This window comes from Stegostoma tigrinum, chromosome 14 (assembly GCF_030684315.1).
Source record: "Stegostoma tigrinum isolate sSteTig4 chromosome 14, sSteTig4.hap1, whole genome shotgun sequence".
Lineage (NCBI taxonomy): Eukaryota > Metazoa > Chordata > Chondrichthyes > Orectolobiformes > Stegostomatidae > Stegostoma > Stegostoma tigrinum.
This window is the reverse complement of record NC_081367.1, coordinates 23,504,670-23,620,009: the sequence shown is the minus strand read 5'-3', so window position 1 is coordinate 23,620,009 and position 115,340 is coordinate 23,504,670. Positions and strand designations below refer to the sequence as shown.

Genomic DNA, 115,340 nt, shown 5'->3' with positions numbered 1-115,340 from the left:
TTTTCTTCTTCAGGTAAGAGATTTGGCACTTCTGTGTGACTAATCTCTTTTCACCTGAATGGACCACCTCAGAATTTAAGTTTATGTTCCTTTGTCCTAGATTCCTCACAACAGTGGAAACCAATCTTTCTTTCTAATTTGTTAATTCCTTTCAAACTCCTAAGAATCTAAATTAAATCACTCCTTCCTTGACTTTCTATATGGTAAAGAAAGATACACCTAGTTTAGGTAATCTCTCTTTATAATCTAACCCTTGGATCCCTTTTAAAATTCTGATTTATATGCATTGCATTCCTTCCAAGGACAATATCCCTTTTCTAAAACTGGGTTGAGTAGTCCAGATGTTTGTCATTTATTGAAACAATTTGAATGACAATATAGAAGGTGTGGTTAATAAATTTGCAGATGATATCAAAATTGGTGGCATAGTAGACAGTGAAGAATGTTTCGTAAGATTACAAAGGATCTTGATCAAGTAGGTCAATGGACTGAAAAATGGCAGATGGAGTTCAATCTGGAACATAGAAAAGAACCATAGAATCCCTACAGTGTGGAAACAAGTCCTTCAGCCCAACAAGTTCACACCAACCCTTGGTGCATCCCACTCAGAACCATCCCCCGTAACCCACCTTGGCTACACACCCCTGAACACTACAGGCAATTTAGCATGACCAATCCACCTAACCTGCACATCTTTGGACTGTGGGAGGAAACTGGCATAGCCAGAGGAAACCCACACAGACACAGGGAGAGCATACAAACTCCACACAGACAACTGCCCAAGGGTGGACTTGAACCCAGGTCCCTGGTGCTGTGAGGCAGCAGTGCTAACCACTGAGCCACCGTGCAGCCCATGGTAATGGATAAATACTAGGTATTGCATTTTATTATAACAAACCGGGGTAAGGCTTATACAAGTAATGGTAGGGCCTTGGGTAGTGTTGTACAACAGAGGGACCTAGGGGTTCAGGTGCATAATCGTTTGTCTACCTGTGATGCAAACTTCAAAGTAGTTAAGACACTTAGCATACTCGCCTTCATTACTCAGACCTTAGATTGTAGGAGTTGGGAAGTCATGTTGAGGTTGTACAGCATATTGGTGAGGCCTCTTCTGGAACACTGTATCCAGTTCTGGTCACCCAGTTATAGGAAGGATATTACCAAGCTGGAGAGGGTTCAAAAGAGATTTACCAGGATGCTGCTGGGTATGGAAGGTTTGAGTTATAAAGAAAAGCTGGATAGGGTGGGACTTCTTTCATTGGAGTGTAGACGGTTGAGAGGCAACCTTACAGAGGTATATAAAATAATGAAAGATGTAGATAGAGTTAATGGTCATTGTCTTTTCCCTAGGATGGGGGTTTCGAGATGGGGGACACACTTTTAGGGTAAGAGGAGAAAGATTAAAAAAACGTGATTTTTTTTCCACAGAGGGTGGATTACATGTAGAATGAACTTCCTGAGGAAGTGGTGGATATGGGTACAATTGCAACATTTAAAAGACATTTGGATAAGTACATGAATAGGAAATGTTTGGAGGGATATACCAGCAGCAGATGGGTGGGACTAGTTTGGAATTGTGTTCCACGTGGATTGGTTGGACTGAAGGGTCTGTTTCTCTGCTCTATGACTGTATGTATACGAACCAAGGGTGTGCATAGATGTTGCAGAAGTTCACTTTTTTTGTATTAATTCCATTTTACACTTTTCTGTTAGTGATCTATGTACATGAATGCTCTAAATCTGTTGAAACCCCTAGTGTTCCTAGCCTTCTCCTATTTCAGAAAAACATTGATTTATCCTGTTTTTGTGAATGTGGACAACAGACACTTGCCTGTGTTGATATTCTTCTGCCACTGTTTTCCTCCTAATAGACTATGTCACACAATTTCCTTTACAACCAATCTTTGTCATTTGCGAACTACATCTAATTTGTTGATTACATTATTGATAAACAAAGTGAATAGTTGAGGTACCATTAGGCATAGACACCATTAATCATTTCCTTCACTATCAAGTATTTACTCATTATTCATGCTCTTTGTTTATTACCCCTAACCAAGTCAGTCATTTTCCCTCTGTAGTGATTGTAGAATATGAGCTCCCTGATTGGACCAGATTAAGATCCCCAATCAGGGAGCCCTGACTGACAGATAAGAACAAGAGTGTCAGATATCCTATACACGAAGAGCTGGATCAGTGTCAAGGGCTCGCCATGTACAAATAAAGTGTGACTTAATGACAGGAGTCTGGCCTGTCTGGAGTCATTTTAGTGGTGATGAAAGAGAAGCAAACTCGTGAAGAAATTTGTCTTTGAGTTGGGGTAGTCGTTCCTGGCAGCCTGCCTTTATTCGGGAAGCTTGACTCATTTGATCCTGCTTTTGAACACTAGCCCCAGTATGTTCAAAGAATGCATTATTTTTTACAGGCAAATGACATTGGGATAGATGAAAAACAACATCCTGCCAGCTTGTGGGCTTCCAGTTTTTTTTTGATTATTAGGAGCCTAGGTTTCCTTGAGGCACCAGATACTAAAAGCTTTCAAGATTTGATGGATTTAAGGAAAGAATATTACAACCCCAAGATGCCTCTAATACTGCAATGCAACTCAAGAATTGGAGAATCTGCATCAAGATTTTTGACAAGGTTAAAATGTGACTTTGGCTTAACCCTTAATTAGATGCTGAGGCATGTTTGGTATGTAGGGTTAATGTAGTCATGCAAAAATACCTACTAGCTGAAGCCCACCTGGACTTCAGATAGGCACTACAACTGACTTTGTCATTGGAAAATGTAGCAAGTGGAGCGTATGAGTTTGCAAGGTATTTCAATGGAAGTGGACACCCATGCCAGTGTGACTGAGCTTAAAGAACACAACTTGCATGAAGACAATTGCATATCCTCAGTCAGAACATATCCTAAACAGAGGGACCCTAGGTCAGCCCACAACAAAGCCAATCCTCAGCCAAACACTTAAAATTTTCTTCAGGATTTGGCCAGCAAGCCATTATAATTGCTGCCAGTATGCACAGTCAAGACAGCAAAAGAGTCCTACTAAACTGAATAAGAGAACTCAATGGCTCATATCCAGGTGGGTGCACACCTTGGAAAGTCCACCTACACCTGGTTGGAACACTTAAATTGTTGAGCAACATCCAAAACAGAACGAATCAAAATACCATCTTGCATTTTGACCAGGAAGCAAGTCCACGATTCTAATGCCCACCCATTGCTATTTGCTTTACGGGTAAAAGTAGAGACAGAAATTAGAAGCCTGGAAAGTGAAGGAATCATCAAACCAGTGCAGTTTGCAGAATGGGCAGCACTGGTTGTATCTTCAGGTAGTTCTCCTATAACAGGATAGTTACGTTCTTGTGTGACCTCGTGCTATAGAAAATCATGTTATGGGGAAATGGCTATGGAAAATTACTATACCTGTTATTTGTGTTGTCCAAACAGCATCCACTATTCATCAATCATGTTACAGCCAATTTGCGTTAATGGAACACATGTTATAGTAGAAATACCTGTATAGCGAAGCCCAACAGGACAGTTCGCTCTTTTTGGAGATTTTAAACAAACAGTAAACCAGCTGGATAAATACCCAATCCCTTGCATAAAGGATTTATATACAAAGATAGTAGGGGGTGCTGACCTTTACGAGGCTGGGTATGAGCCATGTGTACCTGCAATTGCAGTTGGATGAGGATTCCCAGAAATATGATACAATTAATATCCATCAGAGTTTGTTCCAATATGAGATTGCCATTTGGGGCATTGTTGGCCTTAGCTTTGTCAGCCTTATTTTTCAATAAGGAGCATTTACAGAATTTGGACATAGTCCTTAGACAGTTCTCCCAGGCAGGTGTACACTTTAGAAGGGAAAACCTGTGTTCCAGGTACACCAAGTGACCAACTCAGGCTTCAGTTAGCAAGACCAGTTATACCTGTTGGAAGTTAAAGTGAGGACAATCAGAGGTTCCTTGGCTCCCATGTCTGAACTGGAGCTTAAGTCTTTATTTGGGCTGGTGAAATATTACAGAAAGTTCATACATGATGTGATGTCCATCCTGGCGCCTTTGCATCAACTCTTAAAGAAGGGTCACCCTTGGAAATAGTCACGGAACCAAGCTATAGTGAAGAAACAGTTATCATCATCTAGGGTGTTGGCATACTATGATCCCATGTGAGACCTGGTATTGAAATGCAATGCCTCCCATACAGCATCAAGGTCATATTAGGTCATAGATGTCCCAGTGGAGAGGATTGCCCAAAGGTGTGTGCCAGGATTTTGGCTAATGCAGAGCGTAAATATGCCCAGATAGAGAAGGAAGGTTTGACAGTCATGTTTGGAGTCAGGAAGTTCCACCAGTACCTTTATGGACATAAATATCTAATAATAATGGACCACAAACTTCTGCTGGGTCTACTTAATGAGGACAAGACATTGCTGGCCATAGCTTCAGGCTGAATTCAGCAGTGGGTTCTAATACTAGGTGTGTATAACTACAAGGTAGAACGCCATCCGGGAGTCCATTTGGCAAATGCGGATGCATTGAACCACCTCCTGCTGGCAGATACACCACTAGTGGTACCACCACTCAAAGAGCATCTGTAATAGTTTTAAATTTTCTGGACAGACTTCCAGTCACAGCTGAAAATATCGAACTTCGGATGCAGAAAGAGCCAGTCCTGGCAAAACTGGAATAGTTGGTGGTGATGGGGGATTCAAAGGCCCATCACATTGAGAATTGAAACTTTTCTGGATCTGGCAAGACAGATCACTGCAGAGGACAGCATCTTGTTATGGGGACCATGAGTGATTGTCCCAAGCAAAGGTTACTGACAGATACTGGCTGAACTCCATCAGGGTCATCCATGGGTTTCCAAAATGAAGATGTTGGTGAGAAGTTATGCCTGGTGGCCAGGATTGGATGCAGACATGGCCACACTGGTGGGGTTGTGCCCAGAATGCCAACAAGGACAAAAACTACTGCGAGCAGCTCTCCCACACTTGTGCGAATGCCCGGGTGAAGCCTGGACTTGGTTGCATGTTGTCAATGCAGGTCTTTTCATGAGCTCAGTGTCCATAGTCATTGTGGACACCTGCTCAAAGTTGCTGGATGAGTATTCAGTTAATTTGTCAAACGCGGGGATAGAAAAATTGTGTGCATCTTTTGCAATTCATGGATTTCCAAATGTTGGTCACAGATAATGGGCCATTGTTTACCAGCAGAGAATTTGAGTATTTCCTAAAGTCAACATAAAAGTACAGCTCTACACCATCAATCATCCAATGGTCTGGTGTTAAGAAAGGTCCAAACATTGAAGGCAGGCTTAAATAAACAGCCTACAGCTTCATTAGATACCAAGCTGTCCTGGTTCCTATTTGATTACTGGACCATCCTTCATGCAACTATGGGGATAGCTCTAGCAGAGTTGCTAACTGGGGGGAGTCTCTGCACCATGTTAATCTGATCTTCCTGGACCCGGGATGGGGAGGTAGGTTGGAGAAGGTGAAATGGTATCAGGAACACCAATGTCAGACACAAGACTCCACTAAGCAAGAGAGACAGTTTACTTTAGGAGACAAAGATTAGTGTAGGAACCACAGGAATGGCCCTGATTGGGTAAGAGGCATGGTCGATGCAAAATCAGGTCCAGTGACACATAAAGTTCAGGTAAGTGCGACAGTCCTGAAAAAAGCATATGGACCATATAAAAGCTGTAAACTCACAAATGGTGGGGCATGGGCAAAATATTCCTGGATCCGTGGGTTCTCCATCTTCCTCATGTGTTGAAGATATCTCAGAGTCTGAGATGAACACAACAGATATCGCCACTTCGATGCCACTGCTACCTGACTCTGAGAAGCGTCAGGCACAAGATGTGAGTGACTGTACATTACACACCACCTATATCAGAGGCAGAGTTGGAGGAACCTGAACTGTAGCTAAAAAGCCCCAGTAAGAACTGCAAAAAGAAGAGTACCAGCCTATGTCCTTGGACTCAGAGGGGGAGGGATGTAGTGATTACAATGACGTTAGTTGCTGGGCCTCATAGGATTTAAATTCCCTGATTGGAGCTATTAATCTGATTCAATCAGGGAGTCCTAGCTGACAGATAAAAACAGGAGTGCCAGGCATCCTGTTCACTCTGAGAGCTGGCTCTGAGGGAGTGGATCAGTGTCAAGGACTGTCCATGTGTAAATAAAGGGTGATTTGATAATAAGATACTGGCCCCTGTGGAGGCATTTCATTTTGAACTTCTTGAGATTTAATTTTAGCTAATGGTCTCTTAATGTACTGCCTTATCAATTGCCTTACAAGGACATATAATCCAATGTATAGGCTTAGGGACAGGCTAATAACAATTCAGGGGAACCACTCATGATTTGTTGCAGTAAAGTTGGTAGGTTTGTTGATTCCTTGAAAAGCAGGGTGAAAAGCTTACCAATGTCTTCCTCTCAAATTACCACTTGGGCTTGCTAATTCTGTAGGGTGAAATGGAGAATGTGGCAAACCAAAATGAATCTAAACATCTCCATGCCCTAATGAAAGGTGTATCTATATCTCCCTTGAAATGGAGCGCCATTTAAAAAAATACTGACAATGTTATCTCAGACAGATATGAGTGAGATACGGCATTGATTATGGCAATGTTCAAACTAATTTGTTTTTGTGTTTCCTACCAGCGTCAAAAGCCAGTGTTATCCATTGCTCTTCACCAGTAATCTTAATGTGTTTGAAGAATCATTGGACTTGAAACTCTGTCTTCTGACCACACTTGCTGCCAGACCTGCTGAGTTTCTCCAGCTGTTTCGGTTTCAGATCCCCAATATGCACAGTTCTTTCATTTATCTTAATGAATTTGTTTGATGGGGGAGGGATTAGGGACTGGCAAAGGAGAAATGCTTCACAACAATTGTGTGTAATCGGTAATGTCTTTGACCTGTGTGAAGTCTACAATTCTGGTAGGCCCATAGCTCTCTCTTTTTATTTAAACTGTAATCATAAGAAATTATTGTACTTCCTGAAAAGAGCAACCTTGTCTTCATCATGCACCAAAGCAATTGCTCAGTTAATTGGAAAATTTGCATTGTCCCAGCCATGTAGAAAGTGAGGTCACATTGACCTTTGCATATCATGCCGTGGCTGGAATGACCTGTTACTATGCAACAGCACATGACTTGCCTGCTGTCAGCCACACACTGTCATTTCAGTTGAAGTAGAAGGTTCTATTGTCAACAGGTTGCATGGTATAAGATCTGCTCTCCTTTGACCTCTTCTGCTATCCCAGCACTCATCAGATATCTCTCACCACAGTAAGCAATATTTCACCAAACTGCAACGAAACAATGCTGACACTCCTAAAAGTCAGTTGATTCCAATTTGTGGCAGGCAACACAGCCATGAAGACCTACAGACCCACCAGTCATGTAAAAGCATTCACTCCACGCTTTATTCAATGCAGATTAGTTCTGATGGAACATTATGGATACTGAGTTTTAAGAATCCATGGGGTGAATTTTATGTTTATGAATGTGTGTGCTGTGTGACTGCACCTCTCCACCCACACCAACCCTCAGCAGCCAAACCGCCATTTTTTAAATAAAACTAAAAGCCAATTCAAATTGTTAACAAGTCCTTGTATTTTATATTGACCATGCCATATTTCACAAGGCGCACGTGAAAAGTGTACGCTGTGAGATACACCGGGTATGAAGAGATGGTGCAAGTGTCATAAAAATGTTATCAGTGGTAATGGTTGAACTCATTGAGAAAGTCTGCTGGTGAAGGTGACAGCACTTAAGTACAGTTACTTATCTATTTCAACCTACAGAAGGAGACACTAATAGCGAAGAGGTGTGACTGACAGCTCAAAACTGAAGTTTATAGGCTCCAGTATCAGACCTGGAAAACACTATGTCCTGTGACTATAGCTCACTTTCCCAGAGATTCATCCCCCATAAGAAGCATAGAAGAATATGATAGCTGGCCAGGGAAGGGTGTGTTGTATGATCAGCAAGATAAGGAATCCGTTATGCAAAGGACTGCAGGGAAGAAGAATTTGCAGCAGGCAGCCAGAGGTAGAGAGCACTATCCTGCCAACAGAGTATACAGGGTAAGGATGACTTACCTAGAGATATCAACGCTCTAGTAGGCAATGCCTGTTTTGCATACTGGCTGGCAGGATAGCTTGTTTTAGTAGACACTCTATACCCATGACTTTGATGCTTATAGTGGTCTTGAAACCTTTTGCATCTGATTCTTTGGGCACCAACTAGATATAAGGAAGTCACAGTTTGATACGGACAGAGGGCAGATGGAATATAAGGGGGAAAATGTTGTTCAGTTTGGCAGGAAAAATCAGAGTCTCACTGAAATGGAAAATGACTGTGGAATCCCAATGTGCAGAGGGACGTGTTATGAAGTGTACTTATGCATGAGTGATCACTAGCTGATATACCAGGACAGCATGTAATCAAAAAGGTTAATGGGGTGCAATCCTTTATTAACTATAATGGTACATAAGAGAATGCGATCATTCAGAGCTTCAGATTTTATGCACCTCAAGAATCTTGACACCATCTAGGACAATGCAGCCACCTGATTAGCCCCTCACCCACAAACATCCACTCCCTCCACCACCAATGTTCAGGAGCAATAGTGTGCACATTCCGCACTGGTAGATGCACTGCAGAAATTCCTCCAGGCTCTTTAGACAACACATTCCAAACCCACAACCAATGCCATCAATAATGACAAGGACAGAAGATACTTGGGAACACTGTAAGTTCCCGTCCATGCCTTCCATCATCCAGACTTGGAAATATATTACTTCTCCTTCAGTGTCGTTAAGTCAAAATCCTGGAACTCCTTCCCTCATGGCACTGTGGCTCTATTTGCACAAAATGCACTGCAGCAGTTCAAGAGGCAGCTCATCATCTTCTCAAAGGCAGATAGGGATAGGCAATAAATACAAGCCGAGCCAGTGATGCCCACATCACATGAATGAATAAAAACAGAAGTTATATGGGGCATTAGTCAGACAACATCTCGCATAGTGTGTACCATTTTGGTTGTCTTACTTACAATGGGTGTAAATGCATTGAAAGCAGTTCAAAGGAGTTTTTCTTGATTGGGGTATCTGAAATAAGTGAGTCATATTATGACGGTAGGTTGGACAGGCTGGCTTTGTTTCCACAGTAATTTGAAAGAGCAAGAGGTGACTTGATTGAAGTTTGCTTGAATGGTCTAGACAAGGTAGATGTGGAAATGATGGATAACAAAGTGTGAGGCTGGACGAACACAGCAGGCCAAGCAGCATCTCAGGAGCACAAAAGCTGACGTTTCGGGCCTAGACCCTTCATCAGAGAGGTGATGTTGTCTTTATGGGTGAGATCAGTACTAGAATGCCAGCTGCAGAAGTTGGTGCCAGTGAGGTTTTATAAGAGAGATGGGGTTCACTACTTATGTAAAGATTAACCTATTGGTGTGTAATTTACTCAATGAGATCCCCTTTGCAAGAATATCGGGAATGTAGAGCAAATCTGAAAAAAGAGATTAAGAGGGCTAAGAGAGGACATGAGATATTGCTGGCAAACATGGTTAAGGAAAATCCCAAAGCCTTTTATTCATATATAAAGAGCAAGAGGGTAACTAGAGAAAGGATTGGCCTACTTAAGGACAAAGAAGGAAAGTTATGCGCTGAGTCAGAGAAAATGGGTGACATTCTTAACGAGAACTTTGCATCGGTATTCACCAAGGAGAGGGACATGATGGATGTTGAGGTTAGGGATAGATGTTTGCTTAGTCTAGATCAAGTTGACATAAGGAAGGAGGAAGTGTTAGGTATCCTAAAAGACATTAAGGTGGACAAGTCCCCAGGTCCGGATGGGATCTATCCCAGGTTACTGAGGGAAGCGAGAGAGGAAATAGCTGGGGCCCTAACAGATATGTTTGCAGTGTCCTTACACACAGGTGAGGTCCCAGAGGACTGGAGACTTGCTAATGTTGTCCCCTTGTTTAAAAAGGGCAGGAAGGATAATCCAGGTAATTATCAACCGGTGAGCCTGATGTCAGTGGTAGGGAAGCTACTGGAGAAGATATTGAGGGATAGGATCTATTCCCATTTGGAAGAAAATGGGCTTATCAGTGATAGACAACATGGTTTTGTACAGGGAAGGTCATGTCTTACCAACTTAATAGAATTATTTGAAGATGTGACAAAGTTGATTGATGAGGGGAAAGGCTGTAGATGTCATATACATAGACTTCAGTAAGGCGTTTGATAAAGTTCCCCATGGCAGGGTGATGGAGAAAGTGAAGTCACATGGGGTCCAGGGTATGCTAGCTAGATGGATAAAAAGACCGGCTGGGCAACAGGAGACAGAGGGCAGTAGTAGAAGGGAGTTTCTCAAATTGGACACCTGTAACCAGTGGTGTTCCACAGGGGTCTGTGCTGGACCACTGTTGTTTGTGATATATGTAAATGATCGGGAGGAAGGTGTAGGTGATCTGATCAACAAGTTTGCTGATGACACTAAGATTGGTGGAGTAGCTGATAGTGAAGGGGACTGTCAGAAATTACAGCAGAATATAGATAGACTGGAGAGTTGGGCAGATAAATGGCAGATGGAGTTCAATCTGGGCAAATGCGAGGTGATACATTTTGGAAGATCAAATTCGAGGGCGAACTATACAGTAAATGGAAAAGTCCTAGGGAAAATTGATGAACAGCGAGATCTGGGTGTTCAGGTCCATTGTTCCCTGAAGGTGACAACGCAGGTCAATAGGGTGGTCAAGAAGGCATACGGCATGCTTTCCTTCATTGGACAGGGTATTGAGTACAAGAGTTGACAGGTCATGTTGCAGTTATATAGGACTTTGGTTCGGCCACATTTGGAGTATTGTGTATATTTCTGGTCACCACATTACCAAAAGGATGTGGATGCTTTGGAGAGGGTGCAGAGGAGGTTCACCAGGATGTTGCCTGGTATGGAGGGTGCTAGCTATGAAGAGAGGTTGAATAGATTAGGATTATTTTCATTGGAAAGACGGAGATTGAGGGGGGACCTGATTGAGGTCTACAAAATCATGAGGGGTATAGACAGGGTGGATAGCAAAAAGCTTTTTCCCAGAATGGGGTCTCAATTACTAGGGGTCATGAGTTCAAAGTGAGCGGAGGAAAGTTTAAGGGAGATATGCGTGGAAAGTTCTTTACAGAGAGGGTGGTGGGTGCCTGGAACACGTTGCCAGCGGAGGTGGTAGATGCAGACACGTTAGCGTCTTTTAAGATATATTTGGACAGGTACATGGATGGGCAGGGAGCAAATGGACACAGACCGTTAGAAAATAGATGACAGGTTAGACAGAGGATCTTGATCAGCACAGGCTTGGAGGGCCGAAGAGCCTGTTCGTGTGCTGTAATTTTCTTTGTTTCTTTTGTTTGTTTCTTGCCATAATCAGCTGTTCTTCATCCCTTCCAAGCAGCAACACCAGGCCTGGCTGGTGAGGGATAAAATGAGGCTGTTCAGAGGAGTGCATGTGAATGCACATTTCCTGATAGCATTTAATCAATCCAAAGCCAAATGAGCACATCATATGCATAACACACTGATGAAGCAAGTACAACAGGTAATTAAGAAGGCAAATGGAAGTTTGCCCTTCATTGCTAGAGAGATTGAGTTTAAAAGCAGGGGGATTATGTTGTAGCTGTATAGGGTGTTGGTGAGGCTACACCTGAAGCACAGTGCGTAGTTTTGGTCTCCTTACTTGAGAAAGAATGTACTGGCATTGGAAGGGGTGCAGAGGAGATTCACTAAGTTGATTCCAGAGTTAAGAGGGTTGGCTTATGAGGAGAGGCTGAATAGACTGTAATTAAATTCATTTGGAATTAAGAAGAATAAAGTGGGTGGGAATCATATAGAAACATATAAAATTATGAAGGGAATAGATAAGATAGAAACAGGGAGGCTTTTTTTTCCCTGGCGGGTGAAACTAGAACAAGAGGGTATACCCTCAAAATTCGGGGAACCAGATTTAGGACTAAATTGAGGAGGAACTTCTTCACCCAAAGGATTGTGAATCTGTGGGATTCCTTGACCAGTGAAGTAGTTCGGGAACTTCCTCATTGAATGTTTTTAAAGCTAAGATAAATAAATTTTTGGACAGTAAAAGAATTAAAGGTTATGATGACAGGGTGTGTGGGTGGACTTGAGGCCATGAAAAGATCAACCATGTTCTTATTGAATGGGGGAGCAGGCTTGAAGGGCCAGATGGCCTATTCCAGCTCCTGGTTCTTGTGTTCTTTATGTAATAAGCAAATGCAAACAACAGTAACTGAACACAAAATTGAAACAACAATTTTCAGAACTAACTAACTACCCTTACAAAATAGTGTGTGATTAATGTAATTCTGGTGCTGCAGCTCCCTTCTTACCATCTGCTGTGCTGCTGACACTTTCGGCCCTCTGTCTGTCACAAATTTCCTGGCACTGCTGGGACTGTGAGGGACCCAGAATCTTGGGAGTCTCCTGTACAGTGACAGGAGTCTGATCTGTCACTGTAGGAGTCAATAGCAGATCAGCAGAGGTAATGCTGTCCCAGTCAAAAGCAGCCTGAGAAGTGCATTTTAACAGCAATAGCTGCTGGCCATTCACCCACTTGAGTTTAACATGGCTCTACTTGTTCCCTGGGAATAGCTAGGATCTAACTTCTAATCCAGGCTCCTCATCTGCCTCCTGGCTCTGACTCTGGAGCTCAGAGATAAGACAATGGTACATGAAACACCTGAAAATCCTGTACTCCATCAAAGAGCTCAGGGTTTGCCCTTCCAGAGCAGTTGTTAATGTCTCAATGGAAGGAGACATGCGTTCTGATGAGTGTCTGATCATAACACTCGTGGCATAGATAACTACTCCAATATTGGTGACAGTAAGCATAATGTTTCTGGAATCACCGTTACATCTCCGTCTGCCTGTCATAGCTTGCACCATGCATCCAGCATCTTTCACCTGGTGAAGATTCCACAGGGTCATCATCAGCCTGAGGCTCTGAATCTAGGTCACTTCCAGAAATCCCCTGAATGCCAGAGGCCTACACTAACTTGGTCTCTGACAACTGGTCATGTGGTTGTGATGTGCTTGCATCAGTGTCTCGATCTCTTTCAGCTGAGTTACAAATATCCATCAATATATGTATTTCCTCACTGGAACTAATTGCTGTCCAAGGATATGACAGTGGCCGTCTGAGGCTGACTCCTCAACCTCAGAAGTTAACTGGACTGGTGGATAAAACTTCAGAGGTTTCACCTGTGGGGAAAACAAACAATTATGAAGGTCACCATTTTAATTTGATCGAATCAGTGTTATACATTTCCCACATAAGAACTTGGAGCAAGAACAGGTCATTCAGACTTCAAGTATTCTCTGCCATTCTATAACATCCTACCTGATCTACCCCAGGCATCAACATTTTTTTTGTGTCAGCTCCTCATAACCCTCAATTCCTCGTGAGTTTGATAATCTATCTACCTCCTCTTTAAAAGCTTTCAGTGATGTAGCTTCAACAATTCTCTGGGATAAAGGTTAATAGACATTCACTACCCTCTGGGAAAAAAAATTCCCTTGGATCTCTGTTAGAAATAAGTGCTCCCTTATTCTGTAACTACGTCTCCTAGTCTGAGATTCACTCCTAGTGGAAACAGCTTCTCAATATCCAACCTCAAGATGCTCCGGAATTTCAATAAGATCAAGCCTCCTTTCTCGAAACTTGCAATGCAAGAAGGCCTGGATAATGAAATGTGAGGCTGGATGAACACAGCAGGCCCAGCAGCATCTCAGGAGCACAAAAGCTGACGTTTCGGGCCTAGACCCTTCATCAGAGAGGGCCTGTTTAGCAAACTTTTGATAAATTAATCTCTTCATCAGGAATCAGCCTAGCTAATCTTTTTTGAGCTGCCTCCCAAAGCCACACACACACACTTTCTCCATTTTGACATGATGCCTTTATAATTAATTTTTAAGGACTTGAATTTAGAAGGATTGTGGGAAAATGGGATGGTTCCAAATTCTGCGTTTAGCTGGGTTTTTTTACAGATCACTTTGGCCCTTGGAACTTTTCTTTTAAGAAGGCATAACTTGTGAAACCACATGGTTTCTGCTAATTGCTAGCCTTGTTTGCTGAAGATCATTTATCTCAGTATTCATGAATGCCAGAGAGCTAGTTTCTGTTTGAACACTATTTTGATGCATGGGAGTTGGTGTCCTTCCTGCTGAAGGAAAGGGGTATCCCAGCACATGTTTCCTGAGAAACCCATGAATTGCATTGAGTGTGGTACCTGAAACACTGATTGAACTGCCCTCTTGAGAAGCCTCTATTGGAATTTGCCTCAATATTTACTGAACAATTGCATCTGAAAAAATTCCAGGGACAACTGTATATGTCAAGTCACCTAACCACATGTACCAGAACACCAGATTGAACCAAATCAAAAAGTAAAAGTTATAGGCAGAAAGTGTTAACTTTTCCAAAGTGAATCTCTGCAGAGAAATCCATTTTCTTGCTTTCTTTTGTTTGGTGCTTATGTCTGTGTGGTTAGTTAGGGAGGTAAATATACTTTCATACTAGGGGCAGGTATCTTTAATTAGTTGGTATCTACATTGAGTAAGTTCTGTTTTCTAAGAAACCAACAATTGTTTTTATCAAAATATCATGATGGATCTGTCTGTTTATTATAAATCAATCTGAATAAAGTATGTTTGGCCATCTAAGTAACTAGGTAAAACATTCAAACTTATGTTGTGACCAGTGAAGCAGTGGACCTAGAGAGGTACAGAAAGTGCGCTCCTCCGATCTTGGTCTAAACAACTGGGAAATGGTAACCAGGGCTGAAACTTTAATACCTTCAAAATTGAGACATCGCTCCCCAAATGCTGCAAACTTCCTAAGTCATCCCCCTCAATTCTTCATTCCTTCCACCTGCCTCAGCTTCTTCTGACCCTTTGCACCACCCCCTCTCAGTACTTTCTGTGCAGGCTTAGCAGGGCAGAGCTGTGGGCTTTGGAAGCTGATGCCCCTTCAACGTCCTCCTCAGACATCCTCCAAATTGACAGGGCAACTGCCTTGATTTGGTGCCAACTTCAGCACCTCCTCTAGTTCAAGGTTAGGCACTCCGCTTACATCCTTGACTTTTTGTGGGCATTATGCGCCCACTTCTCCTGCAAAGAAAGAGGAAAATTGCAATGTAACTTCTGTGGAAACATCATGCTTTTATTTGTATGGTCAACATGTCCACTGCAGGCAATCAACACTCTTTGATGACCCTTGTCAGCTAACAAGTGATGCACTTCAGAATGCACCCCCCATCAGACTTTACCAGTCCCTATGCAGAGTAGTATGTATGCTTTATGTACATGGCCAAGACACTAGGCAATCCTACAATTGACATACATCACACTCTTCCATATCGATACATCTGCATAATGATTACTCCCTTACTCCAGCAGAACATTAGCAGTTATACAACTTCTTACAGCACTGCAACTATGTCTATCAGATGACCTCATGACTGCTGACCTCCCATGTGACTTGAATCGTGGCTTATTTGATCTAGCTGGTGAGGGGGTTCTCCTGTTCCCATTAGATTGCATGAGGAAACCCCACACCAATTACTGAAGGAGGACTCACAAGGAGCCATTGTCAACCTATAGATCTGCACTTGGTCTGTGACCTTCTATCTGCCCTCCATTCTTCATTGTAAACTGAATGTGGAAATAATTGAGTTTCCACTTTAGTAGAGAGATAAAGCTTAAGGGTGAAAAATTTCTTTGGACACTTCTTACTCAGAAGTGGAATGGGACAGGTGTGTTCAGGTTTTTTTTTGTCCCTGGCCAGCATCCTGAACAAAACATTGTTGGTACAACAGTCACCAAAACAGAAAGACATGTTCCAACATCTTGCTTCTCCAATACTTCAATGGCTTCTGAACAGTTCTTTGTCACACACTTATTCCTGCACAGGTGGATTACTCCTACAGCTGCCACCAACTTGTTCCAGGATGCCTTGAAATAGGTAGCGCCCATGACTGACATCCAGTTCACAATTGGATCCAACTCCCATTAGATATTTCTGACTAGAGACCCAATGGGCACCCTCCCCTCACCTAGTTCACCAGCTGGGTGGCATTAAATTGGCTGCCGAATTCTTCATTCTGTCTGTATAAAGGGTCGGGGAGAGGGGGGAAATGGCAGACTATGCACTTCTTGGCTGAACTCTTGTAAAGCAGCACAAAATGTCAAATGTAGCCCCATTAGGTCGGCACTCCAACTAATTAATAAGCAATGTACCCTTATTTTAATAAAGGTCCCGGTGCTTACAGGCAGATATGTAAATGCCCACAAGTATTCTGATCAGATATGATACGCAGCAGAGTTTGGGCATAGACATCATAATTGCTGTTTGACTCCTATAATGATAAATTTTAGACCAAAAAAAAGGCAGTATGAAGTTGAATTACTCCTTTGTAATTCTCAATTTTGATTCCATTTTGCATTCTTATAGGATGAAGTTATACAGCAGACCCACTTCAAATGGTTAAAATTAGTATCAATCAACACCATAAAAAGGATTTAATTGCTTCGATATTGTTCCTACATTACAAACCTAATTTATGAAAAGATATAATCGGTTATAACTTACAGAAGTTGACATGGACGTTCACTGTGTAGCATTATAAATCATAAATACACTTCATTTTAGATACATTTCATTTGCACATTATCTGAATATAGATTCATTGCCTAAGAAAATCACAAGCATTTCACTGATCTGTTGCATGTAAAGATAAAATAGAATGCAAAAAGCAATTGTAAATAATTTGAGAAACATTTGTAGGTCATAATTTCAGTGATTGGAGCAGGAATGATGAATAATATAATCAAGGTTCTAATTCACTGTAGAATTGTTGTGGATTTGTTACGCACATTCTTTGTATCATTCATTTCAGCAACATCAGCAGCAGAAGTCCTTGTTGATAATCTTACATTGGAATACCTGCCATTTAAAAAGGGTCTGCAATAACAACAATTACATATATTTATGCAGCAATTTGAATGAAATAAAATGTCCCAAGACACTTCACAGAGACAGTATAAAACAAAATATGACTCTGAAGAAGGGTCCTGACCCAAAACATCAGCTTAGCTGCTCCTCTGAAGCTGCCTGGCCTGCTGTGTTCCTCCAGCTCCACACTTTGTTATCTCTAAGTCACGTCACGCTTTATTAGAGCAGTTGTCCAAAAGCTTGGCAAAAGAAGTAGCTTTTAAGGATTATCTTAAAGGAGGAAAGTGAGGTGGAGAGGCAGAGAAGTGTGGCAAGGAAACCCAGAGTGCAGAACTAAGGCAGTTTAAGATAAGGTCCTAACAGTAGAGCAATTAAAATTGGGTAATGTTCAAGAGCCAAAATCAGAGATGTTCAGAGACCTCAGAGAACTGTGAGGCTGGAAAGGTCAGGTCAAGCAGGGGTTGGAAAAAAAAATGAGAATTTTAACATCTCTTTGTTGCTTAACCTGAGTTGATTCAAAAGAAAGGCATGGTGTCATTGGCTAGGGGGCAAAATTTGTGACAGGAGTCAAAGACAGTGGCCTCTCACTTCCCAATATTTAGTTGGTGGAAACCTCTGCTTGTCCTGTATTAGATACAATGCAACTATAGAGAAGCAACTGTGAGGTAGCACTGAGTGACATCAATTTACCATGTGTTCTGATAAAGTGGCCGAGGAATAGCATATAAATAAGAGAAGATGCCAAAGACAGATTCTGGTGGAGACCGTCTTGGTCTACGGGGGACTAAGGAGAGAAGTCATTGTACCTGTTTCTTTGGTTTATAATCAGATAAATAAGAATGGAGCCAGTTGAATGCAGTCTAACCCAGCTAGATGAAAAATGGCAAGGATAATGTGGTCAAATATGTTAAAAAGTTTAAGACAGACTGATAAAAATGAGGTGGGATAATAGTTTTGGTTACCATTAAGTGCAATGTCATTTGTGACCTGACCTGACTGGAGGATGTAAATAGGAGTTCTGGGAAAGATGAGCATAAGTATTTGAGAAGTGACATCATGATCAATGACTTTAAAGTGGAAAGGGAGCATGGAGAGAGTTTTACAAATTTGTTTAAATGGATTTTTCCAGAACAAAATATGCACATAATTGCTTCACCTTTGCTTGGACTAAAAGGATCATAAGGAGATGATTATTTCCCTGTCCAATAATATACATTTTTCCTTTGTGACTAAAACACTATGGAACATTGTTTTCAATGTTGAAGGTGTTATTTTACTGTTATAGCTAAATTATTAGGACAATGCATATCCAGAACATATTCAAAACTCAAAATATATTATTTGTGTAAGAAACGATCTTACTTTTATTTATTCCATGAGTTATTGGTATCACTGGGAAGGCCCACCCCAAATATTTCTGAGAAGGTAAATCAATTTCTTGAATTGCTGGAGTCTGTGTAGGTTTACCCAAAGGGCTGCAGGGTAAGGTGTTCTTGGTTTGTCACCCGACAACAACAAAGAAACAGCAATATATTTCCAAGTCGAAGTGGTGTATGGCTTGAAGGGGAATGAATGTACTTTTTTTTCCTAGGTTTTGGAGGTTGCAGATTTGGAAGGTTTTGTTAAAGAAGCATTGGAGAGTACCAACAGTGCATCTTGTATATGGTACACACTGCAGCCACTGTGTGTCATTGATGGATACAGTGAATATTTAAGGTCACTGGTAAATTGTTTATGTTTCATGTTTAGAAACAATTACCATAATCTATCTGTAGCTGCTGGCATGTTAAAGAACTGCAGTAAAGGTGCCAATGGTACTATATCACAAGTGCACCATTAGTTAATCACATTGAACTTTGTTCCAGAAGAAAGATTAACCTATTCAAATTTGAATCCAACAATCAAATAAAGCTCTATTTCAAAAAATCAAATGCTTTTCAGTAAGGTAATTACCTAGCAACAATAACTGCCATTGGCTTTTCATCTGAAATTGACGTAAAAATATTAAAAGTTTGTTTAAACGTATTTTCCCTAATGCAAAGAAATTGCTGACCCAATGATCTCGTTAAAAGGCCATATTCATTAAGATTCACTTCTTGATTGCAGTATATTTATATTTGGAAAACTGTTATAAAGTTTTCTTCACTGTCCTGAAGCACACTGAAGCAGCAGTATGTAGCACTGAAGTGTGAGTGGTGAAATGTGGGTTCATTCCTGTGGTCTTTCAAGCAAACATAGAACAGTTGAGAAATGGAAAGAGGAGACCAAAAAAAAGGAATGCAAGAGTCAATGACTTTAGGCTTCCTTTGCACATTTAAATATTTGTTTCATCGCATTGTTGCTTTGAGGTTAGATCACCCACATACAATCTTGGCTAGCAATGGGAATTACCAGGACACTAGGAAAGTAACTAAAGTATGAAATGATTTCACATACACACGAATAATATTTAACTGAAAGGTTGTGCTATGATAGTGCAGGAAATATCTTTTATGTGGGTCTTCATCAATGCATTTAATGCACCTCAGTCCACATAAGAAATTACAACAAAACTCCATCCATTAGCTGTCCTCACAGTAGTTTAAGGAATTGATACAGCAAAGGAACTACAGCTGTTGCATTGAAGCCAATGGATGAATATGTTACGAACTTATATGGTACTTCAATTTCCAGTCTTTTCCTAGCTTCCTTATCATGTTCTCCAACATTAAACCATGCACACAGTGCTTTGAGGGAGAATGTTTTAACAACTTGGCGAGTAGCAACAAGAACAATAATTCCGACGAGAAAGCGTGCAATGGCTAGTGATGCAACTTCCAGTGTTATAGGAGGTAGTTCAAATGGGAGAGGTCCTGTGGGCTCATATGTCCGACCATACTGATAGTTCATCCAAAAGCCAATTGTACATCCTGATGCAACACCCAGGATAATCGTGGTGTCCCCTCTGGTTGGGCTGTAATGATCTAATGCTGGATAGGTATAACTCATGAGAAAGGGTATAACTATTGCAATGATGGGGGTTAAAGGACTGGTTAACTGGAAATTGTCAATAATGTTCCAGAAAGGATATGTAAGAGCCATAAACACTGCAGTAACAAGGATTCCACAGATCACATCCTGAAAATTGATATGAACAGAATTAGAATACATTGACATTGTTAACAATACATTATTGTTAAAATTACTTCAGTGGTATATTTTTGACAAACCCAATAGTAAAGTTCACAATCTTTCTTCCAAGTTGTTTGATATAGACTGCAATTAAATCTTGACACTGAAGATTTAAATTTATTTTCTGAATTTAGTCCCTCTTGTCTGTTAAAGATGCTGACACTTCTTGGGTCATAACTTCATGATTGCAAACCTGTTAAACTGCCTAATCTTCATGTGTGTTCTCAGATGTTACGTGTTTTGTGCACTATTTGACAGCAGATGGCAACACAAAGTCCAGCTAATGCATGGAATTTAATACCCTCCTTGAGGCAAGTTTGGAAATGGGAGTATTTATTTGGTTGGGGGATATTGGGTGGAGTCAGAGCCACCTCCCTGCCTTGATTTTGTCAGGGATAGGAAGGCATCTACATGGTCTTCCTGCACTGATGGTCACTGAAGAGTTAAATAGACAATTAATCATAGAAATCATAGAAACCCTACAGTGTGGAAACAGGCCCTTTGGCCCAACAAGTCCTCACTGACCCTCAGAGACCACCCAGACCCATCCCCGTGTAACCCACCTGATCTACGCATCCTTGAACACTATGGGCAATTTAGCCAATTCATCTAGCCTGCAAATCTTTGGACTGTGGCAAGAAACCGGAGTACCTGGAGGAATTAATATAAATACCTAAAATTAATACCTACTTAAGAGCCTCATGTTGTTACTGCTGGTATGCAACTAGTGGCAGACAAAGCAGTCACCATGTGGAAAGCCAGAAAAGCAAATTCTGCTCAATTTGCTTTTAGAATTCCATTGCATTCCCCATTCAAAGGCATTCAATGTCTGATCAAAGGATTTGCTATCGGGAAGTGGATTTGGGATAGTGGGACCCACCTCTTGCCCTTTTGTCCCATTGCCCTTGCCTAGTCAATAACTTTCACCCCGTGATACCCATCCTGTCCTCATTCATCTGTGGCCTGGGTCTTTCATTGATACTGGGCCTCTGGTGGCTGCACTTCTAAAAGCTGCTGCTATCCCACTGGTGGCGCTGATGCCAATGCATTGCTGTTGGTTTCTGATTAGCCAGAAGCTCTTAGGTATCATATTTCCACCCTTGAACTCTTGATCCCAGGGAAGCCTAATTGACATTTAATATGGCAGGTTTTCCCCAAAGGAAGTGACATAGTGTTCTGCAGCTGGTAGCCAAGGCACCTATCACCTGGATTAAATTCTGCTCTGTTGTGCATTTTCCAGCACTATTAATTGGTAAGTAATCATGAGTGATAACTCAAGAAACTTTTCCCCTACCTAGATTAGGAACATAGAGGTCAATTGCCATTCTGCCTGAAATCAGCTAATTGAATACAGATTGGGATCCAAATTCCTTTGACCTAGTCTCTCTGGCTTAGTGATATACCGAGCACTAATGTTATCCCAATAGGTTGCTGCATAGTTAAAATCATTTATTTCTGACATAACAATGAGATAGCTGACTCAGAACGCTTTTTAATAGGGAATATGATAAAAGCGCATTAAAGTTACAAATTGGATACTGAGTACAGGCCACTTGGCCCAACTAATCCATGCCAGTGTCAGGGCGACCGACTTATGCATTTTAAGGATTTGGTCCTCATTTTGACTGTATGCCTCAGGTTCAACATTGGTTACCTGTTGTCCTGTATATTTGGGCGGCATGGTGGCTCAGTGGTTAGCACTGCAGCCTCACAGTGCCAGGGACCCGGGTTCAATTCCAATCTCAGGTGACTGTCTGTGTGGAGTTTGCACATTCTCCCTGAGTCTGCGTGGGTTTCCTCCAGGTGCTCCAGTTTCCTCCCACAGTCCATAGATGTGCAGGCTAGGTGGATTGGCCATGCTAAATTGCCCGTAGTGTTCAGGGGTGTGTGGTTTATAGGGGGGATGGGTCTGGGTGGGATGCTTCAAGGGGCGGTGTGGACTTGTTGGGCCGAAGAGCCTGTTTCCACACTGTAGGGAATCTAATCTAATCTATATCTATGATGGTATGTGAGAGATTGAGCCTGGGAATCTCAGTTTAATGATTTGAGTGGGATTGCAGGTCCATAAATTGACTAGCAGAGAGATGATAATGTTAGGAGTCTAAGGTTTGGTTGCTTTAAACTAACTCCTTAACTCAGCTCTTACTGTTACCAGGAACACCCCACAATCAAATTTACACTCACCAGCAGCCCTCCCATTGTCATATTAATCAGAAATATCCTGTGCTCTTACGGTCAACAGCATTCACTCCTCACACTCCACTACATTCCTCCCACTGTTGAATTATGCCTTATTTTATTTCATGAGCATTGGCCATGCTGCCTGGTTTTTATGCCTCATTTGAACATATGTCCATCTTTCCTCATTTAAGTCTGTAATCATAAACCTCAGCTTACTTCTCCCTCACAAGCTTTCCTTAGCTTCATCAATTAATCACTTTAACCACTTCTTGTGGGAGGCTGTTCTACATTCTTACCGTTCATTTTGCCACTAAGCAATTTCTTCTGGATTCCTATTGGATTTCATGGTGACTATCTTACATTAATGGCCACTTGTTCCTTTTTCTGTTCCCACTCTATGAAAACCTTTCATAATTTAAATGCCTCAGCTTTCTTTCTTCAAGAGGAAAGAGACCCTGCCTGCCAATCCTCTCTTGATATTGATGACAGAGTGTGCCGAGACTTGAAAAGGTTCAATTTCAAGTTTAATTACTGTGCCAGTTGAAAAAATAATTATCTTATTTTCAATTTGTTTTTAGTCCTTTGACATATAATATCATCTTTTTGTCCTCTGTGATTTTGTTAGTTATTTTTCATAATACAAGAGCTACCATGGCAATAAAGGGAATTTGTGTCTTACCAGCACAGTGTGCATTCCTGTGTAGAGCCTGCTGAGTGAGACCAGCGCAGACAGCACCGTAGATGCCATTAGTCCTAATGCAACTGAATACTGTAAATCAGGCACATCAAATCTCTATTAATGGATAGATTAATTATTCAGAACAGCATGTTTCACAGAGAGGATTCATTAAAATATAGGCGTGCTCTTCCAGTTTTACAGAAGTATTGTATTGTTAATAACTGTATGTCAGGTCCAATGTATTTAAAAGACAGTCCCTAATGTTATTAAATTACTGCAAAATAAAAATTTAAGTGTAAAAACAAATTAACGTGTCTTGACAACATAAATTAATACATACAATGTCAGTTTTTAACTGTCTGTAAAGGAAACGAGAACATAGCTGTTGGAATTACAATGGGCAGAAAATTGTTGATTTTAAAAAAAGTGTCATTTAGATAATTGAAGTTTTTTGAATAACGGAAGTAAGCACTATGCCATAGATTAATAAGAATCGGACATACAACTGAATTTGACAAATACGGAAGACATCCTTTGCAAAAATTTCTCAATAAGTGAATGAAGCTGTATGGGTGACGCTAGCAGTTGGCCATTTCAAGAACCTCATAGGGAATGGCTTGGGAACTTTATCCAAGGAGAACAAAAATGGAATAAAAATATTTATACAATTATTTTGGTCCCTGAGTGGCATATACACACTATTTTTGTGTTGAGTCCCAGCATGACATAACCAATAAATTCCCCATATGATTCTGCTTCTTCTGACAAAGTGTTGCTTCTTTTGTTGTTATTTCCACAGATAGAGCGATCTTAAATTTTCTGCAAATATACCCAGCACAGACAATAAATAACTTATGGTGAGTATTTAATTGGATTAATCTCATAACTGTGCAAACTTGGCACTCAACTGCCATCAGATACTGAGTTAGAAAACAACTATTTGGCACATTCATGTGGTTAAACAAAACAAGTTGATTAAATTGACTGCTTATCTGTTTCTTAAGTACTGATAAAGATATTGGGTACAGATTTATTGGACTAGGTTCAAGAAGATTGACTTGTGTTTTAACGTGAGCAAAGAATAATATTATATGGTTTCTTCATGAAGTTTCAGTATTGTTTTATGCGACTCTCTAATGATCATATGCTGATGGAGACATTGTAATGCTATTACTACATTTTCTTGTTGTTTTTATTCAGCAGGCACAATTAACAAGAATGAACTACAGGGCTTTAAATCCATCTTAGCTGCTTATAAATATTTACAAAATTACTGTAATGGAATTAAGAAATAAAACAACTAAAGTGGCAATTCTGCTATTAAATGCATATATTTTCTGTCTGGAAGTTGTAATAAAGCAATATGTTAAATTCTAATGTACAGACAATGAATCATCATTCTGAGTTTCTAGTTCTTTAATAAGAACTATTTTCAAGTTATCTTTCCAACTAGTCATAGGGTCACACAGCACGGAAACCAAGACTGTGGAAACTCATCAGCAAAAACCAATCTGAAATAGTCGCATTTGCCAGCATTTGGCCCATATCCCTGTCAACCCTTGCTATTCGTCTAACCCATCTAGATACCTTTTAAATTTTGCAATTGCACTTGCCCCAAAACTTCTTCTAGTAGCTTGTTCCATATGCGTACCACCCTCTGTGTGAAAAAGTTACCCCTCAGGTCCTTACTAAATCTTTCCCCACTCACTTCAAACCTTCCTTTTCCAATTTTGGATTCCTCATCCAAGGGAAAAAAGAACTTAGTTATTCACCCTATTCATGCCTGCGGTGATTTTATAAACCTCCATCAGGTCACCCCTCAGTTTCTGACGTTCCAGGGAAAAAAATCTCCGGCATGTTCAGTTCCCCTATAGCTCAAACTCTCCAATTCCAGCAACATACTTGTAAATCTTTTCTGAATCCTCTCAAGTTTAACAATAGCTTTCCTATAGAAGGGCGATCAGAATTGTACGCAATATTGTAAAAGTGGCCTCTCCAATGTCCTGTACAAACTAATTCTTATACTCAATGTTCTGACCAATGAAGGCAAGTGTGCCAAACACCTTCTTCATCATCCTGTCTACCCGCAACTCAGCTTTCATGGAACTATGCACCTGCACCCCTCGGTCTCTGTGTTCAACATCATGCCCCAGGGCTCTACCATTAACTGTATAAGTTCTGCCTTGGTTTGCCTAGCCAAAATGCAACATCTCACATTTATTGAAATTAAGCTCCATCTGCCACCTCTTGACCCATTGGCCCATGCGGTCAAGATCCTATTATACCATGAGATAATTGTCTTCACTACACCTCCAATTTTGGTGTCATCTGCAAATTTTTAACCATACCTCCTAAATTCACATCCAAATCATTTAAATAAATGACCAAAAGTAGTGGAATCAGAACTGATCCTTCATGTTCATTACATTTACATTTTGAGATCATAGAGTAAACACTGCCACAAAGTAGTCTTATTGCAGATGTGGATGTGAATAAATTGATGAATGACCTTAGAACGTGCGAGTCATTGTTTAAGTCCCGTGCCAATTTTCACAAATTTCCACATGTTACAATGATGTGTCAAAGGACGAATGCAATCAATTCTATTTTACTTAGAAAATTGATTGACAGTTGCTGCTTTTCATTTAGACACAATTTCATGATTAAGTTTGGGATAGGTGTTTTATATATAGCGCAACTCAGAAATATTGTAGTTTTGAAAAAAATCTAGATAAAATTGACTAATTCAGCATACAATGGCTGTGTTATCTTTTCATTATCTTTTCAGAAGACTGGCATTTATATATTGCTATTCATGACCAGCAGACATTTCATTTTTACCACCAAAGGGGACTTCTGAAATGTAATTGCTATTTGATGGAAACATTGCAGCCAATTTACACAAAGCGAAATTCCACAAAAAAATGCAATGATGATTTGTTTTTGTGAATTAACGATGAATTTTAAGACACTTGGAAGAATTTCTTTGACATAGTGTTAGATGGAACTCAATTTAATATCTTGTCTCAAGATAATGCCTCTGAACACCTTCAGGTCTGCAATGGACTGGATGTAAGCTTTGATTTTGTGTTCAAATTCAGACGCGACACTTGAAACTGGAAGTTTGTGACTCAGAGAAAAAAGTGCTACACACAAAGCAAAAACTGCCATTGTTACATGATATGCAAAGCGTCTATACCAAGAATCATATTTTGCCCAAAGTCTAATTAGATTTAGTGTAATAAGTAATAGTCAGCGGGCTGAATCTTACTTTGTTTTGGCTAAATTCAAGCTGTGTTGAGTTTTTTGGAAGGCTTCGTGGCCACGATGTCTAGTGAGTTTTCTTGGCCTGTCTTACCAAACTTGCCTCACCCTATGGGGCATGTCACATCCAATATTTGCCCAATCTTACCACATGACCTTCCTGCAATAATTCCTCGCTCTACAGATACCTGCAAAAAGAAAGCTATCACCCGCATCTGCACCGAAACTCAATACTGCACCTGGATATGCACTGGCATTCCGAAGCTGCCCTGATCAATGGCCGATGTGCCCAGAAGATGTTGGACAAGGGGAAGACAGCATCATAAATCTTCAAAAGGGACCTGAAGATCCTGCTGGTGCAGAAGAGGGCTGTCCTCTTCTCACAGGAGGCTGCACCACTAGACCCTTCCAGCCAGGTACAGGGTCACTGCCTGGGGCAGTGCTGTCTCCAGCTAACAAAAGTCTTTCTGCTCATCCACAGTAAGTGCCACAATCTCTCTGCTACTTCACACTCACTCTATCAATGCCTGTGCACATAGCTCCAAGCAAGGGTAATGCTCTACCACTCTTGCTATTGCCCACAACAACTTCCCTCACATGGTCTCCCCTCTCAGTTTCCCACACTATATTCATGTTCTCTATGATGTCTCCAGTACTTCAGGGCTGTAACATCTTTCCTCTACAAGCACCAGCACTGATTGCCATGCCACCCAGTGTCATCTCAATCATCCCACCCTGTTTTTCATTGAGAAAGAAGGCAGGGGGTACCAAGTCAGTGAGAGTCAGGATGGGTGGAGGCATGCTGGGCATTAGGCTCCTCACCGACTTCAAGGAGATAATTTACTATTCTGAATGTCACTACTGATCTCCTTATCACTGTCAATCATTGGAAGCTCTTTTAACCATTGGCCATAATACTTTCGCTCCTATCTAGTAGGTTCTGAATGCCTGACCTCAACCTCATCATCAAAACATTTGACTCTGCCAGAAGCCCCATTCCTCAATCTTTGAAGACAAGATTAAAAATGATGCAAAGGAAGTATTAGCAAGGCTGCTCCCTGTACAGATCTTAACAACGTGGGGGAACTGGCATGGTAAAGCATGAGGTGGCACAATCTGGTGAAGGCCCCACTGAGGTAGTTGTACAGCTGGCCAAGGCAGAAACAACCCAGGCTATTGGCACAGAGAGGATTTATACATTTAATGGTAAGGTCCTTAGGAGTGTTGCTGAACAAGGAGGCCTTAGGATGCAGCTTCATGGTTTCTTGAAACTGGAGTCGCAGGTACACAGAGTGGTGAAGAAGATGTTTGGTATGCTCGCCTTCATTGGTCAGTGCATTGAGTATAGGAGTTGAGAAGTCATGTTGCAGCTGTAAGGACATTGGTTAGGCCACTTTTGGAAACCGACATGCAATTCTGGTCTCCTTGCTAGGAAAGATATTGTTATACTTGAAAGGGTTCAGAAAAGATTTACAAGAATGTTGCCAGGATTTGAGGGTTTGAGCTATAGGGAGAAGCTGAATAGTCTGGGGCTATTTTCCCTGGAGCATCAGAAGCTGAGGGGTGATCTTAAAGAGGTTTATAAATCATGAGGTGCATGGATTGGGTGAATAGTTAAGGTCTTTTCCCCAGGGCACTGAAGTCCAAACGTAGACTGAATAGGTTTAATGTGAGAGGGGAAAGATTTAGAAGGGACCTGTGGGGCAAGATTTTCATCCACAGGGCAGTGTGTGTATGGAATGAACTGCCAGAGGAAGTGGTGGAGACTGGTACAGTTACAAAATTTAAAAGGTATCTGGATGGGTTTACGAATAGGAAGGGTTTAGCAAGATATGGGCCAAATGCTGGCAAATGGGACTAGATGAATTTAGGATAACTAATTGGAATGGACGAGTTGGACTAAAAGGTCTGTTTCCATGCTGTACATCTCTATGACTGTATAATTGACTGGGCTAAACAGCAAGATTTAGTTTTAAAACTATTACAATAACATACAGTGTCCAAATAACATTGATTACAACTACTTTTATAGCCAGTGTAACCACTAGACTCAGAAATGAGTCCACAATTTAATTTTTAAAATGACCAAAGATCCCTAGTTAAGCTTATGCTATACTTTGTCCCTCAGTGAACACTTGTTCTCCTGGAAATAATTCAAAACTATTTTTTGATCCTAATGACTTGCTTCTTTTTTCTTTTCTAGCCAGATAGCTTCCAAACCCCAAAATGATTTTCCTGGTGAGTGTTACCATGGAGATTCTTCTCTCTAGCCAAAGTTAACTTTATTCTTCCAGTCTTCTTTAAATTCTCATAAACGTTATATTTTCAAATTCATATGAACTCCCACTTGCATTCTATAGGGTGGATAATAGACTGGCTAACTTTATCCCTATTCTGTTTCTCAGATGTTTTCAGGCTGCCCTGTCTGTGAAATATAGGGACATCTAAAGAGGAAGCTCTGTAAGTTGATCCTACAATGATTTTGCATTGCCTGTTCTCCTTTCAAAGATTACCTCCAGGACAATGTGAATCCCAAGTACCTTACATCCAGGTAGAAATGCTGATTCATTATCCTCTGGATTTGTAATATAATTCTATTTTTAAATTAAGTAAACAGTTTGAAATGTAACAATGTGTAAAATTTGACACGCCTAACATCTCCCTGTGAAACTTGGAGTCGAATGGCTTCTCTACAAGGTTATCAGCTCATTTGCCCTGGTCATTATTTCAAACTACGAACATCTTTCAACATTTTACCAGTAAGACAACCTGGCCACACAGCCTTGTATTCGCGCCCCCTTGAAACTTTCACAACTAAGATTCCAAAACTTGTTGTTGGACAGAATTCAGAAAGCAAAATACCGTGGATGCTGGGGATCTGAAATAAACACAGAAGGTGTTGCAGAAATGAAGCAAGCGTCGCAGCATTTGTGGACAAAGAATGAGAGTTCATGTCTTGAGTCCAATATTATTTCTCTTCAGGATTGCTGTTATATTTGTAACAAAAAGGTGAAAAGTTGTGTGGTGTTGAACATGGAATATGAAAGCAACCCAATAAGGAGGGAAAAAGAAGAATCTGGTGCAATATTATAAGGGAAGAAAGACAACATGGTAAAACAAAGTGGAAATTGTTCTTAGATACCAGAAATACATATTTAAATGGTTGAGTCCAAGGAAAATGATATTATAGGAACAGAAACAGAAGACATGAGCAGGCACTAAATTTCTACCTTCTTTTCCTCAATGAAACTTTCCTCCCACAGAGTTACTGAGGGAGATGAGAAGAGAAAATCAGCAAAAATATGTTAGGTAACATCAACTAAAACTTTTTGAAAGAATATTAGGTGAAGAAAGTTTAGTTGGGTGCAGGGTTACTAATTTAAAAAGTACAAGATAGAAATGATTAGTAAAAACAATATCTGCGCTGATTCAGATTATTTTGTCACTTATTAATAATTCTTGAGTGCCATTGTAACTGTTCTAGAGCCTGCTGTTCCTGTTATGAAATCGTCTCAAAGGCTGAGAAACGATCCCACTATGTCTGTTTGACGACAAATGTCAGTACATGCTGTGAATTGAAAGCTGCTAACTTTTGTGAAATTCAGAATGTATTTCTGCAATCTATCCATATTTCATGAGTAAGTTATTGAAGTAGATAGGCATTAACAATTTGGGCAGAAATCTTTTTAATGTGGAAGGATACCTGTAACTGATTTCAAAGCTGCACATTGTGGTTTTACATTTGGGAGCCCCTGTCAAGAAGAGAATATAAAATTCCTACCTTGTATCTGTACATTGTAGCGACAAGGAATGTAAAGGAGATAGCAGTTGCTGCCATGGCATGTGTTGATGGCATACCATACTCTGCATCAACTCTTGTTTCCAACTTTACAACTGGTGGGGATAATGGACGAGGCCACTTAATGATGTCTTTGGAGGCTTGCCCCAAATACATAACAATCTGTCAAAACAATTACAAAATGGTTAGAGACAGTTGTTGACGGAGGTACATTGCACAATTCCATTATTTTCTGAATATTTCTTCCTGCTTTACTTCATTTTAGAACTTATTAATTTTTAATTTTGTATAATTATTTATTAAAAGATATCTGACAGGAAGAAATTGTGTTCATATAATGCCTTTCTTAACCTCAGGACATAAGAAAATACGAACTGGTGTACATACAGCCCCTTGAGCTTACCCTGTCATTTAATAAGATCATAGCTAATATTTGGCCTCAATTCTACTCTCGATCTAATTCCCAAATCCCTTAAATCCCTTGGAGTTCAAAACCTCTCAACTTCAACTTTGAATGTGCTCAATGATTAAGTATCCTCAGTATTCTGGGCTATAGAATTCAAAAAATTCACAACCATGTGAGTGAGGAAACTTTTTTTCACCTCAGTTTTAAATGACTGACCGTTTATCATAAAACTATACTTCTTAGTTCCAAACTCACCAGCCAAAGGAAATACCCTCACAATATATACTCTGTAAAACTCTCTCAGAGTCATTTAGAATCATAGGTGACTACAACACAAGAGGCTATTGGGCCCACCATGCTGGTGCTAGCCCTCTAAAGAAGCAATTTACTAAAGCTCACTGTTTTGTTTTTCACCTGCAGCCTTGCGTTTTCTTTTTCTTTCCTGAGAATGAACCAAATTTCTTTGAAAAGGCTCAATAAATCCTACCTCTACCACACTATTGGGCAGCACATTCCAGATCCTAACGATTCACTGTACTATGAATTTTTTTTCCGCTTATCATCATTGCTTCTTTTACTTATGGTTGTGCCCTCAGATTTTCGATCCTTTCACTGATGGGAACAGTTTCTCCTTGTCTATTCTGTTATGGTTCCTCATGATTTTAAATTTTCTCTTGGCTTACTCTTCTACAGGGAGAACAATCCCAGCTTCTCCAGTCTTTCTACATAACTGAAGTTTCTTGTTCCTGGAAACATTTTTGTGAATTTGGTTTTATTTTTTCTAATATGTTAACATTCATTCTAAAATGTATTGTTCAGAACTGTACATAATACTCCCGTTAAGATTGGACCAGTGTTCTGTACAGGTTTATTTAAGTACATATGTACTTAATGCCCCTATTGATAAGACTCAATTTACCATATCTTTTATTAATTGCCCTCTCAATCTACCTTACCGTCTTCCATGATGTATGCATATGTGCGTCCAATCCTTCTACTCCTGCAAATTTTTCAAAGTTGTACCCCTTATTTTGTGTTATCCTTCTATGTCCTTCATACCAAAATGAACCACTTCACAGTTTTCTTCATTAAATTTAAACTGGCAATTGTCTGCTCACTGTTGTCCCCATGCTTTGCAATACTTCAAAGCTTTGCATCATCCATAAACTTTGAAATATATCAGGAAGATCAGGAGTTCTGACACTGATTACTGTGAGGAACACTGCTATAAACCATCCTCCATTCTGAAAAACAAATGTTAACCATTGATGTTACCCCGAAGGTTGCAGGAACAGCAACTCATATTCCGCTTGGGAACCCTGCTGCCAAATGGTATCAATGTGGACTTCACCAGCTTTAAAATCTCCCCTCCCCCTACCGCATCCCAAAGCCAGTCCAGCTCATCTCCGCCTCCCTAACCTGTCCTTCCTCCCACCTATCTCCTCCTCTCACCTCAAGCCTCGCCCCCATCTTCTACCTACTAATCTCATCCTGCCCCCTTGACCTGTCCGTCCTCCCTGGATTGACTTATCTCCTCCCTACCTCCCCACCTACACTCACCTTTACTGGCTGCAGCCCCGCCTCTTTGACCAGTCTGTCTCCTCTCCACCTATCTTCTCCTCTATGCATCTTCTATCCACCTCCCCCCCTCCCTATTTATTTCAGATCCCCCTTCCCCTCCCCCATTTCTGAAGAAGGGTCTAGGCCTGAAACGTCAGCTTGCCTGCTCCACTGATGCTGCTTGGCCTGCTACGTTCATCCAGTTCTACACCTTGTTAACCATTACTATTTGTTTTCTATGGGCCAACCAGTTTTGTATCTGTTATAACTTGACTGTCCTTCCACCAGTTCTAACTTTGCTTACAAGTCTGTTGTATGGCACTTTGTTAAATCTGTTTTGGAAGTTTACATACAGCACATCAACTGGCATATTTCAATGAGACTATTGCAGGAAGTGTTGGCTCGTTCTACTCCATCTCTCCTCATTGGACAACCCTCTGCTTCTCAGGCATCCCAAAGCTCTTGGCATCCAGTAAAGTACTTTGAAATTGTTGAAGCAGTTGTAATGTAAGAAATGCAACAGGCAGTTTGAACAGAACATTGCTCTGCAGGCATCAAGGTGATATTATAAACATAAATACTTTTAGTTGATTGATGGATAAATATTGGTCAGGAAGCTATTATTTGAGTTATTTTGGTGACTCACTGGTAAAATAAGACCCCATATAGCCCTGAGGTTTAAATATTGGAAAGATTTCATATTTGATCATGGATTTAAGTTGGAATGTGTGAGGGATACCAGAATTATTCTCGCTGGCTCAGGCTAGAATGGGAAATAAAATGCTACAATTTCCACCATTGAGAAATTAAGGAATTGAAGTCTAACAGTCCCCAGGACATGAAACCACACTTCATGGGATTCTAAAAGAGAAAGCTGCTGAGATAGTGAATGTACTGGTTACAATCTTCCAAAATTCCTTACATTCTGAATGGTTCCAGCAGATTAGTGGTTAGCAAATGAACCACTGCTACTCAAGAAAAAAGACAGCGATGAATCAGGAAACTAAAGGAGTTAGTGGAAAATGTTGGAATTCATTATTAAGAAGTCTTAACAATTCATATTTTCCCATATTATATTCCATCTGCCAGATTTTTGCCCAATCACTCAACCTATCTATGTCAGTCTACAACTTCCGTATGTCTTCTTAACCAAAACCCTTTCCTACCTTTCGTGGCGTCATCAGCAAATTTAGCCACCCTGCCTTTGCTGCCCTAAGTCATTGATCTAAATTGCATTTGTTGAGGCCCAGCCGATCCCTATGGGACTTTACTTATCTCATCCTGCCTATCAAAGACCCATTTATGAATGCTGTATTTTCTGCCAGCCATTCAGCCATCTAATCTTCTATTTTGGCTGATATGTAATTTGTTACACCATGAATCTTTTCTTTCTGCAGTAGCCTGGGGCCTTATCAAATATGTCCCAAAGTCCAAGCATAATGCATCAGCAGGGTCTCCTTTAAGCACAGCAGATATTAATTTTTCAAATACAGACGGTTTGGCTATAATGCAGTAGTTGCATTTCGGTGCAACATTGTGTTATAGAAATTCATGTTATAGAAGTAACAGGGCCTATAGGAAAAGCAGGGTTAGGGGCAGAGCACCAAAAAAGATCACTCAAAATTGCTCAAAGGTCATCAGAAAGCCTATCACCAAGCATAGCACAGTGTGAATAAATATTTAATTAATATCTAATAATGAAATAAAAGTAAATTTAATACCTTGTCTTGAAAAAAAATGTCAAAATGACTTGATGGGGGAGGAGGCTTTGAGGTTGCTTTGTTGTTAATGCAGGGGTGGAGGATTGTCATTGTCATCATCGTCATCACCTTCAGGTGCAGTTGTGGTTGCAGGGTAAGGGCGAAAAAGAATTAATCCAGAAGTGGATGCCTGGGGTTCATTGTCTTCTGATTGTTGTGTAGGGATTGGCTTAAAAAAGATATCCAGTTTTTGTTGCTTTGCCCTTTCTTCTTCTTTCATGAAGAAGCTGTTCATCAGGTGCCAAATACGATTTTATTCCACAAACTGCAACCCTGCTGCATTCTGCATTGTAATTGTTTACCTCTAAGAGCTACAACTGCTTCGCAATTTCCCCCAGAATAGAATGCATAACCAAAGCGGAAAGATCTCATGGTGTTGCATCCTGGATTTGATCTTCTTCATCTCCAGCTTCCACCACACCGTCAGCAACATGTTGTTGTAGATCGGCTGTAGCGAGATCTTGACAGTGGGACTCAAGCAACTCTTCAATATCCTCACTCTCCACTCCTTCAAGTCCAACTTGCTTTGCAAGATCAATATGTTCTTTGATTCTTGGGAGCTCATCTGGTGGATCAAAGGTTTTACAATCTTGAAAAAAATCTGGGAGAAGCTTTCGCTTGCAGGCAGTCTTTACTGACATCATCCCAGGCCTCCGCAATATTGTCAGTTGCATTCTTGATGTTAAAGCTCTTCCAGAATTGAAGAACACTGTCCTTTCCCCCTCAGTGACTGCAAACAACCTCTCAAATGTGTGCCTAAAATAATAAGCTTTAAAAGCTGCTATTGTAGCCTGGATCATGGGTTGAAGGAGAGAGGTTGGAATCGATGTAATCATGTTATAGCCAACACAAGTTTGCATTTTAGAAATGGCGTTCCCTTATTTGTCAGCTGCATTGTAGAAAATTTGCATTTCTAGAACACATGTTATAGCACAACCTCATGTAACTTCAACAACTCGGTTAAATCCATGGCAGCTGAAGTATATCGTGGGTGCATGTGCGATTATTGATTTTGATAGCATAACACCAAAACAGATTATTTTCTGAATGGTGACATGTTGGGAGAGGGGGATGTTCAGTGAGACCTGTGTGCTCTTGTACATGTGGGTATAGCAGATAGTGAAGAAGGCAGATAGTATGTAGGCCATTGTAACAACAGGATTCGAGTACAGGAGCAGGAGTGTCTTGCTCAATTGTACAGGGCCTTGGTGAGACCATACCAGGAGTACTGTAGGCAGTTTTGGTCTTCTTATCTGAGGAAATACTTTCTGGCAATGGATGGAGTGCACTGAAGGTTTGCTGGACTGATTCCTGGCATCATACTACTGATGTAAAAAGACAGACTGATGTTTAAAGAGAGACAGACAGATTTAATTATTCAAATTTAGAAGGAGAGGGATCTTATAGAAAACAATGAAATTGTAATCGGACTAAAGTGGATATTCCTGGTGACTGAAGAGTCCATAACCAGGGATCACAGTCTAAGGATATCAGATAGGCCAGTAAGGACTGAGATGAAGAGAAATTTCTTCACCCTAAGAGTGGTGAGTCTGCAGAATTCTCAGCCGTGGAAACTAATCAAACTCAAAACATTGAATGCTTTCGAGTTAGATAAAGTTGGGGCTAAAGTGTTCAAAGATTATGGGAGAAAGTGGGAATAAGGTACTGATTTGGTTGATGAGCGATGATCGTAAAGAATAGTGGAACAAGCTTGAAGGGCATAATCTTGCTCCTATTTTCTAGGTTTCTATGAGCAGTTTTCCTCTTAATCATGGTGCACAAGATAATTGTGTTGTTGGTGGACATATACATGAGAAAATAAAATACTTGACTCCCCAAAGCCTTTCTACCACCTACAAGGCACAAATCAGGTGTAGGTTGGAATACTCTCCACTTGCCTGGATGGTTGCAGTTCCAAGAACACTCAAGCAGCTTGACACCATCCAGGACAAAGCAGCCCACTAGACTGGTGCATCCAATCCCTCCACCACCGACTCTCAGTAGCAGCAGTGTGTACTATCTACACGTTGCACTACAGAAATTCACCAAAGATCCTTAGACAGCATCTTCCAAATCTGTGACTACTTCAATTTAGAAGGACAAGGGAAGCAGATACATGGGAATACAATTACCTGCAAGTTCCCCTCCAAACCAGTCAGCATCCTGACTTGGAAATATATCACCGTTCCTTCAGCGTCGCTGGGTCAAAATCCTGGAACTCCCTGCCTAATGGCATTGTGGTTCTATGTACAGCACAGGAACTGCAGTGGTCCGAGAAGGCAGCTCATCACCACCTTCTCGAGGGGAACTTGGGATAGGCAGTACATGCTGGTTAGTCAGCAATGCCCAAATCCCACAAAAGAATAAATTTACAAAATGAGAATTGAATTTTAAAAAGTTCAAATTCAACATGAAATGCATTAGACTATTTTGCATTATCTAAAATTCTGTGAAAATCATTGTAGCAGATTGTCAAAGTAACTGCATTTCTCCCTTACTACATATGCTCAATAAAGAGAAATCTAATCACAGAGAGACCAGTTTTTGAACACTGTAACATCTCTCTTTCCCACTCGATATATTCAATTTCATCTGAAGGAATATGCATTGAATGTGTTCTTTCTTCTGACTAGACTCTTATTTGTGGTTATTCCACAAGTTTTCTCCTCTCCCTTTGCATCTTCAGTGCTTAAGTATTTGTATAAATTTTATTTACAGACATTTAAGTCTGCAATGCTGAATAACTGCCACAAAATTGGTTATCCTAATGTATAAGCAGATGCTAAAATGGCAATCTAGTTTAACTGCTTCCCTATTTATTTTAAAGTTATTTAAGATTTTATAGGAAATAATTTTAGGAAAGTGCAGTTTGTGGACTCAGGTCATTAACCTCTGTCTCTCGCATCTGAGACCCCATTGCTCAGACTGTCACTTAAAAAACCAGAACTGGAAAGTGAACTCAGGCCAGCAGCACAAGAGTATTCCCCACATTGACCTCCTCTATGAATGTCCTTACAACAGACAGTAATGTACCGGAAATATTTTACCTCATGGACCTGCAAATCAGCTATATTGTATGAGCAAAGATTCTTCAGCATCATGTTCTTATGCACCAGAAAATGAGGAAAGTCACAGTCATGATGTTTCCTTGCTCAACACTTTGACATATTTTCGTTCAAGGTTTCTAATGCCCGGATTGTAAGCAGAATTAAAGCATCCACAAAACAACAATAATGTATATTTGTCAAGTATTTTAATGCAAAGAAACATTTTTAAAAAGTCAGTCAGAAAGGGTTAATGTTGAGGCCTGTCTTAAACTCTACTCACTGAGATGATGTGACTTGGTCCTAGTGGAAAACAGCTTAGGATCGCAAAGGAGTTAGTACTACCATTCAGGCCCTCCTCACATTCTCTGAAAAAAAATGTCTATCATATCAGCTTAACTTGTACTTAGGCTTGCTCATATTAAATAAATGACATCTTGTCTAATACAAGAGCAGGCTCTCATCCGAATAGCATATGGTTTTCCTCTACCACACCCGACCAAGCAGATCCTTTGGATCCATGCCCTAAAAGAAGAGGGTCTTGGCAGTAATTGTATCCTATGTCGAACAATAGTGCACACGGCCTGGTATAAGCAGCAGACAAAGTATCACTCTGACGCAAATAAGGAGTATATTAAGCCAGTTGACTAAAAGTTTCATCAAAGAAGTAGGTTTGAAGCAGTTTCTTTACAGAGGCAAGCAAGGGAGAAAGACCAAGAAGGTGCAGGAAGGGAATTCTAGAACATGGGGGATCCAAGCAACTGAAGGCATTCCTGTCAAAGTTGGAGCAACTATAATTGGAAATATGTAAGAGATCAGATTTAAGAGGGGTACAGATACTACAGAGAGTTGATTATTTAGAGCAGATTACAGCAATATGGAAAGGCAGGGCCACAGAGGGATTGCAAAACAAGGAGGAGTTTAAAAAATCAAGTCATGACTTGACCTGGTGCCGAATTAATTCAGAAAGGACGGGGTGATGATGGATCGTGTCGTACTGTGAGATAAGATGCAGGCAACTGAGAATTTAGATGATGTCAAATGTGCGGGGACTGGAGTGGGAGCGAAAAGCCAAGAGTGCAGAAGTGTGGTCAAGTATAGAAATAACAAAGTTGTGAGTAGAACACAGTGAGAAAAAGATAAGTCAGCAAATGATAAGAAAGATTAATGGAAGAAGGAAAATAATATCAAATTGCTTCCAGTTATGAAATACAAGGTTTTTCTGGCCTAAGGACATGGTGTGAGGTCTTAGGTAGTATTTAAGTAAATAAAGGCTATTAAAATTATGCAGAAAATATTCAGAGATAACATTGAATTATTGTGAATGAAAAACTGAAGTTTCTCCATTTTGTTGATTTAATATTAACTTTTTGAGTGATGTTGATCTGTCTCAATTAAAGTCAAATCAAAAGAACTGTGGTTATTCTGAGCAGTGTTTTTGAAAGTAAATGTCTGTCTAGTTGTCATATTTGAATTGATTGATAAGAAACAGTACTGTGCTTGAAATAGTGGAAGAGCAGTAATAATGATGTTATTCAAAGGGTTAAGTCCATTATGCCTGTGTGACTTTGAGAGAACAGTGTCTAGAGGTTAGGACTTGGCTAGAAAACCAGATGGAACCAGAAATTATGCAGCTAAGGGAGTATTGACTTTTACCTTCTAACTAAATATCATGTGACTGACCATGGCAACAACACTCTTATTTCCATAAAAAAAGGAATAGAGTAAATAGCACCCAGCCTTCTGTAACTTGGCAGGCAGCAGTTCACTGATCCTATTGAAAAATATACATATGCTTAAATAGATTATGTTCTGCCATATTTTTATATTTTCTATAACAGAAAATCAGCTCCATCATCTAGTCTAATAGCCCATTGTCTTTAAACAAAATGTTTCATTTTAGTCATTGAATCTCACTTGTAATTTATGTTGCTGCTTTAAAATATTTGCATTAAATGTCTATTAAATATTATCGATTGGGCTGAGAGAAATGGGAGTGTAAACTTTGACATAAGATGCTGTTTTCTCGATTGCCTTTTATTTATTGCTTTGGGTGAATAAAAATGTTTAGTTTTGAATGAAAGTAGAACCCTTGTGGCCACAAAAAACAAATTACATCACAACTGGGAAATACATTTGTAACTCACAAAAGAAAACTCCTTGGAAAATCAATTTCATCCTCTGTTGATGAGAAAATGCCAGAGAGCCTCTCCATATTAGACTAATAAGACATGGCAGCCGTACTACCACAAGGATAAGTGCTTAACCAAAATAATAAGGGAACACACAAATACAAAATTATTATAGTATTTATGGCATGAAATTACCATTGAGACCATGCTGGTGCTGGTTAAATGGAGCTTCCTCAATCTAATTTAGTTGCATGATATTTTACATATCCTCCGTTTCAAATAAATATCAAATGCTCTCTTCAAAATAACATTGCATCTCTGTATAGATTGAATGGTTGACCTGCTCTCAAAAGAACAGATTCCAACTTATCCCACAGTATTCTTTGAGATCAAACATATCAGTAACCAATTCTAGCATGACTCCATCCCATCAACTTCTGGGAATCAAATAGCTTCAAAATGGATGCACATTGTCTGGATATATTACAAGAAAAGATGCCATAATATTGACTTCAGGCATCTGCAGGTACTGTTCTATTGCTAGTAACCAGGAGTTGGATTGGATGAGTCAGTCTCAAATGTCATTCCTACTTTCAGTGAAGTAGATTCGCTTAAAGATCTTAATTTCACAGAAATACTGGGCCAACATCATGCCTCCATATGTGCAAAAGGATAAGAAACGGCATTATCTTTGTCTCTAATTCCATCAAGCGACATGGAATCATAGGAGTTATGAGCTGGAAGCAATTTTTATATTTGCTCCTTAGGTCACTGTTGTTTGTGTAGATTGCAGAGCTAATTCATGTAAATTCAAGGTCTCACTGGCCTCTGCTACTGGAATATCTACTGATTAAAAATCATGAGTGAAATGGTTCATTTAAACATTGAAGCTGAGGTTTATCTTTCAATCAGGCATTTGACAAGTAAAGTTTCCAGATGTAAAATAGTACTAACTGCCACAAAACTTGCATTAGAACTAAGTGTAAATGGCAGTTGCATTTGTTTTTATTTTGCACGAGACTTTTTTCATGCTCAGATGCACCAACTCCATCATAAGTGGCCCTCATTCTCTACAATCTACTGTGCACCTGACCTTATCCAATATCTAGCCAAATGCTAGTGAGAGCCAGAATCATATATCTCTGTGCATCAGCTACTGAAACGTTTTGTTTCCTCTAGAAAGCAGACTGAACACATTCTTTTATTGGGCATTCGGGCTTTGAAACAACAAATGGTTTCCTTTACTGAAGACAGGTGAATGAACAGTGTATTCTCTTTAACAATACATCATACATTTCATTATCTTCCTCAATATGAAAAATAACAAGTACTAAATAACACTTCTGACGGAAAATTCCGATGTCTTTGCTTAAGTGTCAATGCTTGCAGAGTTTCATGGAGGACTTCCCTCTGCAAATGCTGGTGGCTTTTCTCACATGATTCTCTGCTGGTCATCTCAATGATTGTGTACTGTCTCTATTCTATAACGTTGTGTTCAAACAGTCTTTTGGTCAGCAGTGACAGAAGTGTTTTACTGATGCTGGGATCTTACAGTGTTCAGGCCACAAGAGACATATTTATACTCCAGCTGCACACCATTTACCACACTGACATTCTGGTCTGAAGTAGTTATCTATGTCAGTGCTGAGCCCAGGATCCACAGCAATGCACATCAATGCCACAAGAATGTTAATGACCTTTTGTGTTTCACAAGGGTAAGTGCTTCCATCTTCCTTCCTCTGTGTCACACTTCAATGCTGCGCCCACACTTTTTTTTTCCTATTCATTTTGTGGGATGTGGGTGTCGCTGGCTGCCCAACATTTCTTGCCCATTCCTAGTTGTCCTTGAGAATGTGGTGGTGAGCTGCCTTCTTGAACTGCTGCATTCTTGCTGCTGTGGGTTGACCTACAATACCACTAGGGAGTGAATTCTACGATTTTGACCCAGTGACAGTGAATGAACAACGATAGATTTCCAAGTCAGGATGGTGAGTGACTTGGAAAGGAACTTGGAGGTGGTAGTGTTCCCATATATCTGCTGCCCTTGTCCTTCCAGATGGAAGTGGCCAAGGGTTTGGAAGGTGCTGTCTGAAGATCTGTGGTGAATTTCTACAGTGCATCTTGTAGATAGTACACACTGCTGTTACTGGTGGTGGAGGGAGTGTATACTTGTAGATGTGGTGCCAATCAAGTGGGCTGCTTTGTCCTGGATAGTGTCGAGCTTCTTGAGTGTTGTTGGGGCTGCACTCATCCAGCAAGTGGGGAGTATTCCATCACAATCCTGACTTGTGCCTTGTAGATGGTGGACAGGCTTTGAGGAGTCAGGAGATGAGTTACTTCACCGCAGTGTTCCCAGCTTTTGTCCTGCTCTTGTAGCCACTTTGTTAATGTGGTGAGTCCAGTTGAGTTTCTGGTTAATGATAACCCCCAGGATGTTGATAGTGGGGGATTCAATGATCGTAACAACATTGAATGTCAAGGGGCTTAGTTATATTGTCTCTTACTGGTGATGGTCATAGCCTGACATTTGTGTGGCGCGAATGTCACTGCCCATGGTCAGCCCAAGCCTGGATATTGTCCAGATCTTGTTGCATTTGTTCACGGACAGCTTCAGTGTCTGAGGAGTCACAAATAGTGCTGAACATTGTGCAATCGTTTGTGTACATCCCCACCTCTGATCTTATGATGGAGAGAAGATCGTTGATGAAGAGGCTGAAGATGGTTGGGCCTAGGACACTAGCCTGAGGAGCTCCAGCCGAGATGTCCTGGAGCTGAGATGATTGACCTCCCACAACCATGACAATCTTCCTATGTGTCAGGTATGACTCCAACCACCAGACCGTTTGCCCCCAATACCCATTGATTTCAGTTTTGTCAGGGCTCCTTGATGCCACACTCAGTCAATGCAGCCTTGATATCAAGGGCTGTCACTCTCACCTCACCTCTGAAATTTAGCTCTTTTGTCCATGTTTCAACTAAGGCTGTAATGAAGTCAGGAGCTGAGTGGCTCTGGTGGAACCCAAACTGGGTGTCACTGAGCAGGTTATTCCTGAGCAGGTGCTGCTTGATAGTGTTGTTGATGGCAACTTCCATCACTTTACTGATGCTCGAGAGGAGACTGATGGGGCGGTTATTGGTCAGGTTGGATTTGTCCTCCTTTTTATATACAGGACATATTTGGGCAATTTTCCACATTGTGGGGTAGATACCAGTGTTGTAACTGTACTGGAATAGATTGGCTGAGGGAGTGGCAAGTTTTGGAGCACAGATCTTCAGTACTATTGCCAGAATGTTGTCAGGGCCGGTAGCCTTTTCAGTATCCAGTGTCTCCAAACATTTCGTGATATCACATGGAGTGAATCGAATTGGCTGAAGACTGCTGTTTCTGGAGTCTCCTCCTCCAGTGAGTTGTTTAATTGTCCACGAGCATTCACAATTGGGTGTAGCAGGTCTGCAGAGCTTAGATCTGATCCATTGGTTGTGGGATCACTTAGCTCTGTCTATCACTTGCTGTTTTTGTTGTTTGGCATTCAAGTAGTCCTGTTGGTGCCTTCACCAGGTTGATACCTCATCTTCAGGTATGCCTGGTGCTGATCCTAGCATGCCCTCCTGTACTCTTCATTGAACCAGGGCTTGATGGTAATGATTGGCGGGGCATATGTTGGGCCATGAGGTTACAGGTTGTATTGGAGTACAATTCGGTTGCTGTTAATGGCCCACAGTGCCTCATGGATACCCAGTCTTGAGTTGCTAGATCTGGGCAAAGTCTGTCCCATTTAGCACAGTGAGAGTGCCACACAACATGATGGAGGTTGTTCTCAATGTGAAGGAGGGACTTCGTCTCCGCAAGGACTGTGAGATAGTCACTCTTAGCGTTACGGTCATGGACAGATGCAACTGCAGCTGGCAGATTGGTAAGGATGAGGTCAAGTATGTTTTTCCCTCTTGTTGGTTCCCTCACCACCTGCCGCAGACTCAATCTAGCAGCTATGTCCTTTAGGATCCAACCCGCTCGAACAGTCGTACTGCTGCTGAGCCACTGTTGGTGGTGAACATTGAAATCCCCCACCCAGAGTACATTTTGTGCCCTTGCCATCCTTAGTGATTCCTCCAAGTGTTGTTCAACATTGAGGAATACTGATTCATCAGCTGAGGGAGGATGATATGTGATAATCAACAAGAGGTTTCCTTGCTCATGTTTAACATGAGACTTCATGGGGTCTGGAGTCAATGTTGAGGACTCCTAGAGCAACTCCCTCCCCACTGTACCCCACTGTGCTATCCCCTCTGCTGGGTCTGTCCTGCCGGTGAGGCAGGCCGCATCCAGGAGTGGTGCTGGTGGTGTCTGGACATTGTTTGTAAGGTATGATTCCATGAACATGACTATGTCAGGCTGTTGCTTGGCTAGTCTGTGAGACAGCTCTCCCAATTTTTGCACTATCCCCCAGATGTTAGCGAAGAGGACTTTGCAGGGTTGACAGAGCTGTTTCTGCCATTGTCTTTTCCAGTGCCTAGGTCGATGCCGGGTGATCGGTCCAGTTTCATTTCTTTGAGTCTTTGTAGCAATTGGTACAACTGAGTGGCCTGCTAGGCCATTTCAGAGGGCAGTTCACAGTCAACCACATTGCTGTGGGTCTGGAGTCAGTAGGCCAGACCAGGCGAGGGTGGCAGATTACGTCCCCTGAAGGATATTAGTGAACCAGATGGGTTTCTGACAATTGGCAATGATTTCATGGTGATCAGTAGATTCTTAATTCCAGACTTTTTTTTTGAATTCCAATTCCACCATCTGCCATGGTGGTATTCGAACCCCGGTCCCAGAACATCAGCTGGGTTTCTGGATTAGTAGTCTTGCGATAATAATAGCATTAGGCCATCGTCTACATCCCATCAAGGCTCATAATCTTGCTACTGCATGCAGCGTTTTTTTCTCAATGCTGTCACTCACCCCATGCCCCCAAACAATGAGCTATTCCTCCTCTATGAACTTTCTATGTATTCACTTGGGAGACCTTACCATGTATTCTGACTGAGGATAGACTGGCCCTCTGGCTGCCAGTGTCCTTCTTGACACAATCAAGGACGATCCACTTTAGATTTTCAAACATGGTCATTTGATTGAAGAACATAAACTGCTGGCACATGCTCTAGGTGTGGCATTGATATAGCATAGTGCCATACAGCAACATGTTCACGCTTGACTATTCAGTGCTGATATGCACAACAAGCTACCGGGCCTTCTATCTGTGTGACAAGGCAAGGTAAAGCACTGATTCTGAAACATCCAAGTAAGTGGAAAGTGAGAGAGCATTAAGAAAGCAAGCTAAGGAGCAATGCAATGTATCCTATTATGAGACATGTAATAAATGCCTGTCTGTCTATGTAAATTGATTTGGCAGCAGGAGTGCAAATGTAAGGCGTCGGTGAGCTCTAAAGTGCAGTATGGAAATGCTGATCTGAATTACGAGTAGGTCGGAGATATGCCATGATGATGTGATGAGACTTTGCTGATGTGCTTTGCTGATACTGACTTCTATGAATGGAATGATGCAGGTTGCTGTTGTCCATGGACCACATCCTGAGATGTTACAGAGTGCTAGCAAACATGGAGGCCTGGAGAAGACATCAGTGATATGCAGCCATGCAGATTCTCACTGACTTTCAAATTGGGACTGGTGCCATCTAATTTGCAACTGATACTTGGGTGAATAGCAATCTGCATATAAATAAGGGGAGATTAGCTCATAATTTTTTTATATAGAATCCCTACAGCATCGAAACAGGCCCTTTGGCCCAACAAGTCCACACTGTGCATCCCACCAAGACCTATACCCCTATAATCCACCTAATCTACTCATCCCTGAACACTATGGGCAATATAACACAGCCAATCCACCTAGCTTGCACAACTTTGGACTGTGGGAGGAAACTGGAGCACCCAGAGGAAACCCACGCAGGGAGAATGTGCAAACTCCATACAGAGGGTGGAATTGAACCCAGGTTGCTGACACTGTGAGGCAGCAGTGCTAACCACTGAGCCACTGTGCCGGCCCCTAGTAATCTAGAGTCAATACTGCGAATACAGACTTGTTTCTTACTAGCGATATTTTCATTCTGCAATTGAAATTTTAAGAGCCATAACCAGACATTCCTTCTTGACAACATGAACCTCACCCTTTTATTTGTGCTGTATTCTGCCAACTTTCTCACCATTATTCATGTCGTCCAGTGACTGGGAAGATTCTGCCCTTTATCTCTATATATAAGAGAAGTCAATCTTACCTAGATATGCTGACACAAACGTAACTACACAGAGCTCTTCAATTGCTGGCTGCAAAGCTGATACTGACTTCTTTTCTGAAGAAGGGTCTAGGCCCGAAGCTTCAGCCTTCCTGCTCCTCTGATGCTGCTTGGCCTGCTGTATTCATCCAGTTCTACATCTGGTATATTTCAGATTCTCCAGCATCTGCAGTTCCTACTATCACTGACTTCTTTAAGGATTTAAAAGAAAGATAAAAGTTTCTCTGAAGTATACCAGAGAAAACCTACGATATGTGTGTGAGAGTCTCTCTGATTCCCAGAAATCTGCATCACTCTGCTCTTTTTGAATGGATTACCAGTATTAATATGCGTTCAATTCCCATATTGACTGAGGTTATGATAAAGGGCCTATGTCTCAGCATCTCCCCTTGCCTGAGGCATAGTGATCCTCAGGTTAATCCACCATCAATCGTGAACAAAAATGGAAATTGTTGGAAAAACTCAGCAGCTCTGGCTGCAAATGTGGGCAGAAATCAGAGTTAATGTTTCGTGCGCAGTAACCCTTCTTCAGAGTTAATGGTAACTAGGAAATGTTGGTTTTCATGCAGAAGACGTTGTGATGGGAGGGGTCAGGAGTAAATGATAGGTAGAGATAGAGCCCAAACAGGGGGAAAAAAACAGTTGGAGAAGCGGTAAAGGACAGCCTGGGAGAATAAATAGCTTCTAATGGAGGCTATTAGTAGCTGACAGTAGCTGTGTGATGCAGCCCATGTGATGACAAGGCCTGGCTGGGGTATGGGGTGACAGCAAGTTCAAGGGAGAAGGTGCACAAGCTCTAAAATGATTGAACTCAATATTAGGTCCAGAAGGCTGGAGAATTCCCAATCAGAAAATGAGATGCTGTCCTGGCAGCTTGCGCTGAACTTCACTGGAGCACTTCAGCAAGCCTGAGACAGAGATGTTGGCCCAGGAACAGGGTGCTATATTGAAGTGGCGGGCGCCTGGAAGGTCAGGGCCTTTTTTGTGGACAGAACATGGATGTTGCCAGACTGCACTTTGTTTCCCCAATATAGACGAGACCACGCTGTGAGCAGAAAATACAGTAGACTAGAATGAGTGCAGGCAAAGCACTACTTCATCTGAAACATGTGTTTGGAACCTTGGATACTGAGGAGGGAGGAAGTAAACAGGAGGTATTACGCCTTCTGCAGTTGCACGGGAAGGTACAATGGTGATGTGGAGGGATGTTGGGAGAGTGAAGGTGGAGTGGATCAAGGTGTCCTGGATTGAATGGTCCTTGTGAAAGGCTGACATGGTACGGGAGGGGAATATGTGGCTGGTGGTAGTATCGCGCTTCAAGTGGTGGGAATGGTGGCTAATGATCTTATGGATGTGGATACTGATGGGATGGTAGATGAGGACAAGGTGGACCCTATCACTGTTGTGGGAGGGAGGAGAGGGGGTGAGGACTGAAGTGCGGGAGGTGGGTCAGACGCAGCTGAGGGCCCTATCAATCACAGGGCTGGGGCACCCTTAGTTGAAGAAGAAAGTGGACATTTTGGCGTCCCCCTTGTCAAAGTTAGCATCATCAAAACAGATGTGGCAGAGATGAGGATCCACCAATCATGTCTCTCTAATGAGAAAGCAGGCTGGTAGAACAATGGCTTTATGTTTTCTGGACAGTGACAAGGAAATAAGTGATTGACTGTGATATCTCTGACTAAACAACTAAACTCTATTAAGATTCCCGTCACATCATGCCTTCTCAATATACTGCTGTCAATGTTCTTTGTCTCTGCATTGATGCTGTTGCAAAATATTCTCTGTTACCCTGAGCTTTAGTTCCTTGCATATTATTTCTTGTAACAGAAAGTAAGGCTTGAGATTCAACACAGACATAATCATATTTTCATCACAATTTGTTTGAATATTTTCATTAAATGCTTTTTAAATTTAATTAACATTCTAATAGCAGGTAGTTTAACTTCAGTATAACTGTTAAATGATATGTAGCTTGTTTTTTGTCTGATATTGTAACATCTCTTCAATAGATTATTCATACAAAGACAAAAATAAGAAAGAAAAAAAATGCATATATTTGCAATTCCATGATTTTTTTCAATGTGTTAACAATGTTATTTCAAGGAACTTTCCAGTGTGTGGAAAAAAAAATGACTTCTAAGCATTAAAACATGATGACCCAGCCAGCTCAGCAACTTCTCACAGACAAGGGAATCAGCCAGAAACGGTAGGTTGTATATGGAATTCTAAGATGTTCGGGTCCTGCATTTAAATGAGCTTTATTTATTGTCCACTCATTGGCCTAAGGTGTATGAGTTCACTTCTGACACAAATCAATTTTGTGGCGCCTTGTACAGATTATAAATGTTAAGGTGCAACAAACCATTAGTAAAACCACAAATAGAATATTAGTAGGCAGTTTTGTGTTTAATATTACATAAAAGATATTGAGGGAAAACCAAAGGTACGATACAAATTCATGAGGAGTACGGCTGATTAGAGGAACTAATTAGGATTAGAGGAAAACAATTGAAAAATTGGTGCATGAGTGCATTACAGCTGTTTAGAATTTTTTGCTCACTGGGATGAAATGCTAATAGTCAAGTTTGGAGGTGATGATCAGCCTTGCTTGAGGAGGAAGATGGAATTAGTGACAACATTCTCAGTGTGCATTTTTTTTTGTGTGTGTTGGTGTTAGTGTCTGAAAACAATGTTTTTGACCTTTCTAAATTTTGACTGACGGAAATAAGAATTCATCCAAAACTAAATGTCAGATGAACACAGAGTTTGTGGAGGAGCAGAGGGAAATCATGGAGAGGTGATATTGAGGCTACATAGAAACTGACTCCACATTTGTGGATAATGTTACCAAGAGCAGCACAGCAATGAATGAGAGGACAGGTCATGTACAGAGCATTAGGGTAGTCCAAAAATGTATGGGTGTGTGTTGAATGGAAATTCAATGGTTACAATGTTAGTTAAGAGTGGAACTAAGGGTAGTTACAGCAATATTTAACTCTTGATTCTCATTCTTCTCATAGATAGCAGGGACAGTAGCACATTCACTTTAATGAATTACTTAAAAAGATGTAGAAACACAGCAAATATTATATCTATATTTAAGACTAACTACTCTCAGAGAGAAGAAATTCTTCCTCATTTCTGTTTGAAATGTGCAATGCCTTATTTTGCAATTATGCCCTTATCTACTGGGCTTTCCCACAAGGTGAAACAACCTTTCCACACCAACCCTGTCATGTTGCCTAAGAATCTTGTATATTCCAATAAGGTTGCCTTTCATTCTACTGTAATTCAAGAGTACAGGCTCAATCTACTGAACCTTTCCTCAAAGACTGTCCCTTCATATCTGGTATTGGCCTAGTGAATCTTATTTGGACAGTTTCCAATGCCAGTATATCTTGCCTTAGATAGGGGCCCAAAACTGTTCACAGTATGTGAGCTGTAGTTTGAATAATCCTTTGTATAGTTTGAGCAAAACCTGTCTACTTTTATACTCCATTCCCTCTGAAATAAAGGTCAAAATTCCATTTCCCTATTACCCACAGAACTTGAATACTAGTTTTTGTGATTCATGGATGAGGACACCCAAATCCCGCTGTTCTGTAGTTTTCTACAGTCTTTCTCTATTTAAATAATATTGAACTCATCTATCCTTCCTTCCAAATGGAGATAGAACCACCTCGCAAAAATCAGGTTGTACCATTTTCAGACATTTTTGTGCAGCACCAAGTTACTTCCTAAATGTTATTTAAGAAGTGACATTATGGTCATCATTAGGGCTGTGTCACAAGGTTTTAGGATGTATGCCCAGAATTGAGTGTTCTGAACAAATAAGAAGGCAGAGTGAAGTACTTCTGTGGCGATTATTACTGTAAAACTTTAAAGTACCATATTTATTACAGATAATTCTAATTGCCAGGAAATATTGTGCACACATTTCCATGCAATGGGAGTAATACATTAGATTTCTATGATTGGTTTGATATTATATTGATATTGAGTACTAGTTTACAGAACTTCCAACCGTACAATTAATTGAATCCAGCCTCAGAAATTTTGAAAGGTATTAAACAAAGATAATAAAACAAAAGATCTACTGATTAAACCATCCTTGTTACTTGAGTACAAGTCCCATATATTTCTGACATGAGTTCACCTGGTTCTGAGAACAAACGGGAAAAATAGACATTGTAAATGTTCACACGTGAGGCTCTGCATTTGAACTTGAAACTGATTCCTTGTGGCGAGTTCAAGTGCTCAACATATTTAAAATGCCAAGGGAGAATGCATACTCTGGTTTGACAGACACTAAGTCAGATAAAGCACTGTAATTCACTTTCTGAGTTGTATACAAAGTAAAATCAAACATGAAAAAAAGTCCTATTTTTCCCATTTCTTGTTTATTCCCTATGGTTTAGGAATCGTTAAACAATCATTAGGTATGTGTCCAATTTGGAATCAAAGGCAAACAATATGTCAAATAGCATGTCCTTTTGACTTTCAGCCTGCAAATTCATGGTAAGGAAGCTTACCAATAGTACTTTATGACAACTTGAAGAAAGAACAGGTATATTTCCATTCTAGGCATACTATGGCAGGCTTCAGTAAAACTACTGGAGTGGGCTTTTTTAAAAAAAATCAGTTGTGTAGTTCTCCACTGAAGCTATCATTTCACTTGTGGAGATCAAAGACTGGTGTCAGCACACCTGTCCAAATATTTTAACAATATAAGTTAAAAGATTTTATTGACCTCAAGGCAGTATACTAATTCCGTGCAGAGTGCTACAAGGTAATTTGTGCAGGCTTATCAAGTCACATTCACTCAGAGTCAAGATGCACACCACTTGGTTTAGAAGGGCCACTCTTTTGATGAATTTTACATTTAAACATAAGCTCAGTTCCAGATGTTTAAGTGGGGTTAAATCTTACCTTGTTCAGGTTTTATCTTTTGTATTCCATTTTCCACATGTTGATGGCTATATATTTGGAGCTGTGATCTCTATACATTGAGTACCTGGCAGTGACAGTGTTATCATTAGTCTATCAATAGCAGGTGCCAATTGAAAGAGGTAATGTGTTTCCCCATGTAAAAATGAAGTTTAAAAATAGCAGGAGAATCGCACTGAACTGGTCATCCAGACAAACGGCCCAGAGGTATCTTGCAAATTGGCCTTAAGCCTGGAGAAGATTTTCAACCAACAGAGTTTGAATTGAGTACTACATGGTGGTCCTGGGAAAGGAGCAAGGGCTGCTGTGCGTGTGTTGGGGTTGGGTGTGGGTGGGTGGCAAAGGAAGCATGAAATCAGAAGAGTGCGAGGGGCGTAGAAATATTAAAAGTAATTTAACCTGTTCATCACAAGCTAATAGTGAATTATCTCCTATTCCAAATGGCCAAAGCACCTGCCTAGTATCCAGATTGACATCTAATTTGTGTTCTCTTCTTTTTACCAGCAGGCATTATATGTGTAAGCAAATTTCTTCATCAAGATGATGAAGCAAACACTTCCCATCAGATATGTGTGCTTCTTTTCAGATACCATGTCTTGTCATTGGGAGACAAATTAACATATGAAAAGCAACTTTGACAATGCTCATCTCTCCCATGAAATTTTGTGTTAACCCCCCATATGTAATACCACATGAGACTGACTAATAGCAGAAAACTAAACTATTAGATAAGCAGGACAGAATCTATGATTTTAAAATTGGAAGTGAATTACCTATGCATGCTAGGTATAATTTGCATTTATTGTACTAACTATGCTTCATTTGAAGGCTACTTTTAATCTTGACTCCCTGTGAAAATGAAGTGCCCACCCAGAAATCATGCACAAGAGAAAATGTAGGGGCTAAAGATAGACGTCTCTGTAAGTTAGTGCTAATTACATCACTCATTTCTGGCCAGGCATGTACAGTGCACTCTATGTGAAACTGAAGTAGCTTCATATACACAGTAACAACATCATCTCTAAAAAACAGCAATGTTATAATCTAAAACCAACAATCCAAATACCTACTGTTGGGCTAAGAGTTCTTGAATTGCAATGTTTTGTCTCTGATGGTTAAATTAAAATAAATTTAAAAGATGCACTTACAGCCCACACGCCAACCAGCCTCCTCGAAACAAATGGATCAAAATTCCAATAGGTAAATGGAAGGAATGTGATGTAAAATATCTCCTGGCCCAGTGCAGCAGCAAATCGGAACAAGTAGTAGAAAAAATAGTTCTTCACCACGTATCCTGGCTTCTCCTGCAGAAATATAAAACTACGTGAATTCTTGATCTTCATTTCCTTTTTGAGCTGGTTGAATTTTTCCAGATTTGACATTCAAAGCACCAACCCCCTTATCCCCAAATTTATGCAAACAAGTAACAGTATTTTGATTTAGGAGCAGAGGGCAAAACCTCAATATAAGGGGTCACATATTTAAGATAGAGAAGAGGAGGATTTTTTTCTCCCAGAGGCCAGTGAATCCGTGGAATTCTTTACCCTGGAGTGTTAGATCTTTAAGTATATTCAAGGATGAGATAGACAGATTTTAATCAGTAAGTGAATCAAGAGTTATGGGGAAAAAGCAGAAAGGTGGAGAAGAGGATTATCAGATCAGCCATGATCCCATTTGACGGCAAAGCAGGCCAAATAGTTTGAATGACCGACTTCTGCTCCTACATTGTTTGGGCATATTACATGGTATATGGTACTGCCAGCATAAAAACAGATCATTTGGCCCAACAGGCCCATGCCATTGGTTATACTCCAATCCAGCCTCACCCATTCTTTATCAACTTATACTGTCAATACATCTTGTGCCCCTTTCTTCCTTTTATATTTATTTAGCTTCTCCTTAAATATATCCATGGTCATTTTCTCAACTATGACTTGCCAATGTGTGCTCCATATTTTATCTAACCTCTGGGCAAAGAAATTGCCTTGAATTCCCTATCAATAGAACAGATCAGTGACTGTCTTACACGTGGAGCCCCAGGTCTGGTCTGCTAAGCAAGTGAAAACTCTATCTCTACACCAACCCTCTCAAAACATTCATAATTTAAAATTGAAAGTGCCTATCATGTCACCTCTTAGTTTTCTCTTTCCTAAAGATTAGAGCCCCAGTCTGTTCAATCCTTTATGAGAGGTGTAATCTCACAGTCCTGGTAACATCTCATAATTGTTGTGAGATAACAAGGTGTAGAGCTGTATGAACACAGCAAGCCAAGCATAATCAAAGGAGCAGGAAAGCTAACATTTGGGTCTAGATCCTTCTTCAGAAATTCAGGCGAGGAAGAGGATTCTGAAATAAATAGGGAGAAAGGGGGAGGCGGATAGGAGATGGATTAAGGAGAAGATAAGAGGAGAGGAGGTTAATGAGGTCAAAGTGTCTTTGGTAGCAGGATTGGATTACAGATGGTGGAAGTGTCTGAGAAAGATGCGTTGGATCCAGAGGTTGGTGGGGTAGTACATGAGGACGAGGGGGATTCTGTTTTGGTGGTTATTGCGGGGAGGGGGTGTGAGGGACGAGTTGCGGGAAATGCGAGAGACACGGCCAAAAGCGTTTTTGACCACTGTGGAGGTAAATTAGCGGTCCTTGAAAAATGAGGACATCTGGGATGTCCGGGAGTGGAATGCCTCATCTCAGGAGCAGATGTGGTGGAGGCAAAGGAATAGGGAATGGGGAATGGCCTTTTTGCAGGAAGGTGGGTGGGAGGAGGTATATTCTAGGTAGCTGTGGGAGTCGGTAGGCTTGAAATGGCTATCGGTGTTCCAGGCAGCTGCTGGAGATAGAAATCGAGAGGTCCAGGAAGGAGAGAGAAGTATTGGAGATAGTCTAGGTGAACTTCCGCTAGTTGCAATCCGATCCCACTACCAAAGACATTTCTCCCTCCCCACCCTTATCTGCTTTCCGGAGGGACCACTGTCTCTGTGACTCCCTTGTTCACTCCACACTCCCTACAGCCCCACCACCCCCAGCACTTTTCCCTGCAACCGCAGGAAGTGAACCTACCCCTACACATCCCCCCTCACCCCCATCCCAGGCCATAAGAAGGCCTTCCAAAGCAAGCAGATTTTCACCTGCATATCTGCTAATGTCATATACTGATCCACTGTTCCTGTTGTAGAACATAGAACATAGAACATAGAACATAGAACATAGAACATAGAACAGTACAGCACAGAACAGGCCCTTCAGCCCACGAAGTGGCCTCCTCTACATCGGGAAAACCAAATGGAGGCTTGGGGGCCGTTTTGTGGAACATCTATGATCAGTTCACAACAAACAACTGCACCTCACAGTCAGGAACATTTCAATGCCCCCTCCCACTCCTTGATCAACATGTCCATCCTGGGCCTCCCGCAGTGCCACAGCGATGCCACCCAAAGGTTGCAGGAACAGCAACTCATATTCCGCTTGGGAACCCTAAAGCCCAATGGTATCAATGTGGACTTCACAAGCCTCAAAATCTCCCCTCCCCTCCCCGGACCACATCCCAAAACCGGCCCAGCTCGTATCTGCCTCTCTAACCTGCCCTCCCACCTATCCACCCCTCTGACCTCAAGCCCCACCACCATTTCCTCCCTACTAGCCTGATCGGGCCTCCTTGACCTGTTGGTCCTCCCTGGACTGACCAATCCCCTGCCTAACTCACCTTTACTGGCTCCAACCCCGCCTCCTTGACCTGTCTGTCTCCTCTCCTCCTTTCTTCTCCTTTATCCATCTTCCATCCGCCTCCCTCTTTCTCCCTATTTATTTCAGAATCCCCTTCCTCTCCCCCACTTCTAAAGAAGGGTCTAGACCTGAAAGTTTCAGGTCTGTTGGATTTCCTGCTCCTCTGATGTTGCTTGGCCTGCTATGTTCATTCAGCTCTGCACCTTGTTATCTCAGATTCTCCAGCATTGGCAGTTCCTACTATCTTTCATAATTTTTGATGTGTGCTTTCTCTAGTGCTCTAAATCCTTCATATAATAGGAAGACCAAAACACTTCCTACAACTTGAAGTTTAGTCTCACCATAATTCTGTGCAAGTTTCACATAAATTCCATTTTTCAATTATACATATCTAAAACTTAAAACCATGAGTTTGCCTTTATTATTGATAATATTAAGCTGTATCATATATTAATGTGTATATGTATTCCTAAATCTTTCTGTTCCTTTCGTTCCACAAAGATAAGGTGGTCTAATCGTACTTTCTACTACTCTGTACCTCATTAGCCATATTGATGTTCATTTGTTAATTCTACAAGCTTATTAATGACTTATGTAATTTTGACACAGTCTTCTTTAGTATTAATTGTATCTGTACTCCTCAAATTGCATGATTTTCAGATCTTACTATGGGATCATAAACAGTTACAGCATAGAAGCAGGCTTACTTACATGCTGTCTGCAGGAGCAATCACCTATTGTCATTTCTTGCCTATTCCCCATAGTGCTGCAAATTTGTACTTCCAGTTTTGGAGTGCATATCATTTATTTAATGTGTGAACAGTAGTTGGTCCAGCACAAATCTTTATGTGAAAACTGCATCTTATCCAATGTTCTAATCTACTTTGCTTGCACAGTTCAATTTTAACATATAAAATATCCAATCTCTCTGATTTTATCAAAGCTTTACGTGCCCACGCACAAATGGAAAGAATGATATTGTCTCGATTAATATTGTTAAAGATGCAAAGCAGAAGCAGAATTTCTCCCCTATTGTTATAACTTGGGCTGAGGACCATAATTTATTTAAATATAACGGTTGTGGTAAAGGCATTAATGTGCTTTACTCCTCACAAATATGAATACTTCCAGCAAGTTATGCCTATTTTATCTTGCAATGTTTAGCTTGTGCAGAAGAGGCACTATTTGAGTCTATTTACAAACTTTGTACTTGCTTTATAGGAGTTTCAGGCATTATCTCCTTAAGCACACATAATATTAGACGTCTCTAATAAGTAAGAGAACTTCCTCTAATGTGTGAAGTAAATCATTTTGTGAAGTCAAAGCACAAGTTACTATTGTGACACAGACAGGGGAGGTTTAGCAGCTAAAGCAAGCATATTTATATAACCCATGGACATACATTATTTCAACAATTTTAATGAGTGTTTGAACCCTGAACATGTATATGTATACAATAGGCTTGCAGATCAAATGGGGAACTGTTTGTTTGATTATGGTAATAACCTTTGTGTGCTTCTTACCCAATGATCTTCCTGTGCCTAGGAAATGTGATAACTCAGCCTTAAATTATTTGTAATCCTTTACAAATAAAAAGTGTCCTCTTATCATGAGCGGTAGACCTTACTCTAGAATGCCAGCCTCAGTTCAGTTCAAACACTCTTCCTTCTCAGTCAGAAGATCAGAATTTCAAACTCTCCTCCAACTTGACAAAAAAGGGAAGGCTGCATTGTTGGAAGAGTCATCTTTTGAATGAGATGGTAAATGGACGGGCCCATTTGTCCGCTGTAGCAAAGAGTAAAATATCCTATAGCCCGAGTTCTCCTTACATTCTTGTATCAGACAACACCAATTAAACAGGTGTTCTGGTCATTTGCCTCATTCATTTTTTAGAACCTTGCAGTACCAAATTCATTGCTGGATTTGCTTATGTGTTAAAGTAATTAACAAAAATAGAAATTGCTAGGGAAACTCAGTAGGTCTAGCATCACCTGTGAAGTGAAAACAGATTTAATGTTTTGAGTCCAGCAGCCCTTCTTCAGAACTTTAAAAGTAACTTCTTAGTTGTGTAGTGGTTTGGGACATGAAAAATGCTCCATAGATCTAAGCTCTTTTCTTTTTGCAGTTGTGAGTAATGGGCGAGATGCGGTGGAGAGATGCCGTGTCTATATTTACCAAAAGTATTCTCACATCTTTTAACATGTGAGCTTTTACTTAATATATTGACGCACCACTGGGCTAGTGTACTTATTGTTCTGAGGAAGGGTCACCGGACACGAAACGTTAACTCTGTTTTTTCCTTCACAGATGCTGCCAGACCTGCTGAGCTTTTCCAGCAACTTTGTTTTTGTACTTATTGTACCATTGAACGAGAATGCTCGATAAAAGATTGTATGTCTAATTTTAGAATGGCTGATCCGTGGTGACTAAATCACTCAGATTTGTTTTGGTTATATGGTTATTTTGGTGATAGCCTTCCATCATTCTGTCTATGTTCTTCTCAAAATTGAATCAGTGAACTTGACTGTGAATCACATGTGGAATGTTTCAAATTTTATCTGGGACATCAGAAGGTGTTGAATTACACTAGACTTCTTGTCATCCACCTTTATGCAGAAGAGTTGAGGAGTGGAATGAATCACAGAATCACCAAATTGATATAATGCTGAAGAAGGCCATCTGATCCATTGTGTCTGTGTTAGCTTTCCAAATTAGCATTATGATTTAGTGTCATTCTCTTGTCTGTTCTGTGTGACTAACTTGAATTGCCTGCCAGTCATTTAGAGTCAAAGATTCATAGAGATATACCACACAGAAACAAAGCCTGCTGTCCAACTCATCCATGCTGACAAATATCCTAAATTAATCTAGTCCCAATTGCCAGCAGTTGGCGTGTGTCCCTTCCTAATCATATACCCATCCAGATGCCTTTTTAAGGGTAGCACGGTGGGTCAGTGGTTAGTGCTGCTGCCTCCTAGTGCTAGGGCCTTGGGTTCAATCCCACCCCCAGGTGATTGTCTGTGTGGAGTATACACGAACTCCCCATGTCTGCATTGGTTTCCACCAGGTGATCCAGTTCCCTCCCACAGTCCAAAGATATTCAGGCTAGGTGGATTGGCCGTGTAAAATTGCCCATAGTGTTCTGGGATGTGTAGATTAGGTGGCTTACAAGGAAACGGTAGGGTGAAGTGTCTGGGTGGGATGCTCTGAGGGTCAGTGTGAGCTTGTTGGGCTGAAGGGCCTGTTTCCACACTGTAGGGACACTACATGTTGTAACTGTACCAGCCTCCACCACTTCCTTTGGCAGTTCATTCCATACATGCACCACCCTCTGCATGAGAAAACTGCCCCTTAGGTCCCTTTTAAAATTTTTCCCACTCATCTCAAAATTACCCCCTATCTGGGGAAAAAGCCTTGAGTATTCATCCTATCCATGCCAATCATGATTTTATAAACTTCTTTATGGTCACACTGAAGCCTTTGATGCTCCAGGAAAAACAGCCCCAGTCTATTTAGCTGCTCCCTGTAGCTCAAATCCTCCAACCCTGGCAACATGTCAGTAAATCTTTTCTGAACCCTTTCAAGTTTCACAACATCTTTCCCATAGCAGGGAGACCAAAATTGAATGCAGTATTTCAAAAGTGAGCTAAACAATGTCCTGTACAGCCTCAACATGACCTCCTAACTCCTATCCTCAATGCAGCGACCAATAACGGCCTTCTGCACTACCCTGTCAAACCATGACTCCACTTTCAAAAACTATGAAGCAGTACTCTGAGGTTTCTTTGTTTGGCAGCACTCCCAGGTCCTTACCATTAAGTGAATACATCCTGCCCTGATTTGCCCTACTGGAATGTAGCACCTCACATCTAACTAGATTAAACTTCATCTGCTACTCCTTGGCCCATCAGCCCATCTGATCAAGGTCGCTTTGTACTCGGAGCTAACCTTTTTCACAGTCCACTGTATCTCCAATTTTGGTGTCAACTAACTGTAGCTCCTATATTCACATCCAAATCATTTATACAAATGACAAAAAGCAATGGACCCAGGACTGATCCATGTGGCACACCACTGGTGACAGGTCTCCGGTCTGAAAAGCAATCCTCCACCAGCACCCTCTGTCTTTTACCTTCTAGACAATTTTGTATTGAATTTATATTCAAGTTACAGACCAAGTCCTTTCTAACCCTTTTGTTGAAGTAAACAGTGTGAAGAATCAGGAATTTAATGGAGGAATAACATGACTAAATATCTGGAAGTACTAGATTCAATATTCCCCGTTTTAGAGTAACTTGGACATCAGAGTTTCATCAGTGCCCTTCAGTAGAATATCACTCAGGACTTCACTAAAGGGTGACATGGTGGCTCAGTGGTTAGCACTGCTACCTCACAGTGCTGGGGACCTGGGTTTGATTCCAGCCTCGGCTGAATGTCTTTGTGGCATTTGTACATCCTCCCTGTATCCACCTGAGCCTCTGCCAGGAGCTCTGGTTTGCACCCAAAGTCCAAAGATGTGCAGGCTAGGTGGATTAGTTGTGGTAAATGCAGGGTTATGTTTGATAGGGTGGGTTTCCAGCTGGGATGTTGTTTGGAGGCTTGGTGCTGACTGGCCTCTTTCTGCACTGGAGTGATTCTATGAACCTCTTACAAAGAAATCTTACAATGTCAAATCAGATTCTAGATTTTCAAACTGATTGTTAAACATCCATTACTAAATGAACAGGAACTTCCTCCAATTAAATATTGGAAAGACTGAAGGGATTGCATAAAATTAATTCCCTACTCACTGACTCCATCCTTCTCCCTGGTAAAAGTCTGAGCCTGAGTAAATTGCTTACAACCTTGTTTTATGCTTGACTTTTGGACCACAAAACTTTACCGTCACCGGCCACCTAGTTTCACCTTTGTAACACCACCTAACTCTGCCTCAGTCTAGGGAAGGCAGTAGTCTAGTGTTCTTGTCACAAGAATATTAAGCCAGAGACGCAGGTAATGTTTTTGGAACCCAGGTTTGAATCCCGCCACACAGATGCTGGATTCAGTAATAATCTGGAATTAAGAGTCTGTCTAATAATCTCCATGAAACAATTATCATTAAAAACCCATCTGGTTCACTATTGGCTTTTAGGGAAGGAAATCACATCCTTATGTAGTCTGGCCTACATCTAACTCCAAAACCTCAGAAATGAGTTGATTCTTACCTGCTCTTTGGGCAGCCAGTGGTGCCCACATCATGTGAATAAATAAAAAATAAAATCTATTTGCTGTTGAAATCCTCAATCATGCCTTTGTTACTTCTAAACTTGATGTTTCCAACGTAAACATGAAGTTAATAAAAACTCGGCTATCTATATCCTTACTAATACCAAGCTCCATTCACACATCATCCCTGATTTATATTGGATGCTAGTCAATTTTGATTTTTAAAAAACTTTGCTCACATTATGTAAGCATTGTAAGAATTTATTGCCCATTCATTATTGCCCTTGAGAAAATGGTACATAGCTACCTTTTTGAAATGCTGCAGTCTATCGTGGGTAGATCTGTCACAGTGATGTTAGAGTCGGAGTTCCAGAATCATGGCCCAATGACAATAATGAAATGGTGATAAAGGTCCAAATCAGGATGGTGTTTCTTAGAGGGGAACGTTCATGTGGTGGCACTCCCATGCATCACCCATCTCTGTCCTTCTAGGTGTTAGAGGTTGAGTGTTTATAAAGTGCCATTGCAAGAGCTTTGGCGAGTTGCTGCATTGCATCTTGTAGATGGTACACATTGCTTCCTCTTTGTGTTTGTGTTCCAAGAGTGAATAATGAAGTGATGGATGAGGAGCCAAGCAAGAGGGTTACTTGATGGTGTATGGTTTCTTAAAAACTGTTGAAGCTGCACTCATTTAGACATCTGTATTACAGTCCTGACTTGTTCCATGTAGATAGCCCATTACAACACTGTCATAAACAGATGGATCTGTGACAGATAGATTGAAGAGATATGGTCAATTTGGATTTTCTGTATTCTTGGTTTCCTTACCACTTGTTTGGTTAATGCAGGGTGGTCTATCCACAGCCACAGGAGGTAAGTTATTCCCCTTGAACTCTTAGCTTCCAAACAGTCAATGTCGCTGATCTGATTTGATTTCTGTTCAATAGTGATCGCCCAGGATGACGGTAGTGAGAGTTTTAGCAAGGGGTGATGGTTAGATTCTTTCTTGTTGGAGATGGTGAAATGTTACCTTGACACAAGAAGCAATTACCCTCAACTACCTCTGGAATTCAACTCTTGTCCATGTTTGAACCAAGTGAATAATGGTACCATGGTGACTTTGGGAAGGGGGACACAACTGACTGTCAGTACACAGGTTATAGGTGATTAAGTGCCACAGAATAGCACATTTGATGATCCCTTCCATTAATTTGTTGATGATTGAGAGTAGACTGATTGGGCAATGTTAGCTCGGTGGGGTTGTCCTGCTTTTTGTGTATGCTATACATGGAAATTATTTATATTGTTGGGTCAATACCAGTGTTGTGGCTGCATTGAACAGCCAGCTTATTCTAAAGTGGACAACTTCAAAACAATTCTAGGATGGTGTCAGGGCCTGTGTAGTATCCAGTACATTTAGCCATTTCTTTGTATCACATAAAATGAGTTGAGTTTGTTGAGAAGTGGCATCTATGATGCTGGGGACCACAAGAAGAGTGTGAGACGGATTATCCACTTGGCACTTATGACAGAAGATGCTGGCAAATTTCTTTTGCACTGATGTTCTGGGTTCCCCGTCTTAAGTATGAGTTATTTGTGGAGCCTTATCCTCTGTCGGTAGTTTAATTTTTCACCACCATTTATTGTTAGGTGTAGTAGGACTCAAAAGGTTAGATCTGACCTGTTGGTGTTGAGTTGTTTAGTTCAGTCTATCTCATGCAGTTTCCGCTGTTGGCATGCATGTAGTCTTGTGTTGTAGCTTCACTAGGTTGACACCCAGGTTGATTCTTGCATGTCCTCCTGCAGTTTTCATTGAACCAGATTAAATTCCCTGGTTTGATAGTAATGATAGATTGAGGGGTATACAGGGCTGTGAGGTTACAGATTGTGGTTGAATACAATTCTGCTGTGGCTAATGTGGCTGAGTGCAGTGCACTTCACAGATGCCCCGTTTTCAGTTTCTAGAACACTTCAAGGTCTGTCAGAAATTGTGCTTCCCAACACGATGGAGGCTATCCTCAATGTGAAGATGGGACTTCATCTACACAAGGACTGTGCGCTGCTCCCTCCTATTAACAATGTCATGGACAGATGCATCTGTGGTAGATAGATTGAAGAAAATAAGGTCAGTAGGATTTTCTATCTTCTTGGTTACCTTACTACTTGTTGTTTTCAGGTTAATGCAGTTTCATCCAGACTGTGTAAGTGTAATATAACTGAATGGCATGCTAAGCCATTGCAGAGGGCATCTGAGAGTCAGCCACATTGCTGTGGGTCTGGAGTGATATGTAGGGCATATTCAGGTAATGACAGCAGATTTCATTCCTCATGGCATTACTGAACCAGTTGGGTTTTTTATGAAAATCAACAAAGGTGTAAACCATCTTTTAATCTCAGATTTATTAATTTTAATTTCATTAGCTGCAGTGGATTTTGAACCATTTCCCCAGAGAATTAATTATTACTCATGCAGTGACGTTACCACTGCACCCACTTAAAAGATATATATCCAATTTGTTCCATGGCTTTGTTCCTTTCATCTCTGTAATATCTCACAGTTTTATCATCCTTAGATATCTATACTCCTCTAATTCTGACCTCATACCCATCTTCAGTTTAAATTGCTCAACCCTTGGTGGGAGTGTCTACAGCTGCCAAGCCCCAGGTTCTGGAATTCTCTTCCCATGAGTCTCCACATTACTCTTCTCCTTTAAGACATCATTTAAAACCTATCAAGATATTCGCCATCTATCTGGGTACTGCCTGATGTGGCTCGGTGTCAAATATTGCTTCATAAAACTCCCGTGAAGCATATTTGGAGGTTTTATTTTGCTGAAGGCACAATATAAATACAGGGTGTTGCTGTTGTTTTAATTACCATGTGCCCAACTACTGACATGCTCTTGTTCAGATCAACGTTGCCTCTGGAACTTTTTAATATATATTTTGAGACCTTATGTAGAATAACAAAGTAGAATTTGTTGTGCAATAGCATATTAATTGAACCGATTATGTGCAAACTTTAGACCCAATCCTCTTCCTGGCTGAAATTATTTCTACATAATATATAGGTTAATAAATAAGTAAATAATAGATAGAAAGATTTTAGTCCTAAACATTCTGGGAGGGTTTGGGTGCTTGGCAGAGAATGGGCTATTTCCAGTATCCTATTCCATTTGCACCTATTCTCTGATCCTTCCATCTGTCCTCACCAAGGCATTGAATTAAGCTTTGAGACCCCGGCAGGGTCTTTGGTCTGTATGATTTTTTCAGTAAAGTTGACCACATTTTCACAGCTTGCCAATATAATTATGGACTAATATGCACTACAGTGGTCTGATAATCATCGGGTTGTTGCCTTATCTGTAAATTAACATAGCATTTTATTGGCTGAAGAGGATTGTAATTACTATAAAGTATTTTGGAGCCTGTAGTTCTAGCTGTTTACTGAAAAATACATAAACAATACTCATTTAGTCTACCAAAAAAATCATTTGATTGTGATGCTATTTCAATTTCACTGAATCACTTAATAAGCTCCATTCCATTCATTTTTTTCCCAAAGGAAACCATTGCCCCGATGCAAAATTCCTTTCTTATTGTCTGCGGATGTCAGCTTGGATTGATTTCAGATTTCAAATAAGTTCAATCTTTTTCAATTGTGTGGAGAAGCTGGGGGTGTTCTCATTGAAGAAGGTTGAGAGGAGATTTGATACAAAATCGTAAAGCATTTAGACACTGCAAAGTACAGCAGAACCTCTGAGGAAGGGTCACCGGTCCTGAAACGTTAACTTTTTTTTCCTTCAAAGATGCTGCCAGGCCTGCTGAGCTTTCCAGCAACTTTGTTTTTGCTCCTGATTCACAGCATCCGCAGTTCTTTCAGTTTTTAACTATAAAATGTTTTTGGAGACAAATTTAACTGCGGCTTTTGAAAGGGACTTTTAAGCTTCTCAACGGTGAAAACAAAAACCGGGGCTTCAGAGAAAGAAGAGGATCGGCGCTGGCTAATATGTTCTCGCTTTGAGGGAGTACGGACAAGCTCAGTCGAATGGGCTCTTGATCTAGGTTTAACGCACGTTGATAGTCAATGGCCCGGCAATCTAACCCCATGTTGCACTATCGTGTATCAACAATATAACCCTGAGCAAATACAGACCTTCTTGTATTCCATAAACCTACATTTTTATCTGAACTCCTTAACATTTGTAGTAAATAACTTATCAATTGGCTATTTACCTTTAGTGGCGGCGCCCAGTGTGAATAACCTGGAGATCAGATTTGCCCCGCGGTAGATTGTACTGTAGATGTTTACCTCGCCATTAACAGTCACCTCATTTGTTTTATTCGACTCCTCCCATATGGTAGCTTTACTTCCTCTGCTAATAAACTGGCTAACTGGAAAGAGCAGTTCTACCGGCTTAAGAATGTCCCAATCTCCTATCAACGCAATGGAACGCCTTCTAGTTAAACAGTACTTATGGTGCAAAGTCCAGAGCGAATATTTTAAAACGGCAAGACAGAGTTGGAGGAGGGAGACTTATACAAAACTTATTAAAGGAGCGCAGCAGAAATGAAGAAAAGAAAGTGAAATGATTGCAATCACCCGGTTTGGCGCATTTTTCACCATCACTACACATCCGCTCACCCCATGATTGTCCTCGTTTCCCCGTCCATGAGGGTATTGATGTGACCCATTGATCTTGTATCTCTGGTTACCATTCGTACATTCACCGGTCCTGATGACACCAGCTTTTTCCACGGGTCCCTGGCTCCCAGCTGTGTTGCCGTGAGAGTTGCTGCAGCTGCCGGAAAGGCGTTCTTCAACTCGCAGAAACAAACCACAGCATCTCTGAAATCTGGCGACTAGGTGAGGATCCTGTAGGATCTGGAGGAAGGAAGTCTTCATCGTTTTTATTTTGTTTTTGTCAGAAAATTCTCCAACGTAAGGTCTGGGAGATCAGTCGATAAATGTTGATCCGAAACTCGGAAGGTAGCTTTCACCTCACACGCGCTGCGCTGCACCTGGGAGTCTGACACAACAGGTTATTTTTAAACGAGGAAGTAACAAGTGTCTTCCAATTGGATCAACTGCAGTCCTAGCGCCAGCAGGCTCAGGCAGCGATTTAGACTGTCTGCGCTGACTAGGCAGTATAATTTTATCTGCTTTCAGGCAGTTTGCGGTGGATAGACGATGAATGTATATGTGAGATGTATCTCTCCTGAATGTAGAACCTGTTACTTCATTAAGGGGTTGAGTTAAAATAGCATAGTTTTTTTAAGGGAATCCAGCTAAGGACATGAATAAGAAAGGAATAGAGAGTTGTGTTAAAAGGACGAGATGTGGCACATAACCACAAGCAAAACGATCTGTTCCTGTGCTATTCTCTGCAATTCCCTTGTGACCTGCCGGATAATAAAACTGAAGACTACTTCAGTTGAAATTGTATTAGCACAAGAGCAATCCAGTTCAAAACATGTTGTTCACCAGGGAGCTTGTCATCTCTTATTAGCTATCATGGTGCTTGGTGCCAATACTTCATTTTCAACCCTGAGACAAATTTAAATGTCTCCACCATGAGTGCGTGTGTATATAATAAACATGAGGTGCAATGTATCTGAAAATAAAGATGTTTCATACAGTTTCCTTTGTTACCATATGTTAATATATAAACAAGGGAGGAAGGTTACCTGTGTCTGCATTCTTCTGGCAAAATGTAAAAGAATTCAAACTGTATTGCTTTATGCTTTTGCTAGGAATCAGAAGAAATCTTCCCACTATGGGTAGAATTACCCACGAAAAGAAAGAAAATACTTACAATTTAATCCAGCAACATGTTCCAAGTCCTCCCAAACAAAATTTGATACTGAGCCACGTAAGGAGATTTTGGCTGCGACTTAGGTCCTGCTTCAAATGTCCTCATCACACATACAGACACACACACACACACACACAGACAAACCCATCTCTTTCCTGACTGGGAACTGATGGGGTCACCACGTGGCTTCTGTGTGGGAGGCCTGACATGATTCACGTGTGCACAGGCCCTTAACCAGTCATTGTAAAGTCTCTCATGAGATCAAAGATACTGGAAGACAAAATTCCTTTAAGAGCCATGGGAGAGTCATACAAGTCCTGTCTAAATCCTAAGCCAGCACTACTTTCTTGGCAGCTCAGGAACTCCGGGTGTTGTGGGTTAATAATAAGCTAGTTTGGCATTCTACCACCAGGGTGCAGACATCCCAAATTCCACATCCTTAAGTATTCTTGATCGAAGTGATTTATCACACCTTTTCTAAGGGCAAGTAAAAATCACTTGCATGATCGTAAGTCTGGAGTCATATGTAGGCCAGACCCGCTAAGGATGGAGAATTTCCTTCTGTGAACAAACATTAAGTGAACCAAAGTTGTCATGGCCACCATGGTCGAGAATAGGTTTCAATGTCAGTTTACTCATTGAATTAAAAATACGCCAATTGCTGTGCTGCTATTTGGATCTTTGTCCGCAAAACATCAGGCTTGGTTCCTGGATGGCTAGTCCAGTGAGAGTATCAAAATTTCTCTCACTCCATTTAATATATGTAAAGAAGCATCATAAACAGAAATAGAGCAGAGAGATTAAAGAAGGGAATTCCATAGGTGAAGGCCTGAGCAATGGGATGGCAGTGAAAAATTGCTACGCAGAAAATGCCAGCAATAGAGGTCTGTAGAAATTTCACAGTGTTATTGAGTTGGAATTGATTACAGTGATGGGGAGGGGCAAGGCTATAAAAGGATTTGGAACAATCCTTTTTACGATTGAGGCAATGTTCTTGTTGCAGTGGTGGAAATAGTGGTCTTGTTGATAAGGAAATTGAGTTTTTGGCTGGAACCCAAAGCAATGGCTTTGGCTTTCTGAATATTTAGTTGGAAGAAATCGCTGCTCATCTAAAACTGAACATCAACAAGCTATCCAATGACTTGGAATACTTGTGGGACTAATGAGATGATGGTGAGTTGGAGTTGCGTATGTTTTTGAATGACATCCCCAAAGGACAGTGTGTCAATGAGAAGCACAAGGGCTAAGGATAGATCACTGGAGAATACCAGAGGTCATTGTACGGGAATGGAACAGAAACCATTGTAGGTGATTTCCTAGGTATGATTGGATGAAGAAGAATGAAACCAAGTGAGTGCAGTCTGATGTAGCACAATCATGGTGAATCCTCCCAGAGGCTCCAAACAGATCAAGGATAGTTTAGCATGTTACAGTATGATTTTAATAAGAGCCATTTTGGTACAGTGCTAGGTCTGGTAACTTGAGTGAAGGGATTTAAACATACAATACCTGGAACAATAGAAATGGATTTGGGAATATATTCAAGGAATTCGAAAAGGAGAAAAAGAGGTTGGAAATTTGGCAGGAGTTTGCAGAAATGGAAAAAGTCAAACAGTGGTGTGGTTACAGAGGGATGAGGAAGGAGATGAGATTTGAAGGAGCATAGACAATACCTGAGGAGGGTGAATTGTTAACATTATCAGCTAACATGGTTTCAGAAGAAGATAGGTAGAAATAAATAGAAATTTATTGTTATTTGTATCTGTGAATATACCATAAAAGGTGTATAAGTTGCCATAAAGCAGCACCATTTAATTACATAAATTAGGAATTTTAAAAATGACAAAGGCAAGCATCATTTTTTGTTCATTCCATGGTCTCTTGGTCTCCAATACCAAAGACCGGGCCTTTGGCAACCGGTGACAAGTGATGTCCTGCAGTGTTCAGTATTGGGGCCACAGCTGTTCACCTTATATATTAATGATCTGGATGAAGGGACTGGGGACATTCTGGTGAAGTTTGCCAATGATACGAAGATAGGTGGACAGGCAGGTAGTACTGAGGAGGTGGGGAAGCTGCAGAAAGATTTAGACAGTTTAGGAGAGTGGTCCAGGAAATGGCTGATGAAATTCAATGTGAGTAAATGTGAAGTTTTGCACTTTGGAAAAAAGAATACAGGCATGGACTATTTTCTAAACGGTCAGAAAATTCGCAAATCAGAAGTGCAAAGGGATCTGGGAGTGTTGGTCCAGGATTCTCTAAAGGTTAACTTGCAGGTAGAGTCCGTAATTAAGAAAGCGAATGCAATGCTGTCGTTTATCTCAAGAGGATTGGAATATAAAAGCAGCCATGCACTTCTGAGGCTTTATAAGGCTCTAGTTAGGCCCCATTTAGAATACCGTGTCCAATTTTGGGCCCCACACCTCAGGAAGGACATACTAGATCTAGAGCGTGTCCAGCGGAGATTCACACGGATGATCCCTGGAATGGTAGGTTTAAAGTATGATGAATGGCTAAGGATCCTGGGATTGTACTCATTAGAGTTTAGAAGGTTGAGGGGAGATCTAATAGAAACTTACAAGATAATGGCTTTGTGAGGGGTAGGTCATGCCTTACAAACTTTATCGAGTTTTTTGAGGATGTGACTAGAAAGGTTGATGAGGGTCGAGCTGTGGATGTGGTGTATATGGACTTCAGTAAGGCATTTGATAAGGTTCCCCATGGTAGGCTCATTCAGAAGGTCAGGAGGAATGGGATACAGGGGAACTTAGCTGCTTGGATACAGAATTGGCTGGCCAACAGAAGGCAGCGAGTGGTAGTAGAAGGAAAATATTCTGCCTGGAAGTCAGTGGTGAGTGGAGTTCCACAGGGCTCTGTCCTTGGGCCTCTACTGTTTGTAATTTTTATTAATGACTTGGACGAGGGAATTGAAGGATGGGTCAGCAAGTTTGCAGACGACACAAAGGTCGGAGGTGTCGTTGACAGTGTAGAGGGCTGTTGTAGGCTGCAGCGGGACATTGACAGGATGCAGAGATGGGCTGAGAGGTGGCAGATGGAGTTCAACCTGGATAAATGCGAGGTGATGCATTTTGGAAGGTCGAATTTGAAAGCTGAGTACAGGATTAAGGATAGGATTCTTAGCAGTGTGGAAGAACAGAGGGATCTTGGTGTGCAGATACATAGATCCCTTAAAATGGCCACCCAAGTGGACAGGGTTGTTAAGAAAGCATATGGTGTTTTGACTTTCATTAACAGGGGGATTGAGTTTAAGAGTCGTGAGATCTTGTTGCAGCTCTATAAAACTTTGGTTAGACCGCACTTGGAATACTGCGTCCAGTTCTGGGCGCCCTATTATAGGAAAGATGTGGATGCTTTGGAGAGGGTTCAGAGGAGGTTTACCAGGATGCTGCCTGGACTGGAGGGCTTATCTTATGAAGAGAGGTTGACTGAGCTCGGTCTCTTTTCATTGGAGAAAAGGAGGAGGAGAGGGGACCTAATTGAGGTATACAAGATAATGAGAGGCATAGATAGAGTTGATAGCCAGAGACTATTTCCCAGGGCAGAAATGGCTAGCACGAGGGGTCATAGTTTTAAGCTGGTTGGTGGAAAGTATAGAGGGGATGTCAGAGGCAGGTTCTTTACGCAGAGAGTTGTGAGAGCATGGAATGCGTCGCCAGCAGCAGTTGTGGAAGCAAGGTCATTGGGGTCATTTAAGAGACTGCTGGACATGTATATGGTCACAGAAATTTGAGGGTGCATACATGAGGATCAATGGTCGGCACAACATTGTGGGCTGAAGGGCCTGTTCTGTGCTGTACTGTTCTATGTTCTATGTTCTATGTTCTAATGTATGGTTTAGAAGGGGTGGATGCTAGGAAGTTATTTCCGTTAGGCGGGGAGACTAGGACCCGTGGGCACAGCCTTAAAATTAGAGGGGGTAAATTTAAAACTGAAATGAGATGACATTTCTTCAGCCAGAGAGTGGTGGGTTTGTGGAATTCATTGCCGCAGAGTGCAGTGGAGGCAGGGATGTTGGATGCCTTCAAGGCAGAGATAAACAAATTCTTGATCTCAGAAGGAATCAAGGGCTACGAAGAGAGTGCAGGGAAGTGGTGTTGATATGCCCATCAGCCATGATTTAAATGGCGGAGTGGACTTGATGGTCTGAATGGCCTTACTTCCACTCCTATGTCTTACGGTCTTACGGTCTTGCCCAACTGTCGAGGTTGGGAGGCTGCCATAACTGCCAAGGAATGAGGCCTTGTCCAACTTCCAAGGACTGGGTCCTGTCCAACTGCAGAGGGCTAGGGACCTGTCAAAGCTGCCAAGTACCAGGGACCTGGTGAAACTGCCAAGGACCAGAGCGTGTCAAAACTGTCAAGGACTGGAGGCTATCCAACCAAAACTGCTGCATCTCAACTGCAGAAAGAAGAAAAGATGAATTTGATATAAAAGGTGAAATTAATGAATAATAAATAATGAGAAGAAATAATAAAAGAAGTAGGATGCAGCTGGTCAGGCCGAAAGGGAGTGGTCAGGCCAGGAGCCCAAACATTACCTAATCAGCCTTTTCCACCATCTTGCTGTCTCAAGAGTTTGTGTGTTTTGCATTCAGTAGGATTAAGCTTAAGGGAGGGATGTGAGTCTTCGAGAATAGGATGAGCTCAGAGACAGCATGACGGGAAAAGAAGAGAGAAATTAGACAAAGCTATGAGTTTAGCGTTTGGATAGGGTTTTCCCTAGTGAAAATTTGGCCATATGGATTACCTTAAAGAAGGGAAGTTGGGGGGCGCTGTTTGAATGGTCTCATCCTATGAGACAAAGAAGGCTCTTAGCTGGATTGGAAGAAGGGACCTGAAACGTCAAACTTTCCTGCTCCTCTGATGCTGCTTGGCCTGCTGTGTTCATCCAGCTTCACACCATGTTATCTCAGATTCTCCAGCATCAGCGGTTCCTACTGTCTCTTAGCTGGATTGCAATGGCTTTCAGACTTTAATGTAATAATACCTCCTTCATTGTCATGGAAAATTAGACAACATTATACTGTTTTTTAAAAACAGACTATGCTGGAAATACATTGAAGTTCTGGTAGCACTGGTGGAGAGCAAAACAAAGTTAAGGCTTTGTACTGACTATCGCTGTTCTTCAGTGCATCTCCTTCCCCTGTGTTGTTATGCTAAAATGACAAAGTATGTATTGAATGATACCATTGTAAGATTCAAGCATCATGTCAATACATGTATGGATAAAAGTACCATACATCTCCTATGGCCTATGTTAGGAAGTCAGAAACTGATAAAAGTGAGCAGGGTTAGAGCAGAGCACAGTTCCAACCATTTCCTTTATCTATGCCAGTTTCACCCAATACATTGGCTTTATCTATGCCAGTTTCACCCAATACATTGGCACTGTAGGGAGAGTGAGGCTCATATTTCTAGCACACAGCAACCAGCAAATATGTTGCACAATATCAACAAAGTACAAGACTGACTTGGTTCAATTTCCTAGTGCGTTCTAGTATATTCCAGCCTTTGTTGTTATGTTTATATTATACTCAGAAAGTGTTAAGAAACATGACAACATAAAACCAGGAATATTTTTCAACTTATAGGTTTATATTCAGGTTGATTTTTAAATTAAAAGTTTTGTCCTCGTTTTCATTGTCCTATATTTTGACATCTCCCCAGACTTCTTCCTCTAACAGTTCATTAAATGATGAAAACCTCATATTCCATGCTTAATAAGAGTTCAATAAAGGAAATGTCAAATTTTCAGTTCATTTCATAAGTTGTTATTAAGACAGGAACAATATCAACCTTCGACATCCCAATGCACTCCACTTTTATTATGAAATAAGGTTGATCTCTTAGGAGGTGCTTACAATTCAAAAATCTAAAATTTGGAGTGTGAAGTTATGCTTCCATCATGCAATTCTAACAGGTATTGATTTGAGATAAAGGGAATTGGTTTTTATTTAGGGATCTTATCAGGCAAGGAATCTCAAAATGATGACCCTTTACAATCAATGACACAAGCAAAGGCCTGGCATATTCTAATTTTCAAGTACCACTAGAATATTTTTGAAAAGTTTCCAGTCATAACTGCATGAATTGAAGGAGGGGTAGAACTTCCAATAGTTCCACTGCTGGACTATAATAAGACTTGGCTCTTAAATGGGGAGGAGACCTCTGGTAGCTCGAGGAGTTGGAATAGGATGGAGTGGGACCTGGGAACTGAGTTACAAACAATTAGTGTGAATATTTTTATGTGGTCAGAATACTTTCCCTGGTTCCACAAAACTGGAGGTCAAGGATTTTTGATCCCCAATTTCACAGCAACTTATGGGTACTCTTTCAGAAGAGTAGGCTCTGCCAATCAATACCCAGTTCCACTGGGCAGAGCACCCATCCCATCCACTGATGTACCAAAATTAATGGGGACCTACAGATGGCTCAGGACCCAAGTGTGTGTACTTAAATAGATCCGCAGCTGTTTCAGTCTGCAGCTCAGCTTATCCAAAATCACAGCAGGTAAGAAGAAGTATATACCTATCCCAAAGAGGCATAAGTCTACGCCATGATAATCTGAGCTGGATACAACTTTCTAGTTGCAGTCTCGCTAGTTTGTTTTGAATGCACAGATAAAACTGTAAAATCCCAGCCACCACAGGAATACACAATATACATTGAATTGGCATAATTTTTAAGATTTAATACTTTGTAACTATGCAAAAACTACACTGAAAGTAACATAAATACTATTCTGTTTCCCCTCCTAAATAAATTGTTCAGGTTACAGCTAGCCAATTTAAATAAGGGAAGTTTTCAAGATTTACACACCAAGGATTTGACTCTATAATCAAATACTTCTTTACTTTGGGAATTATTGTTTGCTGTTGAGATGTTTTTTCTCTTAGTAATGAAATAGTAAATGCAGAAGAACACATTTATGATTTCCTTTAAATAACTGATTGATGATACCTTCCTCTTCACATTTAGTGAACTAGTGCATCTATTATATTCTTTTATTCAATAGTCTGAAAACTTTTAATTAAAATTATAGAATTATTATTTCAGTCAAGCACATGCACCACTTTCTATTTGTTATTGTTGAAGGACATTTGCTACTCAAGTCGTGGACTAAATTAGTTCAAAGTAATTTGAAAGTGCCGCTCAGTGGCTCAGTGGTTAGCACTGCAGCCTCCCAGCACCAGGGACCTGGGTTCGATTCCAACCTTGGGTGCGGAGTTTGTACGTTCTCCCTGTGTCTTCACGGGTTTCCTCTGGGTGCTCCAGTTTCCTCCCACAGTCCAAAGATGTGCAGGCTAGGTGGATTGGCCGTGCTAAATTGCCTGTAGTGTTCAGGGATGTGTGGGTGGGATGCTTCAAGGGGCAGTGTGGACTTGTTGGGCTGAAGGGCCACACTGTAGGGAATCTAATCAATATCCAAGTTTTAACATAAACAACCCTACCTATAAGATGTGGTACTGTGTACCAGCATCAATATTCTGCTTACTGCATCATCAAAATAGATATTAAGCATTGAAAACAGCAGTCATTGCCAGTCGAGATAATTCCTGTATTTAGTCCACAATCGGCATCAGAAAAACAAATTATCTGGTTATTATCACACTACACCTTATGTACTGAAAGCAAGTTGGCTGCCCCGTTTCCATGAAACAACAGGGACTGCACCTCCAAAGTACTTCCTCAGCTGCTAAGTCTACATCACATACAGATTCCTATTGTTTCTATAGCAATATGAATGTGTCTGCATTAAAACCCATTAGCAATTTTTGCCAATGTATTTAATTAGTTCAAACATATTGAGTGTTGTCATTTACCTTCTATTTACATACTCACCCTGATACTTTGTAGCACTAGCAATTTTTATATTGTAAAGATAAAGTCATCATAGTTTTACCAAACCATAGGGCTGCTCCCTCATTATAAAGAGACCACTGGTGGTGGTTTGAGTTGAGGGTCACCATGTCTCAGGCAAGGGGGAAAGGCTGGAAAGGAGAGTCCTTCATAGTAACCTCAGTCGATGTGGGAATTGAAAACACACTGCCCATGTCACTCTGAATCACAAACTAGCTGTCCAGTCAACTGAGTTCTGAAGATCAAGTCATAGTGTTGCTGGTCTAAAGGGGTGCCCTGTCATTCGAGAGACAACTGATGGTGGTTTAACCTGAGGTCACTGCGCTCAGGTGAGAGGAGAAGTTGAGGAGAATCCTTTATTGTTAACCTCAGCCAGTTCAGGAATAGAGTTCACCCCATTGGTGACATTCTGCATCACAGGCCAATGGTCCAGCCACTTAGGCTAACCACATTGTTTAAATTTAAAAAAAGGCGAGAAGCTTAAGGGAGAAAGGAAAATATTTTCATATGAGGCAAACAGTATTGTAATTTTACTTCAAGAGACAGGCTTGTGCCATAGAATAGAAGATCACAGAATCCCTATAGTGTGAAGCAGACCATTCAGCCCAACCCTCTGAAGAGCATCCCACCAGACCCAACCTATCCCGATAACCCTGCATTTCCCATGGCTAATCATGCACATCCCTGGATATTCTGGACAATTTAGCCCAGCCAATCCACTTAACCTGCTATCTTTGGACTGTGAGAGGAAACCCGCACAGAAACAGGGAGAATGTGTAAACTTTACACAGTTTCCTAATGCTGAAATTGAACCTGGGTCCCTGGTGCAGTAAGGCAGCAGTGCTAACACTGAACCACTGTGTCACTCATATATTGCATTATTGTCCAATGTTACAGTCCAGACACTCAGTCTGTATGTACAGAAAGCTCATGTGGATGCCAGGCATTCAATACAATGTCAAACCTAGAGGCTAAGTGAAAGTACAGGAGTAAAAGAGAACCTCACATTTGTTTATAAAGGGTGGAAGAGATAACTTGATGGACCAGTCAGCCTAACTTCAGTGGTGGGCAACTTATTGGAAAAAATAAGACAGCACAAATTTGTCATTTGGAGAGATATAGATTAATCAGGAACAGTGAATAGGGATCCATTAAGGGAAAGTCATTGCTGTGAATGTCGTGCCACTATCATGAAATTCACTGAATTTTCTCAAGTGATAACAAGGTGGGTCATTGTGCTCTACTTATTTGATCTGGCCTACGTGAGTTTTAGCAAGAACTTTGACTAAGTTCCACGTAGCAAACGGGTCACAATATTAACATTTCTTTAAATCCAAGGGAAAGTAGCAAGTTGAATCCAAACTGAGCTCAGTGGCAGGAAGCAAAGTGTTATAATTGACTGATGATTTTGGGACTGAAAATTTAATTCCAGGTAGGTTTTGAAATGTTCAGTACTGGGTCCTTTGCACTTAATAGCTCAGATTCACATGTCTGAAACCATATTAAAGTCTTTTCAGGTGAATCAAAAATTGGTTGTGGATTGATAGGGAGGCAAAAAATAAACTGTGGACTGCAGGAAGTTCCAATTTTTGTTGGGGAGAGGCATAGTAGTAAAGTGGAAAAGTGAATTCAATCTTGAGGTAATAAAATGTGAGGCTGGATGAACACAGCAGGCCAAGCAGCATCTCAGGAGCACAAAAGCTGACGTTTCGGGCCTAGACCCTTCATCAGAGAGGGGGATGGGGGGAGGGAACTGGAATAAATAGGGAGAGAGGGGGAGGCGGACCGAAGATGGAGAGTAAAGAAGATAGGTGGAGAGAGTGTAGGTGGGGAGGCAGGGAGGGGATAGGTCAGTCCAGGGAAGACGGACAGGTCAAGGAGGTGGGATGAGGTTAGTAGGTAGCGGGGGGTGCGGCTTGGGGTGGGAGGAAGGGATGGGTGAGAGGAAGAACCGGTTAGGGAGGCAGAGACAGGTTGGACTGGTTTTGGGATGCAGTGGGTGGGGGGGAAGAGCTGGGCTGGTTGTGTGGTGCAGTGGGGGGAGGGGACGAACTGGGCTGGTTGAGGGATGCAGTAGGGGAAGGGGAGATTTTGAAACTGGTGAAGTCCACATTGATACCATATGGCTGCAGGGTTCCCAGGCGGAATATGAGTTGCTGTTCCTGCAACCTTCGGGTGGCATCATTGTGGCAGTGCAGGAGGCCCATGATGGACATGTCATCAAGAGAATGGGAGGGGGAGTGGAAATGGTTTGCGACTGGGAGGTGCAGTTGTTTTTTGCGAACTGAGCGGAGGTGTTCTGCAAAGCGGTCCCCAAGCCTCCGCTTGGTTTCCCCAATGTAGAGGAAGCCGCACCGGGTACAGTGGATGCAGTATACCACATTGGCAGATGTGCAGGTGAACCTCTGCTTGATGTGGAATGTCATCTTGGGGCCTGGGATGGGGGTGAGGGAGGAGGTGTGGGGACAAGTGTAGCATTTCCTGCGGTTGCAGGGGAAGGTGCCGGGTGTGGTGGGGTTGGAGGGCAGTGTGGAGCGAACAAGGGAGTCACGGAGAGAGTGGTCTCTCCGGAAAGCAGACAGGGGAGGGGATGGAAAAATGTCTTGGGTGGTGGGGTCGGATTGTAAATGGCGGAAGTGTCGGAGGATAATGCGTTGTATCCGGAGGTTGGTAGGGTGGTGTGTGAGAACGAGGGGGATCCTCTTGGGGCGGTTGTGGCGGGGGCGGGGTGTGAGGGATGTGTCGCGGGAAATGCGGGAGACGCGGTCAAGGGCGTTCTCGATCACCGTGGGGGGAGAGTTGCGGTCCTTAAAGAACTTGGACATCTGGGATGTACGGGAGTGGAATGTCTTGTCGTGGGAGCAGATGCGGCGGAGGCGGAGGAATTGGGAATAGGGGATGGAATTTTTGCAGGAGGGTGGGTGGGAGGAGGCGTATTCTAGGTAGCTGTGGGAGTCGGTGGGCTTGAAATGGACATCAGTTACAAGCTGGTTGCCTGAGATGGAGACTGAGAGGTCCAGGAAGGTGAGGGATGTGCTGGAGATGGCCCAGGTGAACTGAAGGTTGGGGTGGAAGGTGTTGGTGAAGTGGATGAACTGTTCGAGCTCCTCTGGGGAGCAAGAGGCGGCGCCGATACAGTCATCAATGTACCGGAGGAAGAGGTGGGGTTTGGGGCCTGTGTAGGTAATTCATCTTGAGGTAATTCATTTGGAAAGAAAAACAAGACCAAGGAATACATGTTAGATGATAAGATATGGTGCATTAAATACACCATAGAAAATGGAGACTAATATTTTGAAATCACGACTGATGTCGTGTTGTGAATGTTATTCGTGCATCAAATTGTTTTACTTTTCTTAGAGGTACGGATTTGAAAGCTAACAGTGTAACAACAACATCTATACATAAGACATTCTACTATAGTATAGAATTTTTCTTCCCTTTTAACCAACACTGCCAAAACATTACATGATTATTCATCTTATTACTGCTTATGTGATCTTACTGTACACAAAATTATCTAACCTAAGAATCTAGTACAAGAAATCTGGAATGATACAATGGTTATAGCCTAGAAAGAGATTTGAAAAAAAGGATCTTTTATGGTAAAGCAGTAACAGAACCATGAAAAACACTTACGAAAATGAATATGTAGGACATTAAAAACCAGTGTGCCCTGGCTAACAATGAAAATAAAAATTAAAACAAAACAGTAAAAAATTGGGTGTATATCAAATATGAAGAAAAGCATTCAATTAATAATCTGGCACATTTTAGAAAGGACAGAAGAGAATTGAAAATGTTCATGAGAGACAAAGAGCGGTTATAAGAAAAGATGAGGTATCAAGTTATGGAGCTGGATAAACACAGCAGGCCAGGCAGCATCAGAAGAGCAGAAAAGCTGATGTTTCAGTTCTGGACCCTTCTTCAGAAATGAGGGAGGGGAAGAGGGCTCTGAAATAAAAAGGGAGAGGGGAAGATGATGATGAAAAGTGGATAGTGGAGCAGATAGGTGGAGAGAAGATGGACAGGTCACGGAGGCGGGAATGTAGCCAGTAAAGGTGCATGTAAGTAGGGGATTGGGATGGGGGTTGGTCAATGAGGATGGTGGGTGGGTAGGTGAGAGGGAAGACAGTGGGGATGAACTGGCGGGGATGAGAGGGGGTGCTGGTCTTGGGATGAAGTCGGGGGGGGGGGGGTGGGGAGATTTTGAAGCTTGTAAAGTCCACATTGAGGCCATTGGGTTGTAGCGTTCCCAGGCAAAATATGAGGTACTGTTCCTCCAGTTTTCGGGGGCATCGTTGTGGCACTGGAGGAAACCCAGAATGGACATGTTATCCAAGGAGTGGGAGGGGGAGTTCAAGTGGTTTGCGACTGGGAGGTGTTGTCGTTTGCCATGAACCAAACGTGGGTGATCCACAAAACAGTCTCCAAGCCTCCGTTTGATTTCCCTGATGTAAAGGAGGCAACATCGGGAACAGCTGATACAATATACCACAATAGCGGATGTGCAGTTGAACATTTGTTTAATGTTGAAAGTTTTCTTGGGGACTGCGGTGGAAGTGAGGGGAGAGGTGTAGGGGCAAGTGTAGCACCACCTGCAATGGGGCGAGTGGGGAATGTGGCGTGGATGAGGGAGTCACAGAGAGAGTGGTCCCTCCGGAAGGCAGATAAGGATGGGGAGGGTAATATATTCTTGGCAGTGGAATTGGATTGCAGGTGGCGGAAGTGGTGGAGAATGATGCGTTGAATCTTAAGGATGATGGCAAGATACATGAGCATAACGGAATACTGTCTTTGTTGTTATTGCGGGGAGGGGTGTGAGAGCTGAAATGCGGGAAATGCAAGAGATGCAGTCAAGGGCATTTTTGACCATTGTGTGCTTGTTTTTCAAAGACCGCAATTTCCCCCAACAATGGTCGAAAATGCCCTCGACTGCATCTCTTGCATTTCCTGCACCCCAGCTGTCACACCTCCTCCCTGCAATAATAACAGAGACCATATTCCCCTTGTCCTCATGTATTGCCCCATCCACTTCCATATTCAAAACATCATTCTCTACCACTTTTGCCACCTGCAATCTGACCCCACTACCAAGGATATATTTCCGTTTCCACCCTTATCTGCTTTCCTGAGGGATCGCTCTCTCCATGACTCCCTCGTCTACTCCATACTCCCCACTAACCCCGCCGCCCCTGACACCTTTCCCTGCAACTGCAGGAAGTGCTACACCTGCCGCTACACCACACCCCTCACCTCCATCCCAGGTCCCAAGAAAACTTTCCACATTAAAAAGATGTTCATCTGAACTGTTCCCAATGTGACCTCCTCTACATCGGCGAAACCAAACGGAAGCTTGGAGACTGCTTTGTGGAACACCTACGCTCGGTTTGTGACAAACGACAATAGCTCCCACTTGCAAACCACTTCAACTCCCCCTCCCACTCCTTGGACGACACGTCCGTCCTGGGTTTCCTCCAGTGCCACAACAATATCACCCAAAAACTGGAGGAACAGCACCTCATATTCTGCCTGGGAACCCTACAACCCAATGGTCTCAATGTGGACTGTATGAGCTTCAAAATCTCCCCACCCACCGACCTCATCCCAAGACCAGAATCCCCTCTTGTCCCCGCCTTCTTGACCTGTCCATCTTTTTCTCTCACCTATCCGCTCCTCCCACCTCACTGACCAAACCCCATCCCCACTTCCTACCTACTCACACCTCACCCGTACTAGCCTCATCCCCGCCTCCTTGACCAGTCCATCTTCCCTCTCACCTACCCACCCACCATCCTCACTGAGCAACCCCCATCCCAACACCCTACCTACACGCACCTTTACTGGCCTCATCTCTGCCTCCTTGATGTGTCCGTCTTCTCTCCACCTATCTGCTCCACTCTGTACCTTCTATCATTGCCTCCCCCTCTCTCGATTTATTGCAGATCCTACTTTCCCTCCCCCATTTCTGAATAAGAGTCCAGAAAGGTTAGCTTTCCTGCTCCTCTGATGCTGCCTGGCCTGCTGAGTTCATCCAGCTCCACACTGTGTTATCTCAGACTCCAGCATCAGCAGTTCCTACTATCTCTATAAGAAAAGATGATCAGCTAACAACAAATTTGAACCTAACTATTTTGTTAATACATAAATTCTAAGCTGCTAGCAATGATAAAGGCTGGGTTCATTAAGGACCTAAAGGCTAATACACATGTAGAGGCAGAGAGTATGGTTAATGCATTAAAGCATTTGTATCAGTTTTCCTGCAGGAAGCAGATGGTATGAAGGATAGACTAAGAAGGAAGTACAGTAATAAAGAAGAGGAAGATATTTAATAGATAGATGATGTACCAGAATAATTTGCCTTAATAAAAGTACTAAGTCTCCTCGAACAATTAGAACACATCCCAGATTATTGAAAGAAGGAAAGGTAGAAATAACAAAGGCATTTGTCACAAACTTTCAATCCACATATAGAAATAGTTGAGAACACTAGGAGGTTGCTAATGTTGTACCACTGTCGAAACAATAATCAGAAAAATTGTAAATCAGGATATCAGAAATTGATCAGCTTAACATTGCTGGTGGGAAAGCATTTGTTACCATCATAAGGGAAAATAAATTTTGTATGAAAGGTATGACTTAATCAAGAAGAGCTAGTGTGGATTTGCTGAAGACAGGTTGCTCTGATCAGCCTGATTGAATTATTTGACAGGTAGCAAAAAACATTGATCAGGTTGTAGGTGATTTTATCTTTCTTACATCTGAAAACTGAAAATTATGATTGGTGCAATCTTAAACTAAACTTAATATCTTTTATTGCAAATTTTGAACAACAGCAATCCTTGAGTGTGGTTTTTGACTGAGATCTTCTTGTTTGGTTGCCAGTGACTCTTTAATTTTATTTTATTCAGCTGTACCACTGTAATTGACGAGTATCAAGTTAATTAGAGCATATTGCACCTACCTAGTTACCACATTAGAAACACTGCTTTGAACTTATAGCCAGTCCATAAATCATTTCCTTTCAACTGAGTTGATTTGATGTGTTTTTAATATACAGACTTTTGGAAAACATTCAACAAAATGTCACCAGTAGGCTTATTAGATCGATGGAATTAAAGGGAAAGTGGCAGTATGGATATGAATTGGACCAGGGACAAGAAGCAAAAGGTGGTTGCAAATGGATGGCTTTGGAGACTGAGATCTGGCAGTATGTTCTCCAGTTTTGAGTCCATTATTCTTTGTAAATATTACAAATATCCAGGTATGAGAACATTTAAAAAAATTACAGATGGTGTAAAACTTGAGAATGTGATAGATAGTGCTGAAGATGGGTATAGGCTTCAGGCCAATGTGGACATGATGATGAAATAAAGGAAGCATAGCAGACCAAATTTATTATAAAGAAATGCAAAATGATGTGCTTTGGGATGATTGATATGGAAAGACAATATACTCTCTGATGAAGGGTCTAGGCCCGAAACGTCAGCTTTTGTGCTCCTGAGATGCTGCTGGGCCTGCTGTGTTCATCCAGCCTCACATTTTATTATCTATACTAAAAGAGGCACATTTTTGAAAAGTGTAGATGAGCAAAGAAACCTTGAAGTCCATATACAAATATTCTTAAAGGTGAAACAGCAAGTTGATTATTTGGTTTTATGAAGTGATTGATAGAAATAAAAACAATTATCTTGATGGAAAAGACTGATTAGGTCTCAGCAGTTCCGGGCATCATAGTTCAATAAAGATCTAAATGGGTTACAGTGCACAGAGAATTGCCATGTTTTGAGTTGAACATGACTTTTTGGAATGGAAGAAGATGTGGAGAAGACTGAATTCATATTTGACATGATATATTAACTCACCACAAATGCTGCCCGACTTGCAGAATATTTCCAGCACTTCTTATTTTCAATTCGGTATTTTGCTATCAGTGCCATTGGGTACCTGGAATGAGTGTCTTCAATACTGAAGAGATGTTGAAAAACCTAAGATAACACAGTGTGGAGCTGGAGGAACACAGCAGGCCACGCAGCATCAGAGGAGCAGGAAAGTTGATGCTTCAGGTTGGGACCTTTTCTGAAGAAGGGTCCTGACCCAAAATGTCAGCTTTTCTGCTCCTCTGATGCTGCGTGACTTGCTGTGTTCCTCCAGGTCCACACTGTGTTGTCTCAGACTCCAGCCATGGCAGTTCTTGCTATCTTTGAAAAATCTAAGATTGTTCTCTTTGGAGCAAAGAAGGTTAAGAATTGGGCTAATTGAAGATTCCAAACTGGGGATTGGATGTCATTATGCAGGTATAGAAAGAAAGAAAAGTCAACTGGATCAATAAGCAAGGTCATAGATATAAAATAATTGGTAGCTATCTAAGGCAGATGAGGCTTAATTCAATAAATTATTAGGATTTGAAACATTCTGCCTGAAAAAATGGTCCAATCTGATTTCATCAATAATTTTAAAATAATGATGGATGGAGACTTGAGAAACAGTTACAGGTATTGAAAGGTGGGAAGAAGCACAGCTGCGCTTCGTCAGCATAGGCACGGTGGGTGGAATGGCTTCCTTCTGTTCTAAATTCCTTTGATTCTATTTCAATTAATAGTCAGCATAACAAAGACTTCAATCCATTGTCTGTGAAATGCTTTGAGACATTTGAGAGAGATGGCCAGATACAATTTCTGCGCCAAGTTCTGCTGTAGCATTGGTAATTGTGCGTTCGCATGACTAAATTTTGTTCTTAAATCTGTGGTAGCTCAATAATTTGGAAAGTTCGCGTAACACTATGGACTAATGATGAGGAAATGAGCTATTCCCGAGGGTGACGACGGCTGATAAGTCTATCACGTTTGGTTATGATAGATGGCGATAACACGAAATTGCTTTAATATACTTAGCCAGTTCGTCATGGTGTAAAAGAAAGCAGTTAACTCTTGGTTATTTCAATTCCACGTTTGACTAACTAGAGTACGAGGGATACCCTTCGCGTCAAAATCGACCAATATCCATTCATTTGCAAGTACACCGCCTTATTCTCTTCAAATGACAATTGAGATATGATTCACGACACAGCTGATATTCCTATATTAGAAGTTTTGTAGCATTGTATTGTCAATGAAAGAGAGAACATGAAATTGAATGGTTTAGACCAATTGTCTATTCGGGCCAATTATTACATTATCCAGCACCGAATGTACTTGAATTAAAACTGAATTATTTTTAATGGGGGTTATAAGAACGACATTTGTTTCCCTCTCCCAGTATGTCTCTTATTCTGCTTCGCACAGTGATACACAGTCTAACACACCGCCCTTGAACAACACCGTAAACTGGAATAACAAAGAAAGGTTAACTGGATTTTTTTTTCCTTACTCCCTTTAGCAACCAGTCTTAGGCTGAATGATTCAGAAATCTCGTATTGGAGCTGCTAGATTACATCATCACTGCTCCGTCTTCGCGTCAAAGCCGAGTGGCTGGTTTTATTATTAAAAGGGACGGAGAGAAAAATGCAGGGCTGTGGAGCCACATTGTTATAGATTAACAGCAGAGACACAGAGATAGAGAGAGAGACGGAAGAAATAACCGCGATGTGAGTGATTTGGTGCTTTATTTAAGATTTTGTTTCGTGATTTTTTTGGGGGAAAGAAATCCCCTTGCCACCCACCCCGGTTATTTGAAGATGTCATGGCAGAAGCGGATGCAACAACCCCTTATGAAGAATATGAGTGCAAAATCTGCTACAATTACTTCGATCTGGGGCGCAGGGCGCCGAAGATCCTGGAGTGTTTGCACACCTTTTGCGAGGAGTGTCTGACCACTCTGCACGTCAGGGAGGACCGGCCATGGCGAATCGCCTGCCCCATCTGCCGGCACAGGACAGCGGTGCCCGACTACCGAATACACAACCTGCCCAATAACACGAAGGTGACCGAGGCTTTCCCACTGTACGTGGGAGCCGACCCTCTGCCCCAGGACGCCCTGCCACCAACGCCCCAACTGCAGAGGTTTAACCAAGAGTCTCATTCCCAGCAGCACCAGGCATCACAGCAGCAGCCCCGGTCCAGCGCTTCCCTGCCGCTTGAGCTCGGCGCCCCTTCGGCGGCCACGGGCCGCCGCCAGTCCCGGGGACCCTCGGCGCCTTACGAGAGCTGCCAGAACTGCAAGCGGGCCGCCCTGACCGCCGGCTGCGTCTGCGTGGTCTTCTCGTTCCTCTCCATGGTGGTGCTGCTCTTCACCGGCCTGATCTTCGTCAATCACTACAACATTTCGCCGTCTCCGGTCGGCCCCATCTGCCTGTCGGTGGCCAGCATCTTAGCCTTGTTCTCAGTGGTCGTCACGTGGGTGATCTGCTGGCTCAAATACCGCCCCGACAGCAATGGCCAGGTGAACCACAGCAGGGCTGCAACCGCTGCCTCTTCAACCCGGAGAACCACTGAGCACTTGGGATGAAGCGCAGATTATTTTATTGCCAAATGACCCAAGTGGGGAACCACAGACAAATCCCTCACCCTCTTCCCTGTGCGTGCTTTAATCGGATACTGTTGCATGCCGAGATGAAAGGAAATGATGCAGTTCTTCAATTCCTTCACTCAACACCTTTCCCTTTCCATATCACAGGACGAACTTCCTTCCACTCATGTGTGGCTTGTTGGCGAAATAACCAGTAAATCTGTATCCCAAAGGCTCCCCATGCTTTTACTCATAACAGAATTGTGTGCATCGTATTGTGTTGAAATGTCCATGTTCAAATTGCGCCATAAGTGAAATATGCATCGTTAAATTTTGATTGTGAATATATGTACAACTGAAACAAAACTGATAGATGTGGTTGTCTAAAGTCACCAAACTGTGGGCTTTGGTTTCCTAAATGGTAAGTCGGAAGGATGTTAGGGAGACTTGGCGAGATAAAGAGTTCTGGAATTTGTTTGCCAAACAGACTAATCGGCCACTGATTTCACTTGTGGATAATAGCTCTTTTTCTTGGAAGACTGCAGAGAAACCAGGGCCAGTAGGGGTCGGGAAGGCCCTTTTAAACCCGAGAAGAAGTAATTTAAAAATAGAAGTACTGTAGTTCAGTCCGATCAAATCAAACAGATTGTTGACAAATCTGAGAAGTGGTTACTCGAAACATTAAAGGTCACTGATTGAGACAATAACATCCACATATCAGAATCAATCCATTTATGTGCATTAGTCACTAGTATTTGAATCATTAATGTAATATTACATATGCACGGTTCTCTCAGACAGCCACAGATACGTAAAAGAAATTCTGCCAGAGGAGCTTTGGGTAAAACAACAAAATGTAGATTGATTTAAAAAAAAGAAATAGTGAGGACAACAAGGAAGCTGGAGTCAATGCAAAATATTACGGATGCTGGAGATCTGAGATACAAATAAAGTGCTGGAAAATTTCAACAGATCTGACAGCATTTGGGGAGACAGAAACAAAATTAAGGTTTTGAGTACAATATGACTCCCCTTCGGTTCCGAAGCACTTTCTGTGGTAGAAGTTTGAGTTATGTTCAGGTTGGTTTGAAAACATTCAGGTAGATTTAAGTCAAAGGATAACATTAAAAAGCAAACACGGTAATCCGGAAACTACAAGTAAATTTCGACGACCTGATTTCTGCTGCAAGTAATTTTGACTTTGAGAATTACCTTAATTTCCTGGAATCTTTAGAAAGTTGAAAGGGTAGCCCATGACCAAGCAAAGAAGTTTTGTCTGAATATTTGTTACAATTATTTCGCATTTGGGATCTGTAATTTTCATTTTCTTTCATGAGTTGAAATCACTTTCATAATTGCTCATCACCTCTAGTGGACAACATTAATCCATTGTGGAAATTTTAGATAAAACTGAACTGGGAAAGGAAGTTCAAATGCAAGTGATAACAATGAGGAAATTAGTCCAAGCTTGTCCCTCCTCAAAGTGTACAAGTTTTATAGAGCTGCCTAAATGTACACATATCTGTGATTGGGCCATAGGCTGAAGGTCGTGTCAAGCCAATGAGACCGACTCACCATCTCTGTACTGTGACCTGAGAAGTGACTGCCTCATAAATTCAGGACGTTTGTGATAACCCTTTAAAAAATCCATTTTGGAGATCAAGGCGAAACCAGAGTGCTTTCTACATCGCTATTTCGGGTATAGAAATTGGTTTCCCAAATGGCTCCGGGAATTTGTCCAGAGCTTGAAACATTTACGCTTGAGTTAGTTGAGTTTAACCAAGACAGTAGATCGTTTTAGCATTCCTGAGTTGGAAAAGAGACCCAAATGCTCCTGGTTGTATCTACCAATCGTCCCATCGAATTAGACCATGTGAGACGAGAGAGAAAGCAAGGCTGATGATGTCTCCGTGGTGGAATCGATCAAAAAGAATAAAATGGTCAGGTAGTGCAGGGAAGCTAAAGCCCGTGGAACTAGTTGGGGGAAGAATAAAGAGAAATATAAAGAATTGTCCAGGTGTATATCACACCAGTTTCTTAGGTGTTCTTGGAACATCTTGAAATGATACACTCTAGTGGGAAACCAGCACGTTTATCGTAGTAGTTTCAAATTCCCCTTTGCTGGTTTAATGAATAAATAAAACGGTTTAACATTAATAGTTTGTCTTTCCCATAAAGTCGTGCAAAGATATTTCCCAGGAGGGCGTTAAACATTTGCAAGGCGTTTTCCAAGTTTCAGAGCCAGTGGCGTTTTCTTTTAAAACTCTGGGCGAATAAGCCCTCATGCAACACCGAAACAGCGAAATTCATAAGTTAGCTGTCGAGAACTGAGTTTTTTTTCAAGATCTCACACCTTTGCATTTGTACGTGCTTCCTCTTGATATCGGTGACATCAAGGAGAACTAAACTGAAATGGACTGGACAGAAGCGAAATTTTGGCAAAACCTTATTCTCAGTTTTTATAGACTTGCCCCTCTTGTTTCGTCGGTCTTCGAAGCAACAACATTATATCTTCATTCTAAATGTGGATTATATTAATAAAATGATATTTGCCATACTTTGACATTAGCCACACCCCATATTCAGGTATAGGGTGAGTAAAAATGTTGAAGAGTTTTGCCTGCCACAGTGCTTTCTTCTAACAGACATACTTTTTTTTCGCGCAGCACGTTGGTTGAAATTCAATACTTTAAAAGTTTGAATTGTACTGGTAAAGAAAAAGAAGCAACCCGTTTGAATTTTGTTCGGAGAAGTGGATGATTTCGATCAGAATATCGCGGAGACTCACTCGTGCATTTGTATTTGAATACAAGTACAAGTGAACTCTTTCTGATTTGTAAATTGGTTTAGGTGTTTTTGCATTGGGATGTGTTGGGTGTAGTGCTACACTGGTTTCGTTCAGTATGACAACTGTTTCCAATCTGAGTCTAGAAGTGGATGTAACTAAAATATTATTGTATCAAATGAGTATTAATTGCACATATTGGATATTTTTAATTTCTAAGTATAAATGTCAAATTTGTGTAATGTGCTAACCAGAAGCATTACACAATTCAGCGTCCAGATCGAATCTAGGCGGGCCTAGATGGGTTTTTTTTAAAAGAAAGTGTTCCTCCCTCTTGTATTTGCTAATAGTATGAGGGTTTCTTTGCTTATGCTACTTTTTTTCAGTTAGCTAGAGCAACTGGAAATTACAGGGAGTAGCAAGGTTCACGGAAATTGTATTGCTTGGATATTTTCAACTACATTGAACATTAAAATCTCAAAATAATAATCAAGTATGACAAATGGTGATGCTGATTGTTTATCTCAGATTTGGGTTCCATTTCGCTATGTAAAGCAGATGCTGGATTAAGGCAAAATAAAAGCAAAGTCCAGCCGATTCTGGAGATCTAAAAGTTAAAAAAAACACGGACAGTTGGAGTTGGAGAAACTCGGGAGAATTGACAGAAACAGAGTTAACGTTTCGAGTGCAGTATGACTTCTTCTGAACTGGGTTAACACATTCAGGTTACCTGTACACCCAAATTGTTTCGTTAAAACAGCACAGCTGGGATGGCTGTGAATGTTCAAATGTCTAGCCTAGAAATAAATTGATGCCAGAAGGTGCAAACGAACATGAAGCGACAGTAAACCCTTTTAAAAACCGAAAGAACTGCGGATGCTGTAAATCGGGAACAAAAACAAAGTTGCTGGAAAAGCTCAGCAGGTCTGGCAGCATCTGTGAAGGAAAAGACAGAGTTGACATTTCAGGTCCAGTTTTGAGGAAGGGTCACTGGACCCGAAACGTTAACTCTTTATTTCCTTCACAGATGCTGCCAGACCTGCTGAGCTTTTCCAGCAACTTTGTTTTAAAACCCTTTTATTTGTTTTGACTTTCTTGTCCATTGTCAAGCTAATCTGAACCTTCGAAAATTGCACAAGGATAACAATTCAAATTATCTAAATTAAAAATTCAATTAAAAAGTAACATTCCTTACAAAAGTTTCTTCTACATATTTGAAATATAGCATAATAATGCCCTCTATTTCATTAAAATTGTAGATCAAAGATGTATATTACTTAGTTTAGTGACCAAATGAGGTCAAATGGAAATTTGAAATTAGGATAGAATTGCATTTCATGTAGCAACAACAACTTCAGCAGAATGAATATCTGCTTCTATTGCTTACAATAATAATACATATTTGCTACTGCCTATTAAGTAGCACAACTTATGTAGTAAAACTATTTTAGAAAGGAGGATGCCTATCTATCAGGCATGGCTGAGTAAGACTTGAATGAAATTTAAGAAGCAATGGGTCTAAATTTAAAATTGCTCCTCCGTATTCCCATCACCTGGGAAGGAATGTTTAATTTGCATTTCTGAAATGAAGTGCCTGTTTAGCCCAGGAAATAATCCAAACTCAGGATTGTTCCAGCAAGATGGGAATGAAAACTGAGAAAATACAACTCAAGTCAACTGATATTTCTAACTGATTTAGTATTTTGCTGAAGCTTATATTCATTTGAACCACCATATACTGTGAAATCTCTCAGAACATATGTTCACTGTACAGAAACATGAGAAACAGGAGTAAGAGTGAACCATAAGCCTGCTCCACCATTCAGTACCATGGCTGATCTTGGGCTTCAGTTCCACTTTTTCATTCACTTCACTCACCTCTTGGTTCCCTGAGGCACCGACAATCTGTCTGTCCCAATCTTAAAATGTCAAAGAGTCATGAACTTTGAATGAAATAATTTCTCAACTCTGTTGTAAATAATTACCCCCTTATCTTGAGACTGTGTCCCTATTTTTTATATTCACTGACCAGTGGAATCAACTTCTTGGTGTGCGCCCTGTCAAACTGCTTCAGATTATTGTACTTTTAAATTGGATCACTTCTTGTTCTTTGAAACTCCAGGAAACATGAACTCATTTATTCTGCCTTTCATCATAAACAACTTCGTCGACCCAGAGGTCAATGTAGTGAACCTTCACTGTACCGCCTCTAATACAAATATGCCTTTTTTTAAAGATGGTGAAGAAACTACACGCAATATTTTAGATGTAGTCTTGCCAACCAAGACTTATATATTCTTGTATTCAAATCTCCTCACAATAAATACCAACATGCAAATTTATTTCCCAGTTACTTGCCATACATCCCATACTCCTTGTATGAGCACTCCCAATTCTCTCTAGGTGCCAACACTTACAAGGTTAAACCTTTCAAAAAACTATTCTGTATTGCCATTCTTATGATCAAAATGAAGGACTTGACCATTCTAAATTGAAATGGGATTTTGGTTTTGAAACAAAATCCCATTTACTTTGATTTGCTTTTAATACAGATTCCAGGTAATTAATTTGTTGAGCTTACACTTTTAACTCCAGCTTTCATGTCCTACAATTCATGAATTGGTGAATAAGTAGGTCTATGGGTTGTGTCACTGTGATGTGAGAACTGGATTTAGTCGTGGAAACAAGGGACTGAATCAATTTAATTACTAAATTTGTATTAGCACAAAAGTGGCTGTAGGTTAATTTGCAGGACATGCTTTTCATGAGGCACTGGCATCAGTTCTGGGACACTTCTGCGATGGACTCCGCCTGAACAGGGCTGGGTCCAGTGTTCTGGTGAAAAGGGTAAATAGAATTGTCAATAGGACTTTAAACTAGTAAGTAGGGCGTGAAGGGAGAAGTGAGCGTAGAAGGAGAATAACAATTAATGTAAGGCAAAGCAGTAGGTTAGCAGGTGACAAGGAAGCTTCGACTCCATTGAAAATTAGGAAAAAAGTTAAAGGGAAGGAGAACTCAAGAGCTGCTAGTAATGGAGGTAATAGGACCCAAAAAGAAGGTGCAAAAACTGGCATAAGCACTTTATCTGAATGCTTGGAGCATTCGAAACAAGGTGGATGGGTTGACAGCACAAATCATGGTAAATGGGTATGATTTAGTGGCTGTTACAGAGACATGGTTACAGGATGGTCATGGCTGGGAGTTAAATATCCAGGTGTATCAAACTGTTCAGGAGGACGGACAGGAAGGCAAGGGAGGTGGTGTTGCACTGATTTTTGAGGATGATACCAGGGCAGTAGTGACAGATGATATAGATTCTACTAACCAAAACATTGAATGCATTTGGGTGGAAATTAGGAATAGCAGGGAGAAGAAGTCACAGATAGGTGTGGTTTATAGGCCACCAAATAATTACATCATGGTGGGGCACGCAATAAACATAGAAATAGCTAATGCATATAAAAATGGTACAGCAATTATCATGGGGGATTTTAATCCACATATTGATTGGTCAAACCAGGTCGGTCATGGCAGCCTTGAGGAGGGGTTCATAGAATGCATTCGCGTTAATTTCCTTGAATAATATGTAATGGAACCTACAAGCGAGCAAACTATCCTAGATCTAGGCCTGTGTAGTGAGACAGGAATAATTAATGATCTCACAGTTAGGGATCCTCTCAGAAGGAGTGATCACAGTATGATCGAATTTAAAATACAGATGGAGGGCATGAGAAGGTTAAATCCAGTACCTATGTCCTGTGCTTAAACAAAGGAGACTGTGAAGGAATGAGGGAGGAGTTAACTAAGGTAAGATGGGAGCAAAAACTTTATGGTGGGTCAATTGAGGAAGGGTAGGTCATGTTGACCTAATTTGGTGGAATTCTTTGAGGACATTACTTTCATGATGGGCAGTGAGGAACCTGTGGATGTGGTGTATCTGGATTTCCAGAAGGCATTTGACAAGGTGCCACACCAAAGGCTTCTACATGAGATAAAGTTGCATGCTATTACAGGTATTATGTATTGGCATGGATAGAGGATTGGTTAACTGGTAGAAAGCAAAGAGTAGGGGTAAATGTGTGCTTTTCTGGTTGGCGGTCAGTCGCTAGTGGTGTGCCTCAGGGATCAGTGTTGGGACCACAATTGTTTACAATTTACATAGATGATTTGGAGTTGGGGACTAAGTGTGGTGTGTCAAAATTTGCAGATGACACTAAGGTGATTGGTAGAGCAAAGTATGCAGACGACACTGAAAATCTGCAGAGGGATACAGATAATCTAAGTGAGTGGGCAAAGGTCTGGCAGATGGAGTACAATGTTGATAAATGTGAGGTCATCCATTTTGGTTGGAATACCAGGAAAATGGACTATGTTTTAGATGGTAAAAAATTGCAGCACGCTGCTGTGCAGCAGGACTTGAGTGTCCTGATGCATGAATTGCTAAAAGTAGGATTGCAGGTGCAGTAGGTAATTAAAAAGGCAAATGGAATTTTGTTTGCCATTGCTCGAGGGATGGAGTTTAAAAACAGGGAGGCTATGCTGCAGCTGTATAGGGTACTGGTGAGGCCACATCTGGAGTATTGTGTGCTGTTCTGGTCTCCTTACTTGAGAAGAGATATATTAGCGCTGGAGGGGGTGCAGAGGAGATTCACTTGGTTGATTCCAGAGTTGTGAGAGTTGGATTATGGGGAGACACTGAGTAGGCTGGGATTATGCTCGTTGAAATTCAGAAGAATGAGGAGAGAACTTATAGAAACATTTAAGATTATGAAGGGAATAGTTAAGGTGGAGGCAGGGAGGTTGTTTCCGCTAGCAGGTAAAACTAGGACTAGAGGGCATTGCCTCAAAATAAAGGGAAGCAGATGTAGGGCTGAGGTCAGGAGTAACTTCTTCACCCAAAGAGTTGTGAATCTGTGGAATTCCCTGCCCAGTGAAACAGTTGAAGCTACCTCACTGAATGTTTTTAAGGCAAGTCTAGATAAATTTTGAACATTAAAGGAATTAAGGGTTATGGTGAGTGGGGCGGGTAAGTGAAGTTGAGTCTCAAAAAGATCATTAAAGATATTAAATGGCGGGGCAGGTTCGAGGGGCCAGATGGCCTACTCCTGCTCCTAGTTCTTATGTTCTTCTGTTCTTATGCTGGGTGGACATTAGTCTTGAGAGAGAAGTTGAGGTATACAGTTCAATTAGGCCATCATCTATACACTATATCCTTTGATTTCCTTGTTTATCAAAAATCCATCCAACCTAACTCTGAACAAATAAAAAGACCCAGCCACACTGACTTCTGGGGAAGTGAATTCCATACTTAACTGATCCACTGAGAACAAAATTGAACCCTAATGTCTGCATTAAAAGGAAGACTCATTTTCTTAAACCACGTTCTTAGTTTTAGTCTCCCCCACATGAGAAATATCTCTCAGGTATCCATTCTATCCAGTCCCCTCTAGATCTTGTATGCTTCAATAAGATTATCTCTCATCCTTCTAAACTCAGATGGATTTTACCCTTGTCCCTTCAACCCTTAGTTATAAGAAAATTAATTTATCCCAGTAATGAATTGGGTGAATCATATTGAATTGCTTCTGAAATAATGTCATTTTCTTCAGCTGAGGTTATAAAAACATACACAGAACTTCAGGTGTGGTATCATCAATGCCTGACACAGCTGCAGTAAAACTTTCCTATCTTTATATTCAATTCCCCTTGCAAAAGCGGATATTTCATTTAATTTCCTAATCATTAGCTGGACCTGTATACTAACATTATGTGATTCATATCGTGAGACACCTAGATCTCTCTCTATCACCAACTTCTGCATTCTCTCTCCATTTAACGAGTATTCTGTTTTTCTTTTCTTCCTGCCAAAATGGACATCCATAAGTTTGAAACCAGATTTCTTGATATTAGAATGTAATTGCTAAAAGTTCCTCTGCCATTGAAGCATTAAAAATCATCGGATCATTTTATATCAAAATAGCAATGGCAGGAAAAAAATCTCAGGTTTATTATATATGTATTAAGAATAGTTATGTGTAATTTCTCTGAGATTTAATTATAGTAGAAACCTATTCATTTTATACCTGCACCAATTTAGTAAATTTAGCATTAAGGAAAGCTTACTGTGAGACCCAATAGATGTGTTTTAATGCATGCACTGTCTTGTCAAAAGCATTTTTAGAAGGTCTAGATTTTTTTCTGCAGTTCCTTGCTATAGAGGAAAATGTAACAACAATACAAGGGTAGAAGCAACTGTTTAGACAGTGACTAAGTTAGACAGGGAAAAAAAAGTCTCCTGTATGTACTGGGAGAAATAGTATGAGAGATCTGTAGCAATAGAAAACATTTCACTCTTTCACAAACTTTCACAAGCCTGCAGGATCATGGACACCAGTTTTGTGTGTAAATTCTGCTGTGCCCAATGTCTGTTTAAATACTAAATGCAGCTTAAGTGCTTCATGTCTGGAGCCGCTAGTTTCCATTGATTTGTGAGGCACATTTTACTGCACCTTGTGAAGAAATCAATGAGCGATTAGGACTTAGATTTTCACTGTACTTATGCAATAATCTATTAGGATGGTTGTTCCATTCAATTACACAACAAGTTAATTGGGACACAATTAGTTTTCATTGTAAATGAAGTTTGATCCATTGAACTTCATATAAAGCAAAGCACTCTGGACATCAATACAGAGAAGAATTGCTCTAGACATTAAATGTGGTGACATGGCAAACATCTTAAAAAATATATTTATAACATTGCTAAACATAGCATTCAGGCCAATCTCAAACAGGACAAGATAGGATAAACGCAGGAAGGGTATTCCTCATGTACAGCACGTCCAGAACCAGGGGTAGGTTATTTAAGATTGAGATGAGGAGAAATTTCTTCACCTGGAGAGTGGTGAGCCTGTGGGAGTTTCTGTCGCAGTAAGCCGTTGAGGCCAAAACATTGAATGTTTTCAAGAAGTTAAGTATAGTTTTTCAGTCTAAGCGGATCAAAGGGTGTGGGGAGAAGGCAGGAACAGGGTATTGAGTTGGGTGAGTAACCATAATTGCATTGATAGTGCAGCAGGTTCGCATGGCTGAATGGTCTACTCAATCTCGTACTTTCTATGTTTTTTTAATCTTCTCTTTCAGTTCAGTTAATTGACATAGGCACTGGTTAAGCTTTCACTCACTTACATGCACAATTTATCAGTCCTCAGCAAGTCTTTAACTCCTAAAAGCCTGGTCTTTTAAATACTAGTAAAGTCATTTTCATTACAAAATACAGAGACTGTAAGAATAGTTGCAAGTAGTGCAGTTTGAAGGTGATTTGAAGTTTAGTAATGCAGATTATTATAAATTTAAGTTGATACTTACTAAAAAAGAAGTTCACTATATTTTACTCATTGGATGCCAAATCATGCTGGAGATAAACTATATCTTTGATGCCTATAAAGAACTTACTACTATCTAGGGAATAACCATATAGGCTGCAAAGAAGCAATTGGGTAAAAACAGGATTAGACTATAATAGCAGATTAGAGAAAAATAGAAATAAAAGACTTGCAAATTGGTGAGTTTATTTGATGAAAATGTAGTTAAAGCTCTAAACTAACCAGGCTAAACAGTAATTTCTGGATTTACACAGGTAGACGGTTTAGGTTTAAACCCTATATTAATATAATTTATACTCAAAACATCTTTTCTCCTTTCACATTTGAGTGAATCTGCTGTATGTTTCTCAAACTCTCAGGGTAAAATATTTCCATGCTGAAGGAGATGTGTTTGAAGACAGAGCTCAGAGTAAAGTTGCAGATTAGGGTGACCAGCTCATGAGTTTGACACATTCCTGATTCTAGGTAATCTAACTGGAGATGGATGAACAATAGAATGGGCCACATACTTGGCACAGCTGGGTAGCCAATAATTAGCAATTAAGAAAATAATGAAGAGTGCAGGGAGGACTTTACTAGGATCTTCCCAACATTGAAATAGTCTCCTGTTAAATGCTGAGCTTGCTTGCTTCGTTATGTGGTTTACCAGAAGTACGTAGGCTTTGGGAGAAGGGGACTTGCATCAGATCCAGAGATTATGGTACAGTAACTGAGCCACAAGTATGAGAGATCGTATGCCTTGCCAAAAAACTCCTCCAGAGAGATTACATCTTTGAGCCACGTGGCCTTTTAGTTTTGACCCTCACCAACTTTTATATTCATAGTTTCCTCTGACAGTGCCCCCATTTTGAGATGCCATCTCACTTCCCTTGCTACCTGAGCACTGCCCACCTCTCACATAGGAACAGGGTGTGGACTGGAGAGTTGGCGGGGGAAGGCCATCCACTCAAAGATGTTGGCCCTCTGTTGGATGTGCAGTGTCAGAAACTCACATACCATCTTCAGTTGGATGGGACTGCTTTATTGTGTTATAATATCTCCAAAAGGAATAAGAACCCACCCAACTGTTCTGTTTAAGACTTACAGCATTTCACACATTTTTTTCTTTTTTCCTTGTTCAAATGGATAGTGAAGTTTCCATATCTTGTTGGGTAGTTGACCCCATTTGTTAGGAACATCTGAAAACTTTTCAGGTACTGTAGCACTGATTGAACCTACATTCATCGCCATATAGTAAAGAAGGTTGTAGAATTATAATTTTCATTTCATATTTTTGCTGTAAAACAGATGAGGCCTTCCATGTAATTTTTTAAAAGGAAGTCAAACTGTGCAGGGAAAGGGAAGTTTAAATATTGTAGCGAAAACTTTATGTATTTGTTCTTTCTATTAGTTATTTTTCCTTCAATGCATGTTTTCCAGTTGGTAAGATACTTTGCAATAAATAATTGAAGGAGAGATTAGGATATTTTATATCAGTGCTGTGGCTGCCAGTATATGGCATTACTCATGAAAAATCATTTGCCCTCTGTATACATCACTGTAGATCTTTGTGAATTTTATGTTTTAACTTTGGATCAAATTTCTCCTGCTATGTCCTGCCAAACATGTTGAGCTAGCTCGATATAGCAATTCCTTTGCATTGTCATTCAAAATTGTGTAGTGATATGAGCTTGTTGACAAATGGGACCAGTTCAGCTTCAAATAAGTGAGACATCTTGACATTCTTCTGAGCTGCAAGTCGAGTAGTTTAACCTCAATAATAGTTAACTGTATCAAGAAAATGATGGCAATTCTTCCATTTCATTAAGTGCTCGAAAACAGCAAGCCACGGTGTTTCAATGGTTGTGGTTTTATGTTCCTCCTCTGAGAGGATGGATTACTTCATCTTAGATCTCTTGGGATGACTGATTGGAGATGCCAGGCTGCTGATAATTCTGTCTGATACATCATTGGCAGCTTCTCTCACTGCACCTCAGCATCTCCCTTTCATATATCTATGAAGTATAAAATCTCCTGATAGCTATAAAACTGAGTTGATGATTCAGCAATTTACTCCTGGCCTGACTGTTTCAGAATTTCAGGTCACTGGTCTATATTTCATGCCCATTCTTACAAAGAGTTTAGAATTTAAACATGTCTTGCTGTGATAAATTAACTGGATAGCAAACAGTGCATAGAGTTCAATTCAATTATGCATAATGTAAGTTAACGCAAATATTTACAATTTTATAATTAAAATAGTCTTACATATAGTGGAATGCAATATTGTGCCATGTCATAAATTCACTTCTCCAGAATGTCAACTAATTGCAAAGATATAAGTGATAACTGATTTCTGTTATTCTTGACTCTTAATTCTTCTACAGAATCATTTTTGTTAGCACTGGCCTAGTCAATTGTAAAGAAATATTAGTTAAGATAGCCCCTCTTATACATCACAAGTACACATTGATAATTTCTATCAAAATATTTATAACTTGACTGACCCACATTGCTTACTCATGAGGCAGGTGCCTTACTAATTTGTGAGAGATCCTCTGTGTATGCGTGGTTGCCTGATTGGATTTCATATACTGGCAGATCAATTTTCATTTGCTTTCATATACCAGTACTTCTGCAGATTGGATCCTTTCAAATTTTCTGGAGGGTCACAAAGTGATCGAGTGGCAGCTGAAAGTAGGCTTGCTGCGAACTGAAAGGTGAGGTGTAGATACAACCACTGCGCTTGGACCGTAGGTTGGATCGGCTGTTTCATCTGAGAGGGGAACATGTGAAGAGGAGTGGGAACAACAGCATGATGATGCCTGAGTGGGCCAATATTTCCCAAAGTTCATGATGAGCACCAGTTGAGTCGAGCTGTTAAAGACAGAGAAGTTTTTTTTGTGATTAAGATCTAGCTCTGTGCCAAAAGAAGCAGGCTCATGTACCTTGCCAATATTTTTAAATAAATATCTGTTTTCTTGGTAGAATTTTAAAACTTCTTCATATAGTACTTCTGCATTATGAATATTACACAGTATTATAATTTAAACGTAAGGATGTCCGTGATCACTAATCCATTTGAAAAGGGGACATTCAATTCAAAATTGTTTGAGAACATCCGTTTTATACATTCTACAAAATTAATCATATTAATCTACCTGTGCATGTGTTTGAAAGGGAGAACAGAGATTGCAGAATTACGAACTGATCAGTTTTGCTGCATTAACAGCAGTGATTTGGAAACTCTTAAATCAGCAGTGGCCTTTGCCACAGAATTTTTAAATGAGTCACAACATCTACTTCTGAAATTCTGACCTGTTGGTGACAGTGGGTGGGATAACCTATCAAGTCTTTCAAAGTACAGACTTTTAATTGAGGGGGTGCATTGTGGTCAAAATAGCCCAACTGGACATGGATTCTTAAAGTTGAAGCAGCCAAAGGAATGCAAAGGATTTTTGGGAAGATTGCCCTTATCCCACCTATTGGTTCTGTCACTCTTGACTGGTGACCCTGTTGCAACATCTGCAATGATTTTACCTTTCCTAAGCATGGGAAGAGGCTAACCTCTCCAATAAAGCTGGCGTACATTGGAGGAGGTCAAGCCCGTCAGAAGCAGAAGTGCGATATCTCCAACATGGAGCCCGAGAGCCCAACCCCAAGAGGCTCGAGGACCCCAGGAAGATAGGAAAGGTGTGAGTTGCAAATGCTAAGCTCCACACTTTGATGCACCAAGTATTCTCCTGATTAGCATTCCTCAGAGTGACACACTGCATAGCTCCAATCAGTTATCTCTGTCCAGGTGCATTCTTGGAACAGCAAATACTCACCCTCATTTTGTGATGGTGACAGCCTCGTTGTTAGTAACTGTAATGTATACTAATCCAGTTCACCTGGGAAGGCAGTTTTGTTCCAGGAGGCTGCAAATATCAGCAATGAACAATTCTTAGAGCCTGAGCTTTTTTGAAGGTAGTTGTGTCCAGCACACCATGCAGGTTGATTGTCTGCTTATTGGTCTTATGATGGAGGTCTCACCCTCTTTGAGACTGAGCCTCTATGCCTATCACCTCTGCCTTCCAGAGCAGCAAATGGCTGAGGAGAAGGAAGTGTGTGCTGCTGCATGTAGTGCTATTGGTATTGTTGTTTGGTGCTGTTGGAGTTCCTTCTCCTCTTCTTCCTCATCAGAGGTACAAGGTAGGGCTATGCAAACCAATCCGATACCATAACAAAAACTGACAGCAGGGAAAGTGCAACTCAAGATGAGTGAAGTGCAAGGCAGGAGAATTAATTTATAAAAGGTTGGCTAAAAATCTCCAGTTAAGCAGTGTTGGCACCCTCTAAGAAGAAGTAGTGTGAGCACCAGCCTCTCACCCCAGCATTGCTGGAACTCATCAGTTTCACAGATCAAAGCCTTTCTGGTCTATTAGTTTCACTGAGTTAGCTCTGTACTTGCCTGGTTGATTCTGGTGAATTGCTGAAAACCCACTTGCATGAATTTGGAAGTGGGCTGGTCTCTGATGGAATACAGATCCAGTATCACTTAACAGGGATTTAAATCCTATTGCACACTCAAACCTGCCTCTCTTTCACTGTTAAATTCCACCTCCCCTAGACACATGATTTACGCTGAATGTTTATGCTGTTTAAAATTAGAGATTTTAAAAAAGTCTATGCCAATTTAGACATCCATATTTAGCACAAGGCAGTCCAAATCTAAAATGGCAATGGATAAATACAATATAAACCATCTATTGTGCCCCAAATATGTGTTCCAACACTATGCATAGAAGAGCATGCCCTACTGCATTAGAACTGATCTAACTTATTGTACAGTATACATAAATAATAATTTGTTGACTTTCTGCATCAGCATGTGCCATGACGGCTTTTAAAGGAGCCTGATTGTATAAAGCAGGTTAAACAATTCTGTTAAGGGTTTACATAAGGACATAAGAACATAAGAATGAGGAGGCCACCTTGCCCCTCGAGCCTGCCCAGCCATTTAATAAGATCATGGCTGATCTTTTTGAGACTCAGCTCCACTTATCTGCCCGCTCACCATAACCCTTAATTCCTTTACTGTTCAAAAATTTATCTAGACTTGCCTTAATAACATTCAGTGAGGTAGCTTCAACTGTTTCACTGGGCAGGGAATTCCACAGATTCACAACCCTTTGGGTGAAGGTGTTACTCCTGACCTCGGTCCTACATCTGCTTCCATTTACTTGAGGCTATGCCCTCTAGTCCTAGTTTCACCTGCTAGCGGAAACAACCTCCCTGCCTCCACCTTACATTTTCCCTTCATAATCTTAAATGTTTCTATAAGATCTCCCCTCATTCTTCTGAATTTCAATGAGTATGATCCCAGCCTACTCAGTGTCTCCTCATAATCCAACTCTCACAACTCTGGAATCAACTGAGTGAATCTCCTCTGCACCTCCTCCAGTGCTCGTATATTTCTTCGCAAGTAAGGAGACCAGAACTGCACACAGTACTCCAGGCATAGCCTCACCAGGACCCCATAACAGCTGCAGCATAGCCTCCCTGTTTTTAAACTCCATCCCTCGAGCAATGGCAAACAAAATTCCATTTGCCTTTTTAATTACCTGCTGCACCTGCAATCCTACTTTTAGCAAAACATGCACAAGGACACTCAAGTCCCACTGCACAGAACCGCTGCAATTTTTTACCATCTAAAACATAGTCCATTTTCCTGGTATTCCCACCAAAATGGATGACCTCACACTTATCAACATTGTACTCCATCTGTCAGACCTTTGCTCAGTCATTTAGACTATCTATATCCCTCTGCAGACTTTCAGTTTCTTCTGCACACTGTGCTCTACCACTCACCTTAGTGTCATCTGCAAATTTTGATACACCACACTTAGTCCCCAACTCCAAATCATCTATGTAAAATGTAAACAATTGTGGCCCCAACACTGATCCCTGAGTCACACCACTAACCACTGACCGCCACCCAGAAAAAACACCCATTTACCCCTACTCTTTGCTTTCAACCAGTCAACCAATCCTCAATCCATGCCAATACATAACCTGTAATACCATGCAACTTTATCTTATGGAGCAGCCTTTGGTGTGGCACCTTGTCAAATGCTTTCGGAAATCCAGATACACCACATCCACACGTCCCTCATTGTCCACCATGCAAATAATGTCCTCAAAGAATTCCAACAAATTAATTAAGCATGATCTACCCTTCATGAACCCATGTTGGGTGGTCCCAATGGGACAATTTATACCCAGATGTTTTGCTATTTCTTTCTTAATGATAGATTCAACATTTTCCTCACTACCAAAGGTAAGCTACCTGGCCTATAGTTACCTGCTTTTTGTCTACTTCCTTTCTTAAACAGTGGGGAAATAATAATGGGGAACCTGGAAATGGCAGAGAAATTAAATGAATAGTTTGCTTAAGTCTTCACACTGTAAGACACTAATAGTATTTCAAAATGACTAAATAATAAAGGGTCAAAAGAAGGAGAAGGAAAAATACTTAACTATCCCTGGAGAAAAATGCCATGGAAACTAATGGGGCTGAAGACTTGCAAGCCTCCTGGACTTCAGGGGAAACATCCTGGGACATTAAAAGAAGTAACTCTCGAGATTGAGGGTACACAGGTAGTACAGTGGCTCAGTGTAGTGGTGTAACAACAGGCTCAGTGGTTAGCACTGCAGCCTCACAGCACCAGGGACCCAGGTTCGATTCCAGCTTCGGGTGGCCGTCTGTGTGGAGTTTGCACATTCTCCCCGTGTCTGCGTGGGTTTCCTCCGGGTGCTCCGGTTTCCTCCCAGAATCCAAAGATGTGCTGGCTAGGTGGATTGATGATGCTAAATTGCCCGTAGTGTTCAGGGGTGTGTGGGTTGTAGGGGGATGGGTCTGGGTTGGGTGCTTCAAAGGGCGGTGTGGGCTTGTTGGACCGAAGGCCCTGTTTCCACACTGTAGGGAATCTAATCTAATCTAATCTAATCTACACTTCTAAGATTTTCTAGTTTGTGGAAATGTCCCAGAGGATTGGAAAACAATCAATATATGGCTTTCATTTATAAAGAGAAGGAGAGAAAAACTCAGGTAACTATGGGTCAGTGAGCTTAATGACTCTTACTGGGAAAATGTCAGCATCAATTGTAAAGGATTTAATGGCAGAGCATTTAGAAATTATGCAATATGATCAAGCCGAGTCAGTCTGGCATCACAAAAGGGAAATCATATTTATTTATTTATTTTTAAATAAATTTTATAAATTTACTAGAAACCTTTGAGGAGCTAACAAATAGACTAGATATAGGGGAAACAGTAGATGTAATATATTTGGCTTTTTAGAAGGCATATGATGAGGTACCACTCACATCATGCTACTTAATAAAATTAGAGCCCATAATATCTTAAATAGAGGATTGGTTAACTGGTAGGAGGCAGAGGGCTATCAAGGGAAATAGGGAAAAGACAGGAAAGTGGAGTTGAGGATTGCCAGGTCAGCCATGATTTCATTGAATGGCAGAGCAGACTTGATGGGCTGAATGACCTACTTCTGTTTCTACATCTTATGGTCTTAAATGTATTAATGTGCAAATCAGAAATTACTTGTAGATATACATTTCAACCATCCTGTTTCAGCACATCATGGTTAACTCTGTATTTGACCTGAATACAAAGTTTCAGGTAACAAGACCAGCTGGGACAGGTTTCAACAGGCAGAAGACGCTGTGCATGGAGTGTACTTCTCATACTCTGTATAGACCTTTTGATTGATACAGAATGTTAAATTACTGCAGCACAGCTCATATTCCTAGTATAAATGTGAAAGTCTGCCTTAAGGACATGCAGTCTAGTCTCTATCCAGCTGCCCTACAGAGGAACTATAGTGAATGTATAGTATGTATGAGACATTATTTGTGTAAAGAATTTGAGCAGCATGACTATGTGTCTTTAATCTGACAGGCTTTTAGATGTAGCATAACCTCAGATGTTGTCAGTGTTGTTTAAAGCTTCATGTCTGCAGGAGAGGCCAAATGAACTATTCAGTGTGAAATGATTTTTGTTGTTGAACTCAGGCTGAAAATCTTTAAACATTACAAAACTAACCTCATGCCATGATGGTCGTAAAATAAAGGTAATGTTAAATTGGCATTAAGGTACTGTACAAAGAGACATCCCAAAGCTATTTCTTGAATAACATTAGAAAGGTTGAAATGCTGCACATTAAATCTCTAGCTTCATGCTACTTAAGAAAAAAGTACTTGCCATACAATCCTACCCTTATTTCATGCAAGGTCCAGATGGACAATGGTGAGCCATGATCCCCCATAAACTTTATCATTGCTGGAAGCTATCAAAGTACAAATATTAGAGAGACAATAAAAAAATTGGAAAGGGTTATGGTCAATGTATAATTATTGATATCTCATGAATACTGTTAAATATCTGTCCATGATGAGATCAGCGCAATCATCTAGTAATGTTATATTTTCTTTTAGAACCTGGTTTAATGCTGTAGGTCATGAAGCGGTCTGAGTGCAGGGTTTGCCTGTTTTATGTCATTTTCACGAAATACTTAGTTTTCTAGAACAGAACATGCTCCAGTGGCTTTAACCATCCTAGTGTGTCTTTTATATGTTCGACTTCTATACATTTAAAACTAAATTTTATTGTTTTGCCTAAGGAAATGTCAGAATAAGGGTATGTATTTTTTTCTTGATCCTTCCCTGGAGCATTCCTTAATTTGATTAATTGAATAATGAGAAGTTTGGTATGCCTGGGGAATTCTATTAAGAGCTTTCTACTGTACATCCATCTGGTTTCTTTTAAAAGACTACTAAACTAAAATTGTAATTATGTAGATTTGAAAATTGCTAACCACCAACTTTCCAAAAAGGCAAAATTATTTAGCTAATTTAAATTTAACACAATGGTAATTCTCAAAGTTCTGGAGGAGTTAGGAAGAAAATCAATATAATTTGTGTACGGGTCTACATAAAATTCACCTTAAGCAATTTTATACTGAATTTCACCACTGCACATTGTTATTGAAAAGATATTACCATTGAAGGCTGCAAGTTTAATATACAGAAAAGGCATTTTGTTGCAAATCAATTTTAAATAAAAATGACATGAACATTCTGTTGTCTTGGTTGATCATTGCTGTACTTTGTTTTAAAACATAATGTATCATCTGTAATGAACTACTTGGTTGATTTTCCTTGATGAAATCCTTCTTTTAAAAGAAATGAAAATGACTGGTATTCTCCATAGTAGTGACCTCTGAACAAAATTGGATCTCAGAAATGCATACTCAATGCTGTAAGTTGGTGCAATTTTGAATGGGAGCCATTAATTAAAAGAATATTATTTACCCATATAGCATTAAGAGAGACACTTTCCCTCATACTGGTGGTAGCACAAGTAACATTTTCGCCAACAACTGTATGACAGATATGTAAAGTGATATCCATGCTGTTTTAGAAATAAAGATAAGCTGAATAGCAAAGGTCTTTTTACTAAGGTGGGGGAGTTCACAACCCAGGGGCATATTTTTAAGGTGAAAGGTTCAAAAAGGGCACGAGGGACAACTTTTTTACACAGAGAGTGGTTTGTGTGTGGAATGAATTGCCGGAGGAAGTGGTGAATGCAAGTACAGTTACAATGTTTAAAAGTTATTTGATAAGAACATGATTAGGAAAGGTTTGGAGGGATGGGCAAAATGCAGGCAGGTGGAGCTAAAATTGTATCAGTGATAATGGGAACTGCAGATGCTGGAGAATCCAAGATAATGAAATGTGAGGCTGGATGAACACAGCAGGCCCAGCAGCATCTCAGGAGCACAAAAGCTGACGTTTCGGGCCTAGACCCTTCATCGGAACTAGTTTAGTTTGGGAGCATGGTCAGCATGGACTAGTTGGACTGAAGGGTCTATTTCCATGCTGTATGATTCTATGACTATGATTCTAATGTCTTACAGTCTTCTCTCCTGTCTCAATTTCTGAAGAACGGACCATGGACCTTGACTGGATTAGTCCATGCTCATGGGTAAAACACAGCAGTTGTTTGCCATTGTCTTTCGCAAGATAGTTGATCAGGAAACATGCCTGTTCTTAACATCAGCCTCAGGCAAATTGGAAGGATTTACAGGCTTAAAATCAACCTGTTTGCTCATGGCACAGATGATATTCCTTGGCCAATTAGCCATATCCTGGGATTTGAGCCTCAATCTTCTGCCGTTATCACTGCACCACGAAACAAGCTATCCTAGTACAAACGATATGAAACTGATATAAAAATATTTTTGTCTTCTTGGCTTTGATACTGAAGTTAAAGGTGGCACCATACTCACACTAATATACAATAAACTGATGCTAAAGCCATCATTGCTGCGGATGAGGGATGTGTGGTTGGGAGATGATGGTGGAACACTCCACAGTGTAGGCTGCTGTAACAGCTGTGGACATATGGTTATGGTAATTGTGAGAGGTGTGCTTAACTTTAATGATGTACCCTGTTGGGGGAAAGAGTTGGCATTGAGGGATGGTCTTGAGAGGGCCTTTAATTGGTTCAAATGGTTACCAGCACCTCAGCCTTCAAACATGCTGTTCTAAAATAGCCAGGCATGGGAAATTGCTAACCAGCATGATTCTAGTTTTCTTTTACACAGCTGTGTAAAAATTCAGTTTTATGCTTGCACCAGCTTTTCAAAGAACAATCTGGTTAGTACTACACTGAAAACAAAAAATGCTGGGAATTGAAGTGGGTTAGGCAGCATCCTGAGTCTCGGGACTCTTCATCAGATCTGACGTGCAGCGTGAAGGGGTCTGCAGAATTCTATACCACAGCTGAGGAAGGGGATAGATTCACTGAACATTTTTAAGAAAGAAATAGATAAATTTCTGGAAACTAAAGGTGTCAAGGGGTATGGGGAGAGAGTGGGAGTATGCATTGAGATAGAGGATCCTCCATAATCATCTTGAATGATGAAATGGGTTTTATGGGCCCAAGTGGCCTAATCCTGCTCCTATTTTTGATGTTCCTTTTACTTTTTGTCAACTCCAATGAAATAGAATTTGTTTTTAATGCTCAATGGCATTCCCTCATCCTAAGTCTATAAAGCGAATCCAAACTGCTACCTCATCTCCATATTTTCTTTCCTTATCTTTCCTGAAAGTCTTGTCTTCCCCTTTATAGAGGCAGGGCTCAGCTATGGCAGCTACGTTATATTTCAATGGACTACTTATGTTTCCAACTACCAACCTTAGTAAGTACACTTTGTGCATTGACACACATGCACTCCAAACCTAAATTAAATCTCTTTACATTTTCTATTATCTTATCTAGTCCTGTAGTATTTCTAACCTTAACTGCCTCTCCCAGTCCCATATGCATCTTTTCCTACTTAATTCTACATTTTGGTGTCCAAATCCCTACTGAATTATATTGAAGTTTTCCATACAGCCACAGACAACTTGCCTGCAAGGAATTTGGTACTATTTCAGACCATCTTAAAAACATACCCTCTTGCAACCGAACTAGTTCCAATGTCCCAGGCACCTAAAGCTGTTCACGCTGCACCATTCCCTAGGCATGTATTAACCCATTTTATCCATTTGTTCCTACGCTCACTAGCTTCTGCTGGGAGTAATCCACCTTTCAGGTATTGCTTTTTCATTTCCTCCCAAGCTCCTTAAACTCTTAAAGCAGAATCTCACCACACCCTTTCCCTACGTTGCTGATCCCAACACGGACTATGACTTTTGGATCTTTTCTTCCCTCTGCATCCTTTACTCTGGCATCAGGTGAACAACATAGCATTTGTGTTATTGGTTGATGGCAACAGAACTACCTGCCTATCTCCCATGAATTCCACAGGCCCACCACTCTCTGGCTGAAGAAATGTCTCCTCATTTCCATTCTAAATTTACCCCCTCTAATTCTAAGGCTGTGCCCACGGGTCTTAGCCTCCCCGCCTAACGGAAACAACTTCTTAGCGCCCACTCTTTCTAAGCCATGCATTATCTTGTATGTTTCAATTAGATCTCCCCATAACCTTCTAAACTCAAATGAATATAATCCCAGGATCCTCAGCTGTTGATCGTATGTTAGGCCTACCATTCCAGGGATCATCCGTGTGAATCTCCGCTGGACACGATCCAGTGCCAGTACGTCCTTCCTGAGGTGTGGGGCCCAAAATTAGACACAGTATTCTAAATAGGGCCTAACTAGAGCTTTAAAAAGTCTCAGAAGTGCATCGCTGCTTTTCTTTTCCAACCCTCTTGAGGTAAGTGGCAATATTACATTCACTTTCTTAATCACAAATTCAACCTGCAAGTTAACCTTTAGAGAATCCTGGACTACCACTCCCAGATCCCTTTGTACTTCAGCTTTATGAATTTTCTCACTGTTTAGAAAATAGTCCATGCCTGTATTCCTTTTTCCAAAGTGCAAGACCTCGCATTTGCTCACGTTGAATTTCATCAGCCATTTCCTGGACCACTCTCTTAAACTGTCTAAATCTTTCTGCAGCCTCCCCACCTCCTCAGTACTACCTGCCTGTCCACCTAACTTCGTATCTTTGGCAAACTTCACCAGAATGCCTCCAGTCCCTTCATCCAGATCATTAATATATAAAGTGAACAGCTGCGGCTCCAACACTGAAACCTGCGGGACATCACTTGTCACCGGTTGCCATTCCGAAAAAGAGCCTTTTATCCCAACTCTCTGCCTTCTGTCAGATAGTCAATCCTCAATCCATGCCGGAGCTAACCTCGAACATCATGGGCCCTCACCTTACCCACTATTTCATCTTGCGAGCAGCTTTTACATTCTTGCTGAGTTAGTTGGTGCAAAAAGATGATATCTGAGGGCTATTTTCATAAGTCTTATTTCAAAGTTGAGTTATCATGAGAAATGACTCAATCTGAAAGTCAGAAGATGACCAAATAAATATCTCATTATATTACCTAAAAAAGTTTTTTGTTCCCATTAATAGGTATTTATTTCTGAAAGATTGCCGTGGAATTAATTTTTATCGTAACACGACCAGTAGTCTTGTTTCAAAGTTATTGAATCTCCTTACAGTATATCGGGAATCCCTCATTGAGTCTGCATGTTGTGTTATTTTAAACCTAATCCACTTTAGATTATTTCTATAAACATTGATTCCTTGAAAATAGATAACCTGGGAACGTTGCCAGATTCTCTCAGGTATAACATTACTAAATGAGACTCAGGAAATTCGCCTTTTGCTTTTCTCCATTCTGTCTGTATTTGCATTGGTGATGGAGCATTTATATAGCAAATCCCTGCATATGAAGTTGCTGTTTGATTTAATCAACCAGTTACTGGATGTACCTAGCATGCCACCAAAGACAAAATTCTTGCATGACATTATTCACTTGTGTGATAGGCAAACGTAATACAGTTCATATACTGTGAATGCTAAAAATCTGAAAGAAAAACAGAAAGTACTTTGGGAGCTCACCAGGTTGGGTAGCACTTGTCACTCAGATGTTCTGAGGAAGAGTGATTTTGAGCTTAAACATTAAATGTTTCTCGCTCCATAAATGTTGCCAGATTTACTGAGTTTCTCCAGCATTTTCTCTTTATTTTATTTAATATGGTTTATCCTTCAATTTTGAGATGGAGCAGTCTAACGTGGTCCCTTTGATGATTGTGTTAAGTGTGAAATCCACCTCATGCCTACATTCAACAGCATGTTCCTTTGGTTATTCATAACAGATGGACTCAGATTGTATACAACCAACCCATGTTTGTAGAACCCTAAACAAAATGTCTGTTATTAGACGTAACTCTGCATTGGGCAACACTTGCTGAACCATCTCAAGTATGTTAATAATCACACTAACAACTAGTTCAAGTTAATGAATTGAGCTTGAGGTTTCGCTCACTTACGCTTACTAGAAGTAACTCATAATAGGGGCCCATTTTCTGCAAATCAAAAGAAATGTGTTCCAGCCCTGCACCATTTTTGAATTAGCTTAGGAAGGCTATAGTTGTTTTGTTGCTTTCTCCATGGCCATGACTCATTCAATAATTAATGACCTACCAACCAACCAGCATCCTTTTCTCAAATAGCTTAAATTGTTACGATTGCTTAAATTTAGGGCTCTTGCATTTGTCCTGACGACTGCAAAACAAAAAGAAAGTTGAAAATGTATCTATTTTACCAGGAATGTCCAGGTTTTGTGCAATCAAGCAGCTTCCTATAAGATTACTTATGGTAATATTAAAAACTATCTCCCATCAGCCATTTTATCAGAATCTTTAACTCATTCAGTTTACGCATTCAGTATTATCTGCACAGTAGTTCCTAATTTGGATACACCATTTACCTTTAATTTAATGCAGAAACTTGTGACAATAACAAAAAGCAGATTGAATATGAAATGGTCATTCACTTGAAAAGTAACAAGTTTTCCTACCTTAAAAGAAGGTGTCTATAAAAGTGAACATTTAAAACTGGCAGCGTGGATGGGTGTTCTTAGTTTGTGGAAATGAGGCAGTGGAGTCTAAATGTGATAACCTGACTAACTAAAATCATTTGAGCAACTTAAGAACATTTCAAGTGCTTGAGGAAGTGAGGGAAATCACCCACATCAATTTATTTACTGCATACGGAAAGTTCTTTTCAACCTACAACAAATGTTGAAACCATTTCATGTTTAGCTTAGGAAAGGCGAAAAAGTGAATGATCTTTAATTACTCACTTCAAAGTTTGTTGACATAGTTGTCCAAGTCCGTGAGAATTTTTTTTATAACTTTAACTTGTAACCCAATTAAGGTGGTCGGTAGGATGATTAGAAAGGGCATGGGGAAAATTATTTTTTCACCCAGAGGGTTTGGGTTTCTGGAAGTTGCTGCCAGGATTATTGGTTCAGGTGAAAACTCCCAATTCATTTAAAAGGAACCTGGATCCACTCCTGAATTCCGGTAACTTGCAAAGCTACAAACCAGATGCTGCAAATGGGATTAGATTGGGCAGCCAATTTATTATGCCAGTGCAAACATGATAGGCCGAATATCTCTTTCTGTGCTATAATTTTTCTATGGTTCTATGGTGCTGCTCAATTCCAAATATAGATATTTATGTGACATTCTAGTCTTATCAGATCCTGAAGAGAGATGACTAGCAGTCGTTTAAACTGAGGATCAAAATGCCTGAGATAAGGGACGAGGTAGAGAAGGAGTGTCCTCCATGATAACTTCGGCCAATGATTATACTGTTAGATGGTGGATTACATTTATAGAACAGTACTGTGACAAACTGGGTAGAATATGGAATTGATTATGGATTATCCAAGGGAGACCAGCTGATCAATACTAAGAGCTACTATATGTCGATCTTGGTACTTATTTTTGCATAACATAGATTCCAGAGATTTTGGCTGTAAGGTTAGAACATAGAGCATAGAACAGTACAGCACAGAACAGGCCCTTCAGCCCACAATGTTGTGCCGACCATTGATCCTCATGTATGCACCCTCAAATTTCTGTGACCATATGCATGTCCCCAATGACCTTGCTTCCACAACTGCTGCTGGCAACGCACGCCATGCTCTCACAACTCTCTGTGTAAAGAACCCGCCTCTGACATCCCCTCTTTACTTTCCTCCAACCACCTTAAAACTATGACCCCTCGTGTTAGCCATTTCTGCCCTGGGAAATAGTCTCTGGCTATCAACTCTATCTATGCCTCTCATTATCTTGTATACCTCAATTAGGTCCCCTCTCCTCCTCCTTTTCTCCAATGAAAAGAGACCGAGCTCAGTCAACCTCTCTTCATAAGATAAGCCCTCCAGTCCAGGCAGCATCCTGGTAAACCTCCTCTGAACCCTCTCCAAAGCATCCACATCTTTCCTATAATAGGCCGACCAGAACTGGACACAGTATTCCAAGTGCGGTCTAACCAAAGTTTTATAGAGCTGCAACAAGATCTCACGACTCTTAAACTCAATCCCCCTGTTAATGAAAGCCAAAACACCATATGCTTTCTTAACAATCCTGTCCACGTGGGTGGCCATTTTAAGGGATCTATGTATCTGCACACCAAGATCCCTCTGTTCCTCCACACTGCCAAGAATCCTATCCTTCATCCTGTACTCAGCTTTCAAATTCGACCTTCCAAAATGCATCACCTCGCATTTATCCAGGTTGAACTCCATCTGCCACCTCTCAGGCCATCTCTGCATCCTGTCAATGTCCCGCTGCAGCCTACAACAGCCCTCTATACTGTCAACGACACCTCCGACCTTTGTGTCGTCTGCAAACTTGCCGACCCATCCTTCAATCCCCTCATCCAAGGCATTAATAAAAATTACAAACAGTAGAGGCCCAAGGACAGAGCCCTATGGAACTCCACTCACCACTGACTTCCAGGCAGAATATTTTCCTTCTACTCCCACTCGCTGTCTTCTGTTGGCCAGCCAATTCTGTATCCAGGCAGCTAAGTTCCCCTGTATCCCATTCCTCCTGAACTTCTGAATGAGCCTACCATGGGGAACCTTATCAAATGCCTTACTGAAGTCCATATACAGCACATCCACAGCTCGACCCTCATCAACTTTTCACGTCACAGCCTCAAAAACTCGATAAGGTTTGTGAGGCATGACCTACCCTCAAAAGGCTGTGTTGACTGTATTTGATTAAGCCATGCTCTTCCAGATGGTCATAAATCCTATCCCTCAGAATCCTTTCTAACACCTTGCAGACAACAGACGTGAGACTTACTGGTCTGTAATTGCCGGGGATTTCCCTATTTCCTTTCTTGAAGAGAGGAATTACATTTGCCTCTCTCCAGTCCTCAGGTACGACTCCAGTGGAGAGCGAGGATGCAAAGATCTTCGCAAGTGGCGAAGCAATTGCATTTCTCGCTTCCCAAAGCAGCCGAGGACAAATCTGGTCCGGGCCTGGCGACTTGTCAATCTTAACGTTTGACAAAATTTTCAGCACATCAGCTTCGTCTATCTCTATCCATTCCAGCATGCACACCTGCTCTTCAAAGGTTTCATTCACTACAAAGTTTGTTTCTTTCGTAAAGACAGAAGCAAAAAACTCATTTAGGGCTTCCCCTACCTCCTCAGACTCCACACACAAGTTCCCTATGCTATCCCTGATCGGCCCTACTCTTTCTTTGACCATCCTCTTATTCCTCACATAAGTGTAAAATGCCTTTGTGTTTTCCCTGATTCCTTCTGCCAATCCTTTCTCGTGCCCCCTCCTGGCTCTCCTCAGACCATTTTGGAGCTCCTTCCTTGCCTGCGTGTAATCCTCTCTAGCTGAACTTGACCCTAGCTTCCTCCACCTTATGTAAGCTACCTTCTTCCTTTTCACAAGAAGCTCCACTGCTCTCGTCATCGAAGGTTCCTTTATCTTACCCCTTCTTGCCTGTCTCAGAGGGACATATTTACTCATCACTCGCAACAACTGTTCCTTAAACAGTCTCCACATGTCTATAGTTCCCTTACCATGGAACAATTGCTCCCAGTCCATGCTTCCTAAGAAGGTTAGTTCTTAACGATCTGGTAATCCTAACGGAAATATACGAGGCCATAAGAATTAATTTTTAGGAAGGCACATAAACTCAGTAACCACTGTTAGTTTTATATTGTTCCAATATTTTCTTGCCTCACAGCACCAGGGACCCAGTTTTGATACCACCCTCAGGTGGCTGTCTGTGTGGAGTTTACACATTCTCCCCGTGCCTGTGTGGGTTTCCTCCGGTTGTTTTGTTTTTTCCCACAGTCCAAAAATGTGCAGGCTAGGTGGATTGGCCATGTTAAATTGTCCATAGTGTTCAGAGATGTGTAGATTAGGTGGGCTATGAGGGATGGATCTGGGTAGGATGCTCTGACGGGCAGTATGGACTTGTTGGGCCAAAGGGTCTGTTTCCACACTGTAGGGATTCTGTGATCTATGATAGTTTCAATGGTGACTAGTCTTCAAATTACCTTTATTGGCTATAAAGTGAATTGAGAATTTATGGGATTCTGAAAGATGCTAACAAATGCACGTCCTTCTTCCCAATGTCACTTTGGTGAGGCTTCTTCCCATTCTCTTTTCTTTAAGGACCTGTCTTCCTTTCTCTGCATTAGCCAAAGTCCTGGATGCATACACTATTGGGCATTCCTCTCCATTGGCCGTACAGAGAGGCATCACATGTCAGTACCATATCTCACTTGGGATAGTGTGCCAACATCTGAAAAGATGTTAGTCATTTCTTCACTTCCCTGAAAGCTACAACTTGGCTACACGACCATTTCCAAAGCTGAACCTTTTTTAGAAGTTGATGCAAAAGTGTGAGAATGGAGGCTGGGCAATGTATGAACTTACTGTAATAATTCTGAACCCAAGGAAAGACCTAAGCTCCAGAACAGACATGGATGCTGGTACACATTTTATTGCCCTCCCTCTATTTTCCAAAAGGTGTAACCTGGTCTTGTCGACTCTGCATACCAAGTAGGTCACTTGGGGTACTTGGAACACACATTTTTCCCTTCTTAGGCATATGCTCGCCTGGAAAAAAATGTCTAAAGACAATGCCCAAGTTCTCAAAGTGCTCCTTATTGGCCTTCCCTGTTACTAGCATATAGATAAATAGTGATCTAGGGTAGACCTTGTAAAATATACTCCATCATCTGCTAAAAAATTGCACAGGCTGTTGATACCCTAAATGGCAGACTCATACAGTTGTACAAACTCTTAAGGGTATTAATTATTATGGGACTTCTCCTTTAACTGCAATTGCAAGTATGTGTAGCTCATGTCCAGCTTTGTAAGGGACAACCCCCTTGCCAGCCTTGCATATAAATCCTCTATGCAAGGTATTGGGCACTCATCCAGCTGCGAAATGTGGTCTACCAATTCTTTAAAATCCCCACTAAGGTGAACTAACCCGTTGAGTTTCACTATTGATATGACAGGTCCTTGTCATTTTGCAAACTGGGCTGATTTGATGATTTCTTTGCATTCCAGCCTTTTGATTTCTGACTCTGCTTTTGCTCGTAAGGCAATTGGCACTGGGTGGGCCTTGCAGAATCGTGGAATTTGTTTCCTGATCAACATACTAGTTGGCCTTGTCCCCTTTGCTAGTCCTTTAGATGTTCCTGAAAGACTTCTGGGTATTTAATAAGGACTTCTGTCAAGCAGCCATTTTTAATTGAAAAATATTGAGCCAATCAAGGTGAATCTTCCTCAAGCAATTTTGCCCCATCAAGTTGGGGCCTGAGCCTTTCACTACAATCAGAAGTAAATGAACCAATTGCTTCTAGTAAGCGACCAAAGTTGTCCCCTTAATCTATAAAAGTTCTGTGTTATAGGCTGTCAGTGTGGCCAAGGTGTTGCACAAATTAATTTAACACCTCTGCTTAAGAGGGGATGGAGGCAGAAGTCAGGAAAATTATAAGCCAGATAACTTGATCTTGGTCATTAGTAAGATTTTAGAGTACATTATTAGAGATGAGATTGCGGAGTGCTCGGAATACATGGTAGATTAGGGCTGAGTCAACTTAGCTTCATAAACAGGAGGTCATGTCTGAAAAATCTGTTAGAATTCTTTGAGGATGCAACAAATAAGTTAGACAAGGTAGAGCAGTTTAGGGCTTTGTATTTAAGAGTGAATGTTCTGGTGTTGGAGTGGGTCTGGAGTGGTTTACAAGAATGATCCTGTGGATAAAGGTCTTATCAAATGTGGAGCAGTTGATAAATTTGGGTCTGTACTTGATGGATCGTAGAAGGAAGGGGGGGGATCTGATTGAAACTTATAGAATACTGAGAGACCTGGATAATAGTAAAAGTGGAAAAGACGTTTCCTCTAGTAAGAGAGACCAGGACCCAAAGACATTACCTCAGAGTAAAGGAATGAGACTTTAGAACTGAGATGAGGAGGAATTTCTTCAGTCTGAGGGTGGTAAATCTGTGGAACCCATTTCTGCAGAAGGCTGTGGAGACCAAGCCATTGACTCTCTTTAAGACAGAGATAGATAGGTTCTTGCTTAGTCAGGGGAATGGAGTTGTAAAACATATCGGCCATAATTGAATGGTGGAACAGACTCAATAGGCTAAATGGCCTAATTCTGTTCCTATGTCTAATAGTTTTATGGTAATTGTATGGCAGTGGCTTCTGGGACCAAGGCATGGCAGAAGTGCTATGTACTTTTGGTAACTGGCTGACGTAGCAAAATGCAAAGAAGGCAAGGCAAAGGAAGACAGGGATGCTGTTAACATCCAAGTGGGCTCCAGGTAAGTGAGCATGAGCAATTGTGTGCAGACCTGAGCACAAGTGTCCTTACAGCATCATTGCATTGATATTTGCCAGAGTTGCAGCTTCAAAGTGTAGAAGTGTACTGTAAGTGGATCAGATACATGTGCCTGGTTCTCAGGATTGATTGCAATCTGGAGCTCAAATAGAGAGAGATTCCATTAGATTACATGAGAAATGAATATTCTTTGATTGCAAATCATGCAATAAGTGTTCTTTCTGCTACCATTTTCAACCATATCGGCTTATGAACTTGGCTTCTATGCTCTGACACTTCTCAAGAAACCAGAGACTATGTTTAAAAATTGTGCTGCTGGAGCCTTGCATAGTTCTTTCCAGAACTAAGCCAGATTTTAAACAGTAAGGTTCATTGAAACAATAACACATTGAAATTCTCCTCAAAAAGATTAAGTCAAATATATCTTATAAATATTCTCTACTTAATTTTCAGTTTGTAATTAATGTTATCTCTTGCAATATTCTTGCTGATCATTTTAACAATATTTGAATGCAGTGAGCAAACTGGGATGTTGAAAGTATGCAATCTGCAAAATTTTAGGAATCACTGTTGTACACAAAGTTCCAGATGTTTGTAATGATTCTGTTTTACCCATTAATATCTCTATCTTGGTCAATTCCTTCTTTACTTGTTTCATTACCATCTCTTTTTGCCCTGCACCATCTTGCTATTTAATCAGCTCACCACCACCCTCTTAAGGGCAAACTAGTAATGGGCAGAAAAAGTTGGCCCAGGCAGTTACTGGCCAGATCCCATGAATTAATAAAGAAATCACTCCTACCTTTCATCCCATCACAGACTTTTCCTTTTGTTTTTCCCCCCTTCTCACTTTCCCTCTGGCTTGTACTTGATTAAGGCACATTTGATATCCAGCATTTTTCATTTCTGACAAAGAGTTTTGGCTTGGACACTTTGGCCTGGAGCTGGCTGGCAGCTTAGGGAGGGTGAGTTGGAAACAGTGCTATTTTTAAAAAAATATTCTCCATGGTGCGGCCAAGAGGAAATCAATATGCACCTCAAAGTTCCAGATGTGAGTACTTATCTGTGCGATCATGTAATGGAAATGCCCCCTTTAGCTAGGGTGGGAATTCTGCTTTTACTCACAATTCTAGGCAGGGAAGGGTATGCCAAGTGATGTTTTTGGAAGACAGGATTGTGCTCAATTATATGTATTCCTAATCAAGTAACATTTTATGCCAAATTTCAAGGCACGCACTAAGAATGGCTACTTCATTAAATTACTGGAGGGTGTTTTCTAACTGGAAGATAACATCCATTTGCAGTCAATATTTTCAGCAGAGAAGGAAAAAACCAATGTGGTGAAAATGCACAACTAATATTAGTTGTGGTTCTGTATTTGGACAATAATTGCCAGATAATCCTGACTGGGTGAAGAAATTCGGTAACACCCAATTTAGGAGCGTCCGTTGATCTCACAGTATAGTGTGCTTGCTGGAAGCTACACATACTAATGCACAGAAACCTGTTCTTCACAGGCAGAAAGAACATGTACA

The 115,340-nt window shown here is 41.0% G+C and overlaps 2 protein-coding genes across 5 annotated transcripts; one reads left to right on the top strand and one right to left on the bottom strand.

The window, feature by feature from the left end:
• Positions 1-8,483: 8,483 nt before the first annotated feature.
• sgpp2 (sphingosine-1-phosphate phosphatase 2) lies at positions 8,484-64,259 on the bottom strand. Of its 4 annotated transcripts, XR_009446650.1 has the most exons (6): positions 63,880-64,259; positions 51,458-51,613; positions 30,140-30,319; positions 23,095-23,184; positions 16,985-20,180; positions 8,484-15,220 (listed from the first exon to the last, which is right to left on the bottom strand). XR_009446650.1 is itself a non-coding variant. In XM_048542775.2 (5 exons), the coding sequence occupies exons 1-5, from the start codon at positions 64,138-64,140 to the stop codon at positions 19,635-19,637; spliced, it is 1,233 nt and encodes a 410-aa protein (XP_048398732.1). In that variant the 5' UTR covers positions 64,141-64,259; the 3' UTR covers positions 15,262-19,634. The 4 variants fall into 4 exon arrangements, 3 of the variants coding, with proteins under 3 accessions (XP_048398732.1, XP_048398734.1, XP_048398733.1); XM_048542775.2 differs by lacking the exon at positions 8,484-15,220 and having other exon boundaries at positions 15,262-20,180; XM_048542777.2 differs by lacking the exons at positions 8,484-15,220; positions 63,880-64,259 and adding an exon at positions 59,542-61,252 and having other exon boundaries at positions 15,262-20,180.
• Positions 64,260-82,390: 18,131 nt separating this feature from the next.
• On the top strand, positions 82,391-86,650 carry LOC125457729 (E3 ubiquitin-protein ligase RNF183). Its single transcript, XM_048542308.2, has one exon. It carries the CDS (start codon positions 82,612-82,614, stop codon positions 83,374-83,376), a length of 765 nt encoding a protein of 254 aa, XP_048398265.1. The 5' UTR covers positions 82,391-82,611; the 3' UTR covers positions 83,377-86,650.
• The last annotated feature ends 28,690 nt before the right edge of the window (positions 86,651-115,340 follow it).

Excerpts from the sequence above, each read along its gene's own strand:
- sgpp2 (XM_048542775.2), bottom strand. The coding sequence starts at position 64,140 with ATGAAGACTTCCTTCCTCCAGATCCTACAGGATCCTCACCTAGTCGCC. Across the intron at positions 51,614-63,879 it reads GAAACGAGGACAATCATGGG|GAGAAGCCAGGATACGTGGT; the intron begins GTGAGCGGATGT and ends ATATTTCTGCAG. Across the intron at positions 20,181-23,094 it reads CAGGAATGCACACTGTGCTG|GATGTGATCTGTGGAATCCT; the intron begins GTAAGACACAAA and ends ATCAATTTTCAG.
- LOC125457729 (XM_048542308.2), top strand. The coding sequence starts at position 82,612 with ATGGCAGAAGCGGATGCAACAACCCCTTATGAAGAATATGAGTGCAAA.